The following is a 144,179-nucleotide window of genomic DNA, read 5'->3' as shown; positions in this document are numbered from 1 at the left end:
TATGACCTTTCATGCGTAGTTTACAGGCTTTTGTAACATAATGATAGTGACAGAGTCTGAGAGCGGACAAGAAGCCAAACAGGAACGTGGAGGTCTTTAAAGCCAAGGGTAAACATGTCACAAATGGGTTGTGAGCCCAGTGGGAGAGCTTCTGATTGCTTTCATTATTCCCTTTCACATCAGAATGTCAACCAGCATGAAGAAAGCAGTCCCACTGTGTTCACTGATAATTAGAGGATCTATTTTCCTTTTTCACGTAAAGCGAGCTCACTGGAATAAAAAAGATTGGCCAAGCAAGAAAGTTCTGACTTGTTTTTTTACTTTGTGCTTCGCTTCCTCCTTCAGACCTCCATCTAATCTTACAGTATCTTTTCTAGTCACCATTGTATAGTAGAAAGGCTTTGCTGCAGTAATATGAGGCAACATCCGTTGATGTGTTTAACATCTCAGCATTTGTCTGGTTATTTCTGTTGTGTTTCTCCACTTTATAAAGATCACTTTTCAATAACTTGTCAGTCAGTGCCTTTTTTTGTTTCATTTTCTGAGCTTCATATTTCACTTAACACCTTGATCAGGTCTCTGAAGTGAAGAAAACAAAACTGACTGAGTCATATCAAAAAGAAAAAGAAAAGGCACAATAGTATTTTACAGTTTTTAATTACTATACAACACACAACCTGCAAATGTTTGATTGGAGCCTCAAGTTCATACAGCACTTTTATATCCCGTTTTAATGCACACCCTGCAGCCAATCAGAATTGACTGTTCACCCAGACCATGGTATATCAGTTCTTAAACTTAAAGGCAACCACTGCAGTGCTGCTCAGTAAGAATGTTCAATAGAGGGGAATGATTTGTTTTAAAGTGATGAAGTATAGGTATCTTTTTTTTCAATAAGGAAGTGAAGAAAGCATAACTGAGTATCACATTTTAATCTTCTGCTGCAGGCTAAATGTTGTCGGATACTACTTGTGAATTGAATCAATACAGGACTGGTGTTGCAGTGGGCAGCTCCCTGTGATAGGATTTAATTTCTGTGCATGAAGCAGAGCAGTGTGAGAAAAAAAGAATCATGGTTTGTAATAATGTTTAATGCAGAGCAAACACCATGAAAGAAACAAATGTGTTTTATGTGCATTTCCTCCCTTTATTCCCCATTGGTTTGGGGGAGCTGCCTGATGGCAAAACGCACAGCGGACACATGTGAGAGTGTTGACTCTGTGTGTCTGCATCGCCCCCTCCCCCCCGCCTCCAGGCTGCTGCTAATGTATATACAGAATGAATCCCATCTCCCAGGGGCTTTAAATGATCTCTGACCTCTGTTGGACCAACAGGAATTACCACAGCATCATTAGAGCAACAGAATAGTCTCCTGCACAAGCGAGGCAGCTAATTGGAGCAGAGATGCAAGAGAAACATTTAGTGAAGAGGAAATATTTCCCTGTGTTAAACACTGGAATAGCAAAAGTCTTTTGGTATTGTTTTTTGTTTGTGAACAAGGCTTTAAAGGTCTTTGGATGCTTTTATATAGACCTTAGTGGTCCCCTAATACTGTATCTGAAGTCTCTTTTATATAGACCTTAGTGGTCCCCTAATACTGTATCTGAAGTCTCTTTTATATAGACCTTAGTGGTCCCCTAATACTGTATCTGAAGTCTCTTTTATATAGACCTTAGTGGTCCCCTAATACTGTATCTGAAGTCTCTTTTATATAGACCTTAGTGGTCCCCTAATACTGTATCTGAAGTCTCTTTTATATAGACCTTAGTGGTCCCTTAATACTGTATCTGAAGTCTCTTTTATATTGACCTTAGTGGTCCCCCTAATACTGTATCTGAAGTCTCTTTTATATAGACCTTAGTGGTACCCTAATTACTGTATCTGAAGTCTCTTTCCTGAAATTCAGTCTTGGTGCAGAATTACAGCCACTAGAGCCAGTCCCACAATGAGCTTTCCTTAGAATGTGCCATTTCTGTGTATGTAGCTATTTAGGAGGAGAGAGGGGGGGCAAGGTGGAGGGTGGGGGTGTGGCCTTGACCAACTGCCACTTTGCTCGTTTGAAAGCCATGATGTCTCTCTCTCTCATGGGTGGGCCAAATTCTCTGGGCGGGCAAAGCAGAGAAAGGAGGTAACCTTGCTCCTTATGACCTCATAAGGAGAAGATTCCAGATCGGCCCATCTGAGCTTTCATTTTCTCAGAGGCAGAGCTCGGTTTACACCTATCACCATTTCTAGCCACTGGGGGACCATAGGCAGGCTGGGGGAACGCATATTAATGTTAAAAAACCTCATAAAGTGAAATTTTCATGCCATGGGACCTTTAAAGCCTGAAGTGTTTTGTTGCCTATATATTGTCCTTTTGTTGTTTAGCGGATTTCATGCACTACATGCTTTGAGCTATGAATATTGCTGAGTAGTTGAGGAGCTGAGTTTCTCTGTGAGGTTTTTGCTGTCACTGCTCATGAGCTCTGGAAACCCAAGCTTTCAGATACAGTAACATTGTTTAAGTCATTTATAAAAAGTAGCTTTAACAAACTTACTTTTATTAATGTCATGTTTTTCTTATCTGTTCCTATTTCATTCTTAAAGTCTCTTTGGTCTTTTCAAAACAAAGGATTAAAGGATCAAAACATCAGGCTGTATATGGGTAGCGTTAATTTGATGTGCTGTTTTCTTTTGTAAAATTGTAATGCATTTTTTGATAGAAGTGTTTGTCTAATTTGTCCAGTTATTGGTAATCCATAGGGTTCATTTGCAATCAAAGCAAGTATTTGACCCTTAAAGATAGTAATGGAAACAATGTATTTGTTATTGTAATTTAATTTAATAAATCTACAATCAATCTATTCATTATTTATTTCTCTCTATTTCTGCTCTGCACCATTTTTTTCATTCTTTTTTATTACATTGTTTTGATTGGATTCTTTAAGGTTTTTTGCAACTCTAGTTTAAATGGTGTTGTATAAATAACTATTACTAAATGCAGGTCATTTTTGCTCCAAACCAGAACAGAAAGCAGCTATAAAGTGACTTACGTAAAGCTCTGCAGCTGGCCCTCAAGTGCAGGTTTACATGAATATTTCATACCTTCATTTCACAGAGCTCTGGTTTCGAATATATGGCACAAAACTCCAAACAAACTTTCTCGCAGGTAGGAAACAGCAGCTGTTGCATTTTCTGATATGCTGCTAAACCAGTTTGGCTAAATTTTTGTGCAGAGAAAACACAATTTGGACTCTGTCCCCGAATCATAAACAGGGGACTGGTGGTGAGAACTTGATTATGATAGCACATTAGAATATAGGGGTAATGCCCAGAACCTATACGATTCAATTAGTGATGTGTCTTACAACTGATTAATAAATGAGTGGAGATGTTTTCATGCTGTGGAGGGTTAGACACAAATATTTGTCATACAATAAATGATGTTGGTGTGAGGCCCATAAGTTTCTCCAGGAAAAACTGATTCATTCTCAGCTTCATTTAAAAAAAAATATGCTTTGACATCCACTAATTACCTTCCAAAAATATCCCTTAACTTTTATGTAAAAGTAAAGAGATGTAATTAGTCACAACTCACTTACATAAATAATGCAGTTTCTGTTTTATTTATCCAACTACAGTATTTTGGTATCATCAAAGATTGCAAAGATTACCATAGTTGCACACTAAGTGGTATCTTATTCCATTTCACATTTAATGGCTACAATTATTATTTTGTTAATTTTGCTTTTTTAGTGCATTATGCCTGCACATATATATATATATATATATATATATATATATATATATATAATATAATACACACACACACACACACACACACACACACACACACACACACACACACACACACACACACAGGTAGGTAGTTTATCCTTGTGGTTCTCAACCTACAGGTAAAATCCCCTCCAGTGGATCGCAATATAAATCTGGGGCGTCATGAGATGATTAAAAGGAAAGAAATAAAAATCTATTTTATCACATACATTTGTATAATTATTTTGGACTTTTTTGGAATTCAAACCACAATCATGGCTTCAGTGACATCATCTCAGTTGGTGCAACAAGTGTAATATCTATGAAATACAGGAGACGAGAGCAAAGGGAAATCTCTGTATAAAGATCAATGTTCCCTGCATGGACAAAGTCAGCAGAGAGAGCCAACTGCCTTTATTGTTGCTTCCCATGCAGGGAGCTTCACAGGGTTACAAACATAATTTCCCAGCACAGCATGAATGGAGATGAACCAGTGCTACAGCATGAATCTTAAAGCAGGCTGCAGTCTTTCAGCTCTATGTTATCTCTGGGAGTTTTTTTTGCTGGTGTCAGTGGTTTATCCTTCCCTAAACTTGTTGTCAAAGAGGAGCTGGATGTAGGAATCATGCTGAAATATTTCTGTCCCTGGGTGAAAGCTCACCTGCCCTGTGAAAAGATCTGTGCTCTGCTTTCTGTTTGATGCACCGCTGAATTGAAACGCTTTTCTGCACTGAGATAATTTCCTCTTAGGGTTGACTCTCAAAAGGCCTCTGCAGTTTATCCTATAAAAGCCAGGCCTCATTCATCAAACCTCTGCTGGTTTTATTGCGACAAAGAATAGCAGTAATTGACAGTGAGTGCTCCCTTTGAACTTTGAATTTTGAACAAATGCAATTTTCAAGCCCAGACAGAGATGCTAGCTGATAAAAGTCTGGTTCATATTTTTGTGAGGGAGCAATCAGGCTGCGCTCCTTTGGCGGTGACTTCACACACGTTTGGCAGCCGGCGCTCGCGCTGCAACATAATGACTTGTTGTTTTCCAAGAGCATCCACTCCAATTTCCGCCCTCTAGTCCAGCTTTAGACTGTGGATCCAAATTTGTCTAAATGAAAGGCTATTAACATGTGTCACACCCAATTATGTTCAGCATCCTTGTCTATAATTGCATTCTGCCCAGCAACACAATGCTGGGAGATGTTTCCTCTCATTTATTCAGACCACCCAGCTCTTTTGCACCAGCTGCACTGACAATTTTGTTTCTGACATTGGACTAGGAACTAGGACTAGGACTCTGTGGTAGTTTTAGAATGGAAACCCACATTACTTGTAGTTGTCTGCTCAAGCGACAGAACCACTGATGTATAACCAGCCTTGAAACCAGTGGGAACCTTTTTCACAGCTCAAATCACTCCACAGATGTGTGTGGGAATTGCTGGCAATGGGTCGATTTGCTCTCATTTGAAGCACAATACTCTTTTTTTTTTTTTTTCCAAAAAAAGAAATTTTGTAACTCTGTGCTTTAAGATTGTGAAACAGCAAAGAACACAGAGCCGTTTGTGTCGCCGGGATTTCTTCAGATGGAGAAACAAAGATGAGGAGGACAACTGTTATTTGGACCAGCAGTTGAAAGAAAATGAATACAGAGCCTTGAAAAAGTGAACTGTGTGACTGTAGCTTATAAATCTTTAATTTCTCATACAACAAAACATGTTTTATCTTAATGATGTCTACATTTAGTTTGTATCAAATTGCTTCATTTAGACAATTCAAAGCATTTTGCATCTTGGGAGCTGTTACGTAGGTGTGTGTGTGTGTGTGTGTGTGTGTGTGTGTGTGTGTGTGTGTGTGTGTGTGTGTGTGTGTGTGTGTGTGTGTTGCCTCCCTCTCTTTTCCAGGTTGTCTGTAAATTGCTGACTGGGTGCACCTGCGTCGGCCAGCTCCCTGGATAAAGGAGGGAGGAAACGCCGCAACGGTTGTTTCTTCCCATAGCCATTGCGTGGTGGCAGTAGGCTGCGCTGGGTTTTACTCATGTTTTCTGGAAAAGGAGTGTTTATCTTGTGCTTGGTTGTGATCTAGTTCTGGTTTTGTTGCTCTCTGACGTGGTTGTTTTGTTTCTCCATAGATCAGTCCATAGATTTGTTTAATACATTTTACATATTTTTGTAACAATCGCCTCCCACCCTTCTTAAAGTTCTTCTTAACATCAATGGTTACTCTCTGGTTCATAGGGTTGTAACAGGAGCATTTACCCATCCCACACCAACTCCAAAACTGGCCCTCGAAATATCCCACTAGTTTCTCTGTTTATCAAAGCCATCTGGACCTTTTGGACAGTCTCGGCTTCATTAGAAGAAGAAAAAAGTCATCTATGACAGCTACATGTATCCTTACTTGACACCAAACTTCAGTTCCTATAGAAACTTTCCGAGCCTCTGTCTTATATTTGGTAACTGTTTATTAGCTCCCTGTGGAAACGTACAGCTCTCATGATGACCTGGGAACACAGAGGAAGCTTAACCTCGCCGACGCAGCAGCAGCAGCTCCAAATAGCTTCCATCGGATTCCCGAAGCTCCCCTGCCATCTGCAGCTCAACACCCACCAGCAGCCAATACACTCGCTAACGGAGGTGGGGGTTAATTAATGGAGCCCTTGCTCAGAAACCGCAAGCATATGCATTAATCATCTTATCTATATTTAATATTCAAAATGCTTCGCTGATTTGTTGTGCAACGCAACAACACTGGATTTTTCCTCTTCCAAGAACCAGACTGCAGAAGTAAACCCTGTTCATTACCCTCCTTTTCCCAAGTCAGTAAAGCAGTCACAATGGCCACTTTGGCCGAGATCTTGGCACAGGCATTCTAGGCACGTGCCTAGGGCCTGTTTGCCAGTAAAAGGAAAAAGTTAAAATGTTTTTTTTATAGTTTTAAAAATCATTTTTAAATGTAATTTTCCAATCTAACACTTCATCCAAAAAGTACAGTAAAATAAAAACGTTTACTCCAATTAGTTGCGTATGTTAGCTAGCCATGACAGTTACACTATCACTTCCATGTATGCCATTGGGTGCAGCAAAGCGGAAAAAAAGATAAATGAAGAAGAACAAAAATGAAAATGTTTATTTCAGGCCCTTCAAATAAGCCTAAATTAGATGCATTAAATACCTCAATAAAAAAATTAGCATAATAATCGTGGCAGTTAAAAGTAGCCTAATCTTGTTTATTCACCAAATAAAGTATCCATTTGGAGGGGAGGCCCAAAAAAGGTTGTATACCTAGTGTAATTTTTCCATTTAATCCTGCTCTGACCACATGGATACACAGATGTGTTTCACTCCAGTGCTGCTGTGTTTAGCCAAGTTGGCAGCCAGTAAAGGCCCCCATGCTGTCTTTCCTGTCAGCTCATCCAACATCTTTCCCCCCGATTTTTTTTGGATGACCCAATCCAGAGACAGATGGACCAAACCAGGCGCCCTTGTTCCCTCCCCAGTGTCGGGACAACCTGCCAAGTCCGCTGCAAAGTTACTCTGAACTTGATCAGCCTTTATTGCAGGCTGACTCACTCGTCAAGTCATTGCTGCTGCTGCTGCTGTTTGAAACAAAGAGCACTTTCTCAGTTAGGATCTTCACATGCAGCTGCTTGATGAGTTAAATAGTAGTTGGTGATGACGCACAATAGTTTTGTGATATGTTTAGTGCCACTGCACGTCTCACTGTGGTTGTTTTTCCCTTTCCAGAGATCACTTTTCAGTCAGACAGTGTGGGCGGCACAGCAACATAGTTACACAGCTGCACAGTAAACACCATATCAACTTTTGAAAAAAAAAAATTAACCGTTTGATGCAGAAGTATGTTAAAATTGGCCAGCTGGTCGTTTTTTGTTTTTTTTTGCAAAACAAAAACATCTTAGCATTTAGGTAAACTGTTCCTCATAAATCTTATTTTTTTTTTCTGCTAATGTAATAAACTGACCCTCATTTTTATCCAGCTAAAATCACTGTAGATGTACTGTTGCCATAGCAAATATGATAACTGAAGATAAACTACATATGTTTATTTGACTGTACTTCATGTATGTTGAAGATTCATGCTGACATTTCTATTTGTCACATCTTAATGTGCTGGATTATTGCCTGCTAGTCCTTCCTAAGAATTGCTAGATTCATGTGTTAGATAAGGGAACTTTACATTTTTCAGCCAATAAACTCCAGAAGGGATTAGTCGATTTGACTCATATAGCAGCATATGTACATGTTAACCAATCAACTCACAGTACTGGCACCTTTTTAAGTGGCAGTTACAAACTCACAGTTTAGCTCTCTGACATTGCTGCTGCTCTTCTTTGTTGTTGTGAATTTGCTGCTATTTTTAAGCAAAGATCATAGCTAAATCCCTGCAAACGTGTGTAGAAAGCTGTCAACGTGCACGTTTTATCTGTAAATGTGATGATTGTGATCTGCAATGAAGGCTAACAGAAAACAAGGCCAGAGGAGGGGATAACAAGACTTACATTTAGTGGTGGTTTACTTGACTCAGAAGCTGCATCGATCAATACAAGAGAGCTTGAAGATTTGAGCGTTTAGTGTTCAGTATAGAACTTTTTTGGTTTCCTGACTAATCTAAAAGGGAAAAGCAGTTCCTGTTTCTATTCTTGTGTGATTGCACAGGTGTGGGTTTTAAAGGGAGTTCTGATAAGTTCAGTAACTCAAAACAGTGCAATAAAAGCCTCCATCTCTTGTTTATAATCTCCGCACGCAGATCTGAACAGGCAACTTACTTCTTAATTACAAATTCAGCTCTTTCAGGTGCACATGACGGAGCTAAAGGTCACAGCTGCTTCACACAAACTCTAGAAGCCTGTAGTTTTCTTGTCACATTATCATCTCAATGCTCCTCATAGCAACATAACACTAGCGTTGTTCTGCTTCAGCGGCTGTGAACGTGAAAAATCTGTGTCGTGTGTGTGATTGCTGAGCATGGTGACCTGACAGATCAATGCGTGTTGTGCGAAGTAGCATAAAAGCATAATTGCACATGCACCACATCCACCTCTTGTGCTCTTCATCATGCTATGCCATAATTGCTGCCTTGACATAAAGATAGGTTGCCAGGGTAAAATTGCTGTGTGTAACTTTGCGGGATCAATCAGAAAGCGTATAAATCATGTAATATGCACACATAACAAAACAAGTAATCTTTGCTTTTTAGATACAGAACAAACTTTAACAAACCGCAGGAGTACACATAAAAACAACCTCTCACACCAAGTTTCTGAGAAGCTTATGATTAGAAAGTGCAAGTCTGAGCTGTTAAAGCTATAGTGCTTAGTTTCTGTCTACTCCATGAGGAATTCTAAGTAATGACAACAAAACTGTTGGCGCGTCCACATAATACAAGCCTTCCATGACCGCGTTCCACCCCCCCACCCCTCCTCCACACAGTTGCTAGTAGCCAAGGAGGACACGGAGGATTAAAAAACATGATGGACTCTTCAGAAGAGGTCATTATCTTCACTCGAGTTTCTGCGCGCAAAAGTCACCTGACGACACAGTCTTCTGAACATTGCCATACTGAGAAATACAGAGAGAGTTGTGGGGAGCTGATAGTCTTAATTAGCACTGTAGCAACTCATTTGGCAATGGCTTGAATGTCACGGACGTTCATTAATATCAAAAAGTTACGCACTAAAGCTTAAGCATTCTAGCATTTGCTCTGGCTTGTTAAAACCAATATATTTAATTAAAATCTAATGCAGCTCATGACAATGTTGGTGGAAAAAGTAGAGTATGAGTCATAAGACAGAAGTGATGCGAACCAGTGGAAGCATGAATAAGACTAAGAATCTACGACCATGCCAGAGGCTCAGTGGGGCAGTAATGAGTAAGGGTGAGAATCTTCACTGGTCTCACGATTAGATTAGGATTATCCTGTCAACGATTCGAGTCGATTCGATATCCCGATGCATCACGCTGCGTCACCTCCCTAATATTATTATATATTGTTACACATGGTTGTCATCAACTAATTCAAGCAGTCAGGTATACATGAACTAGCTTGGCTCCGCCCTCCTATGTACTTCCGCTCAATCATTCATTTGTTTGTTTGCGGTATATTCTTGGGTTTTCTCCGACCAAATATTTGCCGGTCCAATCAGCGAACAGAGGGAGTGGCTGAGAACGATGACGTTGAGGTCGTGCGCTAGTTTGAGTTGTAGTTCCGTAATGGCGGCGGAGAAAGATGCGGTCCATTGCGGCAACGCTGCCGAATATTCAGAAGTTAAGCCCGAGCAAGAACAATCTTTGCTGAGTTTTGTTGGTGGCCATGATGTTGTGGCCCCTCCTCCCCACGGGGTTCAGGAAATGTTCCAGCTCGCTCCGTTAGTGGGGAAGGAGTTGGCTAAGGCTAACGCTAGCGATGCTAAGCCGATAGTTGTTGTCGTCTCCCCTCTTGTTAGCCTGGTCCTACCAGACAGTACGTAGGAGGGCGGGGCCAGGCTACCAGAGTGGCTCTGGGCACATCCAATAGTTTTAAACTTCAACAGAGTACCCGCCTGCCATGAAGTTAACGCTTGTCAATGGAGAGTGGCCAGACTCTCTGTACAAATGAAATGTACAAGCTATACATTAACTCCCCTTTTTATTGTATCTGCTCTTGAAAAAGACACTTCCTGAACGTAGTGGAGTCTGAACACAGCAGAAAAAAGGCAAAAACAAAAAAAGCAGCGACCAGAATATCAAGTAACATAAGTAGGCAATAATCGATTACGGTCTGTCACTGCATCTATGCAGAATCGTTGACTTTGAGTGAACATGCTCACAAGGACTGTGTTAACATTCTGTGTTTACCATGTTCATCATCTTAGGTTAGCATGTAAGCATGCTAACAAGTGCAGCTGAGGCTGATGGAAATGTCAGTTTAAAATATTGCTCAGAGCCACAAATGTCAACCTCATGATGGCACTCAACTCAGGATTCAACCACGCTAACAAAACAAGTTATCAAAGTTATTGTTAAAAATGACTCAAATTTGTGATGTGTACTCCTGTTATACTCTTTTTTTTTTTCGAAAGCAAAGTAAAAAGAATTTACCTTCAAAAACTAAAAAGCAGCTTGAAACAGTGTATCGAAAAATTAACATATCTGTTAATTATTGTTATTCAAAATGAGATTCTTTTGTTATTTTATTTCTTTATGCCAGTTATTACCAATAACCAACCTTAAATGCAGGCTGAATAAAAAATGAGATTCTGGTACGAGTAGAAAATGTATAACAAGCCTGGATATCATTAGTAAATGTTCATACAAAATCCAGCTTCTTATAGTCACCAGCAGTACCTAATGGTTTCATATAACATTTTCATTGCAGGAAAATACTCCGAGTGTAGGCCTCCTTGTTAGGCTTCCTGTCAAAGAGAAAACATTAAGAGGATTTAGGGATTATATTCAGTACATCCGGTGACACCAGTCCTTTACATATTATTAAAGTTGGGGAAAACACATCACGTTTTGTTATAATTGCCTAGGAAGTCGATGCACCACATGCAAGTCCCTAACTGTAGGAAAATGCCATTAATTTACTCCGCTCACTCCCTGAGGATTTCTTTGTGTGAAGCCAGCTGCAAAACAAACAAAACGCTGATCATCACACTTTGCTGAAGTAGCACGGTCTCGTATGTCCGTTTTTTGTTCTTTACATTGTACCTCTAAAGGTTTTTGTGACATGCAGGTTCCTTTTCATCCTTTTCATACAATATATCATTTGTTATTTTACACTATATTTTCCGTCAGCCTCACATATTCAAATGTGGAAGCTTCCCAGTAAATCTTTTATCATTTAACTTCCAATTTGGTCTACTGTAGGATTCAAGTGATGTAGATTTAGGACTACCAGACTTCTTGTCAAGTAGGTTCTGGTCTGAAACAACATTTAGGCCATCATAGCACACATTAAAATCTGATTGAATGTGTAAGTAATAATACTAAAGGAATTCAATGAAAGGAAAAAAGTCTGGAATAGTTTAACTATATATAAAAAGATACATTTATAACAATATTATCAGATAAAAGAAAATATTAAAAGGAAAGAAATCCTCTTTGAAATGCATGAACCTGTCATTAAAGGTTGGTGACCATTTGCAATTTTTTCACAATTGGTTGTGGGAAAGTGACAGAAATATTAAGGGCCCTATCTTGCATCCGGCACAGCTCAGCGCAAAGCCCAACGCAAGTGTCTTTGCTATTTTAAGACCGTCCTGCACCCACGTCGTTTAAATAGCAAATGCACCTTTTTGCCCATCTTTGCGCCCATGGGCGTGCTGGTCTTACAGGAAGGTGTGTTCAGGTGAATTCTTGGCGTATTGCTATCTTGAGGCAGCAGAAAGTGATCGTGCCATTGAACAACAAAAACCTGGTGTAAAGTCAATATTTGCAGCATTTCATTGTTATTTTAAAAGCACATTAGTAAAATGCACCTAGGCTTATGCACAGTGCGCGCACACAATGCTTGTTACACACACAGGGACGCACAGCAGCACACAAACATGCAAAAGATTACAAATAAAAATAATATGGTGCAAATCCGCCATCATAATAGCAATGCGCAAAGGTACAAACACGCCTGGCTGTTAAAGGGAATGGGCGATGACCCTCTGATTGGTTTATTGCATGTTACGCCCAAAACACACCTATGAATTAATTAAAACACAAAGTACAACCCTTTTTACACCGTCAAACTAGCAAAAGTGGATTTGGACACGCCCTAAACACACCTTCGCCATGCGCTTCACGGCGTGCGCTTAGATCGTTAAAATAGGGCCCTAAGGCTATTTGTTCATTTATTGTTTAGCTCTCCTTAAATTGAATGCTGCAGAACATGCTTCAAAACACGCAAATTTTACTTTGAAATGGCCAGCTGTTTCCAGCTCTCGACTTCCTTGCTTAATTTTCATTGAACAAGTTGAATAATGGAACAAGCTGACAATTGCATTCAGCGTCTTCATTCAATGCGACAATAACACGGGCAAAGCTTTACCAGCGTTTAGTCTGCATCGGCTATTAAAGAACGAGCTCACACGCGTCAACATACATTTGCATTAGCACCAGTGGCGGCGCCAGAGATGTTCTTTTGCTGGAGCTTTGGGGTTGCTGGAAGTTTCAGTGAGGGTGCTCTGAAATTTTGAGTTTCCCTTGACACAAATAGGCTAACGTTACACACACTCGCGCAGATGCCCACCCACCTCCGCCGCGGTTTACTAAGTGAGCGAACGAGAGAGATTGATTTAAAGTTGCCGATACAACATCATAGAACTCTGATTAGCCCACCAAACATATTTCAAATACCAGCCAACGTTGTGAATACGTTACTGCGGAAGTAAGGTCAAAAGTTCAGTGTGTGCTGCACCCTTTGGCCGAATACGATCACCTGTGTTTTTTAGCCTAAAAATAATTTTTGTTTGTTTTATTAATCTATTTATTCATTAACAATTTTTAATTTATTTATAAATCAACCACAGCAATTTCTTGGGGGTGCTAAGGGGGTGCTATGGCAAACCTAGGGGTAGCTACAGCACCCCCTAGCTCCTCCCTGGCGCCGCCACTGATTAGCACAAGTGGGACAATGAAATTAGGCAATGCTCCCTAAATTAGCATTTTTCTTTATAAAAGGTAAACAACTGGCTATTAATTGTACTTCATGCACAGTGTATGTACATACACACATCTTTTGGATGAAGAAGAGTAAGTCTCTGTTTCTACGTAGTGACTAACATGATACATTATATCTTCGCCCTCATACAGCAATGTGTTCACAGGCCGAAGTCATAAAGAGGCACATAATGTTTTCTACACAAACCCACGCACATGATAAGGTGGACCTTCTGATATATGGCACCATTCATCATGCTGCTATCTGCGCTCCATCCGAGTATTACTCATTAAATTAAAAGAAGCTGAATATATTTCTTGTCTTTACAAACGCTCTGCATAGGAGAATAAGCAAAGCACTTTAATTGAATTTGCCTAGTCGGTGGAAAGATTGGAAAAGGGTTTAACGAGAACCGTGGTTCTCGCCTCCGCAGTTCAGCTGCTGTCATAAATACAGCTGTCCCATAAGACCGGAACATGCAGTATAGCAACTATAAAAGTGTCTCCCATGAGGTAAAGACTCCTGCAAAAATAAATGAAAACCACTCTGAAAGTGCACCTTTTTGATTAAAGCTGCCAGATATATAAATTTCATGTTAAAGTTCCCTGTGTCCCATCATCCCATAACTTCATTAAAACGCCATTAGAATGTTAACGGCTGAATTGGTTGTGTAACCAAAGTGTTCACAGTGTCTCCCCACGATGCAGAAATCCTGATGCAATTAGGAGTTTCTCAGTTGTGAAGAAAGCCCAGAGGGACGATGACGTGTGTCTTATCCAGTCCAGTGAACCAGTTTTGGTTTTGACAAGAATACACCTGATTTTCTCCAGGACACTGTGGTACTCTCCCCAGCTGATTTATCACAGCATTTTTTAACAGATATTAATAAAACTTTTAACCTCTCTAGTCGATTATTAAATCAGAAATCAGAAGAAATTTAGATTTTATAAGCTAATGAGGGAGAACGGGTCACAGCTAAAGCTAGGATACATTTTTGTTAAAGTAAAAAGTCTGCCAATAATATTATATTATATGTTTTATATACAGTGTGTATATATATATATATATATGTGTGTGTGTGTGTTTTAGCGAGATGTAGCCTAATAAACTGTAGTGTAGACTATCTGAAAAGTAGCTACGTGTGTTTCAGCCAAGTGAGCAAAGATTGTATTTATGATGACACAGTTATCATATTCTTCAAATGTTAATATACAAAGTAAAATAAATTTCTTTAATGGAGCATTGCATTAGTTCAGGCAAAGCACTGCAGTACATCACCTGCTTCACCATCACTGATTTATTCATAAGCCAGTAACATCCAATCACATCCATACAGGTGACCACAGCGGCCTTTATAACCTGACACTAAACTCGTGCCAGTGCAGTTAGCTGTTCCAGCTCCCTCCACCAACCAAACCTGCACCTATTTGCTAAGATGGTGTTGATCTGACGAGGATTTAGTGTTCATGCAGAAGCCTTGCTCCCTCAAAAGAGCAGATCCTATTTGGCCAAATCTACCTGTAAAACCAATTCCTTGATTTAATTCAATTTCAATTCAATTTTATTTATAGTGTCAAATCGGAACAGAAGTTATCTCACAACACTTTACAGATAGAGTAGGTCTAGACCACACTCTATAGTTTACAGAGACCCATCCGTTCCCCCCAAGAGCAAGCATTTGGTGCGACAGTGGCGAGGAAAAACTTCTTTTTCGATTTCATTTAATTTGAGTTCTTGTGTTGAAATCCTAGAATCATGACTCATATTAATTTACTTTCATGCATTTTTTCTTTACTTTCTACCTTCTAAGAGCACAGTCAGGACTATTTATTTTTGCATTTGGTTTCATTAAGCTTGTGTGTGTATTAATGTGTGCATGTCTATATTTATTAATGGTTATGTAAGAGTGTGCGCGGGTGTGTTAAAGCAGAACCAGTGAAGTGTATCCCTGCATTGTTTCTCACCAAAGAGGTGAGCTGACCTTCTGCAAGCTAATTAGGGTTCGCAAGAGCAGAGATAATGAGAGGCAAGCACGCCACATGTGAAAAATACATGACTCTCCCATTTACCGACAAATTAGCTGCTTAGATGGTGTGTAACTCAAAACAACAACTGGTAGGTCAAAAAGGAGACAGAGCTGGATGAATATCCTCAGGTTTCCCACCACTTCCTGCTTTCTCTTAAGATGCCTGGTAATTCTTTTACCTGTGGGGCCTAATTAGTACATATGAAGGAGGGCAGGAGGAGCACCGACCTAGATGTTTTTACTCCTCTGCCATCTCCCCTGGAGCTGGATGATAACATCGTCACCAGTGGCCGGCACTCATTACAGCATGGGCTGTGCTTCAGGACAAGAGCTGTGCCAGGACTCACATTCTCTAGAGGTGAGGGAGAAGAATTAGCCCCCTGTCATTTATTCATATCACAAAAGTCATTATCCCGGACTCAATAGCCGTCCGCAGTTCCAGTCTGAAGTCTGAGAGACCACGGAGGGCGTGTTCTCCATGGAAGTGGGGAGCTAAAATAAAAGATTATTCACTGAAGGTGTGAAGAGTTCATTCCTGAATAATAAGACATCTGTCTTTTTGAAATGTCAGTCCCTTGCGTAAAAGGATGTGATAACACAGAGAGCGACAGGTTTAAATTGACTCTAAAGTTCTAAAATGAACAAAACTAATAAACAAAAAACTTTTGACATAAACCTTTTTTCACATAATATACAAGAGTGTGAAGAGAGTTAAAATTGTGTAATTTTTTTGACTAAATACTGTAATAACCACTCAGCCAAGGTCAATAATTGACTATACTGTAACTGGAAGTTTGAAGTTTAAAATCATCATGTATTTTAATTCTGTCCATCTTTGCTGATGAGCAATCTGCTGATCATTGCTGCAGTGCACGTCTTAAGATGTGTCCAGACTGAATGTGAAACAACTCTCGGAGGCAGTGTGTGTGTGTGTGTGTGTGTGTGTGTGTGTGTGTGTGTGTGTGTGTGTGTGTGTGTGTGTGTGTGTGTGTGTGTGTGTGTGTGTGTGTGCGTGCGTGCACGTGCATGCGTGTATGTTAGAAATTGGGCTACTTCTATGATAATTGGGCGGGCTCTAGGCTCTGCTTGTGCTACTTTTTATCAATCTGACAACACTGGCTGTTTCTTTAATGGTTTTATGTATGAATGTGAACTTATGTGTGCGCCATGCTGCACAGCACAGTGTCCAGATTTGGGAGTCTGCCAGGACATTTACTCATATACAAAGTTGTTAACAATAGCTCATTAATTTTTTAGAAGATCCGAGCCTTTTTCACAACACTTGACATGCAAACAAGACAAAAGTGCTAATTGGAGATCTTCAATTATCAACTACACACAAAATTTGGCAAGTGTCAATTTCAGCACAACAATCATTCATGCTTAGTGGCATGAATTGTGGCAAAGACACAAAATACACAGGTCTTCTACTCGTAGATGAAGCAGAATTGTGATGCCAAATATGCTGATGTGTATAACAGCAGATTAAGAGGCATCGACAAACATAAGGAAATAATCTTTGAATTATTTGTGTTTGTGAAAGGTACACTATCCCTATGGCTAGCATCTAAACATCTTTGACTCCATAGGAGTGTATAAAGTGCTCTTTCAAAATTGATCCATTCCTTATAGGTAATGTTAGAGGTGGTATGTTTGTTCTTTTCTACAGTCTGTGGTGTGTGCAATGCCACATGTCTTACAGTTCCCTTTATAGCTTGTGTGAAAACTGTGTGATTTCTATGTTCTGCACACTGAATGAAAAGCATTTTATTATTAAATGTGATTGAATTTTAATCAGTTCTGGCTGTAACACCTTTCCATGCGCTAATATATTGACTTAAGTCCACTGTGTAATATTTTCTTTTTCATTTCTTCTGGATGAATGAAATGAAAAACAACAATTAAAATCATATGTTCTTAATGACTTTGTGATCACCAGTCAGACGCTGGAGATGTCTTCTATTAACAGCTGCACTAGTGTTACTGTTTAAAGCATTATTGTGCTGGCTTCTCTCTGAAGGGAATTGCTGTCTTTTGTCATAAGATTAGACTCCGTTCTAGTGATTACTCAGAGCTCAACACTCAACCTGCAGGTGAGAATCATGCCTATGCATATCTTTGCATACTTAAGCCTGAATATTTAAATGTAGAACATTCTAATCACTCAATATTTCCATGTCCTTGATGTTGATACCGTGATACTCGATACTCATGTTCCTGTGAGGCTGCAGAGAGCGACAGAGGAAGATGTATTCCTGGGAAAACAGGAAGTGGGTTAATGTGGACACATCGGTGGATATGCACACACACACCACACACTTCATCTATGATTCATGTTTTATTCCTTAACCCAACGTTTGCCAATCTCAATTGTTACAAATAATAATTTAATAAGGCAAGGCAATTCATATATATATAGCTTTGCATTAGCATAAACATATAAAGCAAATAAAACAAAAAAATTGACAAGTCATAAAACAAAACAAAACCAAGCCAGTAGAATTAAAATACTTTATAATTACACACCATTTACTGGTTTCAATTAAAGGTCCCATGACATGGTGCTCTTTGGATGCTTTTATATAGGCCTTAGTGGTCCCCTAATACTGTATCTGAAGTCTCTTTCCCAAAATTCAGCCCAAATTCTCTGGGTGGGCAAAGCAGAGAAAGGGGAGGTAACCTTGCTCCTTATGACCTCATAAGGAGAAGATTCCAGATCGGCCCATCTGAGCTTTCATTTTCTCAAAGGCAGAGCAGGATACCCAGGGCTCGGTTTACACCTATCGCACTTTCTAGCCACTGGGGGACCATAGGCAGGCTGGGGGAACTCATATTAATGTTAAAAAAACTCATAAAGTGAAATGTTCATGCCATGGGACCTTTAATATTAAGCATCAGCACATGCCATGTTTTATGCAGTAAGCCGAAGCCTCTCTTCACTGTAGACTTTACATAAAAACTGCTATATTAATGCAGTCCATTTAGTCCCACAGGGTTAGGGTTGAACTCATTAATAATGCATGTCAACATTCATCAAATGTATGTGGTTAGAAAAATTACAGAGTGGGTCCTCCTCTCAAGCACACTGAATATCAACAACCTGAGAAAAGCCACAGGGGCCCATGATATATCAAGACACGTCAGAAGCTCAATAACCTATTTATACTCCGAGGGGGCTGCGTGAAAAACTCACTGCTGTCGGCTCTCACCAAGGGGGCCTCGATGCAAAGCGACGATTCACAAGCTGCTAATCAGCAATGCCAGAGCATAGTAAGAAACAACGCCAAGATCAAGGCACAATACATCAGCGGCTCTGTCACATTTTGAACGTTAACTGAGCAGTGGGAAGTTTGTCTCCAGCTCCCCCACTGTTGAATCTATAAGTGCAAGAGCAGGAGAAACCTCCTGCGTCTTTTCCGACACCGGACTAACACAGAAGTGCCTTGTAAATATTCTCTTTGATCCGGCCGGCCTGGCACAGGTTGACTAAAAATCCAAGTACAGGCATTAGACGACAAAGGGATCTGAGTGAGCACAAGCCACATGCATGCCAGGCTCTGAGGAGGGCCAGCTGATCGCGCCATCTGGCCTTCCCAAGCAGGCTTGTTCTCCTCGAAGAGACATTCGACAGTTCTGCAAGGACTCAGGGAAGTGAGACTTTGCCGCATGAAAATAGCTGCTGGTTACATGTGGAGAGACAGCCTATTTTTGGTGAATACACAGGTTTCAAGGATTATTTCAGCTGGAAAAGTTGGAAAAGGCAGAGCTGTTTAAGCACATCTTGTCATGAATCTGTGATGGTTGGGGTCGGCTGGCTGTGAGTTTCTGTTTTTGTTTTCTAGTTTTCTAGTTCCTATTTGTTTTTCCACTGTCAGCTTCTCTGTTGGCCCTGCCTCTCTCTGTGTCTCCTGCCAGTCATCTACAATCAAGCCCAGTATTTGAACCTCGGATCTATTCACCATCTTCGCTTGATCGTTGTCTCAGCCTCCCTGGTGACTAGGGGTGTAAGAAAAAATCGATACACTTAAATATCGCGATATTTTATTTTGCAATACTGTATCGATTTTCAAAAAGGCAATATCAGCAAAATTATTTTAATTTCTTTTTTTTACGTAAAAAAATATTCATGTAAGACAGTGGTTCACGTTTATGTTGTGATTAAACCCCCTACCGCTAGATGGCTGTGCTAAGACACACCACTAGTATCCTGGCCTAACAGTGCCTAGCAGTGCCTGACTTTTTGCTAGAAGTTAACAATGTAGCTATGGCTGAACTTAAAAATCCTTGCATCTTACAGGTATTTTCCCCATGAAATTAAATTAAATGGGGGCCAGATTTCATAGAAAATACTGGGATCTCAATCACCAGTATTTAAGGATTAAATGTTGTTTTGATATACTTTCAAAAAGCTACCATGAAGGTCTTTGAAGATTGCAAGTAGGGATTTGTCGGCCCAGGATTCCAGGCTAAAGACACTAGTTACTGACATGGAAGATTTTTTTAGTTTGAACTGTTTTTTCAGCCAATGTCCCGCTTCAGCAGCGATATTAGTGTGGTATGGATTTTTCTCTGCAACAGCATGAGACTTCAGACTTTTAGCAGGTCAGGGTCAAAGAGGAGCACGAACTACAGGTTTTATTGGGAAGGAGCTCATGTTGTGTGTATACTGCAGCTCCTGGAGACCTGCTGCCGTTTTGCCCTCTTAGGTCTTTTCTCACACAGTTTTGATAGATTATTGGTATTCGCCTCGGTCCATTACTGCTTCTGTCATGTTAAAATAGCTGTGTTGCACTAACCTTCCCTTTTTTTATCGTCTGTTTCCCGAAGCAGTGAGCAGCGGACAGAGAGGTAGCAGTGTTGGACCTCCTGCAATTATAGACCTGCATGCAATCGATTTATGTATAATAATTGTTTTATTCTGTGGAGTCTTTACAGTGTCTCATGCACTGGTGGTGGTGGTGGTGGTAGTAGTTTAGTATTCCCTTCATTAGCCATCTTAAATTATTTCTTAGTCCAGCCATCATTATTCATAAGAGGTGGTATTATAAGGACAGTAGTGACAAGTCTTAGGGTGATAAAGATGTAACTGCTGTGGGCTTGGTATACATGGTCTTCATTATGTTGGCCTTGCTGACCTGAAGTCAATCACAGCTCCATGATTTTATCCCACTATAACTAAAGACATCTGGAAAAAAATCATATTTAGTATTTAATTCATCTGATTGAGGATCTGAAACTGGTTTCTATGCCGCTATGTATGGTCTATATAGTGGATCATGAATAATAAACCCCAAACATCCAGTTTTGGGTCGAGGGATGAATAATTGATTTTGTAGCACTTGCCACATATCTTCTCTTCTTTTTCTACTTTAACACATGTGTTAGGTTTATTCAGGTTTCCAGCCAATCGTAGCACATATTTTTACAGAATTTCAATGGTTGTGGATTTATTAGATATTAAGCCAGATTTGGACAAGTGCTGACCTCCAAATGAAGTCCCAGAAAAACATCTAAACCTATTTTGGTCATTAGTATAATCCCAAATAATGTTGTCACAAGACTTTCTAAAATCTAATTGTTTATTTTAAATGTCTGCAGACGTTCAGAAAAGGTAGTGGGCAGACATCAACATTTTGAACCTGCCTACATCTCTAGATCTCCAAAAATGGCCCTGGCTTGACATCTTTATAATACCTTTACTTGTACGCCCACAGACAAACCTAAATGTGTCATGAATAAATGTCCAGGTATTGAACCTCTGTTGGAGGATATACAGATATAATTAAGATGTGAACTTTCACTGAAGATTCAAGGCTCTTATCATTTATATTAGTAATAACCTAGAGTTCTAAATCCTCCCACCTTCCCTTTTTTCTGAAGCGAGGTCCAACTCACTGCAGTATTTGATATTGGAGGATTTTTTTTTTTTTTTTTTATCACAGCGAGTGAGCCTTCCAAGCGTAGGCGTCTGCTGGAGGCGGCGTAATCCTCCTTGGTCTCAGATTCCAAACAAACCCAACATGAAAGGAAAGTGCAATTACCCAGCCTTATTCCAGATCAATTGGATGCCATCTCCAATAAATGTAGTGTTGTTTCTCTTCATTTTGACTTCACTGCCGCTTCTATCTCTGTGGGACCATATGGGCTTTTTCTTTGTTTCTGGGACACTGTGAGAGAATTCACAGGTTAAAAGTAGGTGTACATAACAGGGATGGATTGATATATCACTCTGACATATCTTGGTTTTAAGCGCAGAATTTCGCAGCATTTCTCTCTACCACTGAACAGGTCAAGTGGAAATAGGTCAAGAATCAAATTTTGGCAGAAACATTGATAGATACTGAGTGAATATCTGCACAGAATATTCCTCAGTGACTTTAGCATAAACATAATGTTTCTCTTTCACTCAGTCACTCACTCACTCACTCACTCAGATATCCGATTCACATGCCTGATGTATTGTCTTTATTAAAAACTGTTTCATTAATTGCTTTACATGCTCATTTCCTATTTCAAGAACTGATTCATTTGACATTTTATGTACCATTTTAGGGTGATGTAACAGACTGGACATCAGTTATATTATTAACATAATGTGTAATTTCCCTTTTAAATTCAAATAATAATAATACATACCTCTTAAAAAATATAATTTGAAAATCACAAAGTTACCAGACAACAGGATTTTAGAAATGGAGATAATAACCTACAGATAATAAAAAAATAAGATTATCTAAATATTGTAGCTTGGTTATGGGGCCCAGTTCAAATGTATAGCTAGGGCATATATTCACACTAGGGCAGATAATGCTGTTAGAGGTACAGTCTTGAAAAATAGCAGATTTAATGGACTGACTGTTTAATTGTTGGATGAATAGTTAATATGGATGATTAATTGTAACCTGGAAAACACAATGCAGTTTAGCATTGAATTAGAGTGCAAACAGTAGCATGTACAGTGCCTTGCGAAAGTATTCGGCCCCCTTGAACTTTTCGACCTTTTGCCACATTTCAGGCTTCAAACATAAAGATATAAAACTGTAATTTTTTGTGAAGAATCAACAACAAGTGGGACACAATCATGAAGTGGAACGAAATTTATTGGATATTTCAAACCTTTTTAACAAATCAAAAAACTGAAAAATTGGGTGTGCAAAATTATTCAGCCCCCTTCAGTTAATACTTTGCAGCGCCACCTTTTGCTGCGATTACAGCTGTAAGTCGCTTGGGGTATGTCTCTATCAGTTTTGCACATCAAGAGACTGAAATATTTGCCCATTCCTCCTTGCAAAACAGCTCAAGCTCAGTGAGGTTGGATGGAGAGCGTTTGTGAACAGCAGTTTTCAGTTCTTTCCACAGATTCTCGATTGGATTCAGGTCTGGACTTTGACTTGGCCATTCTAACACCTGGATATGTTTATTTGTGAACCATTCCATTGTAGATTTTGCTTTATGTTTTGGATCATTGTCTTGTTGGAAGACAAATCTCCGTCCCAGTCTCAGGTCTTTTGCAGACTCCATCAGGTTTTCTTCCAGAATGGTCCTGTATTTGGCTCCATCCATCTTCCCATCAATTTTAACCATCTTCCCTGTCCCTGCTGAAGAAAAGCAGGCCCAAACCATGATGCTGCCACCACCATGTTTGACAGTGGGGATGGTGTGTTCAGGGTGATGAGCGGTGTTGCTTTTACGCCAAACATAACGTTTTGCATTGTTGCCAAAAAGTTTGATTTTGGTTTCATCTGACCAGAGCACCTTCTTCCACATGTTTGGTGTGTCTCCCAGGTGGCTTGTGGCAAACTTTAAACGACACTTTTTATGGATATCTTTAAGAAATGGCTTTCTTCTTGCCACTCTTCCATAAAGGCCAGATTTGTGCAGTATACGACTGATTGTTGTCCTATGGACAGAGTCTCCCGCCTCAGCTGTAGATCTCTGCAGTTCATCCAGAGTGATCATGGGCCTCTTGGCTGCATCTCTGATCAGTCTTCTCCTTGTATGAGCTGAAAGTTTAGAGGGACGGCCGGGTCTTTGTAGATTTGCAGTGGTCTGATACTCCTTCCATTTCAATATTATCGCTTGCACAGTGCTCCTTGGGATGTTTAAAACTTGGGAAATCTTTTTGTATCCAAATCCGGCTTTAAACTTCTCCACAACAGTATCTCGGACCTGCCTGGTGTGTTCCTTGTTCTTCATGATGCTCTCTGCGCTTTACACAGACCTCTGAGACTATCACAAAGCAGGTGCATTTATACGAGGAGACTTGATTACACACAGCTGGATTGTATTTATCATCATTAGTCATTTAGGTCAACATTGGATCATTCAGAGATCCTCACTGAACTTCTGGAGAGAGTTTGCTGCACTGAAAGTAAAGGGGCTGAATAATTTTGCAGCCCAATTTTTCAGTTTTTATTTCTTAAAAAGTTTGAAATATCCAATAAATTTCGTTCCACTTCATTATTGTGTCCCACTTGTTGTTGATTCGTCACAAAAATTACAGTTTTATATCTTTATGTTTGAAGCCTGAAATGTGGCAAAAGTTCGAAAAGTTCAAGGGGCGAATACTTTCACAAGGCACTGTATATTCAGTAGCCACTTTATGAGGTACACCTAAACTGATGCTGTCACTACAACAGTCCTGCAATAAATCCTGTCTTCATGGAGGTTATAGGCCTAATGGACATGGTTTTAACAACAAAAAGCTGTTTTAGAGAGGTGCTTTTATTAGAATAAACAACCAATGTGACTGTGAGGTTTGGAGGACTTTTGGTCATTTATATCTTAATGTTATTCTTTCATTTTTATGATTTTTACCTTAGCATAACTAGTAGACTATGTTTTGTTGCTGTATGTGATTATATTTTTCTACATGTTTGTCTTTCTTTTTGTATAAAGTGAAAATATACATATATATATACGTATTGTAACAATGCAAAAATGATGCAGAGAAATCTTAACTAATGCACTAAATATATCTACTGTAACCTAGAAATATATTTGTTATCATTATTATTGTCTGTTGGGCCTCAGAAATCCATGTGTTCAGACACATTGGATTGTAAAAGAAATGTTGGCTTTATTTAGGTGTATGGCATGGTTACATATATAACCACGTTTCTCTGAATGAAGATACTATCTCTCAGCTCAAAGCCAATCAGAGACCTATTATTAAGTAACAGTCTGCATCAGTCCCCATACATTTAAAATAAGTAACGGGATAGAGAGGTAGTGACTTCTCTCAGGTAATCATGTTTACATATGTAACCTTTTCTTCTCATATTGCTTGGTGTGAAATTACCATTTCAGATTTAAAACCTGTCAGACTGGTCAAGGTGCACAGCTCTGACAGTGACAGTCCATTTCCACAACTCATTCATTCTGGTCTGTCACCTTTTAGCTAAATATAGTTCCCAGTTTCTGCTCCAAAGTATCTGTCTGACAGGTGATGAAGGCATATTCTCTGTCACTCAATCATAGTGACATTCACTGAGGGACCGTTCTTCCATACCACACAATAGCTGCTTTCCATTAAATATGTATATATTTTTTTTGTTAAGTCTTTCATTGTACACATGGAAATAAAAACCATATCAAGGTAAACCAGAAATTTCCATAAACATGTAAAAAGTCAAGGATTTTGCAACAAGTTTTTCACTCCAGAACAAACTATATTCTCCTCTCACATCTCTTGCAAACCTCAAAGACATAATCCGCCTACACCCTGCTCGGCTCATGACAAATCATCCTGATGCAAGGCAAATTCTTCCATCCTGAGTGGCCCTGAGAGAGCTGCGGTCTATGTGTTTTACCAGTAACATTCTATTATAGCTCTCACTGAACCATAAATCTACAATTTCATCATCATGTATACATAGTGTGTGCTTTGCTTAGTTATATAGATGTCAAATTGTTTGGAAAATGTGAGTTGGACTGAAAGCTGAAGTATAAAGACAACATAGCCTGCATGTCAAATACATGTAAATACAATCTGTCATGTATCAGACAGCATTATAAAGACACTAAAGTCTATTGCGCCTCTTTATTTTTAGAAAATAAAATTTTTATTCACACTTCCAGCATTGCCAACATTGTGGAGCATTATTATTACATTACAAATGAGATGACATATATGTATTTGAGTCAGAGGAATAACATGCTAAGGTGCACCTGATAATTAAGATAGTTAAAGGTGCTGTAGGTAGAATTGTGAAGATCCAGGACTTAGCCAAACAATTTGAACATCGACAACTTCTCAGTCCCTCCCCCATTTCTGCTGAAGCCCATAAGGTCTTCTAAGCCCCTCCCCCCACAAGGGAGAATGAATGCGGTGTGCATGAGCAGTGATTGACATGCAGTTACATGCTGGCCTTGATTGGTGCATCTGAACAGGGAGCGGTAGATTTTTGCAAATTGCACTACAGGCTGTAGGTGGTGCCAGAGGAGCCAGATTTTTTTTTAAATGACCTGCTTCATATAGTTCTCCTGGAAAATAGGGTCAGATTCAGCAAATATGACAGAAAGTTAGTTTTATAAGTCTTACCTACTGCATCTTTAATGATAGTTATTTCAAATTAAAAGCTCTGTTTGAAAATATTTCCAAATATAACACTGACTTGGACATGATGTGGGTGCTGTTGGTCTTGACTTGGGACTTGACACCACTCTTCATTGCCAAGATTACTCGTGACTTGCAAAACTTGCTAAATTTGCCACACATGCAATTAGGCATGGGCCGGTTCTCTTTTTCAAGGTAAACCGTGGTTTGAAAAAGAAAACATTTTTTGTCATACCGTTTCAAGTCAAGTCAAGGTTTCAAAACCACAACATTTTCTGTCATACCGTTCCTAAGGTATGAGCTGTTTTTGTGTGAGTGGACATAACGACAGGAAGTGCAGTTCAGAAATCTTTCTCCCTGCCAGTATGCAGTGTGTTTAAATAACACATTGTGTTCTATGGAGAAAAAAAATTGTTTATTACCCAGACATTTAAAAAAATAATACATTTTAAAGATGTAATTGCAAAACCGCAATATCGTGAACCTGTGATATTTTTGCTGAAGGTTATCATACCGTCAGAATCGTATGCGGGCCCATGCCTACATGCAATATGATTTGATAACAAAAAAACATAATTTCATTCACCTCAGCGGTGTTGGGTGCGGGCAGGAATCTTAAAATCTTAAGTGACATACACAGCATCAAATAAAGCAAATATAGCAAGGCCAAACTCCAAGCAGACAATGCTCGTTCTAAAACGAGAGTGAATCTGGGGTTTGCTTTCACCCGCCAGCAAACATCATAACCCTCATTGAGCCGAGGAGGATGGGCCAACTTTGAATATTTACAAACCGCAACTGATAAATCCTACTCATTCTGCCTTTGGGGATTATTAATTGATTAATTTGTGATTTGGGTGAACTGACCATTTAAGCAGTAATCAGCTTCCTGGACACACAGCCAAGTGAGAAGCAAAGTAGCACCATCCTTTATACACTCAATGTTTAGTGCAAGACAAAAAAGGCACCCATTTAGCAAAAATCTCTTTCTTATGTGAAAACAGTGAGAGACCATACATTTTACCCAGTTTCAACCAATATATACGTAAAATGTAATATTATAAAATATTCAAGAGCATCTGTGTTCAAAAATCTTCTTTTGAAGCTTTGCTGCATCACATCACATGCGAGCACACATAACTATCACGGAGGCAGAGATTTACTGTGGGAGGGGACAAGCATTACATCAAAGGCTTAACAAGCATGCACCGCTCATGCACTCCACATATTATGCAAATCATCATGCAGGGCTTTACATTGCCAACACAAGACACACACAGAGAAAATCAGAGAATGCACAGGAGCAGGATGATGCAACTGTTTGGAATGGCAGCCATGTTCCTGGGAGGGAGAAAAAAAAAGCCCTCCCAATGTGGGTTTCATGAAAAACAAATGAACATCACTAATAAAGGGAGGAGTGACCTGGCATATTTAAAATCTAGGTAGCTGCTTTGATCAAAAATTGACACTTGAAGAGACAGAGATGGTTTTCAGGCTACATCAGGCACTTGAGATAGGTGATGCAAAAATATTGACTTATTGAAGCCAAGCCACATGTGCTATCGACTTCTGAAGAACCTCCCACTAAATAATTGCTCCCCAAGGCTTCTGTCAGTTGCTACTCATTGTGAAATATTGCACAATCCGCTACGGGTAACAGGAAGGAAATTTGAAGGATTTGAAAGTGTTTCATAATATATAGTCTAATCTGACTGGCAATTCAGATGCGCCATGTGAGTCATAAAGGGATGTTATTATCTTTTGAAAGCCATACAATGACTCCTCCGTTAGTTTTCTCTCTAGCAGTTTTTTACCACCGTGAAAACACTCACTGAATACCTATTGTTTGCCTGTTTTCCAAAATACTAAAACCCCTGTTTAATATAAATACAACTGGAAGAAATACTAACCCTAGAGAGAGAAAACTGTGGGGAAATCATGGCTAAACAGAGCTGAGTGGCAATTACCTTCTCAGGGTGAATTATTTTTTTAAATGCTAGAATAATGACCTTTCTGGCACTCTGGTCATCTTCTACTCACTGTGCATTGTACTGGTTCATTGCATGTGGGAAAATCCCATGAGGCGCAATCCGAAGTAATTTAATGGAACTGCTGCTGGCTAATAACCAGGGAATTATGTTAGTTTGTATTGTGTACATGTGTTATACCGCTGATGATAATTCAGTGTTGTTAAATACCGCTGGATTTCGCTTGGGCCCCACATTCCTATTTCCAATAAATGTTTTAGGCTCTCGCTTTAAGCTTTATAAGCCATCAGGCTAGTGTTAATTTCCATCCATTGGTGCGTCTTTCATTTCATGTTCTAGAAATTTGTGCACAATGTTCTTTAGTAAAAAGAAATGGCCTTTTCCATCACGTTGTCAGAAAATTTAAAATGAGACACACCTGAAATTGAAAGAACAAAAGCAATTGTTGATCAGTGTGAAATATAGTAAGACATTGCTAAACTGAATGCCTAATCAGGGCTCAAGTAAAGAGTTTAGCGATCCCTAAAGATCCTTTTTCCTCCGGGATCAGACATGGAGCAGTAATGTATGCTGTAATTGCTTTTCTAGCCCTTATTATTTATAATTCAAGCAATTCTTTATCTTGCTTTGGGTTTTCGAGGCCTTTGTAAAAGCTTTAAACATCCAACTTCTTATGTACATGTATTTGTGTCTATGTAGGTGTAAATGGAATGTCTACAGCAGCCGCAGAGTGAAAGCAGAACAGCAGCAGCAGCTTTAGTTTTGACAGAGCTCACATCTCAATTCAAAGTCAATTTACTGTTTGCTGAAAGAAAAATAGACTTGAGCATAGAAATACAGAATAAAGCGTAACTGTGTCGACAGCTGTATTGATAAAAAAAAGTAAGCATATAGATGAAAAATACACATAAAAATCTATTTGCATAATTGCCCTGAATTGCCTAATTCTCCCAGAGATGTTAGAGTAAAGGGGGAAAAAACAGGGGGGAGCAGCGTTCAGTTTTCAGAAAAGCGCAGGTCTGCCACAACTCTCAGCTCTTTTAAATCAAGGCTGAAGACCTTTCTTTTTGATGTTGCCTTTCATTAATTCCTATACTGTACTATGAATTTTATTTGTGTATTTTATCTCTTATCAATTTTTATACTGAACTGTGAATTTTATTCTTGTATTTTATCTCGTATTAAATCTGTATTCATTAATATTTAAATTTAAATTTTATTTATTTATTTTTGCTCTTCGCTTTTTAATGTTTGATGTTTTATGTAAAGCACTTTTAGTTGCCTTGTGCTTAGGGGTGGTACGGTTCACAAAACCCACGGTTCGGTTCGTATCACGGTTTTAGGGTCACGGTTTTCGGTTCAGTACGGTTATTATTTTTTCTTTAACACTCCAGAATATACTTCAGCATATAGCTAAAATTAGCATATTGAATGCATGTTGCACAAAACGTGCACACAGTGGCAGTTCTATATTGTTTTATTTCATCATAGGTACCATGAAATCCAAAATGTTCCCACACACCAGACTATAAACGACGCTGGCGCATCCTCCAGCTCCCGGTCAGCCTCTCCCACCTGACATTTCTGCAGGTGACGTGGACGTGACCTGCAGCGGCACCTCCCACCAACTTGAGGAGCGGTCGGCTTGGTGTCTCTCAAAATCTGATGAAAATCTTTTAAACTGACCTTTGTCAATCTGAAATGAAGACAGATTCAGCAACTGCATGGCCTATTTCTCGCTTAAAATGTTTTCAGAAACACGTTTCGTTGAACTATTTTAGTACAATATGAGATCGTGTTCTGAACGAGCCGCCATGACAGTGTGTTTTGAAATTTGGGACCAGCCAGACCCATGTGACGCAATCGTGCAATAAGCTGCCATGGGTTGCGTTTGTCACGCCCATCCCGCTCGTCATTTCCAGTAAGTGTTTTAACATAGGTGTCAGAACCAGTTACCAACATAAGAACTTTGACGGCGGAAACAACCCTTTATTGACGACTACTGCAAAACCGATATAGCATTCCAAGCTAATAACACGGGACCTCGTGTGAACCACAATGGCAAAGAGAGACGCAAAAAGGCATAAAAGGAGGACTGATAATGGATGTGGACCCGGATGACAACTTTTTAGGTTTGTGTTCGCCTCTTCCAGACACTCCAATTAATAGTCCAAACGCAAAGAAAGTATGTGCCAGCAAGAACGAGGTCTCTAACGCGACATTCTTAAAGCCATTTTTAGAGCTGAAGGAGCGCTTTTCCGCCTTTGAACAACGGATAAATAACAACTCCGCAGACATCACCTTGGTTAAAGAAGAAGTGAAAGGCCTGGGTTTTCGCGCAAAGGAGACGGAAGACAAGGTAGGAAAAAGCTAGATAAGAGCATTGAAGAACTAAAAGAGAAAACTGAAGAAGGCGAGCGTTACAGCAGAAGATGGAATCTGCGACTCCTCAACCTTCCTGAAAAGGTGAACGAAAATGTAAGAGAAGAAGTTATGAAGATACTGAGTCAGATCACACCTGATGATAAAAGCAAGCTTGGTTTCTTGATCGACACAGTACACAGAGTTGGGCGCCCCAGAGATGATAAGACACCGCGTCCAATTATTATCCAGTTCAACATGCGTACCTTTAGGTACAAGATTTGGAAGGACGTTCAGGCATTGCTGAAATTATGAAGAATCTGAATCTCCGTGTCGCCGAGGATCTGACCCGCTCGAGAGAGAATGCAGAAATAAACTGTGGTCCCTGGTCGAGCAAGCTCGTAAGGATGGAAAGAAGACCAGATGGCAAGGACCAGTCGCCTTCATCGATGGGGTGAAATTTGTTGCATAAATTCTTCACCAAGTGTAACCGTCTAGATATGATAACCAGGCAAGTAAATGTTTGACAAGTGGACAATTAAATAATATAACGTTAATAAGGCCTTAAGACAGGTCAATATTTTGTTTTTTGGTACTCCCAGTGTTCAGGGTATTTCTAATAACTACCAAAGGTTAAGGGTTCCTACTAGCTCTTATCTTCTGTTCACCTTGTTTGTAGGCATCGAACCTGTTTTTTAGTTTTTTACCCTTTTACTTTATTTATTTATACATACGGTACTGGTTGTATGGCAAACAATACTTTCATTAACCTTAAAGTTATTTCTTTAAATGTCAAAGGCATACGAAACGTTTCTAAAAGGAAGGCTATTTTTCTATTCTGTAGACGCTCTAATGCAGATTTAATTTTTCTACAAGAGACTCACTCATGTGATGATGATAGGAAATTCTGGAGAAGTCAATGGGGGGATCAGATTTACTTAAGTCATGCTTCTAATCACTCAGCAGGAGTAGCTATTTTGTTCAACAAATTTAAAGGTTATGTGTTAGAATCCCACCTTTCTAAAGAGGGTAGATGGATTATCCTGGTTCTTAGAGTAAATAATGTGATTCTGGTGTTAAATAATGTATATGGACATAATAACAATGCTTTGGCAAAAACATGTTTTCTCAACTAGCAGGAGAGTTAAAAGCCAAAAGAGAAATACAAAGATGCTCATTTAATTATCGGTGGTGATTTAAATGATACAGCAGATGATCAAATGGATAGATTACCAGCAAGGATTTCCCCCTAACTCAAAATTTAAAACTATATCTTATTTATGTGAACAACTTAATGTTATTGATGTCGGGCGTTATTTGCATCCTCATCAAAAGAGAATATACATGGAGCAATGTTAGTGGTTCTTTACAATCTCGAATTGATCTATGGTTACTATCCTCCTTTACTTTACAATTTGTTTCGGAAACATTACATAGCTACGCCCCTTTTTCAGATCACAAAGTGATAGTCGTCACTTTTGCTAATCCACAAGAACAAACCAGGAAATCCCGTGGTTTCTGGAAGTTTAACTGTAATCTATTGAATGATGAAGCCTTCTGTAAGTCAGTGGAAGCTATTGCATCTGATATTTTCTTTGCATTGACCTTAATAATGTTCAAAAATGAGTTTTTAAATTTAAAATCAGAGAAATGACCATTAAATATAGTAAGGAATTGAAAAAACGTAACACTATTAGAGAACTTGAAACTATGACAGAACTGAACTCCTTATTAAATAAAGGAAATCTTACTGAAGAGGAAGACTTAAAACTGTCAAGTCTGAAGGAAGAGGTTGACCAATTGTACATAAATATGACCAAAGGAGCCTTTATACGCTCTAGAGCAAAGTGGTTGGAGGAAGGTGAGAGAAATACAAGCTACTTCTTTGCACTGGAAAAAAGAAATTTTAAGAGAAATATTATTCTCCTCCTTAAAAATAGATAATTCTATAAATTCCAATCCGTCTGATATAGCAAATTATACCTCTAGTTTCTATTCTGCTCTATACTGCTCCCATTATAACCAAACAGAGGATGAGAAATTTATAAATAAAATTAGAAAATTTATCCCTCAAATTTCCAATGATTTTAAATCAGATTGTGATAAACCTATTTCAAAACTTGAAATTCTTGAAGCTGTAAATAAAATGAAAAAAGGTAAATCTCCAGGAATGGATGGTCTTCCTGTTGAATTTTATAGATGTTTTGGAATATAATTGAAACTCTTTTAACATGTTAAATGATTGTATTGATGTGAGGATATGACTACTACTATGAAGCAAGGTGTAATAACACTGCTCCCCAAACCAGATAAAGACCATCTTCTGTTAGAGAATTGGAGACCTATAACGTTGCTAAATGTAGATTATAAAATACTTTAACTAATTTTCGCCAGACGTTTAAAAAAAGGTTTAAGTCAAATCATAAATGAAACTTAAACTGGCTTTATGGCTAATCGACATATAAGTTGTAACATTAGGCTGATTCTTGACTTAATAGATTATTCTGAATATGTGGAATCTGATGCTGTAATATTATCGTTGGATTTTTATAAGGCATTTGACACAGTAGAGCACCAATTCTTATTTAGGTCACTTCAATCCTTTGGTTTCGGGGAAAAATTTATCTCCGGTGTTAAAATGCTTTATAAAAACATCAGTAGCTGTGTCATGCTATATCCGTACCACCCAAAGTTTTCTCAGTTTATAGATCAGTCCGCCAAGGTTGCCCTTGTTCTCCATTTCTGTTTCTTATTGTTGTTGAAATGCTTTCAATACATATTTTACACTGTAATGATTTACAAGGATTAAGGATTTTTGAAAGAGAGATCAAAATTTCTCAATTAGCAGATGACACAGTTCTTTTTTTAAAGGATAAACAACAAATTGGAAACTCACTTAAAGAAATACAGTCCTTTTCTCTGGCATCGGGTTTAAGACTTAATGTTTCGAAATGTGAAATTTTATGTCTGTACAACACTGACGACACTCTTATGTATGATATACCAGTGAAATCCAGTATTAAATATCTTGGAATTCAGATCTCTAAAGATCTAAAGGAACGACAAGAGAAGAATTTCAAGCCCAAAATACAAAAAACTAAAAATATATTTAATATGTGGCTTCAGAGAGATCTGTCCATGTTGGGTAGAGTTCTTCTGAGTAAAGCGGATGGTATCTCTAGATTTATTTACCCTATCCAATCTTTGTTTATCCATCAATCCCTTTGTAAAGAAATAAATAACATTTTAATAAATTTTATTTGGAAAAACAAATGCCATCTTTTAAAAAGGAGATTTTAGCAGCCCCCCGAGAAATGTAGGTGGCATGGAAGTAATAGACTTTATGGATATGATCAATACCTTTAGAATTAAATGGATAAAAGAATGTTTAAAAGCTTCAAATTCCCTTTGGTTCTTTATTCCACAGACCATTTTTGGAAAAATGGGTGGCCTCCAATTTATACTACAATGCAGTTATAATGAAATTATGTTATCACAAAAGTTATCTAAATTTCATCAACAGGTGCTTAACGCTGCAAAATTATGTTTTATACACAACTTTTCTCCACACAGAACTATTTTATGGAACAATGAGTTCATAACCAGAAAGAATAAATCGTTATATCTACAACACTGGGTTGATAAGAATATAATTTTTTTGCAGACTTACAAAATAATGAAACTCAACTTCTTAGTTATGAGGAATTTCTTAGATCTAAAATTTTTCCTATCACCCACAAAGAATACCAAATGGTAATAAATGCTATACCTAGTGGAATTCTTCAACTAATGAAATGTCACTCTGAGAGACCAAATCTGCAAGAACTAGATCCGAACCTCTTTGTTAATGGAATAAATATTAAAAGTCATAAATGTACAAATAAACATATAAGGAATTACTTTTATAGCAAAAGGAAAATCTCTCCACGGGGAAAATTTGTTTGGAACTCTTTATATTCTAACATTCACTGGAAATCAACATGGCTTCTACCATACAAATTTGTTATCCCAAACAAAATGAAAGAATTACATTTTAAAATATTGCATAATATTTATCCCACGAACAAATTTGTTTCAAGATTTGCGGCTGTGGATAATAAATGTGAATTTTGTAAAATTGAAGAAGAAACTATTATACATCTATTCTGGGAGTGTCAATATACTATGGTGTTCTGGAAAAAAGTTGAAAATTATTTAAATATTCAACAGAACCATGAAATTAAATTGGAAGCAAAAGATGTTATTTTTAATTACGACAACAAAAACAAAACATTACACAAAATTGTCAACATTTTGATTCTAAAGGGTAAGTTTCATATCCATAAAGCAAAATTTTCTAAATCTCGACCAGCCTTTGCTCATTTCAGAATTGAATTCCGGAAATTTTTTGAGTCTATCCAAATTATTAATAAAAAGAAATTTATTTATATAGTTGATCTACTACAAGAATATTTTAAGGAAGTGTGATCGATAGCCTAGATTCCTTATTCATATTGCCATTATACTGTTTTTTTTATGTATATTTTTTATTTATTTTTTTCTCTATGTATTAAGTGCCTATTTCAATTTTATATATACACATAGCTTATTTTTATATTTTTATTTTATTGCTATTTGTCATTATTTTATCCAAATTTGTGCTATTTCTTGGATGTAAAGATCTATTTTTGTATATGATGCCATATTGTTAAAAAAAAATGTATAACTTGTTTCTTTTGTAAAAATGTACAAATAAAAAAAAAAAAAGGTGTCGAAAGTGGTCACTACGGCAGTAAGAGGTTAGTGCAGCTTAACAGTGTACTGACGAACCGTGCGGTACACACAGAGACTAGCGAACCGAGCGGTTCGGGTGTTTTTTCATGAACCGTACCACCCCTACTTGTGCTGAAATGTGCTATATAATTAAAATTGCCTTGCCTTGCCTTGCCTTGCCTTGCGTTATGGCAGAAGCACAAATATCCAGGATATCATGTTGCAGGCATGATGCTCCACTTCCTGTGTGGTATGGCACATGGCGGACTACGGGACAAAGTAAGAGGCAGCCAGAACGCGACACATCTGCGCCTGGTGGACTGCCCATATTAGAGATAACTCTGAACTTGGAAGTCTCATGTCAGAAAAGTTGCAGACTAAAATCCCTCTCTGGTCTTGAGAACAGTTTAATTGTCAGTTTGTGTTACAGTCGGCTGTATCCCAAGTGTAAGTGTAGCGTTAGATGAAGCGGAGCAGTGATCCGTTCTGAGAGCAGACATGGATGAGATAATTACAGTAATACATTACACCAAATCAGTCAAGTCCTGTTTTTACCTACCTCACTGCCTCAGCAGGTCAAACTCACACACGTGGACAAACCAAAGCTCTTGTCATCCGTGCTATTATTGAGAGCAAGATTCAAGAAGGTTTCTGATTGCATCATTTCGAATGCGCTTCACTGTATTGTATTTCTTTGCTGCTCTTCTCCATTGCCAGTGGAGCCTATATTCTTGAGTTTTTTAGGTTTCAGAAAATGTTCCGAATTGCTTTTTTAGCACTACAGCCTGCCTCAGTTCACGTACGGTGTAACAGTGACACATGCAGCCGCTCAATTCTCTAAATAATTTCCCTTATTTCACAGTTTTCAGTCAAATGAACATGTATTAAAATGATTATGAGCTTGTTAACATAACCTCATCTAATTGCCCTATTGAATTTATTTATTATTTGTTGTTTTTCTAAATCATATTTTATATTCTACTCAGGTTTTGACTTTTGCTGCTTTATTGACATTTCTTCATCCATCAAGATCAATAAAGTGTAATCTTCTTTTCCCTTAACCAGATTCTCTCCAAACTCATTACATAATGTGCAGCATCCCACCAATTTCAGTGTTTTCCTGACAACAACGTACATTACCAATGGAATTGTGGGTGTCAGTGCCGGCTGGTTACAGGCTCACGACGCACAGGTCAACTCATTTTCCATTCAATTCCAAATGGTTGCCATGCAACTAAACGTTCGGGTGCCTGAAGACCCAAAGTAAACAATCTTTCTTCTGTCTTTGCAATGATAACTCTGAAAGCTTCATTCAACACCCCGGGAGCTCCAAATGCGGTGTCATCTCCAGTTTATTTGCCGGAGTGTGTACGGTAAACATCTCAGGTTATCAAGAGAATTAGTTCTCAGCTAAAAGCTCCAAGTCTGTTACTATTTGATGATGCTTTCAGAGTGAAATTCAAAACCCCAAAAAGTTGTTTAAAAGTTCAAAACTAGAATTTCAAGTAGCTCAGGTTTAGAGTGATATTCATACAATAAAAGATGTCATCTACATCAGCACCGCCACAAATCTGAAAAATGATCTCCATACAATTACTCTATCGGTGGAGGCGCCATTCTGTCATTCAAATAAATCAAAGTGGACGTTTTAATGGAATTTCCCTTTAACTTTCATCCATTTTTAACTTTTATTTAATCGGGGGGGGGGGGGGAAAAAAACACACCAAATTTTTTTTTAACCAACATTAAAAAAAAAAGGTTAAACATCTTTACTTACTTGAAGGTATCGATATAAGAGTGACATGACACTGTCATGAACGTGTCATAAACATTATAAACAAGTCATAGACATTTATGATATAACGCTTCTTTTAGTAAGTGTCATTCGGTTTTTGTCATGACAAATTATGGTTATTGTTAGGGTTAGGGTTAGGGTTAGCATGTCATGCGTTCATGACAGGGTCATGTCACTCTTATGTAGATACTTTAAAGTAAAGTGTTACCAAACTATCTACAGCGGGTGCGTGGGTGTTGAAACTCAAGAAGTGCCTTTATTTAGCAGGAATGACCGTAGTGAAAACACAAACAATTTGATTTGAAGCACTTTGATTAAGGCTTTAGAGACTGTATAGTTCATTACTGTGTATGTTCAGTACATGTACAGCACATAAAATATATTAAATGTGGTGATGAGTCTGTGTATAGGTGCTAATGAATGCATGCCGCTAACAACAGGGGCGCCAATTCTTTTGAAGCATCCAGAACGAGAGCACTCTCTATTCACAACCCGTTTCCTGTCTGTGTTGTGTTTCGAGGCAAAGGCAGAGAGGTCAAATGAATCACAGTGCGTGCTTTGATGCCGTAAAACATTTCTTTACATTTGTGATAATTGTAAAACTGGAAAATGGAGTACACTCAATATGAATTTTGACTGTTTTTATAAATTCATGCTCCTGGTATAATAGTGCATGATGGTTCACCAGTATGGCTTGGTTCGACACTGGAAGTGAGCCATCGTTTATGTTATCAATTGCACCTGGGCATCATGGGCTGATGTGACATGACAATTTAAAGGCATGTACCCTGGCCTAGACAAATGATCTGCAACATCTTATTCTATCCAAGAGTGAATAAGTGTGTGTAAATTCACTGTGCATTCCCCTGAATAAAACCAACAAAATGAATCTCCCACTTTATTGACTATTAATTGCCACAGGTGCAAATGAATGGCTCTATATTGACGACAACAAGGCTGCCTTTCTCTCTGCTGCCTCAGTATCTGCCAATTACAATCCATTTCCTTCCCTTGCATTGCCACTCCAAACTCTGCTCCAGCTTCCTCCATTTCTCTCGAGTCAAGTTATAAAAAGAGAAGCTGCATTCCTGCATGGAATGAAAATTTTAACAAAGCTCCCCAGAGGCTGGCGTGCCGCAGGGCGATAAGGCAAAGATAGCACTCCCTGTGGAAAAAGAGCTAAGCATCGTGATAACCTGTGCATGTAAACTACTAATAAAAGGAGCTCAATCCACTGAAGCCCATCAAGGTCAGAGAAAACAATATGTTATCTGGTGCATTTCCATGGGACTTCAGTGACATTTCATCTGATTTGTTAATGGTCAATCTTTAAATGACAGCTGTCACTTTATAAGCACACTAAAAGAATAAAAGTTATTGATCATTTTAACCTGTTCACATACAGTGGCAGTAGCAGGTGTGGACATCAGACTGCTGGCAAGAGCCATGGACAGATTAGGAGAACACGAGGCTATTTCATAGTCTTTTAATCACAGATTAAAAATCTAGGAAAATATTTTGCATAGAAAGTGTTTTGGCCTTTTACATTTTTAAAACATGTACAAATCAAAGAAGTAAATATCAAAATCATTCATATTAAAAAGCTGAACACCTCTAACATTTAATTTCCTTTATGAAAAGATTTACAGTATGTGATTTGTAATAAGAGCCAATGTTCGGAGGATGCTAGTTGAGATTGTTTAGTTAGTTGTGTTGCATTTAAATGCGGTGGGAAAACTGTTATATTTAAACCCAAATGAATATCTATTTATCATAAATCTATTATTTAAAAAACTGTATAAAAATGTCACATTTATTTTGTTTTGTGCACTGACTAAAGATCATGCAAGCTCAGTGTTTCAAAGTTAATTGGAATTTCCTAATTGTCTCTATTTCACCTATAATTAGTCATTTAGTTAGTTATTTCCAGGCAATGTCTTAGAAAAACGAAAATAAGAAATTAAGCAGAATTATTCTAATTAAGTGTTACCAAGCCCTCCAGTGATATACACAAGTGTGCCCCAGAAAGTATTAGTATAATTGCCCTGATATATATATATATATATATATTTTTTTTTTTTTTGATAACTCTGCAAACCCTTGGTGTTCTCTCAATGAGCTTCACGAGGTAGTCACCTGAAATGGTTTTACCTTCACAGGTGTGCTTTGTCAGGGTTAATTAGTGGAATTTTTTCCCTTATTAATAAAAAAGCAAAGGGTGGCTACTTTGAAGAATCTAAAATATAAGACATGTTTTCAGTTATTTCACACTTTTTTGTTAAGTACATAATTCCATATGTGTTCATTCATAGTTTTGATCCCTTCAGTGAGAATCTACAATTTAAATAGTCATGGAAATAAAAAGGAAACGCATTGAATGAGAAGGTGTGTCCAAACTTTTGGCCTGTACTGTATATATATATATATATATATATATATATATATATATATATATATATATATATATATATATATATATATATATAAAACCAAGGCACCCCATCATGATGATATATCATTATGATGATATATCATTATGATGGGGTGCCTTGGTTTTAAAAATGTTGTTGCATTAAGCGACACAAAGTCAAATTTAGAAGTGACAAGAATGCAGTTAACAGACACGACACATGAATGGAGACAAACAGACACTGATTGGAAGTATTCAACACAAATTGAGGCAAAGATGTGTGAAATGTTTTAACTTTATCAAAACATTGCAGTTATGCTTTATGACTCCATTGTATTATATACAGAGATGACATTTCAAAATACAAGAAACCACTGAAGCTTCCTGAAAGTTAGGAAATCAGCCTGTCTGTGTCGTCAAACACAGACATACTCCACACATAGAGTGAGTGTGTGTTGATACAGCAAACGTACATGGTTATTTTGAAAAACTGAGACATTTCCCTTCGTTTGTGCCCTTCATTTACACGCAAACTGAGAATTTGCCTCTGAAAACGATTCTTTCTAAAAACTCCAGCCAGAGTGGAGATTTTGGAAAACTTTGTTTGCATGTAAACTGAGACAAACGGAGGTTTAGGCAGCCAAGGAAGTGCGGAAGAGAAGAGAGAGGAAGTAATTTGTTGCTGTTGTTGCTATTTTAGGGATTCTGATTGGCTAATGTGGGCTTGAGCTTCTCGTTACACTGCCACCTACAGGTCTGGCGTGCTCTTGGCAGCATTGGCGGCATATATACACGGGTACGTGTAAACAAACACTTTTCTGAAAACTGACAGCTGTGCACGATGTTATTTTTGAAAATGGAGAGGTTGAAATGTCCGTTTATGAAAATAGCTGGCCACGTGTAAACGAAGTAAGATTTGACACTTTTAAAGGTATTAAAGGAGAACTCCGGCCAATTTTTATGTTAATCTTGATCGCTATAACTATTTTACTGTCGATAGCAAAAAAAACGAGCCAAATCGGTCCTGGAGTTGCTGCAGCTAATGCCCAGAGCTCCCAGTCCAAAAACTGCTAAAACGGCAGTTTTGGGGGCATAAGATAAAGAGTGCCTTTGTGCCTGTTAACAGACACGAAGACATGACCTGTCCTCCGGAGGACATCCACCAGACCAGCGGGCGTTCATTGGATTGTTGTCGGCCGCAGGAGGCGAGGGAGGCGGGGAGGAAGCAGAGGCAAGGGTGCCAGACTGGTCTGCTAGCCCGGCTATGGAAACTACCACACAGTTCGCCACTGCAGAGACTCCTACTCACCAACGCCAGATCATTCACACACAAAATGGATATATAGGTCAGTCCTTCCAGAAAAATGCAGAGTTTTTTTGTGATTGTTGCGGGCAAAAATCCTTGATTATGCGGCACGTTTTCTTAAAAAATGGTGAATATGCGGGATATTTATGCAATTTTATGCGATGAAATTGCGGGAACTTGCAAAAACTGCGGTTTAATGAAAAAGAGAAAAAAAGTGATTCCCCCAACACCCTGCTTTTCGGTGATGTTCACGTCGCGTAATTATGTCACTTCATTACGTTCCCATGGCAACAGGGGAAAATGGCTGCTTTTGTGTGAAGTAAACGCAATTTGCTAGGACCGATTTGGCTCGTTTTTTTTGCTATCGACAGTACTAACATAGTTATAGCTATCAAGATTAACATAAAAATTGGCCAGAGTTCTCCTTTAATCAGTACAGGTGGTTTCACCTGTGTTGATGGCTCTCATAGTTTGCACATGTGGTCTGCCTATTTAGGTTCCTTAGTGTGAATGTTTCACCCTTTTGTCCTTTTTTTTACACCGAAGAGGAGAGAAAGCACGTGTTTCTCTCCTCACTCTGTCACATTGCACTGAGGGTTTTAAAGTTTGTCTCAGGAGTCCCCAATTGTGTTAGAATGCCTCCATGTGAGAATAAAGCTGTGGAACATCCATCTGCCTCCTCTGCATCTGGGATCACTCTGATGAAACCGTTACACAACAACAGTCAGAAGCTCTTGTTTTACACAGGGCAGGGATTTTGTTTAGTTTTCACTTTTCTGTTTTTTAGACATTGACACCTGGGACCTAATTAATAAAATGTTCGGATCAAATTTTACCTTGAATAATGCATTGTTCAGAAACCTTGTATCAGGTAGTTATTTCTAGAAACTTGGTTTGGCATGAAGTGATCTTAGCTCTGTAAAATGGGACATGACATGAGATGTTATGCTGCTTATATTGGAGTATGACATTTGGGAGTGCTTTTCTCTCCGATTGAGGAAAACTGCACAGTGGTTCACAAGGGGAGAACATTTTCTTCAGTTGTTAAAACATCAACATTTGAACTTAAACAGTATCCGAGCGATTTCTGCTAGGTGACAACTGTTTTTAGAAGACAGCGACGGAATCACTGAGTACATTTACAATATTCCACTATTATTCCGAATATGACAATATTTCAAATTTGATACAATTCAATTCAATTTTATTTATAGTATCAAATCATAACAGGAGTTATCTCAGGACACTTTACAGATAGAGTAGGTCTAGATCACACTCTATAATTTACAAAGACCTAACAATTCCAGTGATTTCAGGTCATGTAAACAGCATATTTGGGTTGGATATTCTGAATAAGGCCTTTTTCCAAACATAGCATTTTCTGATTAAGACATGTAGGATATTCTGGTAATATTCGGGTTTTAGAAGGATTCTTTGGCCACGTATACACAAATTCGGAATATGCGTCCCAATCAGGGTTTTTACATCAGTTTACACCCAGTATACGGCCTCTTGCCTGTTTACTGCTTATGGTCAGCTCGTTGTTATGGATGCTGTACAAAAACCAACCAGCCAACAGTTTGCAAGGCTGCACACCCGATAAGAAGGAGAAACACAGCTACTTTTAAACATTATCGAAGACTTGGATATCAACAGGTTTTTGGATATTCGCACACATCGCTACGCCGACCTTTTCAAGAAGCTGGTTGAAGAATGAAAGAGGGATGCTGGGTTCGCATGGTCCAACAAGTCCGCCACCGCTGGTAAACTGCTAGTAAAAATTGTATTTTGCATGGCTACATGTAAACGGGAATATTAGTTGAATATTCACTTTCATTAGCCATGTAAACAACTTAGTCAGAATATCGTCTTTTCGGAATAAGGGCATAAACCAGAATATTATGTGCATGTAAAGGTAGTCACTGAGAATTATGTACAACACCCAAATGTACCACAGTTCCATAAAGCATCTTTGTATAAACTTCTTCAAAAGTGATAAAAAAGTCAAAGTATACTATGTAAAAATCATGGTATAGTATGTCGAAAAAAGTGATAAAAAAGTCATAGTATCGCATGCCGAAAACAATTATGAAAAAATCATGGTATGTCGAAAAAAGTGATGCAAAAATCAGAGTATATTACATTACATTACATGTCATCAGCTGACGCGTTTATCTAAAGCAACTTACAATTAAGTGCATTCAACCCTGAAGGTGCACACTCCAGACAACTAGTAGTAAGTGCAAGTACATTAGCTTTAAATAAGCAAAACTACAAAGCACTATATGAAAGTGCAGCTTTTTTTTTAACATGGTTTATTTAAGTTTTGAAAGTGCAGCTTTAAGAATATATATAAATATATATTTTAGTTTTTATTTATTATAGTTTTATTTTCTATTTAAAAAAACTGTGTTGAAAAAGTCATAGCATAGTATTACGAAAAAATTTATAGCATAGTATGTCCAAAAAAGTGATATAAAATTCATAGTATAGTATGTTGAAAAATTCATAAAGTCATAGTATAGTATTACGAAAAAAAATCATAGTATTCAATGTCAAAAAAAGTGATAAATGTATAGTATAGTTTGTCGAAAAAAGTGATAAAAAAGTCAAAATATAGTATGAAGAAAAGAATCAAAAGTCATAGTATAGTATGTCTAAAAAGTAAGAAAAGTCATAGTATAGTATATTAAAGTCATAGTATAGTATGGCGAAAATTTGTCGTATAGTATGTTGAAAAAAGTGACAAAAAAGTCATAGTATGTTGAAAGAAGTGATGAAAAAGTCTTAGGGTAGTATGTCGAAAAAGTCAAGACAGTATAGTATATATAAAAGTCATAGTATTGTATGCTGAAAAAAGTGATATAAAAGTCATATTATATCGAAAAAAGTCATAGTATTCAATATTCAACGTCAAAGTATAGCATGTCGAAAATATTTATGGTATAGTATGATGAAAAGAGTCATAGTATAGTATGTTGAAAAAAGTCCTGGTATTCAATGTCGAAAAAAGTGATAAAAAAGACACAGTATAGTATGTCAAAAAAAGTGATTAAAAAGTCATAGTATAGTATGTCGAAAAAAAGTGAAAAAGTGATAAAAAGGCATAGTATAGTTTGTTGAAAAAGTGATAAAAATTCATAGTATAGCATGTTGAAAAAAAATCATGGTACAGTATGACAAAAAGAGTCAGTATAGTATGTCGAAAAAGTGATAAAAAAGTCAATGTACAGCATGTGGAAAAAAGTCATAGTATAGTATGACTAAAAGAGTAAAAAAAAGTCATAGTATAGTATGTCGAAAAAGTCATAAAAAGTCATAGTATAGTATATCGAAAAAAGTCATAGTAAAGTATTGACAAAAACGTTCATAGTATAGAATGACTAAAAGAGTGAAAAAAGTCATAATACATGTCAAAGTCATAAAAAGTCATAGTATAGTATGAAGAAAAAAATCAAAGTCATAGCATAGTATGTCGACAAGAGCAGAAACTTTCGTTTCACATGGTAAGTCTACCTTGGATGGTTTAGATATTATGGCTGATAATCAAAATCCTTATGGAGAAAACCAAAGGGATTTTTACTTCCGGAACCACACCGTTGAAATCTATTACTTACTATTTTAATTATTTTAATTTGATCATTTGTTACTGTATCTTTATTCACAATGAAGCTGCATAAATCTCATTCTCCACTGGATGTACCACTGGAACAAACAAGAAGATGACTATTACTCATCCAGCTGATTTCCCAGCTCATTGGGACGATTGAACCAAAAAGCTTTGGGTCACAAGACTGTCTCTAATCTAATTACCCAATTACTATCCTCCCCATCAGCAGAACAAACACAATGGTACTGAAATGAAGCACACTCTTTATGTGTTATCTGTGGGCAGTGCCTCTGGGAAATGAACCCTCAACCCTGCTGGTGAAAAGTGCCTTGCCCTACATATTAAACTCAACAGCACATTCAGCTCTCTGAAATCCCAACAGGCGCAGCTGCTTCACTTTTCTCAGCACCTGGGTGATTAAAAAGCAGCTTAATGGTACCCTGGGTGAATTCGACGTCAAGTTGAGCGGCCCTTGAGAAAGCAGATAAATGCTCCTGCCTGTTACAGGCTCTTGTTCTACTCAGCACTGAAGAGAAGGGAACATTTTCCTGCATTTAGTGTGCGTGCTCGAAATCGCAGTAAGTGATTTCCCTTTGTTTTCTTTTTCTACTTCAACTTAGATTGTTTGTGCATCTCACTCTCTAAATTGCAGTGTGGAGAAAATGACTTCAACCGCCTTCCGAAGAAATCATTTGATCGAAAGCCTCGACTCAATGTGCCACCAAGGCCAGAGCAGAGAGATGGTTAGACCTGAAGCAGCTAGATGCATTCATTCACAAGAGTCCGATGATTACATTTTTATATCCATTCATTCTTTATTTAAAATGTTAGCATTTAACATGCTGAGCACGTTGTTTTACTTCAGTACCATTATTCTTCTCACATACCCACAACAACCAGCCTCCTCCTCTAAGTAATACTGTACCTGAGGGGAGGGAAAGCATTAGTGTCCCACTACAGATACTTTCCGACAAATGTCCCGGGTTTGAGCAAAACCCTAATATTCAACATGATAGAGATCATAAGACATGTGTTTATTAGTGAAACAACAGCAGTAACAAAATGGGGCAAATAAATCCACATCCATCTAAACTCTTCCTGAGGGGTACCGACCAGCCAGAGGAGCTGCTGTATTTAGGATTTATGTAGAGTGAGGTTATTTTAAAAGATTTTTTACTGGGGATTTAGGAATTAAAAGTATGGATTTCAAGGGTTAAGATTCAGAGTCAGGATTTAGGTTTGGATTTGAAATTTTAAGATTTGCCAGTGGGACAGTTAAATACATTGCACAGCGGAGTATTCTTCTATCCTTTTTCAAATTCTGTTAAAAAAAAAAGATCTTCAACTTTCATGTGTGCAAAACATCTGTTTTTCACAAATTGGGGAACAGACTTGTGGAGGCAATCCCAGCCTTTTTCTTTAGTGTTTAGAGTACAGCCCCTTTTAAGATAGCCAACTCAGGTACAATACATAAAATGGGAACATTTGTGTAATATTGTACACGGCCCCTTACAAATAAAATAAGTACATATTTGGTCATAAAAGAAAACCTAGATGAAAAGTCAGAAGTCATCTGACGTTATTAGAATTCATCCTGAAGGAAACATGAATGTCTGAACCACATTTTATCACAATAAATGTAAAAAAAAAAATAATATACCAATTGTGTCCTGCTCTATATATCATCCTCTATTATTTCATGCAATGTAGTGTTACATAAAGTGTCTTCATTCAATATAAATCGTAATATTAACTTTGTGGATGCAGTCTTTTTCTGAAATCACTGCTTTTTCAAAAAATCGGGAGAAAGAAGTTTTTAAAGGAAAGAAACGTACAAGTGATACTTTCTAAACTCTCACTGTGGTTGAAGCAATTATCCAAGCAGGGCGGTGAATCAGTCCTGGGCTTTGGTCCCAGTGTTTCCTGACCACCTTAGCAGAAGACCTTTACAAGGTGGAGCCTAATTGGCTTAAACCAGAGGTGTGGAGGAGCAGATCAGATGAGGTCAGTGAGGGGCGGATCGATGAGGAGTTGTTAAGATGATGACACAGTCAATAGAGGAAGTAGAGAAGCTGATTCTTTGCATTGATGTCTTCCACTTCATGTGAACAACCTGGACAAGAAGCGGCCTTAGGGGGGGGGGGGATTACGGAGTAGAAAGGTAGTGACTGTGTTCTTTGGTGGGAAACGGAGAGTCTCTTTTCTCTCAAGAAGCTGCTGAAAGAATGTGAAGATGTCTGTATTTATCAGGACGGTACTGGTGTTGTATCTAGTTCTACATATATTCTCCAGTCATCTTGTACTGACTGGAGGATATAGAAGATATAAGATATATACATTTGCATTATTTAAGGTCCATCTGTAGCAAGCAACATACTGTATGCTGTACCCAGTGGTGTTACAGTTAGTAGGGTCCCCTCTCAATACACTACACCAGGGGTCTTCAATGTTTTTAAGGCCAAGGACCCCTAACCTGAAAGAGAGACGGAGCAGGGACCCCCTACTACATATATTGTATAAAATTAAGTTGCATATTAAACTTGGCCTACAATAACATGTAAGGTGGCCTAAAGCCTTTACACAGAGGCCTACCTTTTTATGGTGCCCTAAAATACTAAGCTACTATTTACATATTCATATATCATGTTTTAATGTCAAACATACATGTGGCAGGCGCCTGTATGTCGAGGTTCGTTGTTGTTTTCTACAAATAGGCCGTTTTATCTTTGCTAATAATATGTTGCATTCATGTTAATGTATATTTTCAGACATATTTGAAAAAAAACATTTAAAAAAAACATTTAACAATAATGTGGCGCCCCCCCCTGCAATGACTCTGAGGACCCCCTAGGGGTTGCGGACCCCCTGTTGAAGATCTCTGCACTACACAATGTGTATGTCACGTACTACTAATATGTTCCGTATATCTCAAGAGCTCCTACTGCACTTCCTTGGGTCCACAGCAAAAGCCTACACTCGACAATCGGTGAAGTCAATCGGCTCCAGCTTTTTAAATGTTTTTTAACTGTTTTTATATTGTTGTAAATTGAATATCTCTTGAGGACAAAACAAACTATTTTATAAAAAAATTTGAAAAAATATATCCAAATTAAAAATCCTTAGTTGCAGCTATGTGAACAATTTCATAAGAAATGTAACTTAAATGTAAATGTCATGTAGTGTTTGACAGGCCTTTTGTACTGACTGACAGCTGCTTCCCCTCTCCTAGCTGGTTTTTAATTTCGGTGTTAGACCTTTGTTTATTAGGATTACAGATTGTTCTTTTTTAAAACACAAACTACATATACCTTGAAGCTAATTGGTGTCCTGGCAAGGATGACCTAAATGAAGACATGGACATTTAATAAAGTGATGGTTTTGAAGGATTTTTTCTTTCCAGGAGGAGACATTAGAAGCGCAATTACAGTACAGGCCAAAAGTTTGGACACACTTTCTCATTCAATGCGTTTCCTTTTTATTTTCATGACTATTTACATTGTAGATTCTCACTGAAGGCATCAAAACTATGAATGAACACATATGGAATTATGTACTTAACAAAAAGGTGTGAAATAACTGAAAACATGTCTTATATTTTAGATTCTTTAAAGTAGCCACCCTTTGCTTTTTTATTAATGAAGGAAAAACTTCCACTAATTAACCCTGACAAAGCACACCTGTGAAGGTAAAACCATTTCAGGTGACTACCTCATGAAGCTCATTGAGAGAACACCAGAGTTATCAAAAAAAGCAAAGGGTGGCTACTTTGAGGAATCTAAAATATAAGACATGTTTTCAGTTATTTCACACTTTTTTGTTAAGTACATAATTCCATATGTGTTCATTCATAGTTTTGATGCCTTCAGTGAGAATCTACAATGTAAAGAGTCATGAAAATAAAGAAACACATTGAATGAGAAGGTGTGTCCAAACTTTTGGCCTGTACTGTATATCAAATGTCACTCATCTCTGTCCTGAAGTTGGTCATTTCTTCACAAGGATGAACTATAGAGATATATAGACTTCCTCTGAGGGAGGAAAATGAGCCCTGATGTCTTCATCTGTGTCGGACAAAATGGAAAGGACAGGGGGCAACCAAAACCACTGGCAACAAGCAAAACAAACTTTATCCTTCATATTGGGAGGAAGGTTTCTTGTACAAACCACTGAGCTGAGAAAACATGGCTGTACCAAATACAACTACAGTAAGTTAACTGTTCATGTAGGATTTGGGGTGAAGAGAGCCTTTTATACAAGACACAGGGAGCTTTAAAGGAACAATTTGAATCATGGTTACATACACTTGTTTGCCTTTAAGCCCACAGTCAAATAAGAATATCAATTTTAATCTCTGTGCATCCAGTAAGAGAAGTCTGTCATGTGTTTGTGCTAAACTAGGCCAAACATGTTTTACCTGCTACTTGAATAAAGGTTTTGAGATTGCTGTGTTGACATGTTGACTGAATTTACAAAACTACGGTTGTATTATTGTGATGTATGTAATATAATATCGTGGTGAGCTGAGTGGTGAGCAGGGTTAACGAGCCCATTCAGACAACAAATTAGTGTTTCAATCTCAGGACTGACAGCAAACGTGAGGTGTGTTGAATGAAGAGTGTGTGTGTGTGTGTGTGTGTGTGTGTGTGTGTGTGTGTGTGTGTGTGTGTGTGTGTGTGTGTGCGTGTGTGTGTGTGTGTGTGTGTGTTAGCAAAGAAGCTTATAGTTTCCCTCCATATATCTGCCTCCAGCAGCAATGATATGCACAAACCAGTAACAGAGAGGAGAAATCCTAGAACTCCTGAAAGGAGAAATGTCCCCTGTTTACTGTGAAGGTCTCATTACATCTGCAGCCAGAAATAAATTCCAGTTGGTGCTAAAGTGTCACATGTCCATGACACATTTGGCATCATAAGAAAAAGCATAATCAAACCATTTTCTCATTCTTAACTTCAGTATGGTTTTTTACGTGTGCCTGTGTGCGCATTTGATTGAAATATTGGCAACGCCATTATTATCTCTAATCTGATGCAAGAAAAACTCCTAGTTAAGTACTGAACTAGCTGCAGGTGTACGTTAATATTCTATAAGAGTGGAAAAGTGTGAAAAAAGGAACATACGCTAAGACAAACTTTAACTAAACAGACTTAGCGAGCAGTGCAACAATATTATAAACTGAGAAAGAACCTAAAAAAAAAAACTCCTCTTTTCAGCCTACACTTTCTTGAAAATTGTATAATGTCTCAAAAGTATGACAAATAAGGACAGGTCAGCCTGACATTACAATGACAGCATATGGGCATCCTGTTAGTCTCAATATGACACATATGCAAAGTCCTGAGCGGTTTTGGCTCAGGCTTTACAGGACTCCTGACTCTAGGTTTCAGACAAAAATTAGGGTACAAAAGTTCATGCAGAGATTAAAGAATATTTATTAAAACATAGATCTATACTTCTGAATTAGTCTCTGGAGAGGTTGTAATGCGATGAACGTGGCCTCCTTGATTTGTGTGTGTGTGTGTGTGTGTGTGTGTGGGGCGGAGGTTGACAGCCGTTGCCATGGGGACAAGTTGATGCTGGCGCTTTGGGAGATGCTCCTATGAGTGTCGTTACTCCCAGCTCATGACTGTTGATACGATCTGTAGTCTTTAATCCAGTCGACACGGACCACAGTCTGCAAATGTCGGTGATTTAAGAGCTTCAGAGCCATCACACAGCTGTTTCTTCTTTGGATTGCTGAAATAAGAAGGGCTGATTTTCTGAAGCAAAAGCCGAATGTCTTTATCCATAAGAATGTCTTTCCATGCAGGTTTTTTTTAATTTATTTTTTACATTTACGTAAGGTGCACGTTATCCTGAAGAGCAGTGGATTTTACAAAATGTAGAATAGAATTAGAAATTAGAAATATAGAATTTCAAAAGTTGGATACTTTTGAAAGCTGGAGGTATGTTTGAGTGGAATACATTCTTGGCTCTTCAAATCAAGTTCAAAGCAACACAAATTCTATGCATCCAACTTCTCCCAGCTCCACACCCCTTAGGAACACACTTATGGTGTATTCATACCAGAAACACTGCTTTGACTGTATCCCATTAGAACGATTGATAGGATGCAGTCCCAGCTTCTGCAGAAGACTTTTCCACATCAATGGGCAACAACCAAATTAACTTAGCCACTGTTTCTGGAGTTCTGATTATTTACTGCAAAATGCAGTAGATGATGCATTTTTATTACTTCTAAATGAAATCTTAATTCAGAAAAGTTACATACTGCAGATTGAAGCAGCAATAAACACCCTGTGAGATTGCAAGAAAGAGGACAAACTTTATTGATCCCAAACCAGGGTAATTCACTTACAGCAGCAAAAGAGTCAAAAAATAAAATGAAAGAAGTGATTAACTGTGTGTGTATAACAGTAGAGGCATGCAGCTTTTTAACAGCTGCAACACTGTTGAGCTCTAGTACGCTGTTACGTTTCAGAAACAGTTACTTTTCAAAGAGCAAATGCAGAATAGTGAAGTTGGGATTTGCAGCAAAAAAGTGCAGAAATGTAAAAGCAGTTTCTGCAATTTCTTCGCTGTTTTCTTGCTTTTTGCTCGCAGGTTTCTCTATAGAGCTCACCCTACGCTCGGTCAGTCTGCCGTTTCCTCTTTCTCTGTTCCTCTGACAATATGCTTTCCTAGCTTTCTGCTTCGTTTTTTTTTCAGCTCAGCCATGAAGATGGTGTGAAAAACTAACCGCTACATCGGCGGCCAAAAGTTGCAAGGGTGGTTTTTCCGCTCACAGGCGCTAGGGGGAAGCGAGACGACCACTTTTCAACCCGAAAAAAAGTCATACAACCATTCCAATGACTCCGAGGCTGTTCAGTTAAGGTAAATTAAGCTAAAAAAAACTGCGTAGCTCCCCTTTAATTGAGATAGTTATGTTTGCCAACTCAGTGGTTAGTCGTCATCTTCAAAGACTTTGAAACTGTGAAATATACAGTTTTAAAAACAGTGAAGTATAGATTTGTTTCCAAGTATGCCTTTCTACAATAAGCATCCAAACAGGGTAACTGTAGAACAAAAACAGTCTCATCACACATTTTTAATGCTTTACATTAGTAACAAGCTACCCTGCAATACATGAATAGTACTTCTGAGGATGCTGACTTTTTGCCTGCATGTATCATTAGCCAATACATTCTTATACAATTTCATAAACATGTGATGTAAAATAAGTTTTAGTTTTGTTGTAGTGGAATCCAAAAAGTGTTTTCCTTCTAGAGCTGAAAGATATTTTTGTGTTGCCACCTCTTTATGATAGTATCATAATACTGCCAAATCCATAAAGGGAAATAATTGACAGAAGAAAATCAATAAATAAGAAAAAAAATCAATTCATAAAACACAGGAAGGTAAAACGCCTGTAAGGTTTTTAATCTCGGAGGGGCAATCCTCTCAAGCTCTAAAGGTTCCATTTTGTGACTGAATACAATTTGAGTCTGACTCTGATCTCAAATTTGCCAGAAGTTCGTCAGGGTGTTCCCAGACTAATTATACTCACTGTAATGTTCAAACTAATTGTTATTTAATGGCAATGACCAAATGTCCCTATGTTTCATGGAGCTGACATACTGGCAAGGTTCAACACTGAACTGATTCACAGTCGCCATACTGACTGGAGATGGCATGGCTTAGATTTTTCAGTCGAGGGGAGACGGACAGGGAGGCTGCTGTCAAAAGCCGCAGCACTGAGGATATCATGCAGCCCAGGGCTGCTCTCGCTGTCATTCCAGCCATGGCTGTCGAGACACATCAAGAGAATTGGGTGCTGGATCTGTGACATTTGCTGATCCCTACTCTTACCTCCTGCTAGCATCGGACCACATCCTCTGGGTCGCCCAGTACGAGGGAAATCTTGCTCATCCATGGTGGTGGCTCAGACTGGCTCTGCTGTAACCCCACAGCTGTCAGCATGTTCGGATGACATGGATGGGGCCGTTTAAGGACAGTTTTACCAATTAGGATCAACCTAAAAATGTGGACTTGCACAGCACCGGCTGCACGTCTCCATTGTTTAGTTTTAAAGCTGTGCAAGGCAGCTTCAGCACTGGCGGCCCCAAGAGAAAACTAAAACTAGTGCAGTGGTGGAAGAAGTATTCAAATCCTTTTCGTTAAATAGCAAAACAACAGTGTAAAAGTTCAAAATTGTATTTAGGTACAGTAAACTATTAATATTGGTATTGGCAGCAAAACGTACATAGGTATAAAGAGTAAAAGAACTTATCTGGGAGACTTAGCCTTTTTTAGATAGTAAACTTACTGATGTGTTGATGTGTTGTAGCGGGTCCCTGTGTTGCTTAAAGGTATGTAACATTTCTGCTTTAAAATGTCTAAAAATGACCATACCTATGTTATATATATTTATGAGTTGTGTTCTTACACTATCCCAAATGTTTCCACCAAATGTCAAACCCAGAGAAATCTGTTATTTTATTTCCAGACACGGCACGTTTCCTTTAGTCGCCCGTCAGTGGCGTCATATAACCTTTCACCCTCCAGTTACTCTTCCGTCAGAACACTGGCACCAAGATGATACGTTCAGGAGTAATTGTAAATCATGCAATGTCACAGAAAAAAAATACTTGTAACCGTAATACTGCTTTTCTTTTGGCCATAAAGCATCATTTTGTGATTAATTACATCCCACTTTTTATCACAGTAATACAACAGATACCTTATTTATTTTGAAAGTTCAATATCGACAAGTAGCTAACATTGATGCTAATGCTTTGTGGGTAACATTATGAGGTTACAACATAATTCAACACGCTTTAGTATGACTGTTTCGACCACAGTTAACAGGACTGGGCTAACCCACGAATAACTTCACTAGCAACGTTAACTGTATAGATAGACGATTAATCTAATGCTAATTTAGCCAGCTAGAACACCCCGGTCTGTCTGCCTCACTCCCCCGGCGCAGAGAGACTCAGTCGGGGATGACAGCTGACAACAGCCCCGGGACATATAGCTAGCTAGCTATCGTTAGCCCCCAGTCAGCTATCAGCCAGCTACTTTTATTACAGCAACCCCCCGGCCAGAACTTATCTCCAGTGCCTGGTGCTTACGACGCTAACGGCAGTTTAATTAAACGTCGGGAAACGGACCATATCAGACCAGGCACCGAGTCACAACAGCGGCCATCCATAGAGTTAGCTACATCTCCGCAGCGCTACCGGTGTATGTGCTGAAAATCTCCTCCCTGCCGAATTTCTCCCCTCTTCGCGTTAAGCTGTCTTTACGGTTAGCTAAATTAACCTGACAAAAGGTGAGTTAAGCACCAAAACGAAAAGTTAAGATTACTGAAAAGTGAAGGGGAGATAATTCCGGCAGCTGGGAGATGTTCTGCTGCTGCACAACCGGCATCGAACGTCCTGGCTCGCTGTCGCGGAGATTCCCCGACAATCCCCACCCACACCTGTCTCTCAGCTCGTTTAGTAGCTAGCTAAGGCGTAACAAAAACCCATTCCGCTAAGTCCGGTGTTAAGTTGAAAATATTTTGTGTTTTAGCTGCTGGCTACTGTTAGCTTGCTGGCTCATGAGCTAACTGGTCAGCTACAAATAAAAATCTAATCAAGAAAAACGTAATTATGTTGGGGAAACTGCAGCTATTTTATTAGAATAAATAAACGTAACGTGAATAAACTGGAACGGGTAAACTCGTCCGTGAACTGATGCATTCTAACTGGCAGCGAAGGTGTTTAACACTTAAAACTCCCATAATTCCACGCAACTTCCCAACGTCATCAAAAGTCCAGTTTTACCGTCCATTGTTTTGGTTGAGAGACCCCTAGTGGCAGAAAGTTACATATTGTACGTTTAAGTCAAACTGCTTTTGTTGTCTTTAAACTACAACAATGCATCACATCATCTTGTATCACTATTTGATATGTAAAGTACATATATTATTACAAAATATACATACAAAAATTTTAAATTGTAATTAAAGGATAAGGCTAACACACAACAACCCTGTTTGTGGGTCTCAGCCCCAAGCCCATTTGTTCTTACTTAACCCTTGTGTTGACTATTGACCTGTTCTCAATTTTTGTTTTATATCAGAAAATATGGGACGTAGAAATAAGCGCTCAAAAAAGGGCGTCAAAAACGTAAAAAAATCTTCTTTTTTTTTAAGCAGAAGTTATTTCAGCTTGGCACTGTAGTGTTTAGCAGACGTCACTCAAACAGGAGTAAATAGTGCATTTGTTGGGGACTACTTTCAGCAGCGGATTAACGATACGATATGATATGATACGATACATGCTACACGAGACACGAGACACGATACACGATACCACTTTTATTGTCAACCAGGGTTGAAATTCTTTTTGCATCCCTGGGTAGCTCATATAAGAAAGAGGACACAGACATACACACAGACATACATAAGATGAATAACACCAAAGGACATACATGAAACATTACCATAATGACATAAACAAAGTAAGGAAACAAAGCATACATGTATAACAACAGAAAATGACATGAACACACACACAGACAAGGTCTTGGAGACTTGTAAACCTGAATAAACATTGTACTGGATTTAATGTAGCTGGTTTAACAATAGGTTAGAGTGATGTATGAAAGAGTTTTTAAGTCTGTTGCAATTGAAAGAATGAACTCTAAAGCATCTGTTTGAAGGCAGAAGCTGATATTCTCTGTGCAAAACATGTGAGGAGTCCTTTGAAATGTTCCTGGCCAGTCTGAGCATACTGTTATTGTGAGCTTCCTGAAAGGAGTGTGCTACAGGTACACATTTGGTGCTCTAATGCAGTGGTTCTTGACCTTTTCGAGTCACGACCCTCCAGAATAATCAGGTTGGTGTTCAGGAGCGAATATTGTGAATGCTCTGATCAAGAAATGTGAATAAATAATGCTTTTTTTTTTTTTTTTAAACGACAGCACTAAGGCATTGTCCAATGTGCTCCTGGCACAACCATCTGGTGACCCCCAGAAAGTCCCTCAAGACCCCATTGGGGGTCAGGCCCCCAAGTTTGAGAACCACTGCTCTAGTGAGTTTAGATGGCAGCAGCAGGGCAGTGTACAGTATGTGAGATTGAGTAAGTAACATACTGTGTTCATGTTCACCATAATGAAGGAACACGTGAGCAATGGTGTGGTTCATTTTGAGCTTATGTTTTTTAATAGTTTTTTTTATTTTACCAACGATGGAGTTTTACGGCACAGAGGAACAAGATACATTAGGCTTTTGATACACAAACAATACAACAAACATTGACAGTAAGAAAAATATAGACTATGGCCAGACTTTAGTAAATGTAATGAATCTCAGCCTAAGTTCTTATAGGAAGACTTCAAATTTCTTTTTTCATCACTCCTAATTGATCAGCTGTTCCATGGCATTCACTTGTCAGCAGACAATCGTATTCAGCTGTTTCACTGTTAGTTAAACCAATCAGATTCAACCATGTATCACAAGCCAATCACAGCATGACATCCTGTTTTAAATCTTCTCTCTCCTCTGCGGTTGTCAGCTGTCGTTTCAGGAATGGAGTGCGTCCCACCTCCTCCCCTTCAACCACCGGTCGTCTCACCCACGTACTCCGGGGAACGTCAGCTTAATGGCAATCTTGATTGGTTCCTGGGCGCCATCGGGGGATATGTTTGGGTTCACTACCCCTTTTATAACATATGGATTCGATGGAGTCTAATCTCCAGAGACTTTGCACATTTCTGTACATTTCCTGTACAATAAACATGTTCATATTTGCAAGGAAGTCTCTCCTGACTGAACTGCAGTGTTTGAATCTGTGCAACATACTGTAGTGGGCATACAGTAGTCTGCATAGAAAGGCATTTCCACATTTGCTTCGCATGTGAATAGTATACATGTACTGTATGTGACATGACGAAGACTTGATTGCAAACGGCAGGAGTGTTTTCTTTGAGCATCACCACGGCTGTAGAGTCTCTGGGTTATTGGAGGGTGAAAATCTTACAATGAAGACCAGAATGTAAGACAGCACATCATTACATCTGCCCTGTCAGAAGTGACTCGGATTATGTTCCGATACCAATGGCTGGTCCCATTTTAAATCTGGTTTCTTGTTGTCTTTGCATTTCGAGTCCAAGTCTTGTTTCAGTCTTTGATCTCTTCTCTTTTCGGTCAATAAAAAAACATTTATGAAACCCACACGTTCAGTATTTGCAGCAGCATACTAATGAGGGGGACTCTGAATCCAAAACATTTTACGCGTTACATCCTATTGTTTACGTTTAAGTTTTGTCATCTTTATTTTTCGGTAACGCTTTACTTGAAGGGATCTACATAAGAGTGACATGACACTGTCATGAACACATGACAGTGACACATGAACCCTAACCATAACCATAACTTGTCACGATAAAAACCGAATGACACTTACTAAAAGAAGCGTTATGTCATCAACGTTTATGACTTGTTTATAATGTTTATGACAGCTTCATGACAGTGTCATGTCACTCTTATGTAGATACCTTCAAGTAAAGTGTAACCTATTTTTCTTGTCAAATTGTGGGTGGTTTGCATCTTCAAGCTTCTAAAACTTCTTGGAAACAATATGAGCAACCCATCACAAAGGCTCAGAAATAGACGTTTTGTTCTGTTTTGATGAAACCTGATAAAATTGGAAACCACAGTATTTTTAATGTCCCAATTAACTGCCCTGAGTTTGACTCTCGATGCCCCTGCTGGTGTTGAAACACCATGTGTTGAAACACCAGTGATGGGAAATAAAAGGCAGATCCACAGTCTCCACACCACGGACTTGGTTAATGAGTCAATAATATGGTTTTCCTGTTCTCATTTCACACATCTGAGCACTCCGCCCACAGACGCTGACTGAAATAGCTGCCGTCTAATGGTCCTGAGAAAACAAACAACACATCGCATCCTGTTGTCTTCTGAGAGTCCTTTCTCCTCAAGCTGCGAGCGGCGAAATAAGACCTCCGTTCCTGCACCACAGGAGGGGCCACTGATACTGAACACGAAGGCATGCATTTCATCACTTCAAATGAATAATCAAATATCAGTGGTACTGCGGAGAAGATTTAAGATGTATTTATTTATGTTAATACATGTAATCACAATGTAATCTTTTGGTACTGCAGCTTTGGATACTGGTAACTGCAGTCACAGTGATCCATGCAATGATCATTTTGGCTCAGTCTAAACAAAGTAAACATTACATTACAGTATTCTTCGCGATTATTCAGGATTTCCGCGGGGTCTTAAAAAGTCCAACATTTCAAAATCAGAATGTTAGGCCTTAAAAAGTCTTAAATTCGCTGAATTAGGTCTTAAATAATTATAAACAGGTCTTAATTTTCCTACATCCATGTTACGCTACCTCTAATGCTTCCGCAGTGCTTCATAATGGTTCATATTTTTATTCTGTGGTGTAGTTCTTTCTTTTGCTAGTCCAAATAGAATTTGCAGCAAGTCATTTTGTGACTCCGCATTGCGTTGTACTTTAATTTCGTGAAATTTTATTCATAATGGCCTTAAAAAGGTCTTAAAAAGTGTTACATTTGACTTGGTGAAACCTGGAGAAACCTCAGCTATTGCACACCATGATAATGTGTCCATCCCCTGTATAGTGAACACCTCATTTAGTTTTCTCCAACTAATGATGGCGACGATGGGAAATCTATCAGCTCCAGCTCCAAATATCCAACCCTGGCAACAGCTGTGAAGCAGCCACAACTGTCATGCCTGAAACCAGTTATGTGTGAAATTGTGTTTGAAAATAATCAGTTATTTTAATTTGCTTGAAGTAACAGCTGGGCAGGATTCACCACAGCTTCAAATGCATCATATGTCAACAAAAACCCAAGGTGACACTTTATAGTAACCATCGCTAATAAATGGTAAGTTGATAGTTAATTAAACTTAAATTAATAGTTATTTTACTGTATTTTATATATTTTTTTATATATTATATTAACTTTTTGTTAATGATTAAGACATTTTTTGTGAACCGTCAGTAAACATAGTTTGGATGTCTGTTGTAAAGTTGCATCTGATGAAAATAATACCTTGTTAATGGTTAATAAAGACTTTGTAAAGCATCTATAAACATTACTTAGATAGCTATTATCAGAGCTCAAATAATAAAAGAATCATCTCTTTTATAGATCACCAAAAAAAAGATCTAATGGGGCCAAATGAATGTTACTTGATTCTTTATAAACCATTTATTAATCATTAACTTATTATTATAAGGATTAGTTGCAACTTTAGAATAGCCATTCAAATCATGTTTTTAGACCGTTTACAAAACAATTATTAACCACTGACAAAATATTACCTAACCTATCTGTCTGAAATTATACACTTATAATTGTATATGACACTAAACTAATGATAAAATAACATTATTCATAACATTACTAATAATGAGTAAACATAAATCATAATCTCATTGTCTTTTACCAGTAAAATACCTATTAACTAAAGATTAATTAATTGATATGGTATTATGCAATTGTTCATTGTGCAATACAGAACTTACAGACCACAGCATCAGTTAACGGGAAATGTGCAATCATTATCAAAACTAAGTGCAATACGAGGGGGAGGATGTGTTGTGGGTTCTCTTCTGTTCTTCTGTGAATGTGAGGCAGTGGCGGCGCCAGAGATGTTCTTTTGCTGGAGCTTTGGAGTTGCTGGACGTTTCAGTGAGGGTGCTCTGAAATTTTGAGTTTCCCTTGACACAAATAGGCTAACATTACACACACTCGCGCCTACCCACCTCCGCCGCGGTTTATTAAACGAGCGAACGAGAGAGATTGATTTAAAGTTGCTGATACAACATCATAGAACTCTGATTAGCCCACCAAACATATTTCAAATACCAGCCAACAAGCCGGGTTCAAACAATCATTAGTGCAGCTCTCATACATTGGCTCAGAAGAGTAATGCAGCAGTCCAATACACCACCCATAGCCAAGCACACACATAAACACACATCCTCACACAGTTTTCACACTTGCACGTATGGTCAAAATACTGTAGTCATATCTGTACTGACTTAATATATCTAAATAAGCCACTGAGGGCGAACACGTTTTCTGGGCTAAAAATAAACCGATGTCCAGTGTCCTGTATAACTTTAGATTCGGTGATCCATTTATTCACATTTCTGTAAAACACATGTTTACTGTAATGCTCTTCTACGAGACAGAGATAAGAGTAAGAGTAAGTACTGTGTGAGGTTTATTAGATGTTCATTGAAGCATTGGATGAGACAATGTATGATTATGTTCTATGTAGGTTAACTGTATGTTTATTGTGTGTGTTTATGTATGTATGTGCACAGTGTCGCCATTTGTTTCTCTCAAATGCTCAAAAACAAACCCAAGGAATTAATTGCCGCTACTGTTTCTTTGCAGGTAAGTAAAATATGATGGAAGTAAATTTTTTTTTCATCACATGCATGACCCTAGTCATAAATATTACCTTTGTTGTACAATACATGTTTCCAACTAAACAAGTGATCACTTCTTGCGTAAACAAACCATAAAATGTGCAAATGCTGTTTTCCCAGGTTATTCTTTACACCAGGGGTCTTCAACGTTTATTAAGCCAAGGACCCCTTAACTAAAAAAGAGAGGAGCAGGGACCCCCTACTTCATACTGTATATTGTATAAAATGAGGTTGCATATTAAACTGGGCCTACAATAACGTGTAGGCGACCTAAAGGCTTTCTATATTTTTGCATAGAATACCAAGCTATTAAAACAATAATTGTTGGCATGATTTTATAAATCATCTTTTAATATTAAACATGTGGCACAAGAATCTTAGGAATAACTGTATGGGTAAATGGCTATCTTAGTGACTGCCTTACCTATAGGCCAGTGAGCCTATCATCAGTGGTGAAAGGTGGTTTTATTTGCTAAGACATTTTAATTTATGAAAAAACCTTTTGACAATAATTTAGAGGCCCCCCTGCAGTGACTCTGAGGACCCCCTAGGGGTCCCAGACCCCCTGTTGAAGATCTCTGCTTTACACTAATTACACCACAATGTCACTCTTGTTTATGTCACAATTTTTTATTTTCTATTTTGTTTGGGCTTTTCCGCCTTTCATTTTTGACAGTACAGCTAGGTGAGAAAGGGGGGAGAGAGGGGGAAGACATGACAAAGACAAATTGTCACAGGTCGGGTTCGAACCCTGGACCTCTGCATCGAGGAACAAACCTCTCAGTGTACAGTATGTACGCCTGCTCTACCCACTGAACCAACCCGGCCACATCTGCCTTGGAATTTTGAGTTTTATTGTTCTTGTACCATTTTTATTTCTATAATCTTTGTTTTGTGTATCTAATTATTTGTATATTTGCATTAATTTGTACTTATACTTTGGTTTAAAAACATATGACATTCCCACCAGCCGCAGCTATTGCTATCACTTTGCATCTAGTGCTACCTAGCAAATGTTAGCATGCTATTACACTAAACTGAGAGCATACATTGTACCTGCTTTACATCAGCATGTTAGCATGCTGATGTTAGCATTTAGCTCAAAGCACTGCTGTGTTACAACCTCGCAGAGCTGCTTAGCACGGCCGTAGACATTTATTATTCCATAAACATTTTATTCACCGCCTGTCTCAGAGGCTAATTTGGATAATGAGCACATGTTCCGGCAGCACACAGAGTCCCCTGTCTGTCACTTTAAACTATGAAAGCCAAACAAAATTACAAAATGTGCATATTATTGAGACTGTTTTTGCTAAGTGTGAAAACACTGTATTTAGACTGCTTTATTTCTGCTGTTTGCACATGCCCAGTACAATTACAGATTCAAAGTGTAAACCTTCCAATTCACTGCCATTTCAGACAGAATGAAGAGCAGGATGTGAAAACGTTCTGGCCACCAGCTGAACGCAGCTGCAGTGTGAGCAGATGGAAACCTGAGGCCCTGCCACTGGCTGCGTGACATTTAACATCTGCCAGAATTGCTGTAAGGCAGTTGTTGGTGACAAATGGTCCTTTGATTTGATACACACAGCACTTTTTGCATCATCCTGCCATGGGACACAACTCCAAATAACATACAAGGAAGAATCATTAAAAACATTTTTATTGGACAAAAGGATGAAACTCAGTGTGCGATCAAAGACCTTTTACTTGCTGTGTTCAGTGTGAGTAAACTGGCTTATGGTTTCTCGGCTCTCCCCTCAAAGCTACTCTGCAGGAGGCTCAACGCTGTCTATTCCACTATACGTTGTCTTCTGCAACTCAAGATTCAAACTGCTGTGGAACAGGAGGTGGTTTCTATTTTTGGCCACAACGAAACCATATATACACACCCACCAAATACAGAGCAATATTCATTTTAAGTGTTGGCCTCCTGATGGATGTCCAACATCCACTCTCCAACTCCTGAGATAAAATATCTGGCTCTTAAGCTGCTTAAAGTGCCCATATTATGAAAAAAAATTTGGGGTGTTCTTTTGTGTCTCTGGTGCTTCCACACAGATACAAACTTTGAAAAAAAATCCATCCATGCTGTTCTGAGTGAGATACGGTTTCTGAATGTGTCCTGCCTTCAGTCTCTGGTTGAGCTGTTCAAAATCGGCACGGCTTGTGACGTCACAAGCCGAAACGAGCTGGCTAAACGCAACCGTTAGCTTGTAGCGTTAGCACGCTAGCATGCTACCTCGTTCTCAATAGCAAAGCACTGGTACAACACACACAGTTCACCATAATCTACAAAAGAACTACTTACATGTGCGCCCTCATTTAGAAGTCTCCCAGCTAATCCTGCCTTGTAACTGACCGAAGTTGGAGAAACAACCTTTCTTTTACTGTCTCTAGAGTTAGCTAGCTGACATGATCTACATCTGAGCTACTGAGCATGTGCGAGTGCAATTAAAGATACTACAGAAGAAGAAGAAAAAGAGGTCTCACTCTGTAGCTAAAACAGAAACCAGGTGAAAAGAGGATCTGCAGCAGTGAGAGAGAGCTGTGCAGTACAACAAAAATATGGTGTTTTTTGAAAATTTAAACCATGTAAACCTATTCTGGTACAACCTTAAAATACAATTATGAACCTGAAAATGAGCATAATATGGGCGCTTTAATGCGCCACTATGTCCACCAGCTAGTCGCTAACTGTGTCTGTCTGCTGCTTGGTGCTGGGCAGGTAGTAAACAGTGGGTTCATCGGAGCACGATTGGTGAAAACAGCTGCTGGAAACTAGGGTTGTGCCGATGGACGATATCATCGCGGGCGCTGGACGGGAAATTGACAAGTGCGTCGGTCTTAAACTAGCAAAGACACAAAGACAAGACATAGGGCTCCTTAAGTGGAAGCTACTTTTTCCCCCTTTACTGCAACCTATTTGTGAAAAAGACCATCGCTTTGAGCAGACTGGATTGGCTGTAGTGATACATTCTCTCTCTCTCTCTCTCCCCGTCAGTTGTAGCTCGCTCTACCTCTAGTAACGTTGGACGCAGCGGCCTCGAGTGAGAGAGAAAAAAGCGTTAACGTGGAACGCTATCACACTTTCCTTTCTCCCCTCATTGGACGAAGTTTGTCGACACTACTCTGTGCGTGCATCAATTAGTAAGTCTGAGGTCCTGTAGGTACGGGACGATGTTATGCAGGATTTATGAATGTACGTTAGCAACAGTAGGCTAATTCACGAGGGTGCTATTTTATGTGTGAGCTAATATTGCGCATCTGTTCATGTGCCTGCAAGAGTTATGTTTCTGTTTATTGAATGCGTTATTCAGTGCAAATATAACCGAGAATGTAGTTTAAACTCAGTAATGATGGTACTGTATGTTAGGTTATTACTGTCGCTCTGTTGAAGGCAGACGTCCCACTGTACCGTCCTTACGCACATCACGGACATCTGATTGATTTTACTGCACCGTACGTGAAAGTAGGTCAAGTTGTAGAACCTACCAGCAGGGCACCATTTACAGAGGGCATTTATGTTCATGTATGTCTAATCGTTTTTATGTTAACTGTTGGCCCATAGTAGTAGAAAAAAATATTTATGTAAAGAGATATGAGCTACCCCCCTACCCGGCCCCGACGACGATATCCTCGTCCATCACGATGTTTTACTGTAAACATAGTCAACTGCCAATTTAGGGGACATCGTCCAACCCTACTGGAAACAGAGTTTAATTTACTGTAAAACCAACACAATGAGCTCAAATATAACTTTTGATTAATGGTTGTTGCCGCAACATGAAATCTAGAGTTTTGTACAAAAGGGGGTGTGCAATACTGATAATGTAAATGTGAAGATTTAGAACAACAAAGATACACAGGTTATATTAACAGCTGAGTTTAGTAATGGCTGTATCAAACTGCATGATGAAAAGATTTTGAGTTAAATATGTGTTCCCACACACATTTACAATTAAATAAGTCACTGCAGCATTAGGGACACTTTTAAAGGCATTTATTGATGAAATACACACTTGACAAAAGCTTCTGTAGTTTTGTACGTAAGAAATTCCAGCCCCGTTCTAGACCCAAAACTTGAATTCAATGTGGCAATGGAAACCAGTTCATTACATGTGCAATAAATAACAATAACACAAAAGGAGGAAAGGAAAAGGACACCTGAATAAGTGCCTGTGTTAACCTGAAAATAATAATTAAGAAAAATGTCACAGAAAAAAAAGGAAAAAAAAGAGAGAGACAAGACTAAAATAAAATCCAGTCGTTTTGTATTTCGGGTGCATTAGTGTATGTTCTGAGATTTCCTGGTCACCCTCAGGACCAGAAGGCATTTAGTGACCTGAGGAACTGACTGGAAAAACGAAAAACAGTTAAAAAATAAAAAAACATCTGAGGAACCGTATATTGCACATCTTCCTTGCAAATACAATAACCACATTGCCAGATTCACATAATTATTTTTTTTTGCGCTTGACCTAAAAAAAAAAGAAGACGCCTATGTGTCTGTTATACAGAGACGGAACATTGCGTAGCCATTAACACACCTGGAATAATACTAAAAAGGAAATTCAATTGCAAATTCATAATTTAAGCCATTTTATGAGTTCGGATTTAGGTTTCACAAAAAAAAAGAAGAGAAAAATACAAATTTGTGAGCAAAAAGGAGAGCAAATCTCTTTAATAATTCAAAACTACTGCAGAACTCACTTTTTCAGCATAAATAAATAATAATTAAAAAAGAAAACTGGACAGATTTATTGACGACATCTGCTATGGCTCATGGGGGCACGCCACTGTGAGGTTTGGGAACCCTTGACCGATGTCCCAGTTCGTTTGGGAATTACTGAAACCAAAAATCTCAATTTAGCACTCGTACACACAAGTCGAGGGTAAGTCGCTTTCAACCAGCGCGTCTTTGAACAGCCTTGCCGATCCTACCACCGGTGAACAATCTCTAAAAGCAACAGACGCCATCCTGAAGTGGTAAAACAATCCATACTTTCATTTCCTCTGCTGTTCCGAGCAGGCATCAGCTGCAGCAGTGCAGCGCTACGACACCCCGGCCAGACATGATGTTTGGTAACACTTTACTTGAAGGTATCTACGTAGGAGTGACATGCCGCTCGGGGCGGCCTCTGGCTCACCCAGTAAGAGCGTTCGCCCCATGTTGGTTGAGTCCTGTAGCAGCACAGGGTTCGAATCCGACCTTTGCTGCGTGTCATCCACCATCTCTCTCCCCCTTTCATATCTATCCACTTTGAAATAAAGGGAAAAGCCCCAAAAATATAATCTTTAAAAAGGAACACGCCGACTTATTGGGAATTTAGCTTATTCACTGTAACCCCCAGAGTTAGACAAGTCGATACATACCCTTCTCATCTCCGTGCGTGCTGTAACGCTGTCTGATGGCTCCAGCGGCATCAACCCATCACAGAACAGGCAGGTGAATGGTTCCAGTAATCCTACTGCTCCAAATAAGTGACAAAATAACACCAACATGTTCCTATTTACATGGTGTGATTTGTAGAGTGACAGCGTGTACAAAAAACAACGTAACATGAGACACAGCCATCTTCTAACCGTAAACAAACCGGGAACTATATTCTCAGAAGGCGAAGCTCTGCTACTTGGGCGGAGTGATTCGCTTTGCAGCAAGCCTGTCTGAGAATATAGTTCCCGGTTTGTTACTTAGAAAACGCGCCTTGTCTCATGTTACGTTGTTTTGTACTCGCGTACCGCTCTACAAATCACAACATGTAAATAGGAACATGTTGGCGTTATTTTGTCACTTTTGTCTAATCAGAGCAGTAGGATTACTGGAACCATTCACCGGCATGTTCTGTGCTAAGCTACGCTACCGGTGGAGCCGTCAGACAGAGTACTCACGACGCGAGATGAGAAGTGTATTTATCTAATCTGGGGATTACGCCAATGAACGCTAAAAGATAACTTTAAAAAGTCTGTGTGTTCCTTTAAAAAAAAAAAACACGATTGTCATGACACATAAACCCTAACTCTAACCCTAACTTGTCATGACAAAAACAGAATGACTCTTAATGACAGAAGCATTAGGTCATAAACGTTTATGACTTGTTTATAATGTTTATGACACGTTCATGTCACTCTTATGTAGATACCTTCAAGTGAAGTGTTACCCTAATGTTTTTTGGAGAGTGTTTTAGTCCATGTAGCCATCTGAGTGACCCTTGAGGTCTTCTTCTCTGCCACACACAAAGCCTGCCTGTGAGATTACTCAGCTTTACGGAGGACCCAGAAATAAAGGGAGAGTGTGAGCTGGGCAACAAAGAAAGCTCTCATACTCCCAGAGTAGACACTTACTACAGTGGAGGGAACATAGAAGAGCCATGTTTGAAGTTGCAAAGAATGATTCTGCTGCCAACAAGCTTGAAATGAATGCTGCAGCCTTTAGAGCACAAGCTTCTGAGACGTCCACGCGTTCACAGACTGCGTAACAAAGAAGAAGAAATTGTTTACTCGTCTTCACGCTGTGGTGGTGGTGGTGGCGTGGTATAGCCTGCTACTGACAGTCCGTACGAAGCGGCGAAACCATCTCGAATCAAAATTTCACGCAGCTCACCCGAGCCTCGCATAGATCCCAGCAGGAGATAACAAACAGGTGTTCAGGGTCTGAGCAGAGAGGATGAGGATGAGCCCCCCCCGAGAGCTGAAGCTCTGACAGAAAACACGGCCTCCCTGCGTGCAGGATACCTTTTGGAGCCGATACCGACCCCTATCTGCAGCGAGGCAGAGTCGAGCCTCCTGTAAGCCTCTTAGCCTGGCTGCCGTGGCGTAGCGGCGCTGATGTCTCAATGTCGGCGCCGATGTAAAAACAGCATGAACGTCGATCCGTTCTGGTGCACGGGAGGTGGCAGATGCAGCCAGCAGCATTCAAAGTACACACACACACACACTCTGGTGCTGAGAAGTTTAAAAGAACTTTAGGAGGATTAAAAACTAAATCAAGCATGTGAAGTTTTTCAGGCAAGCCTCAATCGGACTCTGAGGAGGCGCAAACATCTCACCAGCGCCGCCTTTAATAAGTGTGAGCTTCTCTTAGAGGCAGGAAATTGCAGCTAGCGCACCCGATTTCTCACCAGTTTTTTTTTTCACAGCATCAGCCCCGTCACAGTCTAGGACTTATTAAAACTCCCCTCTATTTGCTTTTCAGAGCAAGCCCAGGCGGGTAAACCAAACCCCCCAAAAAAATCTATGAAAAACTGGGGAAGCCAGCACCTTCTATATCTGCACAGCAAGACAGCTCTGATAAGATCCCCCCATGGACGCGAGCACGAACAAGTTCAGTGGGAAAAAAAGGGGGGGAAAAAAAGGAGTACTTCGCAACACAGTGCTTTTTGTTGTTGTTGTCTCTGACTGAATTTTTCTTGAAGAAGTCTGAAGTTTGAACGATGAGTTGTTAGCACCAAAGGAAGCACCAGCGCCAGAGACGGACTAGTTCACACCGTCACTGTGGCAAAGACCCCCACCCTTTCCATCGGGTTCCCCATCCGCCACACAGACCAGATTACAATACTCAAAAACAAAAAATAATACACAAGGACAAAGTGAAAGGCTTTGTTCACACTGCTGCCTTTTGGTGTTGAAGGTTTCGTGTATATGTGTCTACGGTATGAAAGTACAAAATCCTGCAGGCTGTAAAATAAAAGGTTAACTGCTGCGAAAAGACAACTATATAACATCAGATCTGAGATTAAGAAAAGGCTGCAAAAAAAAAACGTCTTCACGGAAATGAGGGAAAAATGTGATGCCCAAAAAGGCGCAGCAGTGTGAACACAAGCACTTAAAACATAAATGGGTAAAAAAAAATTTAAAATTAACACACATACAGATGTAACCTTTTGTTTCAATGCCAGTCCTTCTAAACAGTACAACTCAGTGTTCTGCATAATACAGAAATGTTATGTGTTGATGACATTTCTTTCTGTTTGTAGTCATAAGTAGCACCTTGTGTTGGGTGCTTTACAGCTTAATCACCTGAGGAAAAAGCGTATATGCACATTTAAGAGATTTCATCATGAACGGACTGGAGAACCATGAGGAGACAACACGCCAACATGACGAGGACTCTGGTCGGGTGAAGCCAGGATCGAGGACTGAAGTTACAGATGGCTGAATGGCAAAATAGCATTAACATTTGGGGTGGCTGACACCAGGGTCACACTCCATTTTCCCAACATTAGATTGTAAACCATATCATTGGGACATTGACATTGTCTTTTAAATGTACTTGACATCGGCCTTATTTCTATGAAATAACCTGTGGATAAGCCTTTAAAAACACCACGTCTGCACTTACAAAGACATAAGAGCACACATTATTACATTGTTTTGTGTGGGGATTTTCAACAAGTTCTAACACAATACTCCATGCCATGAGCTGACAGGCTGATGGGCTCATTGTTTCTGGTTTTTAATTATTTTTAAGAGTTGATTAGCAGGTAATATAATACATCTATGATATCGGTTTCATTTCTTTTTGTTTAGCCGGGTAAAAACACACACCAATTTCAGATTTTAGTTTCTACTTATTAAAAGGTTGTTAGCTGTTGCAAAAGTGTTCACAGAATGTTTACAGAAATAAACCGGAAGAGAAAAATGGAGAGATTTAAAGCTATAGTGCGTAGTTTGTCTCCCCCATGAGGAATTCTAAGTAATGACAACAAAACTGTCGGCACGTCCACATGATACAAGCCTTCCGTGATCGCGCACACTCCCCTGCTCTCCTCCACGCAGTTGCTTGTAGCCAAGGAGGACACAGAGGATTAAATAAACATGATGATTCAGAAGAGGTCATTATCTTCACTCGAGTTTCTGCGCCCGTAAGCCGCCGGACAACGCAATCTTCTGAACATACGCTAGTCCTACTGAGAAACACAGAGAGAGTTGTGTGGAGCCGATAGTCTTTAATTAGCTTTGTAGCAACTCCTTTGGCAATGGCTTGAATGTCATGGACGTTCATTAATATCAAAAAGTTACGCACTAAAGCTTTAAAGTAATTGAAAATGCAAAAAAAAAAGGTTTGGGCTGCAAATTATATATATATATTTTTTTTTACATATTCAGATTTTCACCCAGGTATACCAGGGTCCCAGCAGCTGGTGCAACTCATTTGCATTCAAACCTTGTTTTAACCCATTTTTACCAGGATTGTAGGTACCATAATAAAAACCAAAAACAACGAACCCTTTACATTGGTTACTGGATTGAGGGCCTTGAAACATTAAGGTTGCCATAAGAACACGCAGAGATCAAAGACTGCAGGAGGAGTTTTGGTTGAGCTGGTTGAGTACAGACTGTAGGCTATAAAAATGTCCATTAAATACACACGTCATAGGTCCTTCTGTGGCAGGGTTCCTATACATTTCTCCATATCCAAATCCTCCAGATCTGGGCTTTAAAAAGAGTACGATAGATATACAATGGTGGATGAGACGACTGACTTTTGCCTGAAGATCACTAGACAAAATTGCAAATACCACAATACTGGGAATGACGAGAGGGTTTCCAACAAACGTCTGTGTCCTACCTTTCAGACTTGTTAACCAATTGAAAGAAAGTTGCCAAATGAATACATCTTTTCCAGACTTTTGGAGCCTAATGATGCATAGGAACCCTGTATGTGAACACACAGACAAAACGGCGTGTAGTGGACAGATACAACGCAAAAGGGGAAATAACTGATTTACAGAAAGGTCAGTGAGGTAATACTACTTGAGGTCTGACACGGCGTTTCAGGATCCAGTTGTGGTAACATTAAAGACAGTTTAGCAGTTTACTATGAATGTTGTAAGTGAAGACATTTTGTTGTTTAACAGAACATTGGTTTGCTGTGTCACACAGTTAAGAACAGCTTGTTCCTGAGGAACAATCCTCCTCAAGATTAAAAACACATTTATAAGCACCAAATGACCGAAAACAGTAGTCATTTTTTTTTTTTTCCAGAATTTCATTATCAAAATGCTCAAAAAACCTCCCTGTGCAAAACCTGAATTTGCAAGTTCTCAAAAAATACTTGAAAATTTGTGTCTTGTCACGTCAACAATATTGAACACTGGCTATCCTGCAAAAGAAATCCAAAGTTTTATACTGATTTCCACTAATATCCATATCCAATAATATTTTTTTTTTTTTTTTTTAAACAGTGCAACTTTGCACATCTGCAACTCCAACTGGCAGTGAGAAGTAACTGAAAAATACCCCATAAACACAATAATGTGACGTCCGTAATCTGTTTATTAAACCGGCCCGTCTGTGGTGGGTCATACCGAGGAAGTCCAGCTCTGAAGAGAAAGCTCGCAGTTTACCATATTTTGCTCTTAACTTACAAATGTCGAGCCGCTTCACTGTGGGCGAGAAAATGTCCGTACTTCACACCGGAATTAAATTTGGGAAAATGGGATTAAGACGCGGCTTCAATTTGTCATGACAAGACAAGTGAGACTGGCGTGTATTTTACAAGCTACACAAATCACTTCTATTGCAGCTTTGAGAGAGTTTTGCAAATGTAGCGGAATGAAAAAGAAATTTATGGAGGGTGCGGGGTGCAAACATCTGCTGCTAGCAGCTCAACCCAAAAGCTGTGCATGCCTGGTGCTACAGAAACACAATGATGGATATTAAAAAGGACTGCATGGTGTGAAATCTATAAAAAAAAATAATGAACAAGTTCTCTGCCTAAATATTGCATTTGTAAGTCCTGCAGGGCATTTTTGAACGCGAGTGTTTTGTGTAACAATATTGTTAAGACATAATTTGTTGATGTTGATGTCTTAAAAAACAAAAACAAAAAAACAACAATGACTGTATTCCAGGGAAGGCAGGTGAGATAAGGAGCATTAGGGTGGGGGGGGGGGGTACTTTTGAAGCTTAAAGTCTTGTAATGCTATGAGAGCAATAAAACACTCAGATCCCACATACACACAAATGGCATGGAGGATTTGATATATTTGTTTTGTGTCTTTCTCAGACAACATAAAGATGCATCTATATATTTTTGATACCGATATTGAGTCTGTCTTTAAAAATCCTAATTTATCGCCACCGGACACTTACCGCCCCACATATAGATAGCGCTTCTGGGATCCGCTCTCTCTTTTCTTTTCTTAACAGTCTAAAGTCTCTCTTACTCTCTTCAGTCTCTCTCTCTCTGTAATGACATTTTGTATGTACAATATTGGTATATAGAACATAAATTACTACACAAATTTTTTAGCCTATTCACAATTGACAATCATCAAGAACCCAATAGCAAATTAGACAAAGCCAACAAAATGAAGAAAAGAAAAAAAAAAAAGATTCAGAGACAATTTACTTGATAAACAGCTAAGAATTGATGCCTGTTATATAACTTTTTCCATATACTTTCTGTGCTCCCAAGACGTGTCAAGTGTATTGTTGAAGAAAAAAAAAAAAAAAACTTTTTATATATATGTATATATATATATATATAAAAAAAACTCCTCCCCGCTCAGTCATTGTCTCAGGAGGATGAAATCTGCATGAAGCTCAAAAAGACGGTCACTTGATTCCCGACATCTTGTTTGCGTGTAAACAGAGCACCAGTAGTGTCTTGGTTCCATGGGTCTCTTCTGTACAAAAGTATAAATATATGCTTTCTCTCCATTTGTTTTTTTTTTTTTTTTTTTTTCGTGTTGTTCACATATCTAGGATGTAGCGGACCAAAAAAAAAAGAGGTTGTTTTAGTTCCCAAAAACACACCAGTGTTGCAGTGCTGTGCTGGAGGTTGCCGGTTTTTCTTGTAGTTGCCCCCCCGCCCCGCCCCTTTAGATCCCGATTTGCTGGCTTGTGTTGACTTTTACCGCCGGGGTGTTTGCTTGGTGTTGGTTGATCGTCTTTGCATAAATAAAAAAAAGAAAAAAGGTTTCGGCACAGTCTGCGGCCACTGGGCCAAAAAAACCAAAACAACCGTTGTGTCCGTTTTAGCTACAGCAGATCCATCTTGGGTCTGTAATGGAGCAGGAGGGGGGATTTCTGGGGAGGGAAACAAAAACACAACCTCAGAATGAGCCGTTTTTTTGTGAGACCACTGTTCACTAAACCCCTCCTCTAAGGCCGGTTACACACTGGAAGCGTCGCGCGAGCGTGTCAGCCGCGTGGCGTGTCCGTTTATGTTTCGGCTCTCATGTTAACTGGTTAGAGCTTACACACTGCCTGCTAGAAATAGGACCGACGCCTATTTTTCACGCGAGAGTGTTGGAAGCGTTTCCAGGCAAAATAGAATAGGAAAAGATGTTTTCGAATGCATATTAATAAATGACATGTTGATGTTTGAAAGCCTCTAGGTTTTGATATAAATTTAGATATATGAATGTAATTATTAAAAAAAAAAAAAAAAAAAAAAAGATTTTCTAATATTGCACCTGTCAATACAGAACGAAATATTCTGTAGCCTGTTTTGCCGTCAATACTGCTAACGTTGTCTTTGCTGTAATCAAACTGTTTCATTTTATCAATGGGACACATATCAATGTGTCCAGACAAGGCTAGCAGCAGCGCCGCGGCAGACACGTTTCTGGTGTGTAAAGACCAAAAATCCACGCAGCTGACACGCAACAGAAACGCCACGCTCACGCCACGCCGGCAGTGTGTAACCGGCCTAAACAGCAGTTAGCTTATCAGCTGTGGCATTCGTTCCGGATTTGACTCACACAGAACTAAACCAGCATTGATTAGCTAGTTACAGCTGATTATATACCAGTCCCTCAAGAAAAACGTGATTATGCGATCGCATAATTCAATGCATAATCAGCCAAAGTCCGCATATTTATGCGGGGGCCACATTTTTTCAAATACGCCGCACTTTCGCCGATTTCCCGCGCAAAATATGCGGGGCTTGCATGATTTCATAATCCCCGCATTTATGTTGCAAAAAAGTCCCATATATCTTAGCAGAAAGTTGAAAAATTTTGTGTTTACTTCACACAAGAGCAGCCATTTCCCCGTTGCCATGGGAACGTTATGAAATGACGTAATTACGCGACGTGAACATCATCAAAAAGCAGTGTGTCGGGGGAATCACTTTTTTTTTCTCTTTTTCATCAAACCGCAGTTTCCTGCAATTTCATCGCATAAAATTGCATAAATATTCCGCATATTCCATTACATTTTTTTGAGAAAACGTGCCGCATAATCAAGGATTTTTGCCCGCGACAATCACAAAAAAACTCCGCATTTTTCTGGAAGGACTGATATACAACAGAAAGATTCCACTTTAGCCCGCAAACTGATAATTGTTAAAAAATGAGAAGCTGTTTTCATCCACTCATGTCTGAAATGTAGGACCAAATTGTTTTAAAAATTACCATAAATTGTGTGCTAGAGCAAGCGCCCATTTACTGAGGTTCAGTCCTAGGCGCAGAAGTTGCGTGGTCGATTCCGACCTACGGCATTTTCTGCATGTCATTCCCCCTCCCCTCCTCCTCTCTCTCCCCTTTCAAGCTGTCGTAATAAAGGCCTAAATGCCCAAAAAAAATCTTTAAAAAAATAAATAAAAATAAATACCATAAATTTCGATCGGCCACAGTACTTATTGCTTGACTGTAAAGCTCAGTAGGCGTAGATTAGTAACTACTTATTTAAACTATTTATTTATTTATTTATTTATACTTCTGAATCCATCAAACTGATTTAAAACTGATTTCAGGCTTAGAGTGGCAGCAGCTTCATTTGTCTGCCGTGAATTAATATCAAAGCGGAGATGGCTGTATACGGCAACATAACTTAAGTTCCCTTGTCTTCACAGGCAATGCAAAAGTATCGCTATGTTAAACCACAATATTTGTCTTTTTGAAGCATGACTTACCTTAAATCTCCATCTTGTCACAACAACAAATTTCAAAGTGTGGTCCTTTCCCAAGATTTCCTCGTTGCATAAAATGTCCAGCTGTGAAAAGACAACAAAAGGAGTAAATTAGTGAACAATTTCTGGCCTCGGAGTTTTTGAACTGAGACGAACAACACGGCTGAACTGTGACAAACTCCGGTTGGGGGCCCCTGTTGTTGAACTTTCAGTGCGATGCAGAAATGAAACTTATTTTGACATGTAGTGTGGCCCTTGGCTTCTGTGCAGCAGCGGGGCTTTATGGCGAGAACACAGAAGTTCAATGCTGAACACGATGGCAGACTCCCCAAAACTACCACCCCGCCTTGTGAAGTCAACATTGATATCCTGCTGAGCAGTGCCTCGCATCTGCCAGTCAATACTGGGAGACCGAGAGAGGGAGAGGGAGGGAGGGCTGGAAGCGAACACTGCCACAGCGCCACCTGTTGGCTGCCTGCATCAACACCCACCAGCCTTTATCAGCAGTGGCAGAGAGGTGGAAACTGTCCAAATTTGTGATTGGGAAGATGCTCAAAATAAACCAGAGGAAGAGCTGGGACAAAAATCACTGTGAAAGTCAATCAGGGCTTTTGTGTCAAAATAAAACAACTTTGAGAAAAAAAACAAAAAAACAAAAACAGAAAGCTGTACATCGGAGCAAAATAAACCTGCAGAAGAAGAGTAAAGACTGTGTGAATGTGGATATGTGCAGATGTGAATATTTGCTGGTTTACTTTGTCTTCTGTGATAAGAAAGTGAAGATGTTCAGGTTTTTGACTTCTGGTAGCATAGACAAGCTATTTAAATAGGTCAAATTGGGCTTTGGATCTTTGCTTCTTTCTTGTGACATACTGTACCAGAAAGTGTAACCTCTTCAGGACTCTTCAAACATATACAAATGACTCTGTGAAAGAAAGGAACATCAGTCTTTGACATTTCATTGCAGTCTAGTGAAAACCCAGCATCTGCAAAGGTTCCTTTATACGTTGAAACAATTATTCTGCATCTTAAACTGCACACGCTCCGACCAGAAGGCCGACCGTCGGCAGAAAAGACAGTCGGACTGATCAGTCTCCCCGAGTTGGTCAAAAAAGTGCCTCGGAACACACCGAAGCGACGAGACATAATACATCTCCTTAACAGCAGGTGGCGCTAATCTGCATCGTCGCCCAAAAATGAACACCGGCAGCTGATTGGACGAACGTGTCACGCGGGTCTGGTTTCTCCAGAAATTCAAAGACAGACTGTCATGGCGGCTCGTTCAGAATACGATCTCATATTGTACTAAAATAGTTCACCGAAATGTGTTTCTGAAAACATTTTAAGCGAGAAATAGGCCGCGCAGTTGCTGAATCTGTCTTCATTTCAGATCAACAAAGGTCAGTTTAAAAGATTTTCGTCAGATTTTGTGAGACTCTAGTCACCTCATTCCGCTCCCCGTTTCCGGGTTAGCACTCTACCAATCAGATGGGTCATTTGATCGGCCCCGCCGATTATACATGTCAAATCGGCCAAAATGAAGGCCGACGGCCCCTCGGACGGACGACAGCACGGGACACACCGAACAGACTCGAGTCACCGACCTCGCCAGACTGTCCAACGGCAGATTATCGGCTTGGTGTGTCAGCGCCTTTAAGATAATTAAATCTTTTAAAACCCCATTTGTTTCTGAAAAAATGCATTGTCACAAAGTTATTACAGGGCACTGACGATATGCAAGGGATTGATTCGTTGGAAACCGCTTCTCCAAAATGTGAGAATCTTGTTGGTCTTTACATAGTGTAGATAACTCCTACACTTTACTTTCAAAGCAACTGTATATATTAAAGTCACACTTTCTTTTTTTTTTTTTAATAAAGGTTGGTCAGTTTGGCCGTTTTTTCTATTTATGTATTCATGCGTTCCCTTCCTGCAGAGACATTTAGATGTGTGACAGGACGACAGCGGTGGGTTTACAAACACGAGGAATGAGTAAATGGCGTGCGGTTTTCTGACAAAGCCAAGTCTTGGAAAGCTCTGCGCTCGGCTTGCCGCTGAAAACGGAATCGCTGCGAACAGCTTTTGATTTGTCAAAAGAAAGGACAACAATGGCTGTTGGAGAGCGGCCGCCCTCGCCAAAGTTGTGCTATGGAAGCCGCCGATATGATGGAGCCTACCCACTCATCTCTGTGACAGCCAGTAAAAAAAAAAAAACAGACCCAAAAATAAATAAAAATAGAAGACACGAAGGCGTCTGATGATTATTCACGGCATTCTAAAAAATCCATCTGTCAAATTAGCGCCCCCTCTCTCCCACTCCCCCCCCCCCCACCCCCCACCCCCCGCTGCTCTGAACGGGGCGGTTCAAAAAATAAATAGAAAAATCACCACATCTACATATCAGAAGGGCTCGTTTCCTGCTAAATATAACAAACACAAAAAAGGTTGTGTATGAATCAGTGCAGAAAAGAATAATTAACAAACCTTTATGTAATTTCTTGTGATTAACTTAACTTTCTGATGCACACCGCCCAGCTGGTGCTTACCAAACAAGTTTAAACAAATGCCAAGAATTAAAAAAAGATTTGTTCCAAATTGCTACAAATTGGTTTTTGTCAGGCTTTAATGAGCGCAGTTGATTTTATCGACATGCACAGGAATTAAAGATGACTTGAGAACGGTAATCCATAGGTGCACCCCATTTTGTCACAAAATGCTGTAAAATTTATTTGGGTGACTCTAATGCTATCAAACCACCCAGTCAAGATTCTTTGGTTAAGAATAACTCAAACTGAGGTGATTCTCGGATATTAAAAACTTTTCTTTTCCTTTTGTTGAAAACAGACAGATGTAAAACTTCGGAAAATGCAATGTGCAGCCTGAACTTTTCAACATTCTAGCAAGTGTTACTCGCAGTTGTTTTTTTAAATCTCTTGAATTTGTTGCTTTATCTTGTGATCTTTGTGGTCTTATACCTTTCACTACAGCTACAATTAGCATGCTGTGACAGATCTAGCAATGGTTTCCTGTCCCGTTGTGTGTTCTTTTTCAGTACCTCGTTAAATGACGTCAGGTTAAGCTTTTTGGCGATGAACTTCTTGAGGTGGAGGACTGTGGCTTGTGCTGAACAGCGGATCCACTTGCGCTTCAGACCTCGGAGCTTACTGCTGTTGCACTCCAAGCAGATGCTGACCTGTTGCGAGGAAACACAAGCAGAGAGCAGACGCTGAACATGCTTCTGTGGGAAACAAAAGCCCCTATAGGCTGCACCAAATGGAATAGAAAGTTGTCACAGAATCCAGCAAAAATAAGGAGTGCTTAAGGGGGGGTGGGGGTGTCACTTGTATCATGTGGATGCGCCGACAGTGTTGCTGTCATTGCTTCGAATTAGTCATGGAGGACACAGAAACTACGCACTATAGCTTTAATACCTATACATCAATACTTTTAATTTTTTGCCCTTTTAATTTTTTGCCCTGTTAATATTTGCGATCTATGACTAGCAGTTGTCTCTCCGCTTTTCATCTAATCAACACTTTTATGTCTTGCTGTGGGATGGAATGTGCGGCCCCACGTTATCGCTGGCTCGGCCGTAGACTTTTAGTCTCGTTTGAAACCAAAAAAGAAAAGTGGGACAAGGCAAGAGCAGTGCTTCTGTATTTTAGGATTGTTAATTTCATAATAACGTTTAATATGTTTATGTATGCACCGACAACCAGGGCAAATTTCTGGTTAAGTGCTACTTACTTGGCAATTAATCCTATTCTGATTTCTAAATTGTAGCTTGCAGCTAAATATCAGCGATGCCAAGTATATATATATCTGCATTTGAAATACTTGGAATACAGTAGTCTGCTTTAAAAAAAAAAAAAATGCCCAGAGAGTCACTGATTACCGCTAATCTTTCATGAAAACAGACTGAAGGCTTATAAAAGTGTTATGATAGCTGGTTAGTTCAGCCTGGCACTGGTGTGATTGTACCGCAAGTCCCACTGAACCAGTATTGTCTGTTTGTGTTTTGCTTATTGGCTCCTTTCATGCGATGAAGCATCTCCACCTTTGGCCCGTGCTCCTGTTTTTTCTCTTGGGGGGAGACACGGTAGGTGGTTTTGGCAGTCAGTGGTTGCAGGAGTCAGAATGCATTACTGCCACTGAGCTCCTGCCCCCGCACATATCAGAAGACAGAAGCCTCGTATTTCTTCATTTGGAGGTGTCCTTCTGTCACATTCCCTCTGTCGGTTTCTGTCTCTCTATTGAGACAGGAAAAACTAACCTTATCCTGGTTTCTGGCTTATACTTGGAAATCATCTCTGTTCTCAAGTCAACACTGGCCTGTTGTTCTATAAGCAAAGAGCAGCACCGTAATATATCTGCGTTCCAGTGGCGCTGGCAATGAGGGAGGCTCGTAATGGGGAATAAAAGCCTCGGTGGTGATCTGGACTCCACAGCGGCTCGACGGCAGTTTTATTACATTACAGTACATTAGTGACATCTTTTACGGAAGCCAAAGAGTCCTGCTGCAGCTATACATACACACACTCGCAGATGGAAATGATGCAACAGTGAGGCATTTCAAGAAAATATCATACGTGCCTTTTTTGGTGTCACGCAGAGAAAGCTTAGCACTATTTTACATGCTCATTACAGAGTCCTGCAGAGGTCTGAGGCAATATGTCTGTTGTTATTCTTAAGTCTCTGTCTAGTTACATTTACAAGAAAAGCTTGAGTCTCTCTGTGTGAAGTTTGAGTTCAGAGCGCTGGAAAAAGAAATCGGGCATTGAGAATTCAAGGCTCCATGAATAATTTAGAGCAAAGCTGTGTTCTCCAATTTCTCCAAAGTAGGTTCTTTAAGCCCAAAATAGCTGTAATTTACACAACATTTTCCACAGAGATCTTGTCAGAATCTTATTTGACCTTGTCCGGAGAGTTCATCCCTCATCTGAAAATACGAACCCCTGAAACTCCACTACTTCATGCTGACCAAGTAGGTTTCTTTTTTGGCGTCAGTGTTTTCATTAGCTTTCTCTGGCACTGCCTCACGCCCCAAGGTTGCTCTCTGAAAGGGCGTCCAGAAGACAGCGGGGAAGTGTTCTGGAAGTCGGCCATGCGTGCTGGTTTTTACACCTGAGTGGCTTCTACATCTTCACTGACATCACGATGGGAGGTGGGGATGGGGATGGGGGGCTTTCTAAAAAGAATTTTGTCCCTCATCTTTATTTTTCTTTATTGCAACTGGTGCTTCCGTCCCTCTGGACCATCTTGTTTAGCATTTGCCTATCTTCTCTCTGCCTTTCTAGTACAGTTCGTTAGGGCATCCTCTGCTCTCTACAATCTGGGCCGGTTACATTCTGGAAAATAAAAGGGCTTAAATTTGACCTTTACTGCATTAAAGCAATGATCTTGGAGATTTCCTTTTTAATAAATGTCTGTTAAGTCACTATCTATCGTCGAATTGAGGTGACACGATGGCGACTGAGCCTATGGCCCACCGATGAAAGCCTTTGCGTTACGTGGTATTATAAACTGTATCTGGGGCGACATTCCCAAGAAGAATCACAACTTTACACAGTTAGTGATGCCGCCCAGCAGTGGTTGTTCCGCCAGGGAGGGTTGGCGGAGCGAACACGATAGATTGCTCTTCGTCACTTGTGTGCGACGCGGTGTACTGTTTTTACGGCCTCTGCTAGCGTTGCGATGCTGTTTGAGATCCAAAACCACGTCTGTGTCTGTTCTGACGTACTCACCTTCTCAATGTTCGCCGCTTACTCCTCCTAACTCAAATGATCCCTCACTCCAACGTTCATTCCTATCTTTTTTTTTAAATCCCACCTCATCGGGTAATGGATAGAAAGGATTGGCCTTGTGTAAAACTCTCGCGAGAGTTCGACTGTGTTTACATCTGGCATGCTCTCTCTCAGTCCTGCAAATCTTTTATCTTGTATTCCTCGGCTCTTTCCCTCCCCCCGCTCCCTCCCTTCTTCTTCTCCTCCTCCTCTCAGTGACACTTGACATGAATGCATTCAGCTCACACAGATTTCCGTATTAGCTATTCTGAATGCATACCGCTGCAATATCCAAAGGGCAAAATCTCTACCTTCATCGGGGCAGCCTGCTTTCCCCACATGGCAGTAAAGAGCTGGTTGAGGAGATGACCGGCTTGCGTTAAAAAAATCTGCCAGACAGGTTTATCCTCTTAAAAACAATGAATAAAATGATGTAAAAAAAACTATTTTCTTCAGCCTGTGCAACACTACAGGAAAGACACTGTGTTTCTGATGGCTTCTGTCCAGCACAACAATAACTCTGCTCTCTCTGCATTATTAATATCATTTTGCAGGGCTTGGGAATGTGCCAGAATACAAATGAAATCAAGAAAAGCCCATTTCCATTTTAAACGGGTTCAGTGGATGGCAGTGGTGTGGCGCTGTGGTGTCTGTCACTAAGTGGATCTATACAAATCAAACAGCCGCAACACCAAATACAAAAGAATCCAGTAATTGTAAAACAGCCTGGCTCACATGGGGGCCACTTTTATAAAAGGCAATAATTGATGTGCAGGCTTGAAAAGGCAACTCTACCCACAATTATCACCAACTGTATTTTTGTCCCGTAGAGCTTTTGTTCCTGAGAGACTGCTTTGTAACCTACAATTATTTTATCCAATTTGCTTCTTCTAATCTCTGCTAAAACAATGTGTATTGCCTCCCAAATTTCCAATAAAACTGCTTGATTGTTGAAGGGCCAGTTCTCCTAAAATTACACAAAAAAATATATATTCTCACTTACCTTTTGTGGTATTTAGCATGCAGATTGTTTTGGTTTTATGTATTTATGTATTATGTTTTAAAATATCTGACTCTGATATTTCTGCCTCCATGAGATTAAAATTAAGGATGGGATACGGTTTGTGGTGTTTCCAGCATTGAAAAAAGGATCTCAAAAACATTCAACGTGAATTACTTTCCAGAAACAATAGCACCGTTACTTGGAATAATCCTTACACCTCCCTGTCAAAAGTTTGTTTTATTAAAATGTTTGCTAAATTTAAGCCAGGTTAAACTTTGTCTGATTTCTGAAAGTCATGCATTTCTAATGTAGGTGAAGCAAGCCTTTAAAAAGGAGACTCTTTTTCAGGTTCTTACTTGTATTTTGGGTTTCTACTAGAACATGTTTGCATGCTTTGATGTTCAAATAACCTATTTCTTTTCTCATACTGTCTGAATATACCTGTATTCACCCTCTGTCTGACCCCCTGTCTCTTTAAGAGCCCAGTCTGCTCTGATTGGCTTGTAGGAAATATATGGAGCACCTTTACAGAGCTAGTTCTTAAGCCATGGGTGGAAAATCTTAGATTGGGGAGGGGTATAGTCTATTGAGCCTGCATGTGACACAGGGAAGGAAGCCAAATCTGAGTGGTTTGTTGAATCCCTTGTTTTCTGATTAAGGCAGCCCACAAAAAAACTGACTGGGTTGTCTTATTTCACAGTTTGTGGGTTGGTAGGCACTCCAGAAAAAGTGAGTCGTTCATGATATGTCCAATTTAAGTAAACTGCTCAATTTAAGAGAGGAGATGAGAAGCATAGATTGTTTTTGATCGGTGAAAGAGGGCTTACCTGCTCGTCGCTTCGGTGATAGTCGTTGTCCTCTTCTGGTTTCTCCTCTCCTGCCTCCTTATTGGCCGTCTCCTCGGATTTTGTATCGCCTGTGCAGAAAACCAATGGGAGGAAGAGCTGTTGAGCTGCCATGTTGTAAATTCTGAATACAAATTCATATTTGCTGCCAAGAGTAGAGCACAGTAGAAGATCTAAACATGCAGATATACACGGTAAAAACAAACTGATCACAAACATGTCTTTGGTGTATAGTTCGAGGACACTACTTTGTCCCGGTTTATGTTCTAGTCAGTCCCGTGACCGAGCAGCATGTTTCTCTCATCACGGTCATTAACTTAAGTCAAGACGCTTGAGCCTAATTGACGTCCGTGGTGACCCTGTTGGAAACTAGACTTATCAGGATACGGCTGTTTGTCTCTCTGCAGTATTTAAACAGCCTGGGCCTGTTGGAGCGTAAAAACACCTCCTGCAGAGTTCCATTCGTAAGGAAATTACATGTCCGAGGGTGTCAAAACATCCTTTATGCGACGCATCCGCTCTCTGGGCACGTCTCTAATACAGGGCAACTTCTAACCACAAAAAAACCCGGTCATTCTCCACACCGATTAGCCTACATGAGGGCTGGCATCAGCTCTACCTTAATAGAGTTTGTCTGGTTTTGCCTTTTGTACCTTTTTTCCCCCTCAAGAAAACGGAGCCAGATATGGAAGGCCATTAGAGAGAGAGTGAGAGAGAGAGAGAGAGAGAGAGAGAGAAAAAAAAAAAAAAAAAAAAAAGAGAGAGAGAGAGAGAGAGAGAGAGAGAATCTCTGAACATATGGTAAAATAAGAAGAAAGAGATTTTTCACACTCTGCGCTACTGAGGGTAATGTGTTCCGAGTGCTGCAAGACAAGAAAGGTACGGTTGAATAATACACCACACAGAGCTTTTGGTTTGGAGCTGGAAGAGGCCTGAATGATGCAGTACACCTCGAATATGACTATATTAACGGAATTTATGTGAAAAGCTGAATGGAAAAATGCAGTTTATCAAAGGGGAACTGATTTAAAAGAAAATAAGGTTGTGTACTTTTTATGAATGTGTTCCTCAATCTGAAAGTACCCTTCACTATTCCCTCCAGAGAGTAACACTGTAAATGTTGATGGACAGATAGTAACAGCACAAGAGCAGTACGTCTCCAGAGCTCAGAGATCAGCCGACAGAAAAATCAAACCGCATCAGACACAAAACTATTTCTTCTACAGAAACCCAGTCCACCAAACTGGTAGATAAAAGTGACACTGGGACCCAACTGTATACAGTATAAACCTAATTGCGTACAGGGCCAACGATTTTATTAATGTTGTTACGGTCAACTTTAACTATAAGTGGCTGCAAGGGCGTCAAATTAAACCAGTGACATCTGCAGTAACCTTGTAGGATAAATGGTATTTAAATGAAAGAATTGTGCTATGGGGTGAAAAACTATATATTTAACACGGTTAGAATAAAATTGGAGAAACCTGACAAGTACAAGTGCACAACAGAGATGACTTCAGATGGGAAATGTAATAGTGTAGCAGCTGTTCAGAGGAAAGAAAGGCCACACCATTACTTGTTGTGGTGCATCTGGGGCTGCAACTAACACTTACCATCATTAACAATTCATCTCAGACTTTCTTTCTCGAATAATTGGATGTAAAAAAATGCTAATCACAAATCACACAACCCCACTGCAGCGTACTTAAATAGCTTGCTTTGTCTGAGCAACACGATAAGATATTCAATGATATGCAACAGAGAAATCACCAAACACGAGATGATTATGTCCATGTGTGCAGACCCCCGATGTCGAACAGTATCCTCACCGTATCTGCATACTCTATCTGGTCCTTTATCGATTAGTCGCTTAAGCTCTAAGTACATATTGTAAGTAAGTACTAAAATCTTTTTTTTCCAGGATGGCAAAGGCACGACCCATCCTACTCTCCCTCTGATTGGCTAGGGTTTGGTTAGGATCCAAGAGGAGTTGGATTGGTTAGGGTTAGGGTAAGAATGTCCTGGTAAGCCAATCAGAGGTAAAGTAAGGCAGAGTAGGGCGGGACATGCCTTTGCCATCCTGGGTAAAAAAAAACAAATACTCTCCTTCGCATCGTGTGTCAATAGTGTGTCCTCAATGTTTACAACTTTGATGAGAGGATGAAACGGAACTATGCGGTCATGAAAATAAGAAAAATACAACATGACAGTGACTTGCTCGAACAGCAATCAGGTAAACTTATGTTCTCTCCTCTCCGAGTTTAATGTCAGCAAATAACAGTAACGTTAAGTTTATGTGCTAGCTTGCAGTGTATCTCTCTCTAGTCTGTCTATCTAAAGTGTGTGTGTGTGTCTGTACTACTGTAGTAGTATTGAATTTTTTAGATATGAAACAGTTATCAAAGTCAAAATTGCAGTGCTGTGACAAAATTGCTGAACAGATAGGTATTGCTTTTCTGTAACCTTTAAAGACAAAGAAATTCAGTCTATTCTTCCTGGATTCAGTGGTTGTAATAACATGGGCTGAGTGTGTGTGTGTGTGTGTGTGTGTGTGTGTGTGTGTGTGTGTGTGTGTGTGTGTGTGTGTGTGTTGTGTGTGTTGTGTGTGTGTGTGGACAGTTTACTTCAGCTCAGGCTGTAGATGGGATTGCGTTCACACCTCTGTGACCATTTTCCATTCGGGCCAACTGTCACCAATTCCACTGAGTATTACCGGGAGAGGTCTAGGCTTGCTCTGATGTCTCGGTGATTGTTGTCTCCAGTCGGCCTCACTGATTGCTTATCATGAGGGGCTCTCTCTTATTGTCTCACCTTCAAACAACCCTGGAGTATCTCAGTGACTCTAAACAGAGATGGAGACCCAGTTTGTGTTTGTGGAAATGGAATGATTGCTCGAGTCTGGGGGATTTTAAGAGTTTCTTTCTGTTTCACGCAGGGACCTCTAACATACAATCAAATCACAAAGGCATGTAGAATGAAAGCATCAAGTATGGCTACATTGGGAATAAGATGGAGTAAACTAGCCGTGTGTGCGTTTGTGTGTGGGAGTTTATATTGCCATGAAAGAGAAAAGTGCACTCCGCAGACTCATCAAAGCACCATGTCCCTCCATTTCTTGGGTTAATTGCTCAGGAAACCAGGGAATTTAGAGAAATTAGTCTGTTCTGTGTTGGTGGAAACTAAGTTTTTATTTTTTTTTCCTGCAGGTGTCAAGTAGTGCTGGGAAGAAAAGTAATTGTGTACGTACTTAAAAGCAAAGTGAATAGAGCTCAGACTTGGGTGTGATGTTTCAAACGGTGTGATGTTATCTGTTAATGTCACAGTGCCGTTACTGGTTGACTGACAGATCTATGGTGCATACCATGTGTGTTTTTCTGTCCATTTGTAACATCTTAGGAACCCTCCACTCCTATTATTTGACTGATTGAGGTGGGCATTCACACAGCCTGCATCGGCTGTCAGACGGTGCGGCAAAAACGTAGGCCTTTCCATTCATTTTGAATGGGTGTAGTGTGTTTAGGCTGCGGCGAGGGGTGGCGGGGTTTTCCACAGGGGGGGAAACGCAAAAAAATAAAAAATAAAAAAAAAACGCAGTGGGCCTGCAGCGAAAAGTTTAGCCCGATTCAACTTTTGGACAAACACAACCCCACGTCACGCTGTGGTGGGCAATCACGTATTCAGCGATCAGACTTGTCAGTCGGTTTTAAGGGGTTGTGAGAATCCCATACAGTAAACAGGAAACATCACTGCCACAAGAAAGTTTTAAAACACGGAACAAAAGCACTGAACTGTCACGGAGTTTGTGTCAAAGCTGAACATTTGCCAAACAATAAAGCACAGTCGATCTGTCTCGCTCGTCTCTTTTCTTTCTGTCTTTTTGGTTACACTTTACTTGAAGGTATCTACATAAGAGTGACATGACACTGTCATGAACGCGTCATAAAAATTATCAACAAGTCATTTTTTTATGGGTGTTTTAAGCCCCCAAAGTCTCCTTCTAGGAATCGCTGCCCGGAAGGCATTAGGATTAGGCAATGGTTATGGTTAGGTGCCTTGAAGTCAACGGTCGCAGCGCTGCCTGGAAGGAGACGTTGGGGGCATACACCATCAAGCGTTAGGGTTAGGGTTAAAGTTAGGATTAGGGTTCATGTGTCATGACTGTGTCATAACAGTGTCATGTGTTCATGACAGTGTCATGTCACTCTTATGTAGATACCTTCAAGTAAAGTGTTACCGTCTTTTTCCGTGAAGCTGCCTCCGCGCGGTCGGAAACGTTACAAACCGTAGTTGTGGAATATAAAGTCTACTTGTGCTGCATTAGGTGGGGTTAAAGAACATAACATGTTGCACACAAATGGGCCGTTTATTGACACTTCGCCGACGCACAACCCTGCAGCAAATCGCTGGATGGCCGTTTCCCTGTCTGAACGTTTCCCCTGTCTGAACGCAGCCTAGGCCTTAAAGGTGCCTCTGAAAAGGTTGGTTTTCCCTTGTTGCCTGGAACAGCAGAGAATGCCAATACTAAGCTTAAAGTAAGGTTGTTTGTTTTCTGTTCTTAAAAAATGTTGATATTTCTCTGCACCAGATTCTAACTCTGATAAATTTATAGGACTTAACGTAAACATCATTAACATTTCTGGTCCTGAATTCAGCTCTGGGGAATTAGAAGTGCTGCTCTGTCTTGCGTGGTTATCAATGAACCAGAAGCAGATTTAGTTAACTGCGCTGGTTAGAGAGGGCCCAGGAGAAAGTTTCTGTTTCTCAGAGATTCTGGTTAAATGAGACTTTAATCAGATGTAACGCAGTTCAGCCCGGCTGGCAGGGGCAACATTAACAGAGTGCCCACTGTAGTTAGTGTAGTGTGATCTCTGCTTTACCACTTTAGTTTGCCTTTCTTAAATAAGAGCTAATGAGGAGCATCCATTTTCTAAGACTGGAGAGTAAAATGAGAAGTAAACAAGCCAGAGTCTGGCTATGTGTTTACTGCAAAAACTTACTTTAAACCCCATGTAGGCATGGTATACAAACTATCACTATGGCCTGCATGAAGTAATTAAAAAGATGTCTTTGGCCTTTGGATGAACCTATACTTCAATACAGGAATCCATGTCTTTGAAGGTTTTATAGAGCATTTATTCAGCCGTAAGGTAAAACTGATGGCACTTTCAAGAACCATGCAACACTTCACGGACATTTTTCCTCAGCGTTTTCGATTTTAATCTCTTAGAGTGTTTTCAGACTTGGGTCAAATTATTCAGTCGGGACAATGTCTTTAATCTACTGCCGCTACTTTGGTCCATCTACCATGATGAAACCAAAGAAATCCAGTGGTGTCTGAGTGGGTGGCACCATTGTTCTTGTGTAAAAAGTAAAAAAAAAATATGTATGTCACTACCCAAGGCTAGACACGTCAAATGTTTGTTTAAACACACTGAATGGAAATGGTGGTGAAATGCAATCAGTGTTTTTGGTTTCTATTTCTGTTGCCGTATATGCAAATGATCCTTAAAATGTGTCTGTGTACAAACATGTATGCATTTGTGTGTGTGTGTGTCTGCATCTATCATAGCTAAAACTGACTTCAAAACGACGGGGTACGGGAAGCCAGAGAGCAGTTCAACTTTTCATTTGAGCCTTAACTACTAAAATCAGAGGAGGATTAAGGGAGCGATTATGCCTGCCGGCATGACAGCCCTCTGGTCACACATTTACGCCAGCCCTGGGAAGCGAGAATACAGAAAAGCCGTCATGCCCAACAAGCGGGCCAGGGACTCCTTCTGATTGGCTAAACTGCATTTATTTCTACCGCGTAATGGCTCCCGCTGTTACTTGTTGTCTCGCTTCTAATGTGACTCATTACGAGTGGGGGCTTCATTTCTTATATAGCAAGACACTCAAGCTGCCAATGTGACAACTTTTCCTTGAAACAAATTTTAGCAGATTTGTGACTGCACATTTTACAGTGTTTGGTCAAAAATGTAAAAATGAGCCATTTTTCTACAGGCATAGTTTGGCCCACTTTAAATCATGCCGAGCTGCTTGGACTTTCAGATACCAGCTTTCTTTACCTTGCTGTGCCATCCTATAGAAAACGATAAAACAGCACGGTGCCTCAATGTAGCCCTACCCCTATTAAAAGGTCCCATGACATGGTGCTTTTTGGATGCTTTTATATAGACCTTAGTAGTCCCCTAATACTGTATCTGAAGTCTCTTTTATACAGACCTTAGTGGTCCCCTAATACTGTGTCTGAAGTCTCTTTTATATAGGCCTTAGTGGTCCCCTAATACTGTGTCTGAAGTCTCTTTTATATAGGGCTTAGTGGTCCCCTAATACTGTATCTGAAGTCTCTTTTATATAGACCTTAGTGGTCCCCTAATACTGTATCTGAAGTCTCTTTTATATAGACCTTAGTGGTCCCCTAATACTGTATCTGAAGTCTCTTTTATATAGACCTTAGTGGTCCCCTAATACTGTATCTGAAGTCTCTTTTATATAGGCCTTAGGGGTCCCCTAATACTGTATCTGAAGTCTCTTTCCCGAAATTCAGCCTTGGTACAGAATTACAGCCACTAGAGCCAGTCCCACAATGAGCTTTCCTTAATATGTGCCGTGTCTGGGTCTGTAGCAAGGGGGTATAGAACTCTAACCTCCTATGGCGCCATTTTGATGCTACAAAGGTATCACCTCCACTTAGCATTCCACTGACTAGCATTCATTTTGACGTCACTTGACAGCAAATAACTTTACATCTGAAGCGTTTAAAGACTTTATTTGTCCATTGTTTATTTCTAAAGAAACACGCCAATGTATAAAAGGCTCCATTACCTTGTAGCTCACGTTATGGCTCCGTAGCAGACGTTTTTGTAACGATTGTGTCACATAGTAGAGGAATTACCGTATAGTACAGGAGAAGCTCGCAGGCAGTTTCGACTTAAGTGAGCTGTTTAGGTTTAATTACTAATGTTAACTAGCATTTTAGTTAGCAATAATTAGCCTGTGCCCATGTTATCTCCTTACATATAGCTACGCTCTCCGTCTCTGCAAGATTGGGAATGATTGAGATTTCTCTTGGCACAGCTACCAGAACACTTACAACTTTCAGACAGGTTGCTCACGTCACATAAGGAGAAGATTCCAGATCGGCCCATCTGAGCTTTCATTTTCTCAAAGGCAGAGCAGGATACCCAGGGCTCGGTTTACACCTATCGCCATTTCTAGCCACTGGGGGACCATAGGCAGGCTGGGGGAACTCATATTAATGTTAAAAAACCTCAAAGTGACATTTTCATGCCATGGGACCTTTAAAAAAAAATGGCATTGTTGTTTGAATTACATTGCGTTAAAATGTCTAGCCTCTGGTTTATGCTATTTGTATGAATCAAACCAAAAATCTGAGTGGTTTAAAGACTCCAGAAGATGAAGCTGATTAGAGTAAAATGTGCTCCTTGATGACTTTTCAAGTGATCAACACAAGTTTAAATCTGTGAAGTCCAATAAATAAATCAAAACCTACGCTGTCTACCCCTTAATCCTTTGCATTAGATGTAAACCAAAAACTAACACTGGTGTATGGTTCAGCAGACATAAACGTGTGTCCTACTATGTGTTTGTTAATTAAACCGTTTATCTCAGGCAAATGCTAATTATTTTGTAAATCTTCCGCAAAAAAGTTCTTTCTTCTTTTTTTGCTGGTTTGCTTATTTTATCACATCAGCCAAGTTGACTCCCACTGATATCTGGAGGACCATCAACACATAACTAATATCACATAATAAAAAGGTAAACAACACCTTTGGGCATGCTGTGGCCCCCATGTCTGTTACATACTGCCTTAAAGTCATGTTGGCGGGGGAAAACAATTAAATCAAGCTACTAAAGCCACCATGGGCAGTTCATGGATTCACACAGGGGCTCCCCTCACTAAAACAACATGCGTGTTAACAAGATGGAGCCGAGACAAAATCTCTGTGAATCCTCTGAGTGTGTGTGAAAGGGGGGGGGGACCGTACCATTGCGTTGATCTAGATGAGTCTTCATGTTGCAAAGCTCTCCTTTAATGTCTCCAGGCACCTCCATCCCCAATTTCTGATAGAACTCCCGCTGCTTCTTTATCTCCGCTGTACAAGAGGGGGCAGAAAGAGAGGAAAATTAGAGAGGACAGTGTTTTACTCAACATCCTTGCTGTCACTGGGGGGGGTCCAGTGTGTGTGTGTGTGTGTGTGTGTGTGTGTGTGTGTGTGTGTGTGTGTGTGTGTGTGTGTGTGTGTGTGTGTGTGTGTGTGTGTGTGTGTGTGTGTGTGTGTGTGCTGTAACCTGCTTCATTAGGTCGTCCAAGCCCAGCAATGACAGCAAGAATATTTCATTAAAATGTGTTTGTTTTATAGCGACGCCAAGCCAATTTGTGAACACTAGTTACAAGTTGGATCTCTCGTGGGTCGTATCCATAAAGAGAGGCGATACACGACACTTACCCTCTTGAAGTCCCGGTACCAACTTGTAGACAATGTCTTGCATTGTTCTGTCATGGCTGAAAAGAACAAGAAATTGATTAGTTACCTTATTAGTTTAGGAGAAATACTATTCTGAATTTTACACCCAAAAGATGTAAACCACACATCTGAAATATTAGTGATGTTATACTCTTGGTACTTCATTCTGAGGGTCCAGACCCCACCAAGGGGCCAAGAGATGAATAACAGGATAGGAAAGCAGAAAATACATTACAAAATACATACACACAATATAGTTCTGGTTTTTTTTTTTGTTATTCTTCTAATTTTTGCCTTTTTTCTTGTAAATAAGTTCATCTATTCAGGCCTCTATATGCAGACATACAGTATGATGAGGAATAATCACTTTTTGGTTGAACTGGTTGGAACCAGACATGTCCAACCTGTGATGAAAGGCCGTAAACAGACAGAGATTTGTTGTAACGCGCCACAAAAGGCCTACAGTACAACGCTGTGCACGAGTAACTGTGAAAATCCTGTGTGATCGAAAGCAGAACATCTCAAACTGACATTTACTGAGAGATGTCAAATGTGTTAAGACTGAACAATTTAAATGGCACCTGCTCAGAGGCCAGTGTGCAGCATATGCTCTGTCAGTCAGAGTGTTAAATAGCCTTTCCCTGTTCCTCAGTGCAGGTGACACAGGTGCACAGTGTGGGCTCTGCTCTGCCACCGCTAGGCTGGTGCGTTTTGACAACCAGCCGTCGCAGCCAGCCAACGGGTACGACATGTTGAGTTTGCTGTGGAGTAAAAACTCCTGTAGCTGCCCCCGGTGATGAAGCTTGCTCCCCAATCAGCAGAACAATGACCCCTGCTGGACAGAGCGGGTAGTATATTCTCACAGCCAAGTTTGGAGGTTTGAACACTGTCACTGAGATACAAATATGACACAGATACAGTACCAGTCAAAAGGTTTGGACACACTTTCCCCATTCACCTGAATGAGAAAGTGTTTCCAGACTTTTGACTGGTACTGTTTGCTCTGTTAAATTTTAGGGACATCTTTAAAAGTCTGTGGAACTCTGCTGGAGGGACAAACATTAATTCTTCTAAAAGATTTTTTTTCCCTTATTTGGAGTTTTGATCATGGTGGTGGAGATCACTGTCTAGCATGTTGCTCAAATACATATATAGGTATCATATACTGTACAATGCCTATAAAAAGTACTCACCCCCCTTGGATGTTTCACCCTTTAGTTTCTTTTATACATGAAATCGTGGTCAATATAATTTGGCGTTTTTGACAAGAATTTGCAAAAAAAAAAAGTGAAGACGGATTTTCACAAACTAATGCCAATTAATTAAAAATATATATAAGGTAAAGAAGATGATTGCATAAATATTCACCCCCTTCAGGTCAGTATTTAGTAGATGCACCTTTGGCTGCAATTACAGCACTGAGTCTGTGTGGATATGTTTCAATCAGGCTGGCACATCTGGACACTGCTATTTTTCTCCATTCTCCCTTGCAAAACAGCTCAAGCTCTGTCAGGTTGCTCGGGGATCAGGTGTGAACAGCTCTTTTGAAGTCCAGCCATAAATTCCTGATTAGATTGAGATCTGGGCTTTGACACTCCAGAACATTCACCTTGTTGTCTTTGAACCATTTCTGTGTAGCTTTTGCTGTATGCTTGGGGGTCGTTATCTTGCTGTAAAATACATCTTCTCCCAAGTTGTAGTTCTCTTGCAGACTGAGTCAAATTATCCTCCAGGATTTGGTGATATTTTTCTGCATTCATGTTCCCCTCTACCTTTACAAGCCTTCCAGGGCCTGCTGCTGCGACAGAGCATGATGCTGCCACCACCGTGCTTCACAGTGGAGATGGTGTGTTTTTGGTCATGCGCAGTGTTTGGTGTTCGCCAAACATAGCGTCTAGTCTGATGGCCAAAAAGCAAATTTTTTGTCTCATCAGACCAAAGAACCTTCTTCCAATTGACCTTTGAGTCTAGCACATGCCTTTGGGCGAATTCTAGGCGAGATTTCATATGGAGCTTTTTTCAATAGTGTCTTTCTCTTTGCCACTCTCCCATACAGCTTCGACTGGTGAAGAACCCGGGCAACAGTTGTTGTATCTGTTGTAGTCTCTGTGAGGACAGCCAGCTCTAGGCAGATTTAAACAAGTGCCATACTCCATCCATTTCTGACTGACTGATTTAACTGAATCTCCGTGGGATGTCCAGTGAGTTGGAAATCTTTTTGTAGCCATCTCCTGACTTGTACTTTTCAATGATCTTTTCTCTGAGTTGCTTGGAGTGTTCTCTTTTCCCCTTCATGTTGCAACTGTAGTAGGAATACTGATGAACCAGAGACTGGACCTCCCAGACACAGGTGGGATTTTTTAGTATCAATTTCACTAATTGACCTTTTTCAAGGCAGACATGTTGACATGTCATAGTAGGAAAAGCACAGTTGTATTCAAAACCATTAATGATGGCTGCATTCTACTTAGGAGAGGTCCTGGTATTGTGCATGCTGACTCACTGAAATAGCTTACTGGGACACTTGATGGAATGGAGCCATCGTTAAGGTTATCAATTTCAGCTGTGCTTTTCCTACTATGACAAGTCAAAATGTCTGCTGTGAAAAAGGTCCATTGGGACACTGCTTTAGGTCAGTCACTTTAAGACCCTGTTTACACGTACGTGGTTATTTTTACAAAATTCGTCTCTGAAACAGATTCTTTCTAAAAACTCCGGCCAGAGTGGAGATTTTTGAAATCTTCGTTTGCATGTAAACTGAGACAAACGAAGGTTTAGGCAGCCAAGAGAGAGAGAGAGAGGAAGTAATTTGTTGCTGTTGTTACCATTTTCGGGATTCTGATTGGCTAACGTGGGCTTGAGCTTCTCGTTACACTGCCACCTACAGGTTTGAAACGCTCTTGACAGCATATATACACGGGTACATGTAAACAAACTGACAGCTGTGCACAATGTTATTTTTTGAAAACGGAGAGGTTGAAATGTCCCTTTATGAAAATAGCCATCCACGGTGTAAACGTAGCATAAAGGGGTGAATGTTTATGTATATTTTCACTAGATAGTTTTAACCATTTGGTACATTATGATACAGTTTAATTGGCCTATATGCTGTATGGTGTCTGTGTTCTTTCTTAAAATAACATTGAAAAGGAGATTTTATTCTAAAGGAGACTTTTAGCCTGTATAATAAAAAGTTTAACAATAAAAGCAATGCAAAGGTGAGTATCTTTTAACAGCCAGGCAGTTCAGTTGTTAAAGCAAGGGTAACTGAAAACTGTAGTCTCTTTTAGGATTATAAAAACAAGCAATGTACACAATTTGGATGTATTCATCCAGCAGTGGCGCATCACTGCAGCAAAAACCCACTACCAAATACTAAAGAATTGATACTTACTCATGGTCCTCTCCATAAAGTGTAGTAATGGCAATTTATTGTTAAAAGTATCAAGAAAATAACTAAAAAAGTAAAATCACTTGTTTACTATGGGTGTGGTGGTCATTTAGCTGTGACTTTAACTTGTATAACAAATTAAATATTTACTTATAGACACCAATTCCCTTCCCAGAACTAAAGCCAGGCTGTTTTTTATTGCAGGCGAACAAAATAATGCTATGTATGATTTTGGGGTGGTTTTGTTGTTGTATGCATGTGAATTAAAATCAATTAAAGCCATCATGGAAAGCCACACTTGACAGTACAAGAGGCTGGATTAGTTCTGCTGAGCCAATTCTCTGTGAGGAGGCGTCTTGAGTGTGATTTTGAGTTTAATCTCAAACATTTGATTAATCTTCTTGATGAGCAGATGGGTTTTATCTGTCATCTGATGGGAGTTTTGCCTTCAAATCACTTGTGATGTTTCCCATCAACTCCAATTTCCTGAAAACAAGGAGGCAAAAAAAAAAAAAAAAAAAAAACAGCTGTGCAAAAAGCTAATGTGTTTGAAATGGAGCAATCCCTGCAAAACAATGAGTCTGCAGACAGCGCCGTTTAGGCGGTAATGACTGAATTGCTAGTACATATTAAGTTTGTGTCGCATTAATCAGACATTAATGCATGAGTGCTCAGAGGGGGCATGAACAACAACATCCCTCAGAGAGATTGGTTTTAGTCTGGCAGAGGGAACTTCCCAAAAATAATAACACAAACGTGACTTCAAAAATATTATATACATTTCATTTCAACCTTACAACCTTGTTTAAAGTCTCCAAAACCAAATCTCCAAACCAAACCATCAGCTGTCGAGTTGCACTGTGGGCAATGTAGGCACCAGGTTTTGACATGGAAGAAGAATGTGTGGAATAAGATAAAAAAAGACGATATCTCTACGGGTCAGTAAAATCACGTTAATTAAAGCTGCAGACCCACAACCATCCATGAGACAATCCACCAAGATTTCATAGTACTTTATTGTACTCATGTATTTAATGAATAACTACATATATTTTGTATTGCACTAGTTGCATTCATTTATTAATTGAACCTACTTATGTTCATGTATCAATGCCTATACACATACACAAAAATACAGACTACCCCCAGCTGATGAGTGCAAATAAACAAAACAGGACCACCAGCACTTTGCTCCTTGGTAGTTTATTGTTCACTGGCTGTGCACTGCTGATGCCCCCAGAGGCAGCAAGCAGCTCCCTGCACACTGATGGAGCACTGACAAAACGTCCGTCTGTCTGTCTGTCTGTGTGTACCTACATACAGAATGTGTGTGCACTTTAAGTTTGTGAGAGAGGAGAGGACTGTAGGTACAGAAGGAGAATGGAAAAGTACTGAAAGACAGCAACCCGCTGTACCTGTGCAAGTGTGCGTGCGTGTGTGTGTGTGTAGGGTCTGCGGCGGCTTCCTCACTCACCCGATGTACTGCAGTGGGTGGCTCTGATGAATAACAATCCTACATGTGGGGCATGTGTTGTTTTCCTCCAGATACTTCACTAGGCAGCTTCTACAGACTGGAGAGAAACACACACACACACACACACACACACACACACACACACACACACACACACACACACACAACCCCAAAAAATAAATCCATTGACAATGTTACTGTGTATTTAGTATGTTTTCAAATGACAAATGTTTCACTTTTGTGTGCCTGTGGCTGAAACCATAATCCTGATTATCTCCTAGGTACTCTGATCACAATCACTCTTGGATTTGAGGAATGACAAACACATATTCAGCCTTTTTAAATCGTCTCACTTTCAGCTGCAAAGCAAGCAAACTTTACCAACGATGGCTCATAATTACAGCCCGACTGTGGCTGGCTGTTGTTAAAGACATATATCATCTCGCCAAATATGTCGGCTGATACGCAAGAGGAAAATGTCAGTACAGAAGTGCCAAACATATATTTGAGGTCATTTAGAAAGTGTGTCCCCAAACAGAGTTCTTCCACCAAGTTTATTTTACACTGTAAAATTCCCCAATCACATGTTGGTCACAGTGTGATCCTCCAAAAAAAAAAAAAAAAAAAAAAAACCAAAAAAAAAAAAAAAAATTTTTGGGGTTTTTTTTTTTTTTTTTTTTTTTTTAAAATTTTTATTTTTTTTTTCAGGTGCACCAGAAAAAATAAAAGCATCAGCTGAATTATTAAACTGTAATAAATTTAATTTAATTTTTTTTTTTCCATGTTGTTTTTTATTTAAGTCAATGTTTACAATTTTCTGAATCAGGTGCCACGCTCCTTGTTTCATATTGCATTAAATAATATGGCTAATATGCATTCACTGTATACAGACACATCACTACACAACTACAGCCAGCTACTACTTATCGATAAATATGTCAATCGTTTTTTCCTATCAATAACTAATTTAGTCCATAAAATGCCCATCACAATTTCCCAGAGTTCACAGTGACATGTTTCAATTTAAAATTATGTAAAAACAGAGAAAAGCGTAAAATCTTCACTTTTGAGGGGCTGGAACCAGGGGAGGCAATGTGTGGGATTCTTTATTTTTCTTAATCAATTAATTTTCTGTCGATCAACTAACTGATAAATCGACTACACGGTGAAAGAAACAAAAGCAATTAGAGAGTTAACGTGGCAATCCTGCAGAAAAAGATCCCCACACGGATATAATGAAAAACACACCCTGGTTTCATTTTGACTTTTGATGAATAATCTAATATTAAAATGCATGTTTGAACATACTTGACCTTCACCTACGGAAACCTTCATGTGCATAATACCGGACATATTTTGTGAACCAGCACTGCACACACGCCTCCATCAAATCCATCTCCAACTGATTTTTATTTTTCGCAGTCTCAGTTTTTTGAGTGTGTGTCTAAACAGCTGCAATGGTGACGGGATGTGGATCTCTTTGTCTCGAGTCCCTGATGGTGGAGGCCCTTTTTTGTTTTTTCCAGAGTAAGCGGGAGAATCGAAGCGTCTCGTCTACACTCTGACGCTTACAGTGAGCAGAACAGCTCCCATCTGTGGTGAAAGAGCGCTCTCTAGTGGGCAGACAATGTACTACACTGTCTGGGTTCATCTCACACATCGAAATGCAAGTTGTTCTTCAGGTGTTTAGTTCGGTATCTTGTTTAAAGCTAATTGGAAATGCTTTAGGCAAACAGCAGGGGGGGAAAGTTTGCTGTCGTTTGGTTTTATGTATCTAACAATATGCAGTTTGTCAACTTAACGCTCACAATGGAGTGTGAATAGGGATTGATCTGCAAGGTTTTTCTCACTTTCAATAAACAAAGGGTTTTACTGCAATGGGTTTCAACACAGAGAGCGACTGATTGGTTCACACACAAAACATCACCTTGGCTCAGGTCTCATGTGAGCAGGGCACTGGAGGTTGCAGATGGGGTAATCAGGCTGAGACCTTGTTAATAACTCAGTGGCTTCCCTAGGTTTTACAAAAAGGCTACTTTAAAAAGGCCAGACTACATCCTTTTCACTTTTGCAGGCTGCAGAACACAAGCCAGCATATCATGCAGAGGGGTTAATCTGTTGGGGCACTAGGAAGCTTGTGCTGCTGCACAACAAACGAGAAACACAATATAAAAAATACATGAGGCCTTGCTGGTTGTACAGGAAGTATCTGGCTGGATGGGTGAGAAATCTTAAAAGGAAGCGCTGCCCTAAAACGTGTTTTGCAAGAGTAATGGAAAGAGCCAAAAAGCCCTCAGATGGTCTACAGCTCTATTTATAATGCATTTCCTACACCAAACAGTGTTTTGGTCCAGATACTGTTATGGACATTTACTCAAACTTAATTGTGTAAATGCAATTAAAAAATAATAAATAAATAAAATAAATCATGTGCGATCCTTATCTAAATTGTGAGCTCCAGATGAAATCACTGGTTCAGTTCTGTGTGTTTTAACTGACAAACTGAAAAAAGAAAATCAAGGCCTTCCTTCAACCCTACACACTCAGAAAAGGTCATCCATGCATTTATCACATCACACCTACACATGCCTTTTTCAAAGCATGTTTCTTTGTCAGAACAGCCTCCAAGTCTGAAGCAAAAACCTGGGGCTCATTTAAAAAAAATATTTTTCTTTGACTTTTTTTTTGGTGTTAAAACTTCAAATGTTGTGGTTTTGAGTGTGTCGTGTCTGTCTGGTTTATTTCCCCTTTTTCTTTTCTCGCTCTTCGGATTTGAAAAGTGCAACACAAACAACGTTTACTTACTGGATCATATTTAAAGATGAATGGACACGCATACACAAAACGACTTTGAATGAGTCCAACAGGCTTCAAATATTGTTCACTAATCAAAATGGACAATCAAATTGGTTGCTGATTCAACTTTCTAAACATATTAAAACACTTTTAATTGTTAATTATGTTCATATTCCAAATTGATTAAACTAAAAAAAAAAAAAGGGAAAAAAGCCGATATGGTCTTTATAAGGCCTTGCCATTTTAATTTTTGAACTGCTCCAACTGAGGCACAGTGAGTGTTTTATATGAATTTCTCCCTACTTTTGAAGAATGTTGCATTTGTTTGCGGAAAATCAACAAAAAAAGAAGCGATAAACTTGACTGAGAAAGAGGGTTTTGCATGATTAAAAAACAATGTATAAATAGACTGTAGATTGTACACTGTTGAGGATGTTTGTGCAACAATTAACAGATTTTATTAAATCCATCCCGTTAGAAAACACAAGGAGGACACTTTGAAGTAATGATGTGTGACTTGCATTTCTTCCAAGGTGTATTTTATTTAACTCTAAAATGTTTCATAAAAGCAGCTTTAAGGCTTGATAGGTTTTATGTAGAGTGATAGTAAAGGCTGTAACTGAAGATACAGACCAACAGTATTATCCTACTTTATTGAAAATACCCCTGCTAATGATGTACCACTGTGTGAATGAGAGATGGCATCTCTTACCTTCCTAAGAGGGCTAATAAATGTGCAATGAATCTCTTTTTCTGTGTGTGTGTGTGTGTGTGTGTGTGTGTGTGTGTGTGTGTGTGTGTGTGTGTGTGTGTGTGTGTGTGTGTGTGTGTGTGTGTGTGTGTGTGTGTGAGTGTGCGTGCGCGTGCGTGGCGTGCGTGTGTTTTAACTTCAGGTTTAAGGCACCGGGTTCCAATATTTTAAAATGATATTTATATATAAACCATGAGAGGGTTTTGTTTTATGGGTGAGATTGCCAGCCGATCAACCAAAGAGAGATGAGGCACTTCATAGCTTGTAGCGTCATAGAGAATACAGATTGAAAGCAGCAGCGCTAAAAGTCAAAATTCAGCTACAGACAGAGCTGCATGGATCACAGAGGCATTAGTCTGCCTCCAGGATTCTTTCCATAGGGGACAAATCCTGAAGGTAACACCTTCAGAGCCCAGAAAAACCCTTGGAGACAAACACAACCAGTGTGTCAAATTAACAAGAGAAATAAAAAGCGGTGAGACAAAAAGAGCTGACGAGCAAGACAGAAAAACAGAAACACTACCAAAAGAAGAGAAAATCTACTTGAAACCACAAAGACAGACAGGAAGTGTGTGAGGAGGGACCTACAGGTGTGTAAGCACTCGGTGACAGTGGTGGCGTCGATCAGGTAGCCATCACACAGACGACATGTGATGTGGGCGTTGATATGACACAGCTTTATCTTCCTCGTCAGCATGTCGGGGTTCTGCTGAAGAAGAGAAAAACAACATCAGGGATTGACGCTTAATGTAAACTAGCACGACCTGACTGAACATCTGCCGCTGACAGAATGCAACACTGCAGACAAGCATTATTTTGTTATGATTTTCAGTTACATTGAATCATTATGGGCACATTAGGGCATCCGCTTTATTGGTAACAAACAGATTGTGTGCTGTTCCTTCACATTTCAGTGAAAAACTACAACATCAAAACCATTTACACATTAAGACACAGACACGGTTATGTCTCTCCTGTCTGAGTAATTATAATCAATAAATAATTTTGTTTGAACTAAACTACAAAACCATCCAAGACTGAATGCACTTATTTTACAGGGAAACCACTTCTTTTAGGGGAAAGAAAAATATCTACAAACATTACCTACATGTAAACAAAGATAAAAGAATTCATAGACCGCTTTTACTGGGTCCTTAAAGGTCCTATGACATGCTGCTTTTTGGATGCTTTTATATAGACCTTAGTGGTCCCCTAATACTGTATCTGAAGTCTCTTTTATATAGACCTTAGTGGTCCCCTAATACTGTATCTGAAGTCTCTTTTATATAGACCTTAGTGGTCCCCTAATACTGTATCTGAAGTCTCTTTCCCGAAATTCAGCCCTGGTGCAGAACTACAGCCACTAGAGCCAGTCCCACAATGAGCTTTCCTTAGTATGTGCCATTTCTGTGTCTGTAGCTATTGAGAAGGAGAGGGGAGGGCAGGTGGGAGGGTATGTGCCTTGACCAACTGCCATGCTTCGCTCGTTTGCAAGCCATGATGTCTCTCTCTCTCTCATGGGTGGGCCACATTCTCAGAGAAAGGGGAGGATTCCAGATCGGTCCATCTGAGCTTTCATTTTCTCAAAGGCAGAGCAGGATACCCAGGGCTCGGTTTACACCTATCACCATTTCTAGCCATTGGAGTACCATAGGCAGGCTGGGGGAATGTATATTAATGTTAAAAAAACTCAAATTGAAATCTTCATGCCATGGGACCTTTAAGGGTCACAGGCCCAATCGGTTATTCAACTGGGTGGCAGACTGCTCTGTGGGTACCACGGTGATCCCTTCCCGCATAGATTTTAGGTTCAATCCCTGCGGCCACTAATCTGTCCCACTAGCCTGTGGGCGACCGTGTGCTACTTCCTGCTCATTGTATGCTGCTCTACAATTATAGCTTAATGGATAAATTGTAAATTGCATAACATCACAGATGCTCAAATAAAAGTTGTAAGCGTTTTTGAAAACACAGAATGCCAAAAGACAGCAGATTGTAGCATGTGGGCAGAAGGGATATAAAAGAAATCTCCAATCCGTGATGGTTTTAATTCTGAACCTTAGGCCCCGTTTACACGAAGGGAAGACGCAGATATTTGCCTGCGGTTTGGCCTCTCATTTACACGAAAACCCTGTTTTTATCACAGAAAACGATTATTTCTAAAAACTCCGGCCAAAGTGGAGATTTTGGAAAACTTCGTTTGCACGTTTGCATGTAAACTGAGACAAACGGAGGTTTAGGCAGCCGAGAGAGAGAAAGAGGACGTGATTGGTTGCTGTTGTTGCTATTGTCGGGATTCTGATTGGCTAACGTGGGCTTGAGATTCTCGTTACACTGCCACCTACAGGTCTGGCATGCTCTTGACTGCACTGACGGCATATATACACGGGTACATATAAACGAACACTTTCTTGAAATGTCTGTTTATGAAAATAGCCGGCCATGTGTAAACGTAGCATTATTTAGCCTCAATAACCAGGGACATCATTAAGGGTATGTTCTTCTTTTTTGCTGTATAAGAAGCGAGAAAGCACACATAGGGCCCTATTTTAACGATCTAAGCGTGCATAAAATTATGCATTATGCATAAAATTGCATAAATATCCCGCATATTCCATCGCATTTTTTAAGAAAACGTGTCACATAATCAAGGATTTTTGCCCGCAAAAATAATAATAAAAAAAAAATTCTGGAAGGACTGACTAATTCACTGTTAAAATAACAATGAAATGCTGCGTTACTGACTTCAGACCATGGTCGCAGGTGCATTTGCTATTTCAACGACGTGGCCGCAGGACGGGAAATTGACAACTGCGTCGGTCTTAAACCGGCAAAGACACTTACATCGGGCTTTGCGCTGCTATTGCTACGTTTAACATTTAAGTGAGTCAGTCACTCATCGATAAGTGAGTCAGTCACTCATTGATAAGTGAGTCCCATCTTTTTTGACCAATCATTGTTATCACATTTTGGTAGATATAAACAAAACAGGGAATCCATGCACATTTCGGACAGAATCGTTTTCCCAAAAAGAAAATATAATTCATATAAATCCCCAATTACATTGAGGTTAATCAAACACACAAAAGTATTAATACAAATACCTAGAATAATGCCTCCGAGTGAATAAGCCACTGCAAGTAAAACACAGCCATTATCACAACAAGGAACATTATGTTGGCTATTACTGCAGCATTTTAGGTCAGCTTGCTGTGCTTCAATATTTTCTAGGCTTCGTCTTATTGTACCCAAGGAGCTCGTTAGCTATTATCTCTGCTTTCCTGCCGACCACAGTCACTGTATCCCGTCTGTTTTCTCATAAGAGCCTATTGCAGCACTGGTGGCCTGTTTGATGATGCCATTATAAACTCTGTGGTGCTTTTACTATAATCACAGACAAACTTTCGGGTATGGGTCCACTATTCCACTTCACTAAGACATAAATTATCTCCACAATGTCCAATTGTGTGGCAGTACTTATCATTAGGGAGGTAATAGAGTCATTTATTGCTTAGCTTTTTGCTACTTTTAAACCACAGTGAAGACCAAGTGAGCCAAGATCAGCTGCACCACACAGAGTCTTCAATTCAACATGTAGCTGCATGATCACAGTCAGACAAGCAGGGCTGACAGGGAGCTCAGTTGGTGATTCATGCTTAAAAAAATGTAGGTGCTACAGTTACATTCATCGGCCGTGGCTCGATAGCCCTGCATGTCCCCCTACTCTTTTCCTGGTTCTCCTTCTCCATAAACAACATGAAATTAAGGAGAGAGTTAACTTCTCCTGCAACAGATTTCCCACCGTGGTCAGAAAGCACAGGGGAGACACCACCACCATGCCTCTTGAGTCGGTACTTGCTCCGAAGCTAATCCCCGTCACTCTCTCATTAGCTCTACCACACACACACACACACACACACACACACACACACACACACACACACACACACACACACACACACACACACACACACACACACACACACACACACACACACACACACACACACAGCTATTCTCTAAAAGAGATCGACGCACACACCAACGCACAAGTATAAACTTTAGGCCAGTTACGTAGGCTGCGGCGAAAGCTCTGCATGGAAGCATAAATCACGCTTAAACGGTCTACTGGCCTGTTAGCTCAGAAACATCCATCAATGGCCACCAACAGCAGATATGGTTTCTGTGTGTCCTTACTTCAATTACTACTAATGTGATTTTGTTTTACTAATTAGTGCCCAGAAGCAGCTGCCAAAAAGCGACCCCAGCTCCCTATCATGTTTTCAAACTCAACACCAGTTATTTCAGCTGGGATCAGGTGGGATAATGTCCCCTCACTTATCAAAACCCCAGTTTCCCAAGTTTTACAGTTGCAGTTTGAGTGACTTGCTTTTAAATTTGCCAACCGTGTCCTCTGCTCAGCTTCTGTAATCCAGACAAACTTTGAGTTGATAAAAATACAGATACATGTACATCTATTTTGCACATGTGTTTTGCATTCAATTGTAACCGTGTGCTCACAGCTTCAAGTGCAAAAGTGTAGCCTGGGTTGTGCCTCTCAGGCTACATACAATCCAAAACACTTGGAAAAACATACCCTTCTCTGTATGTCAATGTGCAATATTTTCAAAAAAAGAACTGAAGATCAATCAAAGTTAAAGCAACAGTAAAATTGTCTTCATCTTTGCATATTGCTTTTTATGTTAAGTTATTGGGGCTTGCTGCTTTATGTCCAAGAAACAGTGTAACAATACACACTTTTCAACCACTTAGCGGTCAGCCAAAATATTAGCAATAACGATATAAAAAAGACATAATGTGTAACTTTAAGTGATGGAGTTGCTCTTAAACTTAAAAAAGAAAGACCGTTACGAGCTTCTGTCTGTAAAAATCATCCTTTGTGATGTCATATAAAAATCATTTTATTTATTATGTTTGTATTTGTTACAAGCTAGATACACTGATATAAAGTGTATCGCCTAATCGATTCTGAAATAACTTCATATCATATTTCATCCCAATTAATCTCAGGTCACTGAAGGAAATAAATGAACAAACAGTAGAAATAACCTAAAAAGTCAATAGATGTGGTAAATATTAGTTTATCATGACTCTTATAATCCAAACCAAATTGCTACTGACAGGCTAACCGACAGACTTTTTAATTAGGTAGATCCCACAGTGTCTTCATCAGCAATAACTTTAAAAATAACAAGAAATTCAAAAGGAATGTCTGAGCTGCGGGTTTTCTTTTGATGAAAGTCGACAGCCCTGTGGGATCAGTTCGAGTGTAGAGAGAGACACCCTGATGAGAGTGCTCGGCTGTCTGGCTCCACTCGTGGACTGACTCCTGAAGCTCTACCTGAGTCATATTTGCATTAAAGATATCATACATTGACTTTATTTGATGTTTCTGTCTACCCTACCTACTCTAAAGCGGACTGCTTCCGTCTCCACCATCCGTCAAATCAACCAACAGTTTGTTTTCAGCACATTCGCCAGCTGCAGCAGCTCCCCAACCAGCATTCTTTAACCATAGGATAACAACTCACACAATGAATGTACAAGTGCTGCTATATGTTTTTCAAGGTTTCTTGTGGAGAAAAAAAACACAGTAACTAATGGACCAGCTCACTGGCCTGAGTGTGTGAGGGGCTGACTCACTAACAGACTACAACAGAACAAAATCATCAGATGTGAAATTACACCCAGCAGCTTCTACTCCGATAATGGCTGGTTTGGCTGGTGAGTTAGACACGGAGACAGCTGACATCCATCATTTAGAGGCTCCAGCCTGTTCTGAAATCCTCACTGACTGCTAAAACAAGGAAAGTGTCTCAACTCTGAGATAGAGGTGAAGAAGATAAAATACACTCGACGAACAGAGAGGGTATAATCGGTGTCTTTGCAGAAGGGCTGTGTATTGGCAAGAATTTGGCGATACAATACGTATCACGATACATGGGTCACGATTCAATATATTGCTAAATATTTCGATACTGTGCGCAAGGCGATATATTGGGATATTTTTTAAAGTATAATTTTAGAAAAACTAATATATAAACAAAGACATGATGTTCATAAAAGTCAAAGAAGATTACTTTAGGTAAACAATTCAGTACACCGAAAATCAAACTGCCAGTTTGGGATTGTGGTTCACAGGTTCTTAGTGAGCTAATGTTTATATGCTGAAGTAGGCCAAAGTTCAGCCATAGCTACATTGTTAGCTTCTAGCAAAAAGTCAGGCACTGCTAGGCACGGTTAAGCAAGGACACCAGTTGTGCGTCTCAGCATAGCCATCTAGTGGTAGGGGGTTTAAACACAACATAAACATGAACCACTGTCTTACATGAATATTTTTGAACGTTTAAAAAAATAAATAAAAAAACAACAACAACGATATTGCCTTTTTGAAAATCGATACAGTATTGCAAAATAAAATATCGCGATACTCAAGTGTATCGATTTTTTTTCTTACACCCCTACTTTGCAGACCGACAAGAGGCTCCAAAATCAGCTTTTCAAGAACTGCCTCATGACTTTTTTAAATGATTTCATAAAGCCAATTTGTCAGAGTTACAGTTACAGTATTCGTCAATTATTCAATTAAGTTGATCAACTTTTATGTGTGAAAGGGCAACTCAGGACCAGATTCTCTGGACATTGTCCAGAGTTCATATGAGAAAACAGCTTGAGTCATTTCAAGCAATTTCTCAAGAGGAAATGCCAAATATTCCATAGACCAGCTTCACAATTGTGAAGATTGGCTTTGTTTGTTTGTCTTCTAGTGGGTTTTTAAGAGAAGCAATTTGAAGATGCTCCCTTGGGCGTCAGGAAATTGTAATGGGAATTTTTCACCATTTTCTGAGCTGGTACGCTACAGAATTGACATTTGAGATGCACATAAACAGGAAATTCTTTACTAAAGCTAAAGGCAGTTTTACGCGTCCGCGTCGAATCGACGGCGTACCCCCGCAGACCCCTCTGCGTTGCTGCAAACCCCCCTCTGAGCCCTCCGCCGTAGCTCGACGTGCACCCCCAAAAATGTGTAACTTCGTGTTGAGGCGACGCAGACCGCAAGGACTGTGATTGGTCAACTTGTCCTGTGTGTTGCTAGTCGGTGTTTCAAGCAGCCTACTTTGGGGAATAGCAACACGCTGGTTCACGGACATAAGCTTTGCAAATAAACTCAGACATACCTTGGTTACAATGATGGGGTTATTATCCATTTGTAAAGTGTCTATATGTCACTAACGTTTTGAAATTAGCACTTCGCCAGCAAGCAGTACTTTTGTGGGCAGTTGTGCTAAAGTTTGCTTGCTAACATAACAAACTGGCTGGCAGACACCTCGCAAATAACCTCAGACTTATCACCCCCTAGCGTTATGGCGGTGAAATGCACCGCGATGCAAAGCAACCCCGACGCAGAACTCCAGAAGGGAGCGGCGTAGCTACGGCGTGGAGTTGACTCGGAAGCATACGACAGCCTTTACTCCTACTTCTACTAACAGCCAAGCTCAACCATAAGCACCAATAAGAAACTACACAGTATTGACCCATAGTCATTAAATGTCATGTAACTTATCTAACTGTCATTTCTGAGACTTAAGAAAACACAACAGGACCTCTCAGGGTTTTTCTTATAAGAGACAAAAGGAAACGGAAGTGTGGTTCTTACCCCTAATACCGCCATGCGTCGACTGTGGATGGTGCAGCAGCCACGTCTCTTCCTGCGGTTGTGCGGCCGACAGTGTTAGCTCCTCATCATGGAGAGCCTCTCATTGGAGCCTGTGACAGAGAAAGAAAGCAAAGCTGTTGGAAAGACTCATTTTGAAGTCTCACTGTTGATGTTACAATATTCAAACACAGTATTCTTGTAAAGAATACTACCTATAACCAGTTAAAAAGGAATAGTTCAACATTTCAGGAAATACGCTCATTTACTTTGTTGCCCAGAGGTAAAAGAGAAAAATCCATACCACTTTCATGCCTGTCTGTTATACAGTCCCTCCAGAAAAACGCGATTATGCGATCGCATAATTCAATGCATAATCAGCCAAAGTCTGCATATTTATGTGGGGACAGCATTTTTTCCAAATACGGCGCACTTTCGCCACATAAATTGCTGATTTCCGCACAAAATATGTGGGGCTTGCATGATTTCATAATCCCCGCATTTTCGTTGCAAAAAAATCCTATATATTTTAGCAGAAAGTTGAAAAATGCTGCGTTGACTTCACACAAGAGCAGCCATTTCCCCCTGTTGCCATGGGAACGTTATGAAGTGATGTAATTACGCGACGTGAACATCATCGAAAAGCAGGGTGTTGGGGGAATCACTTTTTTTTCCCATCAAACCGCAATTTTTGCAAGTTCCCGCAATTTCATCGCATAAAATTGCATAAATATCCTGCATATTCCATCACATTTTTTAAGAAAACGTGCTGCATAATTAAGAATTTTTACCCCCAACAATCACAAAAAAACTCCGCATTTTTCTGGAAGGACTGGTTATATATAAAGCATTCAGCAGTCGTTTAGCTTAGCTACCCATAAAGACTGGACAAGCCAGCACACCCAAAACTCACCCAATCAACACATTAAATATAAACGACAACTCACTGTTTTAGGAGCGTTAAGCACTGGGCTATTTCTTGACCGGGAGCATTTTCCCAGAAACAACTGAGACTCCAAGAAGTTAGTGGTCGTGGTCAAGAAATGCCATGTCGTATAACACCTAGATAAAATGGCACGTTGTCATTTTGCCACTTCGGTTTTTGTACAAAGTTATGTATGAGAGATAGTGGGTTACCTTAAGCTCTTTGGGAGGTGCTCATAGGTGGACTTTATTACTTTTAGACGGAACCAGGCTTGCCGTTCCCCCGTTTCCAATCCATTTTCCATATTTATTGTCAAGTCTTCTCGTCTAACTCACGCGCTGTGTGTCTGAATTTGGTTTGTTTTTACTTGGCAACCAGAGAGTCAAACTGAGATGGAAACGCCAAGGAATAAATACTTCACAGTACCACCCACACTGTTTGATTGACGAGCCAAATACCACAGCATATGAATGCTTGACAAGAGAGAACAAAAAAAGAAAGAAAAGAAAAAAAGAAGATGATCTCATGTATTGCCACACACAAGTTTGATACTATACAGTGTTCCTGAAAGTTGTGGTTATCCTCCACAGAGGGCAACAGATTTCGATCCTCCAGCAAGGCAGCAGTGACTCGTCACTGCCATCACTTTGTGTGATTCATTCCTTAAATTGTAGGAGTCCGACCACTCCAGTCACGATAAGAAAAGGGAATGCCTGGCGAACACCCACCACTCTTTCATCCTCCTCCAAACACACATTCATACACAGTTTAAAATAACAAAAAAAAAGCTGCCTTTTAAGTCTCCGGTGACAACAGTAAGTTTGCCGGGCTGCCTCTGTCTGCTCATCAGACCGTGAAATTAGCCCAGTTAGTCGATATGAAATGTGAAATGTGCGCTGAGGACACACACACACACACTAGAGAGCCGCCACGCGCTGATGAGCCTCACGCCGATGTTATCCTTACATGGCGCCCGGCGACTCCTCTGTGACGTAATGTTTGCAATGTTTTATTTGTGCCTTGTTGGGGTTGAGTTGAGGTCATGATCACACCGAGCAAACTTTAGGAGCGTTTCCTTTTTCTTCTGTTTGGTTTGCTCAGGTGTGGGAATATAAAACTGTCTGCACTAACAACTGATGAAACAACCCCAACATGTAGAGGGATTAGAAAACAGATGTGGATATCTGCTATCAAGCAGGTACTTATACTTGAGAAGCTCAACATGTGCCCTGGGTAGATGCCAAATGACAAAATAAAATAAAGTCATGAAGTGAGCAAAAAAGCATATTTTGACTAGGGCTGCACGATATGTAGGGAAATATGTGATAACGTTTCTCAATATCACGCTAACGATATTACTTGCGATAAATAAAGATATTTAACGGTGTACTCAGTTCTGCCTTTCAGTATTCTGCTAAAATACAACAAAATTGCTTGTTGAATTTAAAACAAATTTAAAGAAATCATTTCCAACATACTTATATTGAACAAATTGTACATTTAATTGAATATAAAAGGCACCACTAAAAAAATAATGACAGTTACATTATAAAGGGCAGTTTTTTTACTTTTGTAATTTTGTTTCAGCTAACCCAAAAATATGAAAGTGTCTTTCGCAATATGTCGCAGCCTGTCGCCATATGGTTACTGCGCCAGTTGATATCGCGATAACGACAAAAAACTATATTATGCAGCCCTGATTTTGACTATCGTGAGTCAACACCAAAACACTCTAAAACGTGTTACATTGTATACCCAAGAGCATGTGGACACCCAAACATGACACCCATGGGATTGGCATTGAATGACCAGGCATTTTTTGATACTCGATGCTAAGGAGGCAATTCCTTTGGTGCCTAAAAAGGATTTATAACATAAAAGTAAGGTTGGTGTTGGAGAAACCCCACAAAAATAAACAATCCACCTCGGAGTTCAGTTCAGTTCAGTTCAGAACTGAAGCTGCTGCATTCAGGGTCATTTGAGGGTACCAGTTGTGTGAATGCCAGTAAAATACATTAAAGTGCTCATATTATGCTCATTTTCAGGTTCATAATTGTATTTAGAGGTTGTACCAGAATAGGTTTATCTGGTTTAATTTTCAGAAAACACCATATTTTTGTTGTACTACACATTGCTGCAGCTCCTCTTTTCACCCTGTGTTGAGCTCTCTGTTTTAGCTACAGAGTGAGGCATCGCACTTCTGTACCATCTTTGTTGGGAGTCGCACATGCGCAGTACCTAGGTAAGGACTGCTAGCTAGTCATTTGCAGAGTATAAGGGTGTGCCACTCTAGCAGCTAGGCAACCAATAATGTCTGTCGTCCTTCACATCCACTTTTGAATATGTTCCTAAAATGATGTAATTGGTCCGCAACTAGAAGCTTGTTTACACTCTCTATTTGGTAAACTCATTGAGGGCCTCTTTCCTGTGTTCATTGCTCACATCTGCTTTCTGTTGCCCGTTCGTGTATTCAAGTAGAAATGTCAGAAATTCCTCTTGGTGGCAGCAGTACAGTGACATTTATAGCGACAAAGAAGTTATCTGCGTCGAGGCATAAACCTCTCAGTGCGCCTGCTCTACCCACTGAGCCAACCCGGCCACACGCACAACGCTTTTTCGTCCAGTTGACCAGTGTCAACATTACACAGGCCGGTCACTAAATCAGTAAAATTTAACAACTTTAAAAGGTGCTGTAGGTAGGATTATGAAGAAAATGTGAACATCGACAACTTCTCAGTCGCTCCCCCCATTCTGCTAAAGCCCAAAACGGTCCCCTAAGCCCCTCCCCCCACAAGGGAGAATGAATGCATGTGCATGAGCAGTGATTGTGCATCTGAACAGGGAGCGTGGATTTTTGCAAATCACACTACAGGCTTCATGTGGTTCTACTGGAACATAGGGTCAGTTTCAGCAAATATGACAGTTAGTTTTATAAGTCTTACCTACTGCACCTTTAATGTTTCATTTACACATTATTTCAGCGTAGGACAGCACAATGTTCCCGCCAGATGACTGACCTCTTGTTCGGCCTAGTCGGTGGTTAGGGTGTATACACCTTAACTGGGCTATGATGGACAGCCAGGGATACTCCAGTTACTAAAGGAGTTCTCTTTTTTTATCAGTTATCAGAACTCCGATTTTAACCAAGGTAAGGTGTTTACATGACATTTCAGAAATCAGGGTATCATTACATTTTTACTAATTGCTTTATCATTTAGTCTATACCAGGGATCTTGGAGGTCTACGGGGTCCTCAGAGGCAATGCAAAATTACAAATTATTGTAAATTTTTTTTTTTTTATTAAAAAGTCAACATGAATCCAACATATTATTAGCAAACATAAATCCCCACTGCTAACTGGCGTATAGGTAAGGTAGTCACTAAGGCCATCCACATACACAGTTCATCCTAAGGATTCACTGTGCCACATGTATGTTTAACATTATAACATGATTTATAAAATTAAAAAAAAATTTAATATCTTAGTATTTTATGCAAAAAATTTAGGCTTTAGGGCATACTACAAGTTACTGTAGGCCCAGGTTAATATGAAACTTAAATTTACAATATATGTAGTAGGGGGTCTCTGCTCCGTCTCTCTTTCAGTTAAGGGGTCCTTGGCTTAAAAAACGTTGAAGACCCCCGGTCTATACAATATCAGAAAGCAGTGAATAAAGTCCAAGATGACATCTTAAAAAGTCTTGTTTTGTCCTAAACCCATAACGACCCAAAGAGTATCAGTAGAAGGCTAAAGAAACCAGTGAATATTCGTGTCTGAGAACTTGCTTTAAAGTCTGTCTGCCAATTAACGGACGTATTATCGCAGCTCTAAAAACATGTATATCCACAAAATAATCAGAGAAAGAACAGTAAAAAAATCAGCTTACATCAAGAAGTCCTGTGTGTTACTATTAGGAGCTCCAGAAGCCTCTGACATTCCGTCCCAACATCAGATGAAAGTGAGGGGAACTGATGCTGCTAATGTTAACTGTAACCGTAGTGATTCACGATCAAACTGTGTGTTCATCATCACGCATCCTCCCACTGAAACCTGTTGACTGAGCAGCAACCGCTTCCCACAAACCCACTGACAAACCCACTGTGTTCACACCACCGGCACGTTCAGAAAACAGCGGCTCTGGTTTTATCAATCATGTTCTATGACAACAAGTAGAGCTGGGCAATATATTGATATTATATCGATATCGTGATATGAAATTAGATATCGTCCTAGATTTTGGATCTCGTAATATGACATAAGTGTTGTCTTTTCCTGGTTTTAAAGGCTGCATTACAGTAAAGTGATGTCATTTTAGGAACTTACCAGACGGTTGTAACTGTTATATCATTTGCCTTTACCCACTTAGTCATTATATCCACATTACTGATGATTATTTATCAAACATTTAATTGTGTAAATATTTTGTGAAAGCACCATAGTCAACACTACAATATCATTGCGGTATCGATATCGAGGTATTTGGTCAAAAATATCGTGATATTTGATTTTGTCCACATCGCCCAGCCCTAACAACAAGAAAAACAAATAGCATCACAGCTGCCTACTTCCTTGTGGGTTGGATCCTGAACACGGTTCCTATTTTAGCTGATTAAATAAAATTAAAAGGTTTCAAGAAAACACAAAAAAAAAAAAAAAAGAAATTTGCTCTTGAAAACCTCAGTTAAAAAAATGTTTAGCAACGATCTCGACAGCTTACTTTTCCTCATGTATTGGGTGCCTTGATGGTATTTATTGAGGCTCAAAGAGAGGTACACATGGTGGCATGTTTGCTTTTTTTGTCTGTCTGATATCTTATCAGTCTGAGCTGCAGAGGTTGCAGCTTGCTCACCCTCTAAAAAAGGCCCTGACACGCCAAGCAGGTCAAGAACTAGTGCCGACCAAGGCCGACTGTGGCATCGCCTCACGTCGCCTTTGTCTTGGGCAAAAAAATGCACTTGAACACACCGCAAAGACTACAGTCGACGGCCAACTACCCACTGCGCCTGAGTGAGAGGAAATTACTCCGGACCTAACCCTTGCATTTACCGCATTACAAACTAGGTGTCTGTGGCGACGTTCCCGGCAAAAATAAAAAAATCACAAGCAGCGGAGAGTTAGGAACGCAGTTTCCATCACGCACACAGTGGTTGGCCCATCAGAGAGGGTAGGCGGAGCTAACATAATAGACTTTTAAACCACCTTAAACGGTTACTATGGCCAAACAAAAGTGAGATCCAAAAAAAAAACACACATCTGTGTGCTGCCAAAGAGAACGAAGCTGTGATCTTCGAGATTGTAACTTTCAGAAATATGTGTGTGACATTACATATGCATGTTTTTTTTCATACAGTGTTTGGTAAATAAATGTGGCTATTTACATGATAGTGTTCCCCTCAAGCTGCTTTGGCTTATTAACCCTTGTGTTGTCTTCTTATCAACCTTGAAAAAAAAACCCCGCCGTTTTTGACGCCTTTTTTCACAGTTTGTTTTTGCTTTTTCCAACGTTTTACATTGTTAAATTTTTCTTCTTCACATTTTCAGCGCTCATTTCTACATCCCATATTTTCTGATATAAAACAAAAATTGAAAACAGGTCAATGTGACCAGAAGTCAAGACAAGGGTTAAGGAGAAACAACAGTAGAACTAAATCAGATTTCTAGCAGAAAATGTTTCTACAACTATAAGAATTCCCCCACAATAGGCTGAAGAGAGTAACTGCCGAGTGAGTCACTACAATTGTTTTGTCCTGACCTTATCAATGTCAAAATGTAATAATTTTTTTAAATCCACGAACTGAAATTGGTTTCTAGTTGTCACTTTTACATGATTATTCTGTGGTCACAGCCAAATTGTCAAGACTGTGGCTCCATTCCACTGCTTAATAATGGTCGCTTGTAACGCTGGTGAATGGGAAATTGTTGCACCAGTCACTCAGGATAAGAGGATCAGCTAAATGCCTTAAATGTGAAACGTTTTGGAGGGTTGATTTCCTTTCTGGTGCCCTTACGTAACAAAGTGAATGCAGAGCAGAGTTTAGCTGCCTTAGGTCAGTGAACCAGCGTGTTGCTACTCCCCACAGTAGGCTGCTTGATACACCGACTATCAACACACAGGACAAGTTGACCAATCACAGTCCTTGCGGTCTGCGTCGCCTCAACGCAAAGTTACACATTTTTGGGGGTGCACGTCGAGCTACGGCCGAGGGCTCGGAGAGGGGCTCGCGTCGACGCAGATGGGTCTGCGGGGGTACGCCGTCGATTCGACACAGAAGCATAAAAAAGCCTTAAGCCATCAAAGACAACGCCAGAATACTTGAGATCAGGAAACATATTATTGTCAATAGGCTAGAGAGTCTATTAAATACAGAAACTACTAGGGATGTCCAGATCGGCTTTTTTATATATATATATATATATATATATATATATATATATATATATATATATATATATATATATATATATATATATATATATATATATATATATTACAGGCCAAAAGTTTGGACACACCTTCTCATTCAATGACTTTCCTTTATTTTCATGACTATTTACATTGTAGATTTTCACTGAAGGCATCAAAACTATGAATGAACACATATGGAATTATGTACTTAAAAAAAAAGTGTGAAATAACTTAAAACATGTCTTATATTTTAGATTCCTCATAGTACCCACCCTTTGCTTTTTTGATAGCGCTGCAAACCCTTGGTGTTCTCTCAATGAGCTTCATGAGGTAGTCACCTGAAATGGTTTTTCACTTCACAGGTGTGCCTTATCAGGGTTAATTAGTGGAATTTTGGAAAATTGCGAAAACTTTGAATGTGTCCCCAAGTGCAGTCGCAAAACCATCAAGCGCTACAACGAAACTGGCTCACATGACGACTGCCCAGGAAAGGAAGACCAAGAGTCACCTGTGCTGCTGAGGATAAGTTCATCCGAGTCACCAGCCTCAGAAATCACAAGTTAACAGCAGCTCAGATTAGAGACCAGATGAATGCTACACAGAGTTCTAGCAGCAGACACATCTCTAGAACAACTGTTAAGAGGAGACTGCGCGAATCAGGCCTTCATGGTCAAGTAGCTGCTAGGAAACCACTGCTAAGGAGAGGCAACAAGCAGAAGAGATTTGTTTGGGCCAAGAAACACAAGGAATGGACATTAGACCAGTGGAAATCTGTGCTTTGGTCTGATGAGTCCAAATTTGAGATCTTTGGTTCCAACCGCCGCGTCTTTGTGCGACGCAGAAAAGGTGAACGGATGGATTCTACATGCCTGGTTCCCACCATGAAGGATGGAGGAGGAGGTGTGATGGTGTGGGGGTGCTTTGCTGGTGACACTGTTGGGGATTTATTCAAAATTGAAGGCATAGTTTGCATTTAGTTGGACCATCATTTATATTTCAACAGGACAATGACCCCAAACACACCTCCAGGCTGTGTAAGGGCTATTTGACCAAGAAGGAGAGTGATGGAGTGCTGCGCCAGATGACCTGGCCTCCACAGTCACCAGACCTGAACCCAATCGAGATGGTTTGGGGTGAGCTGGACCGCAGAGTGAAGGCAAAAGGGCCAACAAGTGCTAAGCATCTCTGGGAACTCCTTCAAGACTGTTGGAAAACCATTTCATGTGACTACCTCTTGAAGCTCATCAAGATAATGCCAAGAGTGTGCAAAGCAGTAATCAGAGCAAAGGGTGGTTACTTTGAGGAATCTAAAATATAAGACGTGTTTTCAGTTATTTCACACTTTTTTGTTAAGTACATAATTCCATGTGTGTTCATTCATAGTTTTGATGCCTTCAGTGAGAATCTACAATGTAAATAGTCATGAAAATAAAGGAAAGTCATTGAATGAGGTGTGTCCAAACTTTTGGCCTGTACTGTATATATTTAATATCTGCTGATACCGAGTCCTGATACGATATTTGATCAGATAACAGAGCTGCACACAGTTTTTTTGTTTACAAAAATAACTAAGTAAACAAAGTAACTGAAATATCTCTTAAGCTTAGATTAACTGTTGGTTGTTGTTAATGTCAACTTTCTTTTATGTGTGATGGGAGAGTGAAAACTGCATTCCTGGTGACTATGAGAAAAAGTTGCTGTGCGTACTAAAGTTAACTTTTGTTACTGTGGCAGTAGACAACTTTTAAGATATGATATTGGTTTTTAAACAATTACTGCCAGTAAAAACATTTAATTCATTGCAATAAAAACAACAAATCAGATCAAAGTAGTTTGCACAAAAAGTTTCCCCATTTCATTTTTTGTATCAGGTTGTCTAAATTCATGAATCATCTGAATATAATAATATCTACAGATAATCCCCAAGAGTGCCGATATGGATGGGTAACCTGCAACAAGTTAGCCTGACGTGGTCTTACTCAGATTCTAGTCAGAATATGAGTACGATGCCGCTCCATTGGGCTACAACCGAGCCAGGAAAGAAAATGCCTCTGCACTCAATTGGATAGACCTACAACCAATCAGAGCAACGGAGTATGTGACGTATGTCCCCCATCTTCTTTTGCCGAATCCCGTAGGAAGGACGGCAAAAACATCTATCCGATCGACAAATGCCTTGATCGCAGTTCTCTATCTTCTATAACAGACGCGATGGCGGAATCTACACATCTCAATTCTCTAGCAGCAGTAGGGCTGGGCGATATATCGATATAAACAAATATATCGATATATTTTTAAATGAGATATGGAATTAGACCATATCGCATATATCGATATAGTTCAAATGTGATCCTTGCTCCCATAGATATGTCGCCGTGAGGTTCTAAACATACGTCAAAACCCGCCGCCATCTTGGAACAGGGGGCCGAAGCATTCAGATCAACGCTAAAGATGCCGGACTTTTGTACTGCTTAATTATGTTCGATAGAGGAAATGAAAAGAACAAACAGCATGGATAACATTTAACAGGTGACAATGTGTTTTATGATTTATATACGCCGTCGACCAGCAATCTGAGCTCGGCGGCGCGGAGGCGGAGAGCCCCGTGGCGGGCCGCAGCGTCTCTTCCCCGGCAAAAACACAGCCCGCCCGCTGCTGCGGCGTCCCCGCTGATCCAGATCGGACCAGCCAAAGACAGAGTGGTGATCGGTAGGATCTTACACGTAGTCCAGGACGAACTGTGTCGATATCGGGCGGAAAGTTCCACTAAGTTTGCGGCCGGCAGGCGGACGGAGAGAGGCTACAGCGGGGCAGCGACCGTCTGCGGCTGCAGGATCTGGAGCTCAGTGCCCGTTAAAATTACATGTAACGCATAAATACATACAGAAATAAATAGTGGAGGAATGAGCCTGGACATTTCAGTCTGTTTAAACTTCACCTTGAAGCAGAAACTCTTAGTTCAGAAGGGTGAAGTTTCCGTTTGGACTCAGATCTGTGAACCGATCATAATAAATTTCTTTGTTTTGTAGTCGATAGTTCATCTTAAGTTTATTTAAGTGGAAGCAGTATCAAGTGGAAGAATGGGACTATAACCTAGGCTTACAGGCATGAGGCATTACATTTTGAACAAAGTAGATTATATTAATATCTAAAGCTTAATTGACCTTTGGAACGAATCACAAATAGCCTATGGAGCTTTGATTTCAAAAAAGGTACTCCTGTTATACAGTATTTAGGTTTACATTTTATTGTTATTTGAACAGCTGAGCATTTAATCATGAACCAGGTGAAGAAACCGGTTTATTATTTATTTGATTTTGCAACTGTTTCTATGAAACTACTTGTGACATGTCATATTTGATTTGGGCTTTGACTGAACATTTGCTCTCACTTCGCGGAAAAAAATATCGGGATATATATCGTATATCGATATTCAGCCAAAATATATCGGGATATGACTTTTGGTCCATATCGCCCAGCCCTAAGCAGCAGCCATCTTTATTGTAAGCAAATTCAACCCAAGTGTTCTTTGGTGACGTGGTTGATTACGTTACTGTTGATCATCTGTCCGTCATCGTATAAAGCCCGCCCTGACAATTTGATTGGTCCGAACAACTGTGGTTCGAGCATAGTTGCTCCACAACGGATCAAGCCCAGACCGAACTTCCCGACCTCAAATGTCTTGGGCGGGGCTAAGTTCGGCTGGCATCCAGGCTAGCAACAAGTGGTAAAAAAGTTCCAAATTTTCAGGTAAACATTATGCAGGTGGGCAACAGGTGTAATAGAGGAAAAGACAAAAACAGAAGAAAGAAATTCAAATATTATTTGGCACTGCAGTCTTGACTACATGGCCTTTCATCGCTTTCCTTCAATCCACCCTCAGGATAATATATAGGCTACATTTTTGCTGCCCCACTTCCAACAATGTCACACTCTCTTAGCATATGTTTACATATTTAAATACGGATATCCAAGTCTATAGTTTGGTGCTGTGACAAACAAGGAATGAACTCAAAGCTGTATGGCTTCCGGGTGGCAGCAGTACTTACTATGAGCCGCTAATAGAATGTAAGTCATGCCTTGGCCAATGCAAAAACACGGATAGAAGTCCTCTGGATACAGCCAAGTCTGGAGATTAACAACATTTGCAGTCAATCATGAGCTGCACAACTGTCTCAGTAGCTGATAAGTACACACACACACTCTGGCACCACAAAGAGCCCCTGTTGGCCTGCCTGTGGGTATTGGAGTGTTTGGCCTCGGTATAAATTGGCTGCCAGCTGGCACGGCGGACACTGAAGGCCTGCATCAGTGGACGGAGCCAGGAGGAGAGGCCTCTTCTTGTTTTGGGAGCTTTGGCTTCACTTCAGCGTACACACACACACACACACACACACACACACACACACACACACTTTGACAAAAACAAGCACACAAAAGTACACAAAAATGTCAACATGCTTTTGCCTAACTGTAAGCATTCACACAACCGCCGTCACACACAGGTATTGTCTCCTCTTAATTCTGTTTGATGGCCCTCAATCCTGCAGCCAGGATTCAATGCCTGGGGAAATCAGGCAGACAATAGACGCCATCCAAAGAGAAGCAGACTGCAGCCGGCCAGGAGGGCGTACGCGCTGCCAAGAAGCAGAAACACTTGAATAATTAAGCTTTGAGTTTAGGTCGTGAAGGCCAGGAGTGAAGTTAGTGATGCTAATGTGTAATACGCCTCGCAGGTCAGACACAAACACGGAGAGAACAGAACCAAAAACTAAAACTCCTGGCTGCTTAGGTTTGTAAATATATGATGGGTTTCTTTTGAACAGTAGTGCCAAGTGTCAAAAGCCTCCTGTTGGGGACTGAGGTAACATTTTTGCCCAATGGCAACTTCAGTGAACTATTTTCAAAAATAATAATAAAAAGGAAAATTTCAAAACACTGTACGAACACTGAACACTTTCCAAAAAGGCAACAGGTCACAACAGGCTATAAATGTAAAATAACACAAATAAAATAATACAATTACAACAATAAAAATAAAATGTATGCATTAGGAGTGTTTAAATTATTTCCACTGTCTACTGTATATTTAAACGTTCAAAGCACCAAACATTTATCATTCCGGTAATCAACACTTGTGGGTGATGCCGTTGAATGTGCGTTTGCGTGTTAGACACGCTTCCATTCACATAAACTACAACGGTAGAGCAACGGCTACACGCCGTCCTTGTCTCATACAAAAAGTCTGTCCCAGAGGCAGACGAGAGACGCAAAGATTCAGCCATCTGATCACGCTCCCAAGATCAGCAAAGTCAAACCACCAGACAAAAACTTGTATTTTAACTGAAGGTTTAGTCTACGCTCACTTACTTTGCCAGGTAACCTGGAAGCAATTATATATGTGACAAAAATGTATGAAGTCAGAATTCACCATTCATGCAGATTTTTTTAATTCACCAGATGTATCTGAAGTAGGGCTGGGCGATATAGAGAAACTCAAATATCACGATATTTTTGACCAAATACCTCGATATTGCAACGATATTGTAGTGTTGACTATTGGTGCTTTCGCAAAATATTTACACAACGAGATTTTTGATAAATAATCATCAGTAATGTAGATATAATAACTAAGTGGGTAAAGGCAAATAATAGAACAGTTACAGCAGTTTGGTAACTTCAGAAAATTACATCACTTTACTGTAATGCAGCCTTTAAAACCAGGAAAACACTTATGCCATATTACGATATTACAATATATATAATATCTAGTCTCATATCACGATATCAATATAATATCGATATATTGCCGAGCTCTAATCTGAAGTCATGCGAGCTAAAATAATTTGATCGACAAAAAATTATTTCGCATCTATTTGGATAATCGACTAATACCGTGATTTGTCGAGCGTTTCTCAGAATTTCCGGACATTTCATTGGCAAAAAGTTAGTCAAGAAAACAAGGATTGTTAGTTGTAGCCCTAAACACGCTCTTTTCACACAGACCCTGGATATGAGACAATGTAAACAGCAAGATATTCTTTGTAATGTAATAACTTGACATTGTTTTGTCAAGCCCTGTTTTGAACATTCATACATCGGTAAAAAGGAGTGTCATACACATAATTTCCAAACTACAAACTTAGAATGGAGTGCTAAACAGGCAAATCAAGAGTTGCTTTTTGGTCACTTTAAGATAAGGTTTAGCCTAGCGCTCTACAATCAACTTCAACCACCTTTGTGATCACTGAATTTATGTCTGAGAACGCTAGAAGTCACTGTAATTACTTAGAGTTACTTTGGTTTAGAGATACCTATGAATTATTTTTGCAACCAGTGTTCTTCCTAATTGTTCCCCTACATACCAAAGGTATGAGGTCTGGCTCCTTAAAATGCACTTAAAGGGTAACTACTGTTTTTTTTCAACCTGGACCATATTTTCCTATGTTTTGTGTGTAAGTGACTGATAGGAACAATAATCTTTGAAATTGGTCCAGTATTAAATGTTCAGCATCAGTTTGGTCCACTAAAAGTGCCGTTTTTGCCAATAAAATTATTATTGGCAAATTATTATTCTTAAGTGTCTGACATTATGGAAACAATCTTTGAGAGAACCTCTTTGAGAGCTTTCTGTTTAACCAGAAACAGCTCTGAGGTTGCTAGCGCTAAACCCACCAGACTCCATTTAAAAAAGCCATACTTTTAGCGTGTATAGAGCAAACATATTTGCACATGTAAATCGGTTAACTATGTGTTTATTTCAACCAAAACTGAGTTGTGATGGTTGGAAATGTGGAAAGACGACCCAAGACTGTCATAGTTTTATTTTGTTTCTGTCAACTTTGAATGAGGTGTATTTAACAATGCTAAAATTACTGTTTATTTACATGGAGTCTGGTGGGTTTAACTAATGAATTTTTGCAGATGTTTTTTATGTTTTTATGTTTAAAAAAAAAACGTATCTATATTTCTCTTTAAAGGGGTGATTGAATGGAAAACCAATTTTACCCTGTCATAGTTGAATAATGACAGTTCGGTGGGTAAATAGGACATACATAGAAGCTCAAAATCCTACTGACACCCCTTTACTATGAAAATCTCATATTTTGAAACTGCCGCTGAAAACGGGCAAAGCTCAACAAAGCTGGAAGTTGACATCAACCTCCCAAGACCTGTAACTTTGTCACGCCCATGGGTGTATTAAGAGAACGGTCATGCCCCAACATTTACATAGGTTACACAACTGACCTGAGATCAGGTAGTCTTCTGAATCAAAGTCACGCAGATCTCTGCTATTCCATTACAAAATTCACTTCTGAAACTTTTTTATGCAAGAAATGTAAAGCTCAAATATGGGCGTTTTCCGAAAATGGATGGCTAATTGCAAATTTTGTCCGACTGTGTCGGAGTTAAGCGGCCGGTGCTGCCTGGGTTGCTACATCGCCGCCCTGCCTGTCCTCCGTCACAGACCCCAACCTGCTGTGAGCTAGATTGAGCTCGGCCGGCGGCCCGGTGTTCAAACTCACCCTTTCTGGGTGACTGGACTACCAAACGCCGCTGCCCTGACAGAGCTCCAGGGCCTGCAGCTCGCTGTTCTCCCTCCCCTCTTCCTACTACCGGCCGGCCGGTGAGTGACTGAGAGCGCGGTCGGCGAGCTTGTTACGCCCGCAATCTCTTACCGCAGCCCGCAGGTTCCAGTTAATCTAATGGATGTGTGTGTTGAGTTATTTAAACAAACAAATCGGGGAAATAAACGCATCTTGTCCGCGAGTCTCATTGATAGAGCCGCGGTGAGCTGGAGTCCATCAATGAGAGCTAGCTAGCCTCCTCCTAACTCTGACATTCACAAAAATGCATTCAATTGAAATTCGAAATCGGACAAGTGTTAGCTAAGCTTTGTAAGACCTTGGAGAACCTGTAATATTCATGCCGTGACGAAATTCAAACTGTAAATATAGCTATAGTTATGCCGAAAGTGTAGCTAGCTAGCTAGCTGCGATATTTCCCCATTGTATTGAATGGGACATATAGCTAGCAGCTGCTCGTCCTACAAAGACTGCTCACGTTCATAAAAATGCCTTAAAATCAAAATCGGACACAACGGTTAGCTTTATAAGACATTGGGGAATCATGTTATATAAGTGGCGTGACGAAATTCAAACCGTAAATATATTATAGTTATGCCGGCAGCCGGAGCTCCTAAAGTCCGACACGTCTTACCAAATTTGCAATAAGCCATCAATTTTCGTAAAACGGCCCATATTTGATATTTATATAGTTGATTTCTCTCATAAAAAAAGTCTCAGAAGTGAATTTGGTAATGTAACATTGCAGTGTCTGGAATATAAGATTCTGTCACGCCTCTAATGTATGTGTATTGGGGATTCGCTCAACCAATCAGCGCCCTTCTTTAATGTGTGCATATGGCAATTCGCTCAACCAATCAGCGTGCTGCTCATCTAAATATTCATGAGCAGACCATATTTGGTCTGCTCATGAATATATTTATTACTTGTTACAAATAGGGCCAAAACACAGGGATGAATAAGGGCCCATAAAATATCAACCAGGCCATTTTCAGCCCAACCAATGTTACATACCCCATTAGGAGACCATAAGGAACAGTGTGAAATACCCTATATAATCATTTTATCACCCTTTTAACAGAAAGGTCGACCTCCTTAGAAGTCCTTTCCCGTCAGTGGCCAAACAAACACTTTTGTGAAGGTAAATACAAGCTGCATAATTGCCTTACATTGTAGCTTGTTTCACAAGCCGCCAACTGCAGCGATCTTGCTTAATACCGGACCAACGTCAAAGACTGTTGTTCCCATCAGTCAGTCACTTAGACACAAAAACATAGGAAAATAGGGTCCAGGTTGGGAAAAAAAAATTTCATAAATATTTTCATAATTTACAGTATAAAAGCTCAAACATTTCAGACTCTTCGCTATCACAAACTACTCTGTTTGAGTAACTATCTATGAAGGCCAGTTATTGATCTCAGGACCTGATGCCCTCTGATGAGAGAGCAAGCAAAACAATCAGCATGCAGAACGTGGAGATCCCGTTTACTTACATGCAGTACCTTTAATGTTTTCCGCAAATTCAATACAGTGGGAGATAAGACGGAAAACGCATTTAACAACCCATTTAAAAACAGATCCAGTGTGCTTATCTCTGGTAAAACATGGTATGTGCTGCTTGAAGTAGGATGAAGCCCATTTACAAAGAGCTGTGTGTCTGTGCCATGTGTGGAGAACAAAACAACACGACTAACCGTGTGCACCAGTAGGTTTTCATCATGTATACCAGTTTTAGTTTTATCACTCATGCTAAAAAGGGTTGGGGATTCCCACTGGAACCCCTAGTACAACACACTCAGTATGAGACTGTAAGGAGCTTTGGATATATGTTTCCTCTAAACAGCATATGCTATTAGCGTCGCCAAATGGGCTCGTTATCCAGCTCCTTCAAGTTATTAAACACAGGCGCTATTATAGAGCACGTTGTGCTCCTACTGTGCAAACAGACAAGGACACAAACACAGCCAAGATATCAAACAGTCTTAACACCCAGAGGCTCAGGACACATTGGCCACCCCAGGCGGCAGGAAGATTAAAAAAAAAAGAAGAAAAAAAATGATTCAAATGAGGAACAGGGGCTCTGAAGAAACATGTTGTGCTCTTCTCTATTTCTCTCTATCCCCATCTGCTTAAGAAATACATCCTGATGATTACATTACGACTGATTCAAATGACGAGACTTCACTTAACTTATTCATTCAGATATTTCACCAAGGAAAATCTGTCACTTTAGCTGCTAAACGCTCCTCTATGTTTACCAGTGTGTCAGTCTGCTGTTTACTGCTAAGCAGGTAGTGCTTTTACAGCAATTTCCCTTAAATCAGCTGCCTGCTGCGGCTAAAAACGACACCATGAGAGCGCTCAGAGTCAACCGACGAGTAAGGTTAAGGACCGGACAGCTAAAAAAAAATTTAGCTTAAACTCACTTTAAAGCTGGGACCAGCAGATTCAGGTGATAATTCTCTGTAGGTTTGTCTTTATGAGCGACTCCTTTTGTTTTGATTTCAGTGACCTCTTCGGTGCTTGTAGCGGTTTTGTTTCTGCAGTGCCCTTCAAAAGATATCAGCGGTCAATATAACTGAGAGTACAATTAGTACAATGATTTCCTTGAGCACATGACTACTCTTCAGTTTATTCCAAACAAATATAAAATGCATTATATCCTAAGGGACTGGGTTGTTATTTTCTTGGTAAAGATGTTCAACCTGATGGGGGTTTACACCGCAAATTAAACGGCTCCTACGAACCTGCCACAGGCTACAGCCTACATCAACACTGTTTTACATTAACGAGTGATAAAAAAAATAAATAAAAAAAGACACTGTTTCTATATGAATGCAGATTTTTGAGAATTGAGGATCTTTTAAGTTCCTAATGTTACGTTTTCAAATCATTAGGGTTCACACACAGCTCGGTTAAGCTCTTGATAAGAGCAGGGCCCTTGATCGGCCACACATCTTAGCCACAGCCCTTCCTAACTGATAACCTCTCCTCAACCTAACTGCCCTTTGGTCCAGAGGTTTGGCTCTGGCGATTCTCTGCAGGGTTGTGCGGCGGCATGGGAGTGTCACTTAAATGGCCCATTTGTGCAACTTCCTGTTGTGTGCTTTAACCCCTCAATGTAGCACAAGTAGACTTTATATTTTACAATTATTGTTTTCCATCAGAGCGTTTTTTATGATCTCAACATTTCCAACCGCACTTAAAGGCAACTTCATTTCACGAAGAAAGAGAAAAAGAAAAGGGGAGGGAGAAATTGTGCACTGCGCTATAGCTTGTTGCAGGGAACAGTCAACTCCTGGTCTTTTTGTTTCAGTGATTCTGTCTCAACTTTTAGGCACCCCCCTGCGGCCCCCACCACCGCAGCCTAAACCCACTTGACTCCCCAATGGGAGGCGGGGCGCCAGATTCTGTCTGATTAGGACCTTATGATGCAGTTTTTGCTGTGAGAAGGGGAAAATATAACAATCATCAACTCCAAGAAACCTGGAAGATTAACACTGACTGAAAGAAATAAGAGGATTTCAAGTTAAGCAGATGTAAAAGTTATTATTATTATTATTATTATTATTATTATTATTATTATTATTATTATATATATATATATATATATATATATATATATATATAAATAATTGAAATTCTGTGTTGGCAAGGGAACTGTACATTTTCTTTCACAACTGTTACACAATTGAATGAAACTGTCAAGATACCACAGCTTTGGGCGCTTGAGTAGCTCACCTGGTAGAGCAGGCGCCCCATATATAGAGGTTTACTCCTCCACGCAGCGGCCGTAGGTTCAACTCCGACCTGTGGCCCTTTGCTGCATGTCATTCACACTCTCTTTCCCCTTTTGTCTCTTCAGCTGTCCTATTTAAAAAAAAAAAAAAAGGCCTAAAAAAAAAAAAAAATTACCACAGCTTTTTGCCCAAATACGTAGCTGTGTAAGCCTTCAGAATGTTTGCGGTCACAGATATCAGGGCCGACAGATTAAACCGCACATTTAAAGTACTCTACTACAATTCAGCGTGTCGGAATTATTAGGAATTTCCTGTGTTACACTAGCGTAGCAGATGAGTCGATAGCAGTAACTAAAAAGCTGCTTGAAAAACAAACGAACCTGAGGCAACAACATCGCTGACCTCGAGACAGCCGAATGTGACGAGTGGATGATATAAAAGGCTCTCAGAGGACTGAATGTGTCTGTTGTTTCCCCAAAGAAATGTCAAACGCTCCCTTTCTTCTTTCAAGTCACAGCAGTAAGCCGCCCGGGCTTTGGTGCGACAGTGTAATCCTGGCTACATGTTGTCAAGATGCAAAGCTTTTCTATCCCAGATAATCATCCTCGGGACCACCAGCAGCCGGTCAAATGGTTCTTTATTTTGGCAGTGGCTGGTGCAATAGCCACATGTAGTTCACCAGTCCCAGCATTGGTAACCAACGGCTCTCTTTTTTGTTCTAAAAAAAACTCGTCTGGTGAAATATTGTGGCAGATATGGATTCACCGGCCACTATAAAAAGGTGAATACATATTTCCGACCCTGACAGCTGCATGGAAGTACACTTCAAATAATGTACTTGTGTAAGCATTACTATAAAGACAAAATATGGATAATATGACCACAAATGTTTTGTTACTGCAAATATCAGTGGGTCAATTTTCTATTAAAAATGAACTACGGCGTTGTGAATAATACCCAACCATAATTTACATATAATTTGTGAAAACACATTTACAGGTCTCCAACATGGCATCATGACTTTGCGTAAACATACACGCCACTTTCCTAAAGCCAAATGGCGTGTTATCTTTACGCATTTTGAGCTATCCACGTGTATGTCTACGCTGTATACAGCGGATGTAAACGTTATCGCAAGAACGTGCCGTACTATCGCGAGAACGTCACACGCATGTAAAAAAACCACGCCAAGCGCAGGACGTGATCCCGGTGTTTTACCCATCCGCGGACTTAGGTCCTTTCATACTACTCGCTACGGCGAAAATTCACACGTAATGTAGGTCAATGGCAGCCGAACAGAGTTAATAAACACGCTAAAAAGCGATTATGCGTCTTGATAATGACATACGAATTGGCGTGTCATACATACGCCACTGTATGAGATCAGTCTGCAGGTCTCATACAAAATGAAACAAAGGCTTGGATTTGAGTTTGATTGTGCTTGTAATGTGGGAAAACTGAGGAAATGAAAGCTTTTGTAGTGGCTCTGAGTGAAGTGTAGTGCAGACAGCATGACGTTGGCGGTGCTTTTGCCCACCCGTTTCTTTTTGTGTTTTTTTTAGATCTGAGACAAGAATCCTTGAGTCTGCAAAGCATTCACGCTCACAGCCGTTACAACAAGTTGTCTAGTTGGAGAGGTTTCAGAGCTTCAGGACCTTGTCGACAGTTTTTGCAAACATTTTTCATTACATCAGACAAAAACAAGATGCACTTGTAGTCGTAGCTCCATGGAGACGACCCTGAGATGTGAGCAGTAGCCAATGAGAGAGCAACAGGAAAACCGGAAAGCAGGGAAGGAGTGAGGCAGTGCACCAGCCTGCAATTGTCTTAAATGGTTGTTAATTTTGTGCACCCCCTCGACAACATGACACCCGACTGGGACTAGGGATGTCACGATACCACAAATCTAGTAGTCCAATAGGTACCAATACTAGGGCTGGTCCGAATACCATTTTTTGAGCTTCGAAGCTTCGGTAGTAATGAGCATTGAATATTCGAAGCTTCGGAGAGAGGGGGCTGAACATATTATCTCTAATAAAGGCAGGAATCTATGTGTCTGTCTGTTTGTTTGTATTTTGATTATTTTGAGAACCTTTCATCCTAACGACTTCACAAGGGAGTGCAGTGTCGTATTTGGTGCAATATAGATAGACAGGCCAGATGCGTTCAGAATTAATAAACTTTTAACCTCTCAAGGATCACCGTCCCGTCAACGGGACACTTTGTGACTGGGACGTCACTGTAACCTCGATAAAACTTCCACTCATGAGCATTTTTATAACTTTAAAGCATTAAATCTTTAAAATATACAGCCATGTACACAACGGTTACAAAGTGACACAAAATAAAACAATTCAGCCGTAATCTGCGCAGCCAAGAGTGCATGCATACCTGTTTTCGTTGTCCTTTCAGCAACAAAGTGGTATTTTGAACAAAACTTGATTTTCATAAATCCCCAAGAGTCCAAGGAAATGTAATATCCAAGCTTTATATTCCAAAACGATCTCTTCGCCTCACAATGTTGAAGTTTCTGGCCAAATCACAACGGAAAAACGCTAAACAGTTTTCCATTTCCGCACTTGTTATCGTCGCTAGCTTCTCTGCCCAGCTTGCTAAATGCTCGAAGTGGGCGTCACTGTGTACCGACAGTATCTTCTTCTTCTTCTTTTTCTTCTTCGTAGTTTATTGGCGGTTGACAAACCAACTTAAATGTGCATTACCGCCACCAACTGGACTGGAGTGTGAACGAGAGATAAATGCAGAAAATAAATAAACCAAAATAAAATAAAAAAATAAAAAAACACGAATATTCGAATGTCAAATTTTCAAATCGAATACCAACCCACCGAACGAATATTTGAATATTCGAATATTCGGGTCCAGCCCTAACCAATACCTAGCCACGTGAGACCGACCTGCTCTCGCGAGCTCCAGTTTTCTACTCGCCATCAGTCTGGCATCTTGAGATAGAGAAAATGTTGAGCCGTTCGCCAAATGACCGACCAATCAGTGTTGGTTTTTATCCAAATTAGAAAGTATTCCTTCATTGAGAGAAGAGCAAAAAACAACACTGGAGGCTTTTCTTGGAGGAAAAGATGTTTTTGCTCTTCTCCCAACTGGTTTCGGCAAGAGTTTGATCCGATTGGTTGATTTGGCCTGTCTATCACCTACATAGGTGGTGATAGACAGATGGTTTATCCAATCAGCTAACCACTATTTTCACCCCTTCCCAAAAGTTCTCCAATGGTAAGTCCCCAGATGGATATGCCGAGCAAATGCGAAGCAATCCATCTTGCGGAGTCAGGTTTACCAATACCACCAAAAGCACAAAATACTCGATACCAAAGTCGATACCACGGGGTGTAAACAAATTAAATAAAAGTTTCAGCAAATATGACAGAAAGTTAGTTTTATAAGTCTCACCTACTGCATGTTAATATTTGAGGGGGCGCTCTGTTTCTGTGCTGGTGGGCGTTCTTCTTCTTAAGCAATTAGCGGCAGACTAGAGCACTTGTAGGCATATACTGCCTCCGTCAGGTCCGAAACAATTGCACCCCCCTGGGACCTATGGTACTTTAGAAAAACGAGTACCGTCACGTTTTTAGAATATTGGTACTGACTTGGTACCGAAATACCAGTTCTTGTGACTTCCCTAACTGGGACAATGAATCTTTAGTTGTTTGAACTATTAGTTATAAATATAATGCTCATTAAGGCTCGGGGAAACAAGTAGAGGTGCTAGATCACACAGCAAAGGCCACAGATCTAAATCAGCGAGGTGATTTTTAACTGTCTAGTAACTAAATTAATAAAGAGATCAGATTCAGCACAGCAGGTGGTTGACAGCTCAATCACACTGTCTGTCTGCTTCGCTACTAGCAGTTTATCAGAGCAGCACGTTACAATGTGGGGAATGTTTTAAGGAAAGGGACTGACAAAGCTTAATCCGTTGCTGATGTGTGAGAAAAAATAAATAAAAATAAATCTCACCGCTGCACTGTAGGTCAGACACCAGGCTATCAGCAGCTGGACACATTTTTACCCAATCAAGATCAGAGTACTGGGACCAGTGGGCCAGGGACAGGGGCCTTGACTATTAAGTGAAGTGTCTATATTAGGCCAAGTGCATAAGCAGCATGGCATTGAAAAAGCAGGGGTTTTCCTGACTCAGAATGGGCCTTTGCGGGGATGACTACGCACGGCAGGAAGCACGCTCGGTTTGCGTACAGTAAAAAGGCAATGAGTCCGTGTTACCTTATTTGACAGAAATCTATATGCAGTTGCCTGCCATTTCTGACAATTTGATGAACAAAAATGCCTATTATGCTTTAGTAGGAAATGAACCCCCAATCAACAAACCTGCTTAAAGAATAATATTAATATTAAAATACCACCGTTAAAAATCACCGAGAGAGTCCGGCACAGCCTGACTCTGGACAGTAAAACTGAGATAAGCGCTCCGATTTAAGTTTATGTTGTGCTTTTTCAACGGTTGTTGGGTAAATTGCTTTTAAAAACACAGTCAGAGAGGATTTTAAGTGCAATTTTTTAGGGCTGTGCTCGATTGAAGAAATTCTTAGTCGACTAACACTCATTCAATTTTATCAACTAATCGATTAGTTGATTTAATCGACAGATCTGTAAATCTGGAGTTTCTCCGCAAAGAGTCATGCAAAAGCACCACTTTAATTCTTGTTACCAGAGATGTGCTCGTACGTTTCTTGGAAATAAGTCATACAGCATGAAAAAAAGCATAAAACATGACTAATCGACTAAAGAAATCTAAGTTGACTAAGACCAAAACGACAGATTAGACTAACGGACTAAGAGGGAGCAGCCCTACAATTTTTCCTCTCAATTCTTATCATTTTGGCGCTGCTGATTTTCCTTTGGGGCTGGCTAAAACCTCTTTTGGGGCAGGAGTCAGAGTCAGAGTCAGAGTCAGGACGAAGAGTCGAGCAATTACAGCCCCTGACCCAACAAATAAAGATTTTGTTTGTGAGAATGACAGCGGTGGCATTCACCAAGACAGTATTACAGCGCTGCCTCCAACTGTGGCTTGCTGGTTGCATTTTTACAGCCTCACAAAACACACTCACTTAAATGAACCGTCTGCCACAAGTTTGATTTTTACAGCGTTTTCTCTTTCTGTGACAGTGTCCTGGGGTGAAATGCTCTTCCCCTCCTGCCACGCTCAAAATAATCTGTAGCCTATAAAAGCATGAGTAGGACTTAAAAAAAAAAAAAAAAGCATTTGTCGTGTGGAGGAAAAAAACAAAGGATTGGCTTGTACCAAATAACGGGTAATCTAGCTATTGTTTCAAAGGCCATAACTTTGTGACTTAATGCTGAATATTATCATGACCGGTCATAGATTAAGCCATACTAGCAGCAAGTAAGAGCTAGACATTTAAGCTCTGACTGCATCGTAACAGATACAATGGTAATCCAAAATATTTTTTCAGGAATTTTCAATTGTATTAATTTACAGTGTAAAAATTAGAGGTGTTGAAATTAATCAAATAATCGATTATTTCTGTTTACAATTTAATGTAGGCCTAACAACATTTCTGTTTACATATTCTCTTATGTTTTGCACATTCAGTAGTTTTATGTATCCAATTTATTTAGTATTAGAGCACTGCAGAATGTTTTGTTTTTGAAGCTTGAAAAGCTATGAATGAAATCTCCTACATGGCTTTAATAGAAAAATGTATCTGACGCATCGTGATGCATCGAGATATCGAATCAAATTGAATCGCTGACATGATAATCGTAATCGAATCAAATCGGGAGATCAGTGAAGATTCACACACTCTTCTCGCTTAAAGGCCTGTTCACACCGGGACAAATTTCGCGTGCGATATTCGCCGACGTTTAACGCCTCGTGACTAAACAAAGGGCGCCAATGTGAGTGTGCACACCGACGCGAAAAACGCCACGCGTAAAAGCGTAATTTTTTAAAAAAACGCCTCGGGTTTGATTTTTTGGTTTAACGCGCCGCGTCAAAAACTATCCGACCAATGAGATTGCCGCTTTTGCTCACGTGTCTGGAATGAATGAATTTGCATGTTCACTCGGCTCATCGTCAGCGAAAATCGCTTGGCTGTGAACACAAAAAACGCGTTGAAAAACGCTGGCGAGTAACACGCGCTGATATTCGTCCCGGTGTGTAAGGGCTTTAAGGCTGTGATTTTATTGTGAAAATTAAAATAAATTGTGACAGACATTTTTTTCCCCCCTACACGCTCGCCTCTGGGTAAAGTGACATAGTTTCAATGTTGAAGGCTTAAGTTTTCTAATTACCGACCATGTGTCACTTCAGTGTCTTAACCAGCCTGTCAAAACCTGTCCCTGTCAGAAATGTGTCTTCTTTAATGAACTCCGCGCTGACAGCGTGCAGCGAGTCCACCACCTGCCACTTATCCAGCCAATGCCTTGGTGATACGCTGCATTTTAAACTTTTATTTACCCAGGGAGGGTTTGCCACTGAGCATGTCTATTCTTTGAAAATCACCCTGCTTAATATTCGTAGTTACACCCAGTATAACTAAAATCACCTACAACTTGAAACTTAGCCGCTCCAGCTGGTGCGACTGGGGGTTTTGTACTTTGCTTAAAGTCACACGAACAGTAGCCAGTAGAGGGTTATTGTCGTCTTTCCTGCCTTGCTTTTCTCAGCCAGAGAAGGAATTCACAATAAAAGTATTACAGTAAAAAGCTTGAATCATTAACTTTTGGCCTTTTAAGCCACAGGCTTCACATGCAGTATTTTTTATGGTTTTTCAAATTAAGGCCTCATTTCCCTTAAGACCTTTACTTCCTGTTGTAAAGAGGATGCTGCCCTTCACTTCCCTTGCACCACTGATTTTACTGCAGCAAGGGAAGGATCTGATGACAGCCCATGGTAAGAATGTGAAATTACAACTATGCAGTAATAATAGTATAAATTAAATAAAGTAAAATAGGGCTACAACTAATGATTACTCTCACTATCAACGTATGTCCTGATTTACTTGATCCTGATTTACTTGATTAATCATGTTTTTCTTTAAAATTGCCAGAAAACTGAAAAATGCTGATTATAATTTTCAAAGTGGCTCATTCAAATGACTTGTTTTGCCGGCTATATGATAACGAAAAGCAGCAAATGTGAATTTTAGTTTCCAGCACAACGGTTTCGATTTATTGACTATCAAAATAATTGACAATTAATTGGCTGTTAAAGCGTAACTCTCGCCAAAATGCATCCTAGGGTATTTTTGTGAATCTACGTGAGTCAAACTTTAGTTTAAAAGCATATTTAGGACCGAATCGCCACTTTTAAGATTCACCGTATTCTCGTTTTTGGGCCAAATGGCCTTTTGAATGGGAGTGATAGGGGCACTCTCATGCTAGTCTCAAAATAGCCATTTTCGAAATACTAAGAAGGCTCGACACAACATGAAACTTTGCTTCAAGTATCACCAGGAGCTCTACACCTTAACGCAAGCATTGACAACATTCTTTGTGTACACAGATTTACTAAAAAGAAAGTTTTTGAGCAACTCACCGCAGCTGTTGTTGTTTCCGGCCACTACCACCTCGGCAGTCAAAACGAGTCGATATCCGAATGCGAATGAACAGACTCCATATGAGGCTCCTTTTTCAACTACAAGGTCAATATTGTTTTTCAATAACAACAAAACAACGACTTATCTTATTTATATGGAACTAAGTTTTAGGAGCTTTCCGTCTTTACTCTCCTCCCTGTTACGTTGCATTCGGAAATCAATTGTTTTTGACTGATAAAATGGCTGCGGCCGGAAACAACAAGAGCTACGGTGAGTTGTTCAAAATCTTTTTTAGTAAACTTGCGTTAAGGTGTAGAGCCCCTGGTGACACTTGGAGCATATTTTCATGTTATGTCGAGCCTTCTTAGGGTTTTAAAAATAGCTATTTTGAGGCTAGCATAAAAGTGCCCCTATCACTCCCATTCAAAAGGCCATTTGACCGAAAAACAAAAATACGGTAAATCTTAAAAGTGGCGCTTCCATCCTAAATATGCTTTTAAAACGAAAGTTTGACTCAGGTACATTCACAAAAAGAACCTAGGTTGCATTTTGGCAAAAGTTACGCTTTAATCAACTAACCAACTCACTGACTGATCGTTTCATCTCTAAAGTAAATCGATTGAAAGCAATCCGTTCAACTTCTTTTCAAGTCGGACTCAGCGGATCCAAATTACAGCCGATAAAGACTAATGGCTGACCAATTAGTAGAGCGTACAAAATAACTGGAATAACTCTGTGCATTACAACTGGAACTCTTTTTATATTCTCAGACATGATGGCTTTTACTCATCAACTCGTGCTTGCACACTTCTCCAATAAAACAAACTGGCAACACACACACAAAAAAAACTCACTTCCTGTGCACCAGAGAAAAATATAGCGGGTGTTAAAACAAGTAATTGTAAAAGCTTTCATTAACTGAAAGATGCAATAGGCTAACGTTATGAACATACAGATCATTACTAGTCCTTATACTGTAATATTGATGTTTAATTACATATTGACATGTATCATGGAGAGTTTGATCTTTATCACCCATTTCTAAAAAATGAAACTGTCACCATTTATCACCTCTAGCTTACAAGTTAAGTCTGTCCCCTGCAAGACCCTTCAAGTTACACCCCTGCTTCAAGTTATGCACCTCTCTTGCAGACCAGACAGACCCTTCTCCTAGCTTACACCTGTCACTGATGCAAAACAAACACACACACACACACACACACACACACACACACACACACACACACACACACACAGTTAAGAGAGAAGTCGTCAGGTCAAAGTAGTCCTCTTCTGAAGCTCTTGGCCTACTGACCTCCATGATAACACCAGAGACCCTGAGGGCCAGGGAGAGGGGGAAGGTGGTCCGGGACACCACCACCCTTTACAGTGAGATCAGCTCGGCCAGGAGGGGCCATTGGAAGTCACATTACTTTAACCCATTTGATTTCCCCATTGATTAATCTGCCAATCGTAATTTGGTGAACCAATAAAATGTCAGAAAACAGTATAAAAAAAATATATATATATATATATATATATATATATATAGTGATAAGTGATACTTTGCCGATTTCAACCCAGGTCTGTGTCATCTTTGTGTGGGCAGTGTGTTTAGATGAACGATATGCGGTTGCGCTGCGTGGCGCCAGCGCACGGAGATTGGAGCAACGCAGCTCAGTGGACCTCCGTGACACGTTTGGCATCGTCCGATGGATCTCGGCAGAACTCGGCGCAGGGAAGCCACACACTGTTCATCTAAACACACTGCCCACCAGTGTTGCCAACCCTTTTCCAATGAAAAGAGTTGCTAGCACTAGCTCCAAAAGTCGCTAAAAGTACTTAGATGACGTCATACGCTCATTTGCATAAAGCTTAGTGGTTCTGTCAGCAAGGTAGAAAGAAAGAAATCTTTAGCAAAATAATCACAAACTCACTACAGGAATTTACAGTATATTGATTATAATTATTTCTTAGTTATCCCATATTTGAAGTAAAAACATGCATTTTAAAAAAGGGAGAGAGAAAGATAGAGAAAGAATTCTCAAAGAAGGGGGAGAAGAGGAGCAAATGTTTGTTATTCTTTCCTTGATAAATAACTTGAATTTCTCTGATTGATCAAGTAATCTATTAGTCAACTTTCAACACCAACCCCTTCCTCTGAATAAGTGCTTTAAGATGATAAATCCTTATCTGTTGTTAGAGGATGGACATTGTGTAAAGACATTAACAGATACACCCCTTTCAACAGCTGTCAAGCAATTTGTTATACATTTTGGCAATAATTTGCCATTTCCATTTCTCAGAGTAAACATATTCAAATGCACCATTCAATCTGCGGTGGAGAAGAGACTTGCTGCAACACGGAGGATGCATTGAGCCATTACGTGGGTTTGCTGGTTAACAGGCTCACAGCCGTGTGGTGCTGTCTTGCTTTTTCCAGTTTGGACCACAAACAGGGGGCTCCAGGCCGCAGGCAAAGACAGGGCGCGTCGCTCACAGACCCAGAGATGACAGTTATTACCCATTTACTGTACAAGCTGCTCTGAAGTACAAGGCAAGCAAGTAATTAATTTCTCATTTGGCCCACCGACGTTCATTTACAGAGGCTTTCTGGGCTCGTTAAACCGACAGAGATGCTAAATAGTGCTGTCACTTGTGTGTCGCTCTGTAACAGACTTTCCGGGGAAGTAAGTGCAAACACAGACCTTCGCTGACCCTTGACCGGGGTTTTTCAAACAGCTGACAGACCACTAAATGAAAGCTGACCCTTTTTATTGTCCGTTTGGTCCATTCCAGAGGGCCTCAGTCCAGAAGACTACCAGGTGAAAGTGTGCAATTGTTGCCATACAATGGCGTTAGTGTGCTGATGAACTGACAACCTCCTAACAAATCTTCAATCTTAAATTCAGTTTAATAAATCATACACCTATTTCTCAAGTCTTATTTCATGCCAGTGAGAAGAAGCCAAGCACTCTCTTGTCAACAACACCAATCATTTGTTGAGTTTCCTGTGAATTATTCAACTGAAAACTGAGTGGGCAGCGAGACTCTAGTAATTACTGTTTTAAAAAAAAAACACTCAGCAATCAGATTCGTTTTGTTTTTTCATTTGTTAAATGTGTAATATTAAGTCATTGTTTTTATTCCTGCAGGCATAACGATAAGTTGAAGCATTCATGACCAGTGGCCACAATTTTATCTACAGCAAAGGAAGTGATATAATTTAAGCTTTGGCAATTTCCTGCTTTACATGCTTAGCAGTTGGATCACAAATTTCCCGGCACTGAGAGCTGGTGCAGAACAAGCTGTGGGAGAAATAGTGGCTAGATAAAAGAAAAGTGACCTATAGGAGTAGGATAAATATGACAATATATACACAATATAAAACGTAATGTTGTAAAGGTGATTAATGCATTCAGCAACTTCCTACTTCATTTTGGTTTTGCCTCTACCAACTCAGGGATTCCCCCAGAAAAGTTGATTAGTCACAAACTGATGGCAGCATGAATGTAGTGCCCAATAGTTTCTTTAATAATAAGAATCATGGACAGAGTTGCGAGATTCCATACATTAAGAGATTAAGGAGATTTGAAATTACGACTGTAAGTTGTACTGTACCTGTAGTTTAAAACAATTCTTAAAAATACATTAAAACATAATTCCCTGTAGCATAGGCCTGGTGGGGGAGGGGGGGGGGACTTAGGCCTAGTGGGCCACCAGGCTTGCAAAACAGTAGGGGAAACACTGCAACTACTCCCCAACGTGTGAGGGCTATCCTGAACAAACAGCTGGGTGTTTGGTGCTTTTAGCTACTAAGCCAATTTTTCAAGTCAAACTCAATCATGATCAGGTACCAGTCAAGACTAGGGCTGCACGATATGAGGAAAATATCTAATTGCGATTATTTTGACTGACATTGCAATTGCAATATGATTCACGATATTGGAGGGAATTATCGTTTTTGTATCATTATTCTCATTTTCATTGAAAATTATTAACATCAAAAGAAATGAAAATGATTATAGTGTGATTTTTGCGAAAAGATCTGTACCAAATAAAGATTTTTTTTCTTTTGTCTTTAGGATACGATATGTAGGCCGGGACATCTCTGCAGCACCGCAATACTTCATTCAGAATGGTTTGACGCATATTTTGCCATTAACAAATATTGCGCCCCCCTCTGCGATTTGGATATTGCACTAGTCCACATTGCGATAACGATACAATTGCGATTAATTGTGCAGCCCTAGTCAAGACCAGTACAGACAACTCAACACGTGTAACCTGTAGTGTGGAGCTTGACGAGTCACAATATTGAATACCACATATACAACATAGCAGCCAGGGGGAAGGTTACATCACCTAAAAAGCCCAAAGAGAAACCCTTCCAGAGCAGCTTTCACCATCCATACACTCAATGCTGGGTTCATTAAAGTGCCTGAGTTTACAAGCGAGTCTGAAAGCCGCCCCAGCTCCTGCTTATTATCACGTCACCTCCGCACTACGTAACAAACAAGTTTAAAAATGTACCACAGAGCACTGAGAGGGACTTTTACATTTAAGAACAACCTGGTTCTCCCCCGGATAAGTCTCAGGAGCAAAACAGACAGAACATCAAACTTTTAAACATTTAAAGTCATATTTGTTTTCTCCACCTTAATCTGTCTAAGCGTCTGTCAGCATAAAGCAAGTCAAACCATTTAAATTCACACAACCTGTTGACGACCGGCTACTCAAGATGTTGACATAAAACAGATCCGATCGGTGAAAGCACGAGCAAGGCCTTGAATCTCATCTGGAGAGTCTCAACAGCCAGCGTGGCTCCGTCTGACCCAAGGATATTAATCTGCACCGATTTCATGTGTATTATTCTGTCCTCTTGTGTGTCTTAATGCGCCTTCTTAAAATTATATTTGCTCTGGCTACACGGGACAATTTTTAATCACACAAAGTCCAATGTGAACATTTTTGCTACCATTTTCGTCAGTGTGGGATTTCTATGTCCTCTAGTCTGAACAGTAACTCATGAAAATGCGTCATCACTATTGGATTCAGAGGGTTTTCTTAACCTGTGGTCTTAATGCTGCTTCAGATAGTATCCCTTGGCTGATAAAGTCTTCTCTCCAGTTAAGAGGGACATTGTTCCCTGATCTAAATACAGGAGACAAGAGAAGAGAATGAAAAGATGTCCCATTCTCTAAATTCTGCTTCTTGGCCTGATAATAACACGTTGATACGATCACAGCTGAACAGCTTTAAGTATAGGTGTGAGCACACCCAAGACGCATTGAGGACGCAATGAGATTGCTCAGACCACATCCGAAAAGGTGGTTTGGGTCGCATACGGCCATGATTTTGTTTTTAGCAATGTATACGCAAATGTGTCCTGGGCCACATTAAGAACGGCCTACTTAACTGACGTCAAGCTACAGGTAGCTCTGCGTATTTAGTAGAGGTGTGAATCTTCACTGATCTCCCGATTCGATTACGATTATCATGTCAGCGATTCAATTAGATATCTCGATGCATCACGATGCGTCAAATACATTTTTCTATTAAAGCCATGTAGGACATCTAATTCATAGCTTTTCACGCTTCAAAAACAAAACATTCTGCAGCGCTCTAATACTAAATAAATTGGATACATAAAACTATACAGCACTGAGCACATAGCACTTCCTGAATGTGCAAAACATAACCGAATATGTAAACATAAATGTTGTTAGGCCTACATTAAATTGTAAACAGAAATAATCGATTAAGAGCCTGCCGATTATCGATGCAGCATCCTCCATGTCCACGATTCGATGCATCGATTATTTGATTAATTTCAACACCTTTAGTATTTAGGCCGTTTTTATCTTTTTAAACATGAGAATTTCTTGTGTCACAGAAACAACTCCGAGTGAATCTTGTGTGTTTGTTCTTGCATGGCTGGTTAGAAAAACTACTGTAGCTTGCGAGCTAACTGCTAACACGCTAGCCAGTCAGTCACAACCCCCCCACACCCTTCTGTTTACTATGCCATTTATTCCCACTGGCATTTTGTCCTCGGGATTATACATCCTTTCAATAAAGGGTTATTAAAAAGTGGAGGAAAGCACTCTGAAATAGCACGCTTGCCAACTGGCAGCTGGTTAGTCATTTTGGACGCTCCGGGTGTCCATTCCCTCAAAAAGGTCAGTGCTATGAACTAGTCTAGACGCTTGCAACTTGTCAAATGCTCACATTTGCATGTCAAAGTTTAACTTGATGTAAAAGATTCATATCAATTTGAAAAGTACATTTCAATCTCTCAATTCTAAATGAACTGATTTTGCTGATGTCAGTCGTGGTGTGACCGGGCCTTTAGGCCATCTTCAGACCGACAACAGGCTGCATGACTAAAAGGCAGCACCCTCGTTCATTTCAATAAGACCTCTGTGTTGACACAGCATCAGTCACTAAGCCTTTTTTTTAAAAGACAAAAGGAGGGTTGTCTGGTGAAGAAATTAAACTTTGCTCAATTTTTGCTGTAATGCAGTGACATCTACTAACACACCACACAACAACAACGCAATTCTACTGTTCATACAATTGTCAAGATAAAGGATCAAATGATTGTTGCTGTGATAAGTTAACTTTACAGAGTTGTAAAGTAGTATCATAAACCACTGAAGTTTTTCAAATATCTGATAAGCCTTTTAAACCCTTGGGAGGTTTCATTGAAACTGGACTTTACCAGCAGGTTTCACCGCCTCATGGGTAAGCTGGGCCATATGGAGAAAATCAAATATCACGATATCGATACCGCAACGATATTGTAGTGTTGACTATTGGTGCTTTCACAAAATATTTACACAATGAGATTTTTGATAAATAATCATCAGTAATGTGGATATAATGACTAAGTGGGTAAAGGCAAATAATAGAACAGTTACATATTTAACAGTAACAGTTACATAATTACAACAGTCTGGTAAGTTCAGAAAATTACATAACTTTACTGTAACGCAGCCTTTAAAACCAGGAAAAGACGACACTTATGCCATATTACGATATCCAAAATCTAAGATGATAGCTAGTCTCATATCACGATATCGATATAATATCGATATATTGCCCAGCTCTACTCATGGGTACCTCAAGTAACTGATTTCCGGTTACATGATTGGTGTGACGTCGGGTTATGTTTCTCCAAAAGTTGAATTGGAGTTAAGCTTTTCTTTGAGAATACGGCACAGAAACCTTTCTTTCGGAGTTTTGCCGACCGGATACGGTAAAAGTTTAATCTATCAACTAGCTTCTCTACCTTCTTCATTGCTCTGCCTGGTTGTAGCGCTATCCTATTGCGTGCAGAGGGAATTTGAAAGACAACCGTTTATCCCGCCCCTCGGATTGAGCCCTGCCAATGGTGAGTTCCCAGACCCAACATCTGGATGTGGGTCTGGCTTGTCAGGCTAGGTCTGAGCGGCTCAAAGGACGGACTTCTTCTCTCCTGTAACCAATCATTCTGTGTTGTTACGAAATATTGGAAGTGCGTGGCTCGGCGATCACACCCTCCGCACACAGTCGCCCAGGACGCGTTTGCGTCACATCGCCGTCCACGCGGATATTTCATGTTTGGTCGTATCAAGTGTAGATAATCAACTTTCCTCATCAATGAATCCAACAGAATATAAAAGGACACTGGACTGTCTGGTCCAAATTGCCACTTTGGCTTCACAATGTTGCTGAATACTGCAACTGTAATCAAATTTACTTTTTCCACAGAATTCATTTCATTTCTCAGTTCTTATCAAATGTTTTAAGAAACTGTGTTGAGGAGAAAGTGAGACTGAGGATTTAAACAGCTTCTCCAAACTGCTGCTTCATTTGCAGGGATTCTCCACAGTTGCTCAGTAGCTCTTGTTTAGGAAGCTGCCTGAGATTATTTCCTGTCACAAGAAAAAGACAAATGCGCCTTCTGGAGTTTGGGCTAAATCACTCCTTCTTCATTATCAAGCAGTCCTCGTCCTAAAGAGGCCACATCCCGCTCGCCTGCCCTGTAGTGCCGAGTCTCTGAGTATCTCATGGGACCATAACATTGTTTAAATAGAGCATGGATGCATTTGTTGGGGTAATGGGTCAAAATAAATGCCCTTTTGCTTAATTCGCAGTCATTATGCATTAAAAATCCTGCCATAGCATTTTTTAAAGTCATGAGATGCTATTCAATTTCAGGTCAGAGGTCAGCTGTCCAAAGAAGCTGCGGGTCATTTGGGGTTTCCTTGCAAAGTAAGCAGAAACCGGACGTGCTCGGCCGGTACGCGCTGTCTTATGTAAGAGCCATGTCATATGGTATCTCTTGAGCACCAGCCAAGTAACATTCAGCTGGCCAAAAAACATCATTTAGGTCAGGGAGGTCCTTCAGTGGGCTCTGAAAGGAGCCCAGCAAGATGAGCTTTACGAAAGGTGACGTGGTGTGGTGGGTTGTGTAAAAATGCAACTGTTTAACTTCACCGGCTTACATTAGAAAAGGCTGGCTGTGGCAGAGAAGAGCATCCTTTCACTTCTGATTGATGCTACATAGATTAAGATTCTGGAATCAAGCTGGTATACTTTTCCAAAAAGGATGGAAATCAAATCAAAAAGATTGAGTGAAAAAAAAAATAAATAAAATAAAAACAGTCCAGGAGAGGCTGGACTTACTGTAGATCTCTTTCCTCTCCGACGGTATTAAATCATCAGACAGCGGCTCGGCTGTTAAAAACACGAGGACCAGACTGATCTCAGAAAGTGGCGTATGTATGACACGCCAATTCATATGCCGTTTTGGTGTGTTATCAAGACATAATCGCTTTTTAGCGTGTTTATCAACGCCGTTCGGCCGCCATTGACCTACATTACATGTGAATTTTCGCCGTAGCGAGTAGTATGAAAGGACGTCAGTCCGTGGAGGGGTAAAACACCAGACTTTCACCCAGGAGAGCTGGCATCGCGTCTGCCGTTTTTCAACCTTTTTTTTGCTTCTCTTTTTCTTTTAAAAAGCCTTCCCCAATTTTCCTTTCCTAAACCCAACCATTTGTTTTCCTAAGCGTGTGACGTTGGTCAGGTCGTGTTTTTGTGTTACTAAAGCCTTTCCCAATGTTCTTTTCCTAAACCCAACATTTATTTTTTATTTTTTTTTTTTTACACGCGTGTAACGTTCTCGGGATAGTACGGCACGTTCTCGCGATAACACGCAATGTGGCAACGCAACGTGGTGGGTATGTTTACATCCGCTGTATACAGCGTAGACATACATGTGGATAGCTCAAAATGCGTACAGATAACACGCCATTTGGCTTTAGGAAAGTGGCGTGTAGGTTTACGCAAAGTCACGATGCCATGTTGCGAGGACGCTGGGTGCACTTAAGATGCAGCATGTTACAGAATTTCGAGGCTACTGAAGCTCGCAAAAGCAGAGAAAACACTTCACAAATGTAATAATTACCCGGTAAAAATGTGAGTCAAGCGCTTTAAAACAACCACCCTGTTAGTCAGGTTCTGGAGGTTCATGTTTTTTCAGTTACCTTCCACTCCCGTTTGAAGCTGCCAACATGCACAATGAAGCCTGGGGCAACTTTAATGTCAACATACAGACACTGCCCTAGTTTGAACTCAACACTGATATATTTAACACTCTTAGGTTTCCCTGCACCAAAGCTCTGCTCAGCATGAAAGTCTGTGGTTTACAGCGCACGCAAGCATCGATTTGATGATCTGCAGATCAAAATGGTATCTAGGCGTCTCTATGCTAAGATTTTAGACATCAGGGTTATATGTCAGTTATTTCAACAGCATTTCAGTGACTATATTTAAAAAAGGTGAAGAAAGTCTTAACTACACATTGAAATGAACACTGCAAATGTCTTACCAAGTCATTTCTGTCCTACAAACCTTGCTTTCTTTAACTAAGTGAAAAAAAGTGCTGAAAGACTTTTTCCAAACTAGATTTTCAAGAAATTAGTTTCTGTATTTATAAAGAAAGAAAAATGTGTCAATGTGTCAAAAGAAAATTAAGATCCCCAACATCCCTATCGAAAAGGTCCAAACGTGTTATTAAAAAGAAAAACACTCCGCTTTGAAAATTAATTTGTGTCTGACATGGTTTGCCCACAAGACAGCCGAGTTTACTCGTTAAAAATTCATAAAATTACACTTAATCCTTTCCCATCGTTGAAAAATCCAGAATCTATGAATATGCAAAGCCTTTTCATTTCAAAAGTTGAACTACTGGAAACAAGATGTCTCCTACCTAATTAAAATGCCCATTTCCGCGTGTGTGTGTACACACTGGAGGCCATATACATCACACTGGAATGTTTGGAAGTCACGAAAACCTGTTCCTACGTTCAAACTCAATCTAATGTGAGCAGAGATAAAGTTTCCTTCTCCGCCAGATGAATGTGAAAACAGTCATCTGGTGTCAACGCAAAGGGGGACATTAAAAAGGACTCAATTACAGACATGCATGACTTGATAGGTCACGGAGGTATACAGTGGCTGAGACGGTGCTTATATACAGACGACCACATTTAGCCCAGTTTAAACCTAGACACCTACATCGTTTGACCTGCTAATCACCCCCAACCATGCTTCCTGTGCTGCAGAGAAGGAAAAAAAAAAAGTTGAGGAAACCCCAGAATCTAAAGCCTGCTCCTGGTCCTGGTCCTGTGTCACTCTCGGAGTGAAGGGAAGATATTTTAGCTTCATCTCGCCCCCAAAAAACTGCACAGACTTGTTGGCTGCTATCTGCATGCCTTTCCCCCCCCACACACACACACACACACACAATGTCACACAGGGCTCCTCGCTGCAGCAGCAGTCTGGCGAGGGTCGACATCCACCCTGAAGAAGAAAAAATGCACCAACTTTCTGTCTTGATTTAATCTAAACCTCATGTAGATCCTCCACACACACACACACAAACAAACACACACGCACATACTGAACTTTGGACGGCAGGAGGAAGAGGTTAGCCTAATGGTGGACCATGGTTATTTTTTTTTCAAGAACATTCCGGCTGAATGGGAAAGAAGAATTGGTGTTTGGCTGAGAGGAATAACAGCATTTAAACATGACGAGACAGGCAGTGAGGCGGCTGCCAGAGCTTCTTCTCGGGCCGGCTAACAGCGTGCATCCAGGCTAGCCTTAAAGCCGCCTTTACAATGCACGTTTCCCCTTAAAAACCCCATCCCCGGTGTGCAACTGCAGGGCCCGGCGCCGCCATACACCACCACATAGACACATACAACAACACGTATAGCATGCCCCGTAGCACCAAGCGGAAAGAGACATGCGAAAAATGAGGAGGAGGGGGCACAAACCGGGACCGTAAACCCGCGATAGACCCACCGGGGACGGAACATGAAGAGAACAAGTCTAGTTAGACGAACTAACCTGTTTGGGAGCAGCACGGTCCGCTAGATATTGGGTTGAATCCGAGTTAAATCCACTATCAGTACAACAAAGAGGCGAAAATGACCGAGCGGCCGCGGAACAGGCCGAAACAGCACTCCTGGAGCAGTGAGGCGCATGCGCAGAGCACAGCCGGAGGTGGAGGGGGAGGTGGGGGGTGCACGAGTGCAACTAATTCTTAAAATTGATCCGCTGAGTGTGTCATTCATTATTCATTTTAAGGAAATAGCCTGACTCGATGGTTGTTTTCATTGTGCGTGGGACATAAAGTCAACACAAATAAAATATAGGCTAGCTGCAATAAACCTGTTAGTCCCTCTGTCTAAACAAATAGGCCTACAACATTAATAAAAACGGTATAAGGAAAGGACAGATTTTTATTGGAATTCCACAGAAAAAAAATATATATATTAAAAGAGATAATATTGTGACTTTATTATAATACAACACAGATGAGATGCTGGTAGTGAACAATCCCAAAAGTGGTAATGGTAAGAGAATGAGATATTTTTGTTTAAAGTCCATTTCCACAGTCAAGAATTAACCATTATTCTCAATTTTTAAAGCCAACACCGAGTCTTTAAAGTGCTCAGAAAAAAATGGAAATATGAACGCTTACAAGATTTGAGATGATCAAAAGCTCCAGAGCAGTTAAATGCCAAAGGACTTTCTGTTAGGACTTTTGTCAACTAAGATAAGATTTTAAAGAAGTCAGAACTTAATTCATCCATGTGTCAAATATGTTCTGTACACAATAAAAAGTAATAGGAACCTAACAGTGAAATACAAT

General features: G+C 39.9%; 1 protein-coding gene across 3 annotated transcripts; it reads right to left on the bottom strand.

Annotated features, from left to right (window-relative positions):
• Positions 1-71,411: 71,411 nt before the first annotated feature.
• LOC120567148 (polycomb group RING finger protein 3) lies at positions 71,412-143,481 on the bottom strand. 3 transcript variants are annotated; one of them, XM_039813992.1, is made up of 10 exons: positions 143,372-143,481; positions 105,758-105,867; positions 98,668-98,788; positions 94,533-94,629; positions 89,650-89,705; positions 89,188-89,295; positions 81,158-81,246; positions 76,600-76,737; positions 73,548-73,628; positions 71,412-71,716 (listed from the first exon to the last, which is right to left on the bottom strand). In XM_039813992.1, the coding sequence occupies exons 2-10, from the start codon at positions 105,770-105,772 to the stop codon at positions 71,669-71,671; spliced, it is 753 nt and encodes a 250-aa protein (XP_039669926.1). In that variant the 5' UTR covers positions 105,773-105,867; positions 143,372-143,481; the 3' UTR covers positions 71,412-71,668. The 3 variants fall into 3 exon arrangements, with proteins under 3 accessions (XP_039669926.1, XP_039669929.1, XP_039669928.1); XM_039813995.1 differs by having other exon boundaries at positions 98,668-98,785; positions 143,372-143,480; XM_039813994.1 differs by lacking the exon at positions 143,372-143,481 and adding an exon at positions 123,099-123,164.
• Between the last annotated feature and the right edge of the window lie 698 nt (positions 143,482-144,179).

Source organism: Perca fluviatilis, chromosome 10 (genome assembly GCF_010015445.1).
Source record: "Perca fluviatilis chromosome 10, GENO_Pfluv_1.0, whole genome shotgun sequence".
Taxonomy (NCBI): domain Eukaryota; kingdom Metazoa; phylum Chordata; class Actinopteri; order Perciformes; family Percidae; genus Perca; species Perca fluviatilis.
This window is presented reverse-complemented; position numbering and strand designations above follow the sequence as displayed.

What these genes read in the sequence shown, in the direction of transcription:
- LOC120567148 (XM_039813992.1), bottom strand. An exon ending in TCATCTAGATCAACGCAATG is followed by an intron (nt 81,247 to 89,187) that starts GTACGGTCCCCC and finishes TTTTCTGCACAG; the next exon opens with GCGATACAAAATCCGAGGAG. An exon ending in ATCACCGAAGCGACGAGCAG is followed by an intron (nt 76,738 to 81,157) that starts GTAAGCCCTCTT and finishes TCCTCGCAACAG; the next exon opens with GTCAGCATCTGCTTGGAGTG.